Source organism: Phyllobates terribilis, unplaced genomic scaffold, assembly GCF_046119375.1.
Source record: "Phyllobates terribilis strain yellow unplaced genomic scaffold, ASM4611937v1 Scaffold_7__3_contigs__length_470593459, whole genome shotgun sequence".
In the NCBI taxonomy this organism is placed as follows: Eukaryota; Metazoa; Chordata; class Amphibia; order Anura; family Dendrobatidae; genus Phyllobates; species Phyllobates terribilis.
In genome coordinates, this window is record NW_027362767.1 from 161,551,165 (window position 1) to 161,695,343 (window position 144,179).

The window sequence follows — 144,179 nt, forward strand, 5'->3', positions numbered from 1 at the left end:
TGTGCGGTGAGGGGTACCAGACATACCAGGATCGGAGGGTGAGGGGACCATGCATATACCAGGATTGTGGGGTGAGGGGTACCACGCATACCAGGATTGGTGGGTGAGGGGACCAGGCATACAAGGATTGGGGGGTGAGGGGTACCACGCATACCAGTAATGGGGGGGCGAGGGGACCATGCATATCCCTGGATTGGGGATGAGGAGTACCACGCATACCATAATTGGGGGTGAGGGGACCATGCATACCAGGATTGGGGGGTGAGGGGACCATGCATACCAGGATTGGGGGTGAGGGGTACCACACATACCAGGATTGGTGGGTGAGAGGACCATGCATACACGGATTGGGGGGTGAGGGGTACCACACATACCAGGATTGGGGGGTGAGGGGACCATGCATACCGGGATTGGGGATGAGGGGTGCCATGCATACCGGGATTGGGGATGAGGGGTGCCATGCATACCAGGATTGGGGATGAGGGGTGCCATGCATACCGGGATTAGGGATGAGGGGTACCATGCATACCGGGATTGGAGATGAGGGTGCCATGCATACCGGGATTGTGTATGAGGGGTACCATGCATACCAGGATTGGGGATGAAGGGTGCCATGCATACCAGGATTGGGGATGAGGGGTGCCATGCATACCGGGATTGGGGATGACGGGTGCCATGCATACCAGGATTGGGGATGAGGAGTACCATGCATACCAGGATAGGGGATGAGGGATACCATGCATACCGGGATTGGGGATGAGGGAGCCATGCATACCAGGATTGGGGATGAGGGGTGCCATGCATACCGGGATTGGGGATGAGGGGTGCCATGCATACCGGGATTGGGGATGAGGGGTGCCATGCATACCAGGATTGGGGATGAGGGCTGCCATGCATACCAGGATTGGGGATGAGGGAGCCATGCATACTGGGATTGGGGATGAGGCAGCCATGCATACCGGGATTGGGGATGGGGGAGCCATGCATACCGGGATTGGGGATGAGGGGTGCCATGCATACCGGGATTGGGGATGAGTGGTGCCATGCATATTGGGATTGGGGATGAGGGGTGCCATGCATACCGGGATTGGGGATGAGGGGTACCATGCATACCAGGATTGGGGATGAGGGGTGCCATGCATAGCCAGATTGGGGACGAGGGGTGCCATGCATACCGGGATTGGGGACGAGGGGTGCCATGCATACCGGGATTGGGGATGAGGGGTGCCATGCATACCGGGATTGGAGATGACGGGTGCCATGCATACCGGGATTGGGGATGAGGGGTGCCATGCATAAAGGGATTGGGGATGAGGGGTGCCATGCATACCGGGATTGGGGATGAGGGGTGCCATGCATACCGGGATTGGGGATGACGGGTGCCATGCATTCCGGGATTGGGGATGACGGGTGCCATGCATACTGGGATTGGGGATGAGTGGTGCCATGCATACCGGGATTGGGGATGAGGGGTGCCATGCATACCAGGATTGGGGATGAGGAGTACCATGCATACCAGGATAGGGGATGAGGGATACCATGCATACCGGGATTGGGGATGAGGGAGCCATGCATACCAGGATTGGGGATGAGGGGTGCCATGCATACCGGGATTGGGGATGAGGGGTGCTATGCATACCAGGATTGGGGATGAGGGCTGCCATGCATACCAGGATTGGGGATGAGGGAGCCATGCATACTGGGATTGGGGATGAGGCAGCCATGCATACCGGGATTGGGGATGGGGGAGCCATGCATACCGGGATTGGGGATGAGGGGTGCCATGCATACCGGGATTGGGGATGAGTGGTGCCATGCATATTGGGATTGGGGATGAGGGGTGCCATGCATACCGGGATTGGGGATGAGGGGTACCATGCATACCAGGATTGGGGATGAGGGGTGCCATGCATAGCCAGATTGGGGACGAGGGGTGCCATGCATACCGGGATTGGGGACGAGGGGTGCCATGCATACCGGGATTGGGGATGAGGGGTGCCATGCATACCGGGATTGGAGATGACGGGTGCCATGCATACCGGGATTGGGGATGAGGGGTGCCATGCATAAAGGGATTGGGGATGAGGGGTGCCATGCATACCGGGATTGGGGATGAGGGGTGCCATGCATACCGGGATTGGGGATGACGGGTGCCATGCATTCCGGGATTGGGGATGACGGGTGCCATGCATACTGGGATTGGGGATGAGTGGTGCCATGCATACCGGGATTGGGGATGAGGGGTGCCATGCATACCGGGATTGGGGATGAGGGGTGCCATGCATACCGGGATTGGGGATGAGGGGTGCCATGCATACCGGGATTGGGGATGAGGGGTGCCATGCATACCGGGATTGGGGATGAGGGGTGCCATGCATACCGGGATTGGGGATGAGGGGTGCCATGCATACCAGGATTGGGGATGAGGGGTGCCATGCATATCGGGATTGGGGATGAGGGGTGCCATGCATACCGGGATTGGGGGTGAGGGGTGCCATGCATACCAGGATTGGGGATGAGGGGTGCCATGCATACCGGTATTGGGGATGAGGGGTGCCATGCATACCGGGATTGGAGATGAGGGGTGCCATGCATATTAGGATGGGGATGAGGGGTGCCATGCATACCAGGATTCAGATGAGGGGCTATGCATACCAAGATAGGGATGAGGAGTGCCATGCATACCAGGATTCGGATGAGGAACCATGCATACCAGGATGGGGATGAGGGATGGAGTACCATGCATACCAGGATGAGGGATACCATACATACCAGGATATGGATGAGGGATGGGGTACTATGCATACCAGGATTGGGGATGAGGGGTGCCACGCATACCAGGATTGGTGTTGAGGGGTGCTACGCATACCAGGATTGGGGATGAGGGGTGCCACCCATACCAGGATTGGGGGGGTGAGGGGTGCCATGCATACCAGGTTAGGGATGAGGGGTGTCATGCATACCAGGATGGGGATGAGGGATGGGGTACCATGCATACCAGGATGAGGGATACCATACATACCAGGATATGGATGAGGGATGGGGTACCATGCATACCAGGATTGATGATGAGGGGTGCTACGCATACCAGGATTGGGGATGAGGGGTGCCATGCATACCAGGATTGGGGATGAGGGGTGCCACGCATACCAGGATTGGGGATGAGGGGTGCCACGCATACCAGGATTGGGGGTGAGGGGTGCCATGCATACCAGGATAAGGATGAGGGGTGCCATGCATACCAGGATAGGATGGTGGGGACAGGATGAGGGCAGCACAAATACCAGGAGGGGGGCAGCACATACCAGCATGGGAGGCCATATACCAATAAAAATGCACGCCACCTGGGCGTAGTACGGGTTCAATAGCTAGTTTATTATATCCGGAAACTAAAATCACCCACTATTGTAACAGAAAAAAGGACTTCCTGCCATTTTTCTTAGTAGGAAATCATTTTGTTTATTGCAACAATGTTCAAGGCTTGCTGATGAAAATGGGCATATCTCAATATCAAACAAGATAATGGCGGCTGCTTATATACAGTTCTAAACGGAGCCTAAACTGTGTGCTTTTACACAATGGAAACAACAAATACGAATCAATCCCAATAGGTGTCACTCAACTAAGATGACTGAAGAACAAAACAGAATTGCTCTGGTCCTACAGAAAATATCATACCACGATCACCAGTTGCCAATCTGTGCGGATCTAAAGATGGTAAATATTCTCCTGGGACATCAAAGTGGATACACTAAGTATCTCTGTTTAATCTGGATCTGGTATAGTAGAACAAAAAATGAGGATTGGGTAAGAATTCAGTGGCCTCTAAGAGAACACATGGTAGGAGAAAAGAATGGAATTGTGGAACCATTGGTTGACAGAAATAATATAATTTTACCACCACTGCACATTAAATTAGGTTTAATGAAGCAGTTTGTAAAGGCTCTAAAAAACCAACAAAGATACTCCAACTACATCTGCAGAAAATTCCCAGTGCTGATCATGGAGAATCTAAAGGTGGGTATTTTTGATGGTCCTCAAATCAGAGGACTCATGAAAGATCACCACTTCAAAAATTCATTGAATGATGCTCAGGGCCATGCTTGGTCTTCTTTCACTATGGTTGTACATAATCTTCTTGGGAACTATAAAGCAGATAATTACTAGTGTTGAGCCACCCCCGTAGTGTTCGAGTTCAGTTCGGTTCGTCGAACACCCGTGTGTCTATGATGGCGGGAGGCAGTTCACATCTAAGCAACAGCTCTGGGAGGGTATTCTGTCCTCATGCAAAACAATTGAAGCAGAAACCATCCAAAACCTGACAAATTCAATGGACGAGAGAGTTCAGAAGCTCCTTTCGAACAAGGGGTCCTATGTGAAAATGTAACATCACCTAGAATAAAGTTTTGAGTTGAAAACTGTTTGATTTCAGTTTCTAACAACCTGCTAATGCTTATAATTTCAAAAATGACCATTTTTTTGGTCTTTATTAAAATGAAAAGGTTGATCGAAAAGTTTGGGGGATCTAAGAGTGTGGCAACCCGGTAGTCATGATTACTTCGAATTCTGACAATATGAGGGTCATGCTGCAGGTAGTGCAGCAAGAAGGCACTTATGTGTCTTGCGCATCTCGGAGCCCCAAAATTATTTTCCGGGCTAGATGCAGCTAAAAATTATTTTTAATTTTAAATCTGGTGAAGCTTTAGTATAAATGGCCTAATAGGATCAGTGCTGCACACTGCTACAAAGCCCAAATTATTTTCCAGTCAAGATACAGATAAACATGATTAGTAATTTGAAAGCTTAAAACGGTTGGTAGGGTGATTTTAACCAATCATCAAGCTTTTACTGTTCCCAGGATGACACAGGGGTAGAAAAGTCGTTTCGGATCCATGATTTGTTCATCTTTATGAACGTGAGTCTGTCTACATTATCAGTGGAGAGCCGCGTGCGCTTATCTGTCAGCACACCACCAGCAGCGCTGAACACACGTTCAGACAGAACGCTGGCTGCGGGGCATGACAAGATCTCCAAGGCGTAAGTGGCTAGCTCCGGCCATTTATCCAGATTGGAAGCCCAAAAAGATCAAGGGTCCAGTGACACAGTCGTGGCTTCAATGTTTACTTGGAGATACTCCTGTACCATCGTCTCTAGGCGTTGACTATGTGTCAGACTTCTTGTCTCCTGTGGCCTTGCAAAGGATGGGCTAAAAAAGTGGTGAAATGATTCCGCAAAATTGATGTTACCAGCAGATACTGTGGTTCTGTTACGGTTTGAGTGCTGAACACTTGACGGTCCCACGGTTGGCAAGTTGGAACTGTGAGATTCACTACGTGCACCACTGGTATTTTGTGGAAAAGCACATGTAAAATTCTGCAACAGTCTCTGCTGATACTCCTGCATGCGTGCATCCCTTTCTATGGCAGGAATAATTTCTGCAAATTTACTTTTGTACCGGGGATCTAACAGTGTGGCAACCCAGTAGTCAGGATTATTTCTAATTCTCACAATTCGAGGGTCATGTTGCAGGTAGTGCAGCAAGAAGGCACTCATGTGTGATGCGCATCCAGGAGCACCAAGTCCCTGTTGTGTTGGTGGCGAGGTAACAATCATGCTTCCTTCCTCTGTCCTCTCCCCCCAACCTCGCACAACAGAAATGTGATCAAGGTCTCCCTCATCTGATGAGTCTTCCATCAGTTCGTCCTCCACTTCTTCCTGGGCTCCTGCACCTTCCTCACTAGTTTGGCTCCTACCATGCGCCCTGGTAAAACCATCTCCCCCACCCTCACATGCCTGCCGCCTTGGTGCTGCCGACCGTCTGGACCTTGCAGATGTTAGCCCTTCCGCATACAACTCCTCCTCCTCTACTTCCTCCACCTCCTCTTGTGCCACCACCTGACTCCGAATTCTGTTTAACATGTGCTCCAGCATGTAAATCACCGGAATAGTCATGCTGATAATGGCATCGTCAGCACTAAACATCTTCGTCGCCATTTCAAAACTGTGCAGAAGGGTGCATAGGTCCCTGATCTGAGACCACTCCTCCAGCGTGATTTGCCCCACCTCTGAATCTCGTTGGCCCAGGCTATACGTCAGAACGTATTGCACCAGGGCTTGTCGGTGCTGCCACAGTCGCTGCAACATGTGCAGAGTTGAATTCCACCGGGTAGGCACATCGCATTTTAGCCGGTGAAGTGGCAGGCCCAACGACTTCTGTAGAGATGTAAGTCGCTGAGCTGCGGGATGCGAACGGCGGAAGTGAGCACACAGCGACCGTGCCCTCTGCAGAAGGCCATCTAGTCTGGGATAGTGGGCTAAAAATTGCTGGACAACCAGGTTCAACACGTGAGCCATACAAGGCACGTGTGTGACATTGCCCCGGCGAAGGGCCGCACCCAGGTTTGCAGCATTGTCGCACACGGCCTTCCCTGGTTTCAGGTCCAGTGGAGACAACCATTCATGAAATTGGTTCTCCAGAGCTGACCACAACTCCTCAGCTGTGTGACTCACATTTCCCAGACATTTCAATGTAAAAACCGCCTGATGACGTTGAGCCCTACTGCCAGCATAGTAAGGAGGTGTGTAGGATCCCTTCTGCGCAGTTAGAAAGCTTGTGGCATGACCAGACAGGCTTTGGGTGCAGGTGGAAGACTGAGAGGAGGTTGATGAGGCAGAAGCAGTGGAGGAACTTTGACATAAAGAGGATTGACGCACAACTCGTGGGGACGGCAAGACTTGGACAGCAGCCCCTTGTCCTGCTGTCACCATAGTTACCCAGTGCCCAGTCAGCGACATGTAACGCCCCTGTCCATGCCTACTCGTCCAAGTGTCTGTGGTGAAATGCACCCTGTCACACACAGAGTTTCTCAAAGAAGCGGTGATGTTGTGTGCGACATGCTGGTGGAGCGCAGGCACACCTTTCTTTGAGAAGTAGTGCCGACTGGGCATCTGGTACTGGGGCACTGCGACGGATATAAGGTCTCGAAAATCCTCTGTGTCCACCAGGCGGAAAGGCAGCATTTCTGTAGCCAAGAGCTTGCAGATGGTGAAATTCAACCTCTTAGCTTTCTCATGGCTAGGAGGAAATGGTCTTTTACTTGTCCACATCTGAGGGACCGAGGGCTGGCTATTGTGCTTAGACGGGGTTGATAAGGGTGTCCCCGGCAAACTGCCGGTCTGTGAGGAAGATGCAGGTGGACATGTTAGGTTGCCTTGATCCAAAGGTGGTGCTATCGATGTCGGACAGCGCTCAACACCAGCTGGTGTTCCCACCTCCAAAGAAAATGATGACCTGCCAATCACGTTGGCTGTTGCGGGTAAAGAGGTGGCAGGTCTGCGCCCCAAAACAGGTGTGACTGCTGTCCCCCCAGTCACAGAGGATGAAGAGGCCGCGGATGCACAAGATATGGCAGACGGTGGTTGGCCCGGCCGGCTAGGCCGCATTGTAGCACACTGAGCTTCCCACTGCAACTTATGCTTCATGTCCATGTGCCGGTTCATGCATGAAGTACTCAAACTATGTATTTTTTGGCCTCTACTTAGCTTTTGCTGACAAATGTTACAGATAACACGAGTTGGGTCATCTTTATCGATCTGAAAAAATGCCCAGGCTATTCAAGGCTTAGCACCCATGCGACCTGAAGAGCCACCACGACTTGTGGTGAGAGGCAGAGTTGTGTTTGAGGATGCTGTTGTTGACGTGCTTCCAGTACTACGTCTCTGTCCAGGAAGGCGCAACCTGACCTCGTCGTCACTAGCATCTTCCTCCACCTCCTCTGCTGACCTCATCTCTTGGCTGACTGTGGGTTGACAGTAAGTGGGATCTCCAACCTCATCATCATCACCCTGTGCGTTATCACACCCGTCGTCCTCAGAGCCAACCTGTTCCTGCCCTGACGAAAAACTAAAGTTGTCGCTCCAATCAGGTATTTGAGTCTTATCATCGTCTTCCTCATTGTCTCCACCAACAGGAGTTACAGTTTGGGAATGAGGGTCTACATTATGGTCAGAACCTTCTGCGTCTGGTCCTGGATCTGACTCATAAAGGTTCTGGGCATCAGTGCAGATCATTTCCTCGTCTGGATTCACAGAAGCGCTGGAGTCGACCTCTGATTCCCAGGCTATAGTATGAGTAAACAGCTCTGCAGACTCAACCATCTGTTCTACCTCATACTCAGACGGGCAGCTGGAGATTTGGGAGCTGTGAGGAAGCAAGTGCGATTGGGGTGACACCTTTGAGGACTGGAGTATTTGTGATGTTGAAGTTGATGTGGAGGAGAACCCACTTAAAGGAGCACTTGATATCCGTTGAAGCACCTGCTGTTTTTGTGCCTCATCTGGAATTTGTAGCGATTGGCGTGGCCGTAAGAAAGGGATCTTATCACATTGTCCGCTAAAAGAAGTAGACATTTTAGTTTGGCTGGAAGATGGTCTTTCTTCTGCAGATGTTACTGTTGCTTTAACACCTACCCCACGGACACAACCTTTTTTCCCCTTCCCAACACGCCTATTCCCCTTTCCACCAGCAGCAGGCCTTTTTCCACTCATTTTGGCGGTTAACTAATTCACAACTCTGGAGTTGTTTGCACAAAAAAACAATGGATGGTAACTGAGCAGAGCTGAGTGGCCAAACTGTGGTATTAGGCCAAAACTATTGGCTGGGTTAGATGCAGAAAAAAATTATATTCAATTTGCAACCTGATGGAGGTCAGTATAGATGGACTAATACAACAAGTCCCACACACAGCTAGAAGCCCAATATTTTTTCAGAGCTAGATGCAGAAAAAAATTATATTCAGTTTGCAACCTGATGGAGGTCTGTATAGATGGATTAATAGAACAAGACCCACACACAGCTAGAAGCCCAATATGTTTTCAGAGGTAGATGCAGAAAAAAATATATTCAGTTTGCAACCTGATGGAGGTCAGTATAGATGGACTAATACAACAAGTCCCACACACAGCTAGAAGCCAAATATTTTTTCAGAGGTAGATGCAGAAAAAAATATATTCAGTTTGCAACCTGATGGAGGTCAGTATAGATGGACTAATACAACAAGTCCCACACACAGCTAGAAGCCCAAATATTTTTTCAGAGGTACTGTAGATGCAGATAAAAATTATTTTTAATTTGCAACCTGATGGAGGTCAGTATAGATGGACTAATAGAGAAAGTCCGACACACTGCTAGAAGGCCAAATATTTTTTAAGAGCTAGATGCAGAAAAAAATTATATTCAGTTTGCAACCTGATGGAGGTCAGTATAGATGGACTAACAGAGAAAGTCCCACACACTGCTAGAAGGCCAAATATTTTTTCAGAGCTAGATGCAGAAAAAAATTATATTCAGTTTGCAACCTGATGGAGGTCTGTATAGATGGATTAATAGAACAAGACCCACACACAGCTAGAAGCCCAATATTTTTTCAGAGGTAGATGCAGAAAAAAATATATTCAGTTTGCAACCTGATGGAGGTCAGTATAGATGGACTAATACAACAAGTCCCACACACAGCTAGAAGCACAATATTTTTTCAGAGGTAGATGCAGAAAAAAATATATTCAGTTTGCAACCTGATGGAGGTCAGTATAGATGGACTAATACAACAAGTCCCACACACAGCTAGAAGCCCAATATTTTTTCAGAGGTAGATGCAGAAAAAAATATATTCAGTTTGCAACCTGATGGAGGTCAGTATAGATGGACTAATACAACAAGTCCCACACACAGCTAGAAGCCCAAATATTTTTTCAGAGGTAGATGCAGAAAAAAATATATTCAGTTTGCAACCTGATGGAGATCAGTATAGATGGACTAATACAACAAGTCCCACACACAGCTAGAAGCCCAATATTTTTTCAGAGGTAGATGCAGAAAAAAATATATTCAGTTTGCAACCTGATGGAGGTTAGTATAGATGGACTAATACAACAAGTCCCACACACAGCTAGAAGCCCAATATTTTTTCAGAGGTAGATGCAGAAAAAAATATATTCAGTTTGCAACCTGATGGAGGTCAGTATAGATGGACTAATACAACAAGTCCCACACACAGCTAGAAGCCCAATATTTTTTCAGAGGTAGATGCAGAAAAAAATATATTCAGTTTGCAACCTGATGGAGGTCAGTATAGATGGACTAATACAACAAGTCCCACACACAGCTAGAAGCCCAATATTTTTTCAGAGGTAGATGCAGAAAGAAATATATTCAGTTTGCAACCAGATGGAGGTCAGTATAGATGGACTAATACAACAAGTCCCACACACAGCTAGAAGCCCAATATTTTTTCAGAGGTAGATGCAGAAAAAAATATATTCAGTTTGCAACCTGATGGAGGTCAGTATAGATGGACTAATACAACAAGTCCCACACACAGCTAGAAGCCCAATATTTTTTCAGAGGTAGATGCAGAAAAAAATATATTCAGTTTGCAACCTGATGGAGGTCAGTATAGATGGACTAATACAACAAGTCCCACACACAGCTAGAAGCCCAAATATTTTTTCAGAGGTACTGTAGATGCAGATAAAAATTATTTTTAATTTGCAACCTGATGGAGGTCAGTATAGATGGACTAATAGAGAAAGTCCCACACACAGCTAGAAGGCCAAATATTTTTTAAGAGCTAGATGCAGAAAAAAATTGTATTCAGTTTGCAACCTGATGGAGGTCAGTATAGATGGACTAACAGAGAAAGTCCCACACACTGCTAGAAGGCCAAATATTTTTTCAGAGCTAGATGCAGAAAAAAATTATATTCAGTTTGCAACCTGATGGAGGTCTGTATAGATGGATTAATAGAACAAGACCCACACACAGCTAGAAGCCCAATATTTTTTCAGAGGTAGATGCAGAAAAAAATATATTCAGTTTGCAACCTGATGGAGGTCAGTATAGATGGACTAATACAACAAGTCCCACACACAGCTAGAAGCCCAATATTTTTTGAGAGGTAGATGCAGAAAAAAATATATTCAGTTTGCAACCTGATGGAGGTCAGTATAGATGGACTAATACAACAAGTCCCACACACAGCTAGAAGCCCAATATTTTTTCAGAGGTAGATGCAGAAAAAAATATATTCAGTTTGCAACCTGATGGAGGTCAGTATAGATGGACTAATACAACAAGTCCCACACACAGCTAGAAGCCCAAATATTTTTTCAGAGGTAGATGCAGAAAAAAATATATTCAGTTTGCAACCTGATGGAGATCAGTATAGATGGACTAATACAACAAGTCCCACACACAGCTAGAAGCCCAATATTTTTTCAGAGGTAGATGCAGAAAAAAATATATTCAGTTTGCAACCTGATGGAGGTCAGTATAGATGGACTAATACAACAAGTCCCACACACAGCTAGAAGCCCAAATATTTTTTCAGAGGTACTGTAGATGCAGATAAAAATTATTTTTAATTTGCAGCCTGATGGAGGTCAGTATAGATGGACTAATAGAGAAAGTCCGACACACTGCTAGAAGGCCAAATATTTTTTCAGAGCTAGATGCAGAAAAAAATTATATTCAGTTTGCAACCTGATGGAGGTCAGTATAGATGGACTAATAGAATGATGCTATGCCCAAAAGATTTTACTTCACTAGGTGCAGTAAAAAAATTGGTATTCTATACACAGGTGGTGTAGCTTGCAACACAGATAGGCTACTCCACTGACTAACACACTCTGCAATAGGCCAAAAAGGATTAGCTTTGCTAGATTCAGCCAAATGCTGTGAAAAAAACTTGCACAGCACTGGCACAGACCTGCCTGGCAAAAACTGATAGGAACTGATGTAACCTAGTCCTGAAAAGGACTCCAATTACAATTAGTCTTTACTCCCACAATCTATCTATTTAAGAGCACAGACCTCCTTGATAAAAGTCGTAGGAAATGCTGTAACCTAGTCCTTAAAAGGACTGCAATCACAACTATTCCCTACTCCCAAGCTATCTGTATATTTGTGCGAAAATTGGCTTGAAATTAACAAGGTATAGCGCACACAGCAACAGCGGTGCCGTCTAACACGCAGCTGCAGCAGTGAGAAAATGGTGGCGACGGGGAAAATGGCTTGGTCTTATAGGGCAAGGACATGTGACATACACTGCCAATGACACATGCCCTTGCTTGTGTGAAAAAAAGCACTTCGCTCCGTGTGTGCGCTGCTGATAGGCTGACAGATTTCACCTCCCCACTGTAAATGCGGGAAAGAGAAAAAAAAATGGAGATCTTCATTGTTCCTGCAGAGATCCATCCCCTGCCCCTCCCCCCACCCCGCTGTACACTCAAACTGCGTATTAACATTAATTTTCATCATTACTGAGAAAAAATCCAGTTATGATTTTGGTGCACGAACAGTTATCGAACATAACCTCGAACAGCCGAATTTTTCTCAAATTGTTCGTGTTCGCCGAACGGCTCGAACACCGCCCAAAACAGCTCGAATTTGAGATTGGCGAACAGTTCGAGTAGAACAACGCTCATCTCTAATAATTACACTGAACTAGTAGAAGGAACACCATCTTCTTTCGTTCACCTTGGCTGGACAACGCGTATCAAGGTTCATTATCTCAACAGCCACTTGGATTGTTTTCCAGAAAACCTTGGTGACCTAAGTGAAAAGCAGGATGAAGGATCTCACCAAGATGTAAGAACTATATAAAAAAAGATACTGAGGACACTGGGATACCCACATGATGGCGGATTATTCCTGGTCTATTCAAAGTGATTGCCCTGGCTTAACTCACCGCAAGAAATCTTTAAAGCGACGCTTGCGAGGTTTCTCAGTGAATTAACAGTGTATCAATAGCAATTTTTTATGCATGTTTAATTCTTATTCTGTGATGTAAATTCTTCATAAATTAAAAAAAATCTACATGTATGAATTTGTTTTAATAACCAAGAAAGCAAAAATAATAATGTTTAGTAGACATCAGTCCAAGTGTTTGATTTGTCGTATGAATGTACATAGGGTATATCACATCTCATTAACTAGAACTGATGGAAGAAAAATAAGGGCAGATTTAGAATCAGTGACAAAAACTAAACTGACCTAAAAACAGGTTAAATATCACAGGCATCAATTTTCTTGCTCCCCAGCTGGGACCAATTTTGAATAACATATAATTCTATATTTGTACAGTAGTGTCCGCTATTGTCACGCCAAAGTCCCGTGGGAAAGACTTAGTGCAACTCAGTGGGAACAGGGAAAAGGAGCCCAGACATTAGGGAAAGGGGGTAGTGGAGACCTCCTAGTCTGGTCTAGTGTCAATCTGTCTCAACTACCTCCCTATATTCGCTCTTCAGTGTCTTCACCAATCGCCGCACGCGTGCCTCGCCCTGACTTTTCCTGGCGTATGGCTAAGGCTAGGTACGAGAGGAGATGAGCACTAGTTGATCTCCACTAAACCCTATAGACAACAAGGGTAGACAAACCGGGGAAGAATGCTTAGCTTTAGACGACTCCAGACAAATGAGCACACGCCTCAAGAGGACAAAGTACTGCTCTTGCTAAGCCTTCACAAGTAGTTATTGAATATCGCCGGCACCTCCCTCTCAGACACACCAGGTATTTATACACCCAAGCCAGGGAGCTAATTAGCCAGAGGGAGGTAGTCGCTGGCTCCTAGAGACAGCCAGCCTCTAAGAAGATGTCTGTAATGCCAAACATAGAGATCTCCTGCAACCAACTGCAGGGCGACTGTCTGTCACCTCTGACACACCCGTGACAGCTATAGAAATATATGGCCAGTCAGTATTTTAGCAGTTGGCTATAATTTTAAAAAGAGTTGATCATGAGACAACCCCTTTAAGTAAGGAGCATTTTTTATGTTGAGGCCTTGAGGGCAGGAAGCAGTAAATTACAAACTAGCAGTTCATAGAATTCTGTTCGATACTAGTGTAGCCTATGGTTTCTTGTTGACCATAATCAATATATCAAAGATAAAGGTGTGAAAACCAGAGATGATGTCAACACGTTCTTTCCATCATCCTAGCCATTATCAGCTGATACTTTCAGATTAAATGTGAGATAGACTTCGGGCTGATTGTAACAAACTCACAGAAACAGCTACAATAAGAGATGAATCAGATATTAAATAAATATACAAAATTCAAATTAAAGTTTGCTGGAGTCCACACAGGAGATAATTCTGTGTCCCATGCACCATCTGCACAGAACACGAGCACGTCCTATATAAATTGCATTGAAATCTTTATATCATTGATAAAGTGTAAAAGACATTGTGTGACTCATCTAATAAGAAATAGACACAACAGGTGAGTGATTGCTCCAATGTCACCTCCAAATGAGGTCCTGATTAGAGATGAGCGGTGTTCGACTCGAACTGTTCGCCAATCTCAAATTCGAGCTGTTTTGGGCGGTGTTCGAGCCGTTCGGCGAACACGAACGATTTGAAAAAAATTCGGCTGTTCGAGGTTATGTTCGATAACTGTTCGTGCACCAAAATCATAACTGGATTTTTTCTCAGTAATGCTGAAAATTAATGTTAATACGTAGTTTGAGTGTACAGTGGGGCGGGGGGAGGGGCAGATGATGGATCTCTGCAGAAATAATGCAGATCTCCATTTTTTTTTCTCTTTCCCGCATTTACAGTGGGGAGGTGCAATCTGTCAGCCTATCAGCAGCGCACACACGGAGCGAACTGCTTTTTTTCACACAAGCAAGGGCATGTGTCATTGGCAGTGTATGTCACATGTCCTTGCCCTATAAGACCCAATCATTTTCCCCGTCGCCACCATTTTCTCACTGCTGCAGCTGCGTGTTAGACGGCACCACTGTTGCTGTGTGCGCTATACTTTGTTAATTTCAAGCCAATTTTCGCACAAATCTACAGATAGCTTGGGAGTAGGGAATAGTTGTGATTGCAGTCCTTTTAAGGACTAGGTTACATCATTTCCTACGACTTTTATCAGGCAGGTCTGTGCTCTTAAATAGATAGGTTGGGAGTAAAGACTAATTGTAATTGCAGTCCTTTTCAGGGCTAGGTTACATCAGTTCCTATAACTTTTATCAGGCAGGTCTGTGTTCTTAAATAGATAGGTTGGGAGTAAAGACTAATTGTAATTGCAGTCCTTTTCAGGGCTAGGTTACATCAGTTCCCATCACTTTTATCAGGCAGGTCTGTGCTCTTAAATAAATAGGTTGGGAGTAAAGACTAATTGTAATTGCAGTCCTTTTCAGGGCTAAGTTACATCAGTTCCTATCACTTTTTGCCAGGCAGGTCTGTGCCAGTGCTGTGCAAGTTTTTTTCACAGCATTTGGCTAAATCTGGCAAAGCAAATCCTTTTTGTCCTCTTGCAGTGTGTGTTAGTCAGTGGAGAAGCCTATCTGTGTTGCAAGCTACACCACCTGTGTATAGAATACAATTTTTTTTACTGCACCTGGGGAAGTAAAACCTTTTGGGCATAGCATCATTCTATTAGTCCATCTATACTAACCTCCACCAGGTTGCAAATTCAATATAATTTTTTTCTGCATCTAGCTCTGAAAAAATATTTCGGCTTGTAGCAGTGTGTGGGACTTGTTCTATTAGTCCATCTATACTAACCTCCATCAAGTTGAAAATTCAATATAATTTTTTTCTGCATCTAGCTCTAAAAAAATATTTTGGCTTGTAGCAGTGTGTGGGACTTGTTCTATTAGTCCATCTATACTAACCTCCAGCAGGTTGCAAATTCAAAATAATTTTTATCTGCATCTAGCTCTGAAAAAATATTTGGGCTTCGGCTTGTAGCAGTGTGTGGGACTTGTTCTATTAGTCCATCTATACTAACCTCCATCAGGTTGCAAATTCAATATAATTTTTTTCTGCATCTAGCTCTGAAAAAATATTTCGGCTTGTAGCAGTGTGTGGGACTTGTTCTATTAGTCCATCTATACTAATCTCCTGCAGGTGGCAAATTCAATATAATTTTTATATGCATCTAGCTCTGAAAAAAATATTTGGGCTTGTAGCAGTGTGTGGGACTTGTTCTATTAGTCCATCTATACTAACCTCCACCAGGTTGCAAATTCAATCTAATTTTTTTCTGCATCTAGCTCTGAAAAAATATTTCGGCTTGTAGCAGTGTGTGGGACTTGTTCTATTAGTCCATCTATACTAACCTCCAGCAGGTTGCAAATGGAATATAATTTTTATCTGCATTTAGCTCTGAAAAAATATTTGGGCTTCGGCTTATTGCAGTGTGTGGAACTTGTTCTATTAGTCCATCTAAGCTAACCTCCATCAGGTTGCAAATTCAATCAAATTTTTTTCTGCATCTAGCTCTGAAAAAAATATTTCGGCTTGTAGCAGTGTGTGGGACTTGTTCTATTAGTCCATCTATACTAACCTCCAGCAGGTTGCAAATTCAATCTAATTTTTTTTCTGCATCTAGCTCTGAAAAAATATTTCAGCTTGTAGCAGTGTGTGGGACTTATTCTATTAGTCCATCTATACTAACCTCCACCAGGTTGCAAATTCAGGCTATGTGCCCATGTTGCGGAACTGAAGCATATTTTTTACGCTTCTCCCTGGCAGGAAAATCGCATGCGGATTTTACATGCGGTTTTCCCGCCAGGTAGAAGCGTTTGTGAGGCGTCTTTACAGCGTCTTTGCATGCATTTCCGCATGCGGGTTATCAAGCACTTCTCCAAGTGATTTAAGCATCACTTGGAAAAGTGCTTGACAACTTGTTCACACTATATAAATCCATGCAACCAGCATGGATTTATATAGTGTGACCAAGTAATAGTTAAAAAAAAAGAATCAGAATGGTAAAAAATAAAAAAATAAAGTTAATACTCACTTTCCGATGCATTCTCTGCCCCGTCCGGAGTCTTGAGCGGCTCACGCTGTTGTGTGCAGGACCTGCGGTGACGTCATTTAGTCATGTGATGGGTCACATGACTCAATGACGTGGTAGGTCCTTCACACAACAGCGCGACGGCGGGAAAACACCGGGAAGACATCAGAAGATAAGTATAAACTTTATTTTTTCTTTTTTTTACAGGTTCTTTGGTACCTAGGTCTGGATGAGAGTCTCCTCTTATCCAGACTTGGGTACCATCCGCACATTGATTCCGCTGCGCTTCCACAAAATTAATGAACATGCTGCGGATTTTTGACCGCAGCATATAAGCTGCGGAAAAATCCGCAGCATGGGCATTGACATTGCGGAATGCCATTGGGGACCATGGGGTGCGGATATACATGCGTTTTACAAGCGTTTACGCTGCAGAAATTCCGCAGCATATACACTTGTATTACGCAATGTGGGCACGCAGCCTCAATCAAATTTTTTTCTGCATCTAGCTCTGAAAAAATATTTCGGCTTGTAGCAGTGTGTGGGACTTGTTATATTAGTCCATCTATACTAATCTCCTGCAGGTGGCAAATTCAATATAATTTTTATCTGCATCTAGCTCTGAAAAAAATATTTGGGCTTGTAGCAGTGTGTGGGACTTGTTCTATTAGTCCATCTATACTAACCTCCACCAGGTTGCAAATTCAATCTACTTTTTTTCTGCATCTAGCTCTGAAAAAATATTTCGGCTTGTAGCAGTGTGTGGGACTTGTTCTATTAGTCCATCTATACTAACCTTCATCAGGTTGCAAATTCAATATATTTTTTTTCTGCATCTAGCTCTGAAAAAATATTTTGGCTTGTAGCAGTGTGTGGGACTTGTTCTATTAGTCCATCTATACTAACCTCCAGCAGGTTGCAAATTCAATATAATTTTTATCTGCATCTAGCTCTGAAAAAATATTTGGGCTTCGGCTTGTTGCAGTGTGTGGAACTTGTTCTATTAGTCCATCTAAGCTAACCTCCATCAGGTTGCAAATTCAATATAATTTTTTTTCTGCATCTAGCTCTGATAAAATATTTTGGCTTGTAGCAGTGTGTGGGACTTGTTGTATTAGTCCATCTATACTAACCTCCACCAGGTTGCAAATTCAATCAATTTTTTTTCTGCATCTAGCTCTGAAAAAAATATTTCGGCTTGTAGCAGTGTGTGGGACTTGTTCTATTAGTCCATCTATACTAACCTCCAGCAGGTTGCAAATTCAATCTAATTTTTTTCTGCATCTAGCTCTGAAAAAATATTTCGGCTTGTAGCAGTGTGTGGGACTTATTCTATTAGTCCATCTATACTAACCTCCACCAGGTTGCAAATTCAGGCTATGTGCCCATGTTGCGGAACTGAAGCATATTTTTTACGCTTCTCCCTGGCAGGAAAATCACATGCGGATTTTACATGCGGTTTTCCCGCCAGGTAGAAGAGTTTGTGAGGCGTCTTTACAGCGTCTTTGCATGCATTTCCGCATGCGGGTTATCAAGCACTTCTCCAAGTGATTTAAGCATCACTTGGAAAAGTGCTTGACAACTTGTTCACACTATATAAATCCGTGCAACCAGCATGGATTTATATAGTGTGACCAAGTAATAGTTAAAGAAAAAGAATCAGAATGGTAAAAAATAAAAAAATAAAGTTTATACTCACTTTCCGATGCATTCTCTGCCCCGTCCGGAGTCTTGAGCGGCTCACGCTGTTGTGTGCAGGACCTGCGGTGACGTCATTTAGTCATGTGATGGGTCACATGACTCAATGAAGTGGTAGGTCCTTCACACAACAGCGCGACGGCGGGAAAACACCGGGAAGACATCAGAAGATAAGTATAAACTTTATTTTTTCTTTTTTTTACAGGTTCTTTGGTACCTAGGTGTGGATGAGAGTCACCTCTCATCCAGACTTGGGTACCATCCGCACAATGATTCCGCTGCGCTTCCACAAAATTAATGAACATGCTGCGGATTTTTGACCGCAGCATATACGCTGCGGAAAAATCCGCAGCATGGGCATTGACATTGCGGAATGCCATTGGGGACCATGGGGTGTGGATATACATGCGTTTTACAAGCGTTTACGCTGCAAAAATTCCGCAGCATATACACTTGTATTACGCAATGTGGGCACGCAGCCTCAATCTAATTTTTTTCTGCATCTAGCTCTGAAAATATATTTCGGCTTATAGCAGTGTGTGGGACTTGTTCTATTAGTCCATCTATACTAACCTCCACCAGGTTGCAAATTCAATATAATTTTTATCTGCATTTAACCCAGCCAATACTTTTGGGCTAATACCACAGTTTGGCCACTCAGCTCTGCTCGGTTCCCATCCATTGTTTTTTCTGCAAACGACTCTAGAGTTGTGAATTAGTTAACCACCAAAATGAGTGGAATAAAGCCTGCTGCTGGTGGAAAGGGGAATAGGCGTGTTGGGAAGGGAAAAAAAGGTTGTGTCCGTGGGGTAGGTGTTAAAGCAACAGTAACATCTGCAGAAGAAAGACCATCTTCCAGCCAAACTAAAATGTCTACTTCTTTTAGCGGACAATGTGATAAGATCCCTTTCTTGCGGTCACGCCAATCGCTACAAATTATAGATGAGGCACAAAAACAGCAGGTGCTTCAACGGATATCAAGTGCTCCTTTAAGTGGGCTCTCCTCCACCTCAACTTCAACATCACAAATACTCCAGTCCTCAGAGGTGTCACCCCAATCGCACTTGCTTCCTCACAGCTCCCAAATCTCCAGCTGCCCGTCTGAGTATGAGGTAGAACAGATGGTTGAGTCTGCAGAGCTGTTTACTCATACTATAGCCTGGGAATCAGAGGTCGACTCCAGCGCTTCTGTGAATCCAGACGAGGAAATGATCTGCACTGATGCCCAGAATCTTTATGAGTCGGATCCAGGACCAGACGCAGAAGGTTCTGACCATAATGTAGACCCTCATTCCCAAACTGTAACTCCTGTTGGTGGAGACAATGAGGAAGATGATGATGAGACTCAAATACCTGATTGGAGCGACAACTTTAATTTTTTGTCAGGGCAGGAAGAGGTTGGCTCTGAAGACGACGGGTGTGATAACACACAGAGTGATGATGACGAGGTTGGAGATCCCACTTACTGTCAACCCACAGTCAGCCAAGAGATGAGGTCAGCAGAGGAGGTAGAGGAGGATGCTAGTGACGATAAGGTCAGGTTGCGCCTTCCTGGACAGAGACATAGTACTGGAAGCACGTCAACAACTGCATCCTCAAACACAACTCTGCCTCTAACCACAAGTCGTGGTGGCTCTTCATGTCGCATGGGTGCTAAGCCTTGCATAGCCTGGGCATTTTTTCAGATCGATAAAGATGACCCAACTCGTGTTATCTGTAACATTTGTCAGCAAAAGCTAAGTAGAGGCCAAAAAATACATAGTTTGAGTACTTCATGCATGAATCGGCACATGGATATGAAGCATAAGTTGCAGTGGGAAGCTCACTGTGCTACAATGCGGCCTAGCCGGCCGGGCCAATCACCGTCTGCCACATCTTGTGCATCCGCGGCCTCTTCATCCTCTGTGACTGGGGGGACAGCAGTCACACCTGTTTTGGGACGCAGACCTGCCACCACTTTACCGGCAACAGCCAGCGTGATTGGCAGGTCATCATTTTCTTTGGTGGTGGAAACACCAGCTGGTGATGTTGAGCGCTGTCCGACATCGATAGCACCACCTTTGGATTAAGGCAACCTAACATGTCCACCTGTGTCTTCCTCACAGACCGGCAGTTTGCCGGAGACACCCTTATCAACCCCGTCTAAGCACAACAGCCAGCCCTCGGTCCCTCAGATGTGGACAAGTAAAAGACCATTTCCTCCTAGCCATGAGAAAGCTAAGAGGTTGAATTTCACCATCTGCAAGCTCTTGGCTACAGAAATGCTTCCTTTCCGCCTGGTGGACACAGAGGATTTTCGAGACCTTATGTCTGTCGCAGTGCCCCAGTACCAGATGCCCAGTCGGCACTACTTCTCAAAGAAAGGTGTGCCTGCGCTCCACCAGCATGTCGCACACAACATCACCGCTTCTTTGAGAAACTCTGTGTGTGACAGGGTGCATTTCACCACAGACACTTGGACGAGTAGGCATGGACAGGGGCGTTACATGTCGCTGACTGGGCACTGGGTAACTATGGTGACAGCAGGACAAGGGGCTGCTGTCCAAGTCTTGCCGTCCCCACGAGTTGTGCGTCAATCCTCTTTATCTCAAAGTTCCTCCACTGCTTCTGCCTCCTCAACCTCCTCTCGGTCCTCCACCTGCACCCAAAGCCTGTCTGGTCATGCCACAAGCTTTCTAACTGCGCAGAAGGGATCCTGCACACCTCCTTACTATGCTGGCAGCATGGCTCAACGTCATCAGGCTGTTTTTACTTTGAAATGTCTGGGAAATGTGAGTCACACAGCTGAGGAGTTGTGGTCAGCTCTGGAGAACCAGTTTCATGAATGGTTGTCTCCACTGGACCAGAAACCAGGGAAGGCCGGGTGCGACAATGCTGCAAACCTCGGTGCGGCCCTTCGCCGGGGCAATGTCACACACGTGCCTTGTATGGCTCACGTGTTGAACCTGGTTGTTCAGCAATTTTTAGCCCACTATCCCGGATTAGATGGCCTTCTGCAGAGGGCACGGTCGCTGTGTGCTCACTTCCGCCGTTCGCATCCCGCAGCTCAGCGACTTACATCTCTACAGAAGTCGTTGGGCCTGCCACTTCACCGGCTAAAATGCGATGTGCCTACCCGGTGGAATTCAACTCTGCACATGTTGCAGCGACTGTGGCAGCACCGACAAGCCCTGGTGCAATACATTGTGACATATAGCCTGGGCCAACGAGATCCAGAGGTGGGGCAAATCACGCTGGAGGAGTGGTCTCAGATCATGGACCTATGCACCCTACTGCACAGTTTTGAAATGGCGACGAAGATGTTTAGTGCTGACGATGCCATTATCAGCATGACTATTCCGGTGATTTACATCCTGGAGCACATGTTAAACAGAATTCGGAGTCAGGTTGTGGCACAATAGGAGGTGGAGGAAGTAGAGGAGGAGGAGATGTATGTGGAAGGGCTAACATCTGCAAGATCCAGACGGTCGGCAGCACCAAGGCGGCAGGCATGTGAGGGTGGGGGAGATGGTTTTACCAGGGCGCATGGTAGCAGCCAAACTAGTGAGGAAGGTGCAGGAGCCCAGGAAGAAGAGGAGGACGAACTGATGGAAGACTCATCAGATGAGGGAGACCTTGATCACATTTCTGTTGTGCGAGGTTGGGGGGAGAGGGCAGAGGAAGGAAGCATGATTGTTACTTCACCACCAACACAACAGGGACTTGGTGCTCCTGGATGCGCAAGACACATGAGTGCCTTCTTGCTGCACTACCTGCAACATGACCCTCGAATTGTGAGAATTAGAAATAATCCTGACTACTGGGTTGCCACACTGTTAGATCCCGGGTACAAAAGTAAATTTGCAGAAATTATTCCTGCCATAGAAAGAGATGCACACATGCAGGAGTATCAGCAGAGACTGTTGCAGAATCTTACATGTGCTTTTCCCCAAAACACTAGTGGTGCACGTAGTGAATCTCACAGTTCCAACTTGCCAACCGTGGCACCGTCGAGTGTTCAGCACTCAAAACGTGACAGAAATACAGTATATGCTGGTAAAATCAATTTTGCGGAATCATTTCATCACTTTTTTAGCCCATCCTTTGCAAGGCCAGAGGAGACAAGAAGTCTGACACATAGTCAACGCCTAGAGACGATGGTACCGGAGTATCTCCAAGTAAACATTGCTCTTTTTGGGCTTCCAATCTGGATAAACGGCCGGAGCTTGCCACTTACGCCTTGGAGATCGTGTCATGCCCCGCAGCCAGCGTTCTGTCTGAATGTGTGTTCAGCGCTGCTGGTGGTGTGCTGACAGATAAGCGCATGCGGCTCTCCACTGATAATGTAGGCAGACTCACGTTCATAAAGATAAACAAATCATGGATCCGAAACGACTTTTCTACCCCTGTGTCATCCTGGGGAGAGTAAAAGCTTGATGATTTGCTAAAATCACCTCACCAACCATTTTAAGCTTTCAAATTACTAATCATGTTTATCTGTATCTTAACTGGAAAATAATTTGGGCCTTGTAGCAGTGTGCAGTACTGATTCTATTAGGCCATCTATACTAAACTCCACCAGATTTAAAATTACTAATCATGTTTATCTGTATCTTGGCTGGAAAATAATTTGGGCCTTGTAGCAGTGTGCAGTACTGATTCTATTAGGCCATCTATACTAAACTCCACCAGATTTAAAATTACTAATCATGTTTATCTGTATCTTGGCTGGAAAATAATTTGGACTTTGTAGCAGTTTGCAGTACTGATTCTATTAGGCCATCTATACTAAGCTCCACCAGCTTTCAAATTAATAATAATTTTTAGCTGCATCTAGCCCGGAAAATAAATTTGGGGCTCCTAGATGCGCAAGATATATGAGTGCCTTCTTGCTGCACTACCTGCAACATGACGATCAGACTGTCAGAATTCGACATTGGAGGCACCAGCAGCTTCAAAAACTTGTCTGCTGCTATGACAAGGCTTTTTTTCTGCTGCTCTTTTAACCTGGCGTAATTGCCTGTAGGAAAGAGTCCTCAATTTGCCCTTATCAGCACGCACACATGTGTGCTGTGAATCAGCTACATACTTCTTGATTGTGCGATGATCAGGATGAAGTGTCTTGGCAATGTAGATTGTAGTCATGCCTTGACCTAAACACTCCACAATTTGTTGCTTCTCAGCAGCCGACATATCCTTTTTCTTTCCCATTTTGGCAGAAAATGTAGACTGCTTAATAATGTTGGACAGCCTTCTTAAGTAGTCTTGCCTTTCATTGGACACACCTGCCAAACTAATTAGCACAGGTGTCTGCAATTGCTTACAGTGATATAAAGAGCCCTGACACACATCACCATCAATGAGTTTAACTGACAAACAAAAAAAATCTTATCTTATCACACCTAAACACTTTTTGCATAATAATTTGGAACACAGTCTACATGTGCTTTTCCACAAAACACCAGTGGTTCATGTAGTGAATCTTACAGTTCTAACTTGCCAACCGTGGTCTGTATGGAGTTGTTCAATAAAGGGCCCAAAATTAAGATAACATAGACGGGAGAGGTCTCTATGAATATGAATTACTAAGTATTTGATACCCTGTGAGGGCCAGGCAAAGGGAAAATTGGACTGGATGGAATCCTGTATGGATTTGGGGAGGGAAACATCGAGGGCCTCAGACTTCGCTGCATTGATTTTAAAATTTGACCATGTAACAAAGTGATCTATTTCAGCCATAACAGCAGGGATGGATATATGTGATTGAGTGATATATACTAGGACATCATCAGCAAATGCAGAGCACTTGTACTTGGTGCCTCCCACCTCAATCCACCTAATATTGGGGTTATGGCGAATTGATGAGAGCAGGTGCTCCGTCACTAGGATGTATAAGAGAGGGGACAGAGGACATCCCTGCCTTGTCCCATTGGTGATTATGAACGGTGATGAAAATGTTCCATTTATCTTCAGCCTAGGTGACGTATTGCGATACAGGGCCGTGATTTTGGCTATAAAAGGGTCCCCTAGACCCCTACCCCAAGCTTTTTAAGAGAATAATATATGGCGTGCCAGGAGACTCTATGGAATGCTTTCTCAGCATCCAATGAGAGTATCTAATTACAAATTTTTAACTGCATCTAGCCCAGGAAATACTTTGTGCCTAGTAGCAGTGTCTGCTAGTCAGCGGATTATCCCAGCTGTTAAGCAAGCTACACCACCTGTAGTTTGGACGCTTAATTTTTTCAAAGGAAATGGTTCGGGCCCCCGGGACACTCAGTGAAGAGCATCGGGGAGGCACCCCAAGGCATAGGGGCTGGGAATGGCAGTAGGACGCCTTGCGGTGGACCGCCGAGCTCGATCCTTATAAAAGCTTTTTAACTGCAGCAGCTTTAGTGGACGCTACTGGAGCTGGAATTATGCGGCTGCTGGCATGAGACTTGCCCTCCAATAGATCCTTGTAAAAGGATTTAAAGTGTACTCATTCAAATTAGAGAGACAATTTAAATTAAAAAGATTAGACCTGCCTCCACCGCAGGGGGGCTCGCTCGACCCACCAGCGGACAGGCACCAGTATTGGGAGAGGGGGGCTGGCCGTCAGGGTCCACCGCGGCTCTGGCACAAAGCCGGTGACACGGAGGTCGCACGGGCAGGAATGGACTAGCCATGTCGACTTCGCACTGTTTTGGTTTTAGAAGTGCATGACATGCCTATATCTGTGTCTCCCCCTCCTTTTACTCCTCCACCTCTTTTCTTTTCGCATGACTATATGTACTTGTCACTTTTCCATGTGTTAGTTGTGTCTTCTGAGCAGTTTGTCAGCTTTTGGATACCTTTGAAGTGTTTTCTATGTGTTTTCTATGTGTTTCTATGTGTTTTTGTTTGCCTGCCATTGGTTTTAACGGTGTTCGAAGGTGTTCGATGAACAGTTCGGCGAACATATGGGTGTTCGACGAACCGAACCAAACTCGAACACTACGGGGGTGGCTCAACACTAGTCTTGATGGATTTTTTGGGATGAGGTTTCAGATGGAAGGATGGGTAGACAGACAGAAGGAACAATAGATTACACAGACTCCTTACATTGAAAATGCAACCCAAAGTGATGGAATGATGGAAATCACAGGATGGACAGACAAGTTAACTATCTGCAAATGATGAAGAAATGGAAAAAAAATTCAAAACATCTGGATTTATTCAGTATCGAGCATGAGTCATGTGCCCTTCCAGCCTTTGCTGATATCATTGAGATTATTAATGGTCATCTGGGGAAGGTTCTGCCGTGCTGAATGCACTTCGGCAAATCACAAATCATCAAGATCCGCTGCTGGCAGCTCCTGTGTAATCACCGACCAATGACGTCCCTGATGTGCTAGATAGGAGACAAGTCTGGAGACACTCCAGCCATAGTAGCACATTTACACCACTCCGGCTGCTCACAGTATCACAACCCACATGTAGCCAGGGATTGTCATGTTGAAAAACAGCTCCTGGGACACTTTGGAGAAATGGTGGCACAACTGGTTAGACCACAAAATCAATGTAACGCTCAGTTCTTAGTGCATTTGGAATGAAGACCGGAGGGGTCTGCGACTTATTCAATTCACTAAAACAGAAAATTCTATCAATAAAACCAACATCTTAACAACCATCATACGGGAGGGAGGAGGACAGCTCTTGCAATGGACTGCTTATCTCCACAGGCAGAGGACTCGTGCTTGTATTTGCACAGGCCATAGAACCTGCAGTAGCCATAATTAAAGAGCCAACATGCCCCCGGTCTTTGCACGGCCACTGCTCCTTGAGAGGAGGGAACAGAAGCCGCGGATTAAAAGGGAGAATTTCTTTGTTACATCACAAGCTGAAGCCACATATCTGTGGCTTTACCCCCCGCCCAATATCAGGCTGCAATGCTAAGCACCTACGGAATTCCTCATCTTACTTAGACCATGGCCTGCCCTGTGGGTATTATATGCGTTGTATACTGAATCCATGTAAATAAACAATTCAGAACAGTGCTCGGGGTGCTGCTGGCCCATAACACAGCCCAGCACCGTGAAGGCCAGAATCCAATTACCCATAGTTCTTGCCACCTTAGGCCTCCTGTCAAAAGTTCTGTCCATATTTGGTCTCCGCTCTTTATCAACCATATGTTGTTCAACGGAGATCAAAGACCAAACATCATCGTATTGATTAGACCAGATTATTTGTTTCATTATCCAATTGAGCCCCTAGTGAGCTGATGAGGCAGAAAAAGGCCTCTTTTTTGCTCTAGGTGCTACTACAGGTGATTGAACCAAATGTGGCAGGGGTTTTGCCAGTTCTAATTTTAACAGCAAAGTCCTAATGGCTGACACTAAATCCTTTTCTTGACCCCCGAATCCCAAGCACCAGTGAAATTAAACACACCACCTGACGGAAACTGTGACAATCCTTGCAGGGAATTTGGGACCACACGAGCTTGACTAGCCCCGTGGCACGACCAACGGGCTGAAAGTGAAGGCTCCTGCCTTGTGTGCTGGCTTGACCTGCCCGAACTGCAGGAATTGTCAAACGATGTTGAATGCCAATGCCATGATCTGGAGCGGTGCGACCTCTAGCTGCTTCTGGGTGATCTCGAAGAATGTCTGCACCCAAGTTGACTGTGTCCAATAGTTCTGCTGCGCCCGCGCCTAGCAGAGCTTTGGGAACTGGACCGGAAGTGCGACCTTGAGGGAACCCTCCTGTGGCATCTACGTGACACTGTCCTGGAGCAACATTATGTGGAGATTTTTGCACTTGTAAGCTGGTAGGAGGGGGCTCACGGGCATCGAAGAAACTGGCCTTACTACATCATTAGCTGGAGACTGTATGAGAGATACTGTAACCCCTTCATTAGCCTGAGTAGCGTTAAAGGCTCATCGGCAGAAGACGTGCTCCTCTGATTGCCCATGACTAAGGACAAAGGAGCACCACATACAGTGGACAGCACTGCATGAAATGGCACCGGGGGAAAATGGGGGCATGGATATGTAATGCGCGTGAAGCAGCTCGGATGAGACCTCAGATACTGCCTGCGCCGGCCATCTCCCGCTCTTCTCATTCAAACAGGGGTCTGAGATTAAGTCTCAGTGTTGGGCGAGATTGCTGTGTGGACTGCCGGCAGCCCGTACTAACATGTGCACCCAATGCTCGAGCAGCAAGTTCAGCCATGAGGCGCGGTAAGAAACCCTGCCCTTCTGCTTATATGCATGCCCTCAGGGCTGCTACTAGCTCTTAGTCGGCCATATCTGCTGGTGTGACTCTACCAGCTCAGTAAGCAGATACTGGGGAAGAGGCAGAAAAGGCCCAATATGGAGGTTTTTATTATGGGACGGTGCCACATTAGTTGAAGCAAAGGGGAAAGGAGTAACAGAGCAAGAACGATCCCACAAATTGCTATACTGGGATACTGGGTAAGAGGACCAATTATGAGGAGCAAGACACCCCTGGTTGCTACCACAATAAGCTGCAGCAGAATTAACCCCGCTCTGACCACCCTTCTTTAGCTAAAGGTGTGAGACTCAAGTGAGGGAGGAATGTTTAAATCCCTAATCTCCGTACCCCTTGGCACAGCAGTCAGGTTCCTCTCTCCAATATGGCTCGTGCTCCTTGAGTAGGCCTCTTCGTGACATTGTCCACGTGTTCTCCAGACCAATCTCTGGCTACACTTTACCCAAGACAAAAGTGGCACTCATTGATGAATAGGATAGACATCCATTTCAGCCTTCATTGCTGATTTGCTCTGCATCATGATAGTCTTTGAAAGCAGTGGTTTGAGGTCATAAAGAGGTCTTCACGAGGGAACATCACACTGGTCCTGCTTCCGGCATTATGGTGGGGTAACATACTGTACGGTAGCCAGACTCCTCTTTTCTTCAGCCCAGGTGCACTAACAGCTCAGCGATACATTGATTTGGTGTTAGAAACTGTTATGGGGATGGTTGCAAACAACTTTATTAATAATGGAAAGCAACAAAACCCGGGGTCCGCGATGCTGCCTGGAAGACTGCGGCCGAACACCTTCCGGGTAAGAAGGTAAAACAACCAATTAATATATAAATCCCTCCAGTGTTACTGCACATCGGGATGGGAAAAGGGATTCGCACTATCTCCGTTAACTGCACGAGAGATGTGTGACAAATAATGTAGCTGTAGCCCTGTTAACTGCTCAGAGGCTACGCAGTAGGCGCTAGGACGTGTGTGTGTGACTCACGCCGGCGTATACGTGCTCCCAGCCGGCGTGCTACCGGACTGCGGAGTATCTTTCCACGTGGCTAATAGGCGGTGCCAGGAATACGGAGTCCACAGTCTGCTCGGGGTGTATAGCGACCCCCTTGTCGGAGCCAGACTGTTAAACGAAGCTACCTGCCTCCCTCCAGCTAAGGCTGCCTATCCCCAGCTAAACCTGCCTGTCCCAAGCTATAACAGCAAGAGCACACGTGGAGGCCAAACAACCAAGTGTCCACACAGTAACACAATCTCAGCTCAATGATCAGAGCGCACCGCCATGTTTGTGGGCGGGCTATTTAAAGACTAAGCCCTGCCCACCGTCGCATTATTGGTCGCGCTACTGATGACATCTCCCGCGGCCAATCAGGCTGTGCCAGGTCACTGGATCAGTTAACACCAAACCACCAATCACGGTCCACCATGTCACGGGCATGCTCAGTGCAGTGCATCCTGGACTTAGGCTGTAGCAGCCCTTGTTCCCCTCCGCAACCTATGCTTAACACTACTAGAAACAAGGAGCCACAAGACAGCCTGCACTTCTCGTTCACTGGCTAGGTGTCAGGACAGACAGCAATGCTAAGCAGCATCTGCCCTGGCTGGACAAATATGGGAGACCACAGGTGATTCTGACCCAATTTCAGGTCCTGCAACTGCCCAACATCTAACAGAAACACTAGTATGGCCATTTTTCCAAGGTTCCCAGGAGCAGTTTTGCAGCCCCAGAACACCAGTCTGCATAGCCTTTAATGGGCACATATCTATTCATGAAAAACACAGAGAGAACATGTACGTGATTCATAGACATCTGAATGAGGACTTAGGCTGGGTTCACATGAAGGGTAAAAGCTTCATTCTTTTTTTTCTGCTACTTTTTATGTGAAATAACAAATTTCTCTGATTATTGTGGTTTTTGCTGAGTTTTTTTGATTCATTGTCCCCTTTGAACACATTTTTAGTGCACGTTTAAAGGACCATTTGTGTAATACATTTATTTCTAGTACAGAAAAGCTTTGATTCTGCACAAAAAAATTCTTCCGAGTTTTTTACATGTTTTTTTTTTTTAATAAAAACCTGTAGAGAAAAAAATGCATCAAAAATACGCACAGCTCAACAGCGTCTTTAGACCCAGAGTGGCCATGAGTTTCCATGAAATCACATCCACTTTGCTTGCACAATTAAACGCAGCAGATTATCTGTACAAAATGACGCGGCATTTACACCACGTAGGAACAAGGCCTTAAATAGCATTTCCCTGTTACATTAATTACATAAACATCAGCAGATTTTATATGTGAATGTTCACATTACATAGTTATAAAGTGTCAGCGTGCAATAAACAATGAGAAATATTCATTATATATAAAGTGTCCAAGAGCTCAAAACTGTACATGTACTGGGCTATTACATAATCAATAAATTACTGCACAGGTGCTACATAATAATCCATAATAGCTCCCATCATAAGGTATATATTATATATCCCCATATACTGGTGAGAGACGCCATTACTCGCATCTACCTGTATCCATTGCACATGTCCAGACCAAAGTAGTTGATCTCAGGGGATCAAGATGATCAGGGTATATTACCGCACACAGCACATTGCAAAGTGTGAGCATGCTCAGTACACTTCCAGATCCCAAGTACGCCATGTTGGTTATGGGAAAACCACAAAGTCCCCTCTTCCAATACAGATCAATAGACATACACCAGAGCGAGAATTTACTCTATCCCATAACTTTTTCACTTTTAAGGGGTCCTTCTTCCTGCAGCTCCAGGGGACAGCCATGGGGGCGGCCTTCGCGCCCTCCTATGCCAATCTGTTCCTGGGGCTGTGGAAGAGGGACCTCTTCCTGTCTGACAGGTACATGTCGATGGACAGCGTCCCCTTCTGGACGCGGTACATCGACGACGTATTCTTTGTCTGGCAGGACTCAGAAATTCAACTAAATCAATTTATGACTGAACTGAACCACAATGAATATAATATCCATTTTACTTATCATTGTGACACCAATGTGATTGACTTTCTTGATGTCAAGGTATACAAGAACAATCAGAATTGTTTGCAGACTGATCTGTTTCGTAAACCTACATCTGTAAACAATTTTCTCCATGCATCATCGTCTCATCCTGCCAAACTGATTCAATCTATCCCTATTGGCCAGTTCTTACGTCTAAAGCGGATTTGCTCCAATACGGACGATTTTGAATAACAATCTATGGACCTCAAAGAAAAATTTCTCAATAGAGGCTATAGTAAAAGATCAGTTAAAAGGGCCTATAATCGGGCTAAGTATAGTCCTAGACATGAATTACTATACTCGAATACTGACAGAAATAAGGTTAAAAAGAATGAGGTGAGACTTATAACTCAATACCATGCTAATTCTGATGTCACACGTAAGCTAATTGAGAAATCTTGGCCAATACTTCTGGCCGATCCAATTTTGGCACAATATCTTGGGCCTAAACCTAGTATTACCTTTAGACGGGCTAACAACTTACGCGACACACTCATGAAAAGCCACTATGTGAACGACAGGTTGACATCTTTGAATAATACAAGACCCCCTTGGGGATGTACACCTTGTGGCAAGTGTGTTGCATGCCCGAATATTGTCCGTACCAACACTTTTCACAATAGCATGAATACCAAAACATTTAAAATAACACACAATATTACATGCACTACTACAGCCGTGATCTACTTTGCAACCTGCCCCTGTAATAAAATCTCTGTCGGCCTGACTACCCGTCAACTAAAAGTAAGAGTTAGAGAACATATCAATGGAATTATTGCAGCTAAGGAAATTGATGATCCTCTCACCTTGAAAACAATTCCAAGGCATTTTAAAATCATTCACAAATGTGATGCTTCTGGATTCAAGGTGAGAGGTATTGACAGGATTATGTCTAATATACGTGGCGGGAATGTCAGTAATCGTCTGGCCAGATTAGAAACAAAATGGATCAGGACCTTGGACACGGTTCATCCCCTGGGTCTCAATGAAAGTCTATGCTTCAGTCCATTTTTATGAAGTGGTTCCACCATATTGGTTTTTCCTTTGTCCAATTGACGTATTCTCATGTGTCTTAATTGTTTTTTAATTTGTTGTATTTTATGCTTTTAGCGCTGTCAGCCATTTTTCCCTGATGGTTGTGATGAGGTCTTCTATCTTCTATCCTTATTTCCATTGAAGTGCAAGGACTGGCTTAACATGGATACAGACAACGTGCTCAAATCTCTCAGATGATTTATCTTTGGATGAATTATGTCTATATAGGCTATTATGTATATGTGGACGTACATCTTATATACATTGAAAATTTTTTTTATTATGATACACACGCACATATTATGTATTGCCATTTTTCGCACATGCACTTTATGCACTTTGTTACTTTCATGTCATTTATCTCTTATTACACTTTTGTTTATTTACTTTATTCTTTTTTCTACATACATCCATATTATATTAGACTATGTATATGCACATATTATGCACATGCTCTTCACGTACACGTTTTTACACATTTCTGTATATATTCATATATTGTATACACATTTCTTTTATGCACTCTATCACTTTACTTGAATTTATCTGTTTTCATGCTATATATGCATTTTGCATTCTTATATTGTTATTTGACTTGGGGATATTTACACTTTCTTTACACATCTTTTGACTCACATGATCTGTGTATTCGATTATGTGACTTCATTCTTTCTCATTCATTCATTCTTCTTCATACACTTTTTTTTGTATTTATATATTGTATTGATGTATATCTATTTATGTATGCACTAGGTATTATTAATTATTATATATTTTGTGACAATTTTTCTCATATATTTGATATTATTGATTTGACATTTGCAGTAGTAATTTGATTATATGACTTTGTTTTTCTACAATTTTTGTATTAATATATATTTTTGTGTGGATGCATATTCATTTATGTATGTACTGTGAATTACATATATTTTGCCATTTTTATATGCTTTGATATGACTGTCCTGACCTCTATAGTAATAATCATAATCTATCCTTTAGCACGTTGTCACTTTACATTAGTTGTCATTTTACATTAGTTTTGTTAGATAGTCTTTTTTAATTATTCTAAATATTTTTTTTCTTCTCTCTGACACTGATCAGGTTGTACTTTTATATACTTACCTCTTCTTTTTCTCTCATCCCATGTTGATGAGCGGTGACGCGTGACCTCCGTGCGCTCTCCTGTGCCTACCGTGATCGGCATCTCTACGCAGTGTAGGACTTGCGATCGCATCTCCCACGTGACCGCATCTCCTAGGTGACTGGACACGTGACCCCTCATGTGCTCCGGTCTCCCCAGCTGCATGACGCTGGGCTCGGGCTGATACAGGTGGAGCGGCGCGTAAGTAGTGATCACGTGATCCAGCCGCCTCATCCCCATTGGCTGACAGTTTTTATATAACACACACATAGTCACAACCTGCTATCACCCCCGAGGAAGGACGCAAATGAAACGCGCGTCGGGGTGAGTTGTCCACATACATAGCAGGAGCACAAGCTGAGCCAGCGTCCCAAGCCCTTACATTGGTATGAGGTAATTTAATCTATATACTATACACCAATTCAGCCATTCAGCCATTCACTATCGATTCATTGTGCCATATCTTGATGTGGCATACCTTTCTATATATATTTTTCAATTTTGTTGCCATGAATACCTTTTGGTGTCCTCTACCTATTGTATTATTCATTAACTGTCTTGTGACACATCCAGCCTCATATTGATACTCTTCTATCCTATATATTTATGCATATTATTTGGCTAATTGTGCCTAAAAAAAGGATGTGATCATTTAGACAGTCTGATTAACTGTCAGTCTGATATATTCTGACTCCTCTATACTCATATGCATATATACATTTATGTGCTAGTACTTGATTTGGGTTTTGCTAATCGCTTTGGTTACTCATATATATTATATTTTTTAGTCTACTTGTGCTATGTAGTGGATGCTCTTTTCTGTGCCATCACATATTATGTTTCAATAAAGGTTTCTTTTTTAAATATGGCCGGTTTGTCGGACAATCATTATAGGGTTTTGCTTCATGTTTATCCGATGGTCTAATACTTTAGTCCACAGTGATATAGTCTGTATAATGTGGATATTCAAGGTTAATGTCCTACAGAAATATAAATATATATCATCTGTTTTTCCATTGCAATTTTCTAATACACCAGAGCGTGTTGTGTGCATTGCCCTCTACATAGTCCTCAATATTCGGTGAACGTCATTTGCCTTCATCACTTCTTCTTGGTACTTGCACACGGTTTTTGAGCTTGTTCCAAACATCTTGGAGAACTAACCACAGATCTTTTGTAAAAGAGGCTTGTGGAAATCCTCCTGTCTCTTCATGTGATCCCAGACGGACTGGATGATGTGAGATCAGGCCTCTGGGGGTGCCAGACCATCTCTTCCAGGACTCCTCATTCTTAATGACATTGGCTGGATGTTTGTAGTTATTATCCTGCTGCAAACTCAATTTGGAGCTTATCAGACACCTCAATGATGATATTACATGATGGATAAATATCTGTCTGTGTTTGTCAGCATTGATGAAACCATTAATTCTGACCAAATCCCCAACTCCACTTACTGAATTGCAGCCCCAAACTTGCAGGACCCTCCCCTGAGTTTCACTGTTCCTGCAGACTCTCATTATTGTTCCGCTCTCCAGCCCTACAGGAGCAATCTGCCTCTTGTTACAGCCAAATATTTCACAATTTGAATCTTCAGTCCAGAGCACCCGCTACCATTGTGCTGAATCCAAGTTCCTACGTTTCCATGCACAGTTGTGTTGCTTCCCCTTGTTTCCATGTCGTAGATCTGGTCATGGGCCACAATTTTTCCATGACTCTATGTAACAAATAGCCCCCAAATGAAATATACTCTTTATTATTAATTAAAAAGTGAAAAACAAACATACCCCAAAAGAAAAAGAGTGGTAAAGGGCCACTTTGTATAGGGCAGCAAAAATAGGAGGGGATAAGGAGAGGGAGTGATACTTTCCCTCACCAGCCAGACCAATATACCAGAAAAGCTTGTTGATTGGCTGCGCTGCAGACTTTCATAAAGCTTTGTTTGGGCTGCTGAACCCGAACAGTAACACAAATTTCTGTGAGAAATTTTTCGTTTTCGGAGTTCATGCATGGACATTAGGTGTCTGGTACGGACCCCAAACTTTAGAGTTTGGATTCGCCCATCACTAGTGATAAGCGAGGGTACTCACCACTGCTCAATACTTGATCGAGCATTGGGGTGCTTAGGCATGTTCGTTACTCAATCTAGTAGTAGAATAGGTGGTCGGTTAGATTGCAGATAATGCTTGCAGTATGTTTCCCAGCACCACCCTTTATTCCACACGGTCCAGTCTCATTAACCACATAATTCTCACCCTGATTCTCCTTCCTCTCACCATGGCGACTCCCATGAGACAAGTGATCCCAAACTCGGACACTCCAAGGAACTCTTTATATTTCCATTTATTGACCCTGGCCTCTCGCCCTGCACGTTTCAAGAGGGACATGAGCAGCTCATGTGTAGTGATGCCCAAAAGTTTGAGCAGTCATGGTCAGAAGAAGACGACGGTGGGGAATGGCAATTAGTGTCTCTGGAGGTAGATGATGATGAGACATAGCAACATCACTTTTTGGCTACTAAGTCAACTCAGAGGACCAGAGTGATGAAGTTGAACACGAGGTGGTGGATGATGAAGTCACTGATACAATCTGGGAAGGTGCCATGCAGAGCGAGGACAGCAGCACACACAAGGAGGGACACCGCAACACTACCATGCGGGACGCAGCAGTGGGGTGACTAGAGGGAGAAGGCAGACAACTGTTCTCCAGAGCACCCACAAGCAGCAAGTTCCCAGGCCAAGGGTTAGGTGGTCCCCTGTCTGGTGCTTTTTTTAAAGAAAATACAGACGATAAAAGAATGGTCGTTTACAACATGTGCCGTACCAAGATCAGCAGGGGCCTTACCACTGCCAGCCTGACCACCACAAGCATGCTCAGGCACATGTCATCAAAGCACCGAACTAGGTAGGCCGAATGCCTGGGTCCACGATCACTGTCTGCGGGTGACACCACTGCCTCTTCCCTTGTGCTACTTGTTTGCAAATCCCCTGTCCATGACGGAGGCGTGGATGCCTCCTGCCCTGCACCTGTCTTTGCACATTTGCAGGCACCATCAGCAGCCACGTCCAATTACTTGTCCGTATTCAGCTGTGCCGACCCAAAGCCTTAGAACGCAAGTGAAAATACTCAGACACCCACCTACAGTCCCAAATACTAAATGGGTACATATCCAGACTGCTTGCACTGGAAATGTTGCCGTTTAGTCTTTTGGACAGCTTTCCGCAACCTTATGGCAGCTGTCCCTTGTTAATCGATCCCCAGTAACCACTATTTTAACAAGTGCTTGAGGCCAGAGACGCTACATTTCCCTGACGGCACACTGGGGATATCTTGTGGAGGCGGGGACCTAGTTGCACCCTGGGACAGCACATGTGCTACTGACACTGAGGATTGCATGTGTGGTGCCTGCGGGTTCAGTTGCCACAGAGGTACTGCATCTCACCCAGATGTGTGGTATCTCACTCTCAGGTAAGGAGGGAGTACTGCCCAAGACCCTAACACCTGCATCCAACATTACACTACTCCAGACCAGCAGGAGGGGCAAGATGCAGTGCTCCTCTGCTGAGCCCTGTGTTATGCTGGGGTGTCCTTTAATAAAATAAAATAAAACTTAAAGGACACGTCGGGGTCCACCGGACTGCAGAGGAGCTGCAGCAGCTGAGTCCCAGAGGAATGTTCAGCTAAGCACAGAGAAAGAAATGAACTACTGTGTTAAGTGCACACACTAGTAGTAACTAAACAAGGTACAATGCTGGGAGTTAACAATACTCGCAAAACGAAACTAATAAACTTCTGCACTGCAAGACACCGCTGTGCAGAGCAGGAAGGATTTGGCAGCATGAAATGCTTGTGTGACACCCCAGGGGTCTGGTTGCCACAGTGATAGAGATATTACGTCTGAGAGCAGGTGGGAGGTCTCTTGGTCAGGGATCCTATGCATGCCACACCTCCTGCCCAGTCTTGGGAGGGGAAGAACTTCCCCTATATAAACCTAGGGCTGAGGCAGGGTTAGTGAGTAGAGAAGAAGTAGAGAAGAGAAGCAGCATAGGAAGAAACTACAGGAGCTCTGTAGGAGCAGTGCAACAAGGAGTCAGGGGCTGGCAGCTGCAGAGCTCGCCCTGACTGAGAAGATTTCTCACCGGACCCAGAGTCCGAGGCTGTGGGGACTAACTCCTATCCAGCAGCAGAAACCGACCGGCAGGGGATTGCAGGTCCTCTGGCCCAGAAACCCGAAGGCACGGTCACACGCATGGGACCAGCACCGCCGTCGTGGAGCGGAAGCTACTAGAAGGCCCCGAGTCACCGGCCATATGGGTGAGCACCACACGGTACACTCAGGGACGTGGGCTACTTATACCCGCCTCTAGCAAGGTAGCCAGAAGAGTACAGTCAGTTTGGGAGGCCTACAACTCCGCCTGGCCAGGGGAGATCCCATCTGCTCAAGGACTGACCAGGCCCCAATCGCTAGCCAGTACTCCGGGAGGGTCTATCTTTGTCACCAGTAAAGACCCTGAACTACACCGTACTGTCTCCGAGTGGTTCCTGCTACCCCCATCCTCCACGTCGGCTGCCCTGAGGCCATACCCCTCCCGTTGAGGGTTATACTATCACGCTGCACAATCCTACCACCGGCCTCAGCGGTCTGCCCTGCAGCAGCAGCTCCTTAGCTGTACTCAACGGGTGGCGTAGTCGTCCAACATCTACCGCTGATACAGCGCCACTTAGTCTGACTCCCTGGGCATGGACCGGATCACCGCCACGAGACTACAACCCTCAAGAGATCCGGCTCCGGGTAAGCTCCCGCGTGCGCAACGCAGCGCGACACAGGCCCAGGGGCGCGTCAACTTTTGGCGTAGTCGGCAGGATCTCGTGCCCGCAACCACCGGGTACTGCGTGCCTGAAAAAGACTGTTCAAACTTACCTGTGGTGAAGATTCCCGCCATCCGGCGCCATCTCCCGCTTCCTTCCCGCCATCGGTGGAGTTTTCCCGCCATCCGGCGCCATCTTCAGCCTTCTTCCCGCCATACGTGGAGTTTTCGCGCCATTGGACGCCATCTTGAGGACGCCGCGCGGGAAGAAGAGGGGCGTGGACTCCGAAAGCGCGCGAGAACTGAAGCCCCGCCTCACGTCCGGACGTTGCGTAAGGTCCTGGAAGGAGCCCAGCAGACGCCGACGTCACAGGAGCGCGACGGAAGGTCCTCAACCCTGACGATCCACTGCGGAGCCGCGGCCTACGGAAGAGGATCATCGCAAGGTAGGCCACGGTCCACTAGGGGGGAGAAGGATGTCGGATACGGAGGAGAGCTTCACCGCTTCAACCCCCGCCAGCGCCACCGCTGTGGCGGTCATGCCTTTCACCATGCCCTATATCCCGGGGGCAGCCTGGCTACCCCAGTACTCGGGGGAGTCACATACCCTGCATGACTTTAGAGAAAAGCTGGATAGCCTCTTCCAGGTGTACCCCCTCACAGAGGAGCAAAAAGTGAGCATCCTGGTGGCCCAATTAACCGGGGCAGCCCAAAGGGAGGTAAAGTCCTGGCCACCTGGGGGGAGGACTGTCGCAGGGATACTAACCCGGCTGAGGGACACCTTTGATACCCGCACCTCAGCCGAGATCAAGCTTAGATTCTACGGGTGCAAACAGCGGGCACATGAGAGTATAAGGGACTATGCCCTAAACCTACAAGAGGCCCTGAGAGCCATTAAGCAGACCGACCCTGACGGCGTGGGAGACGAGGACAGGCTGTTGACTGAACAATTTATAGAGGGTTTATATTGCAATGCCCACCGAACCCAGTTGCGGGCAATGGCCTTACAGGACCCTCATCTGGGATTTGCACAGTTCAAGGACAGAGCCATCCGGGTGCTTCGAGAACCGGCACCAGGTGGCGTTGTGACCCACAGACGCCCCACTACCACTTACCACCAGGAGGCGGCGCCCTTGTCGGCAGGGCCTGTGGGAGCTGATGCGCAGGCTTTGAACAATGACCCGGCTCCAGACCTGCACCATCAGGTCCAAGAGCTAGCTAAAAGCGTTGCTGCGCTAACCCGAACTGTGCAGTCTTTACAGGTTTCCACTCCAGGGAAGATCCAGCTGGCATCCGGACCGGAGGACATCCCGTGGCGTCGACCAAGGAGGACCCCACCGGCCAGAGGAAGACCCAGCGACCGATACAACGAGGACGGACGACCCATCTGCCGCCGCTGCAATCAACCCGGACATATGGCAAGGTACTGTCCTTTAAACTGGCACAACCTGGGGTAGAGGGCCAACCACCAGGAAAAAGATCACCAGGCCCATCGAACTGGCGCGACAAATATGTGGGAGGACGTCCAGTCTTACCCGTGGTACTGGATGGCATTCCTATGAGTGCCCTGCTGGACACCGGGTCACAGGTCACCACCATCCCGTACGTGCTCTTCAAGCAGTACTGGAATGACTCGGATATCACCCGCTACCCTGACGACGACTTGAGTATCATCGCCAGCAATGGTCAGCCCGTGCCACAGATTGGATTTAAAGAGGTGACCATTAAAATCGGTAGAGTCGAATTGGCAGCACAGGGACTGATCATTGTAGACATTGACAAACACGAGAGTCACCCAAAGATAACTCTAGGAACTAATGTAATTGAAAATTGTCTTGCAGAGGTGATTTTCCTTTTACAGCAGGTTGCCAAGCACGCCAGCTCCGGCCAGCAGCGAGTGCTCCAGAAAGAGATCCGGGCACTGATGCGACGGCAACAGCTAGAACTCTCCGGTGGTGAGATTGGTAGCGTGCGAATGTGTGACCCTTTCCCTATTGCCATGCCCCCAAAAAGTGAAATGATGATTTGGTGCCGGGCAGCTATTGGTCTGAGAGGTAGAGATTACCAGGCAATGGTAGAACCAGTTTACTCAGACAGTAGTCCCACCATTTTGACAGCACGGGGGGTGGTCAATGTACGCCATGGGAGGGTGCCCGTTCGCATAATAAATATCGGGAAGAGGGAAGTGTACCTGCCCCGGTATGCCACGCTAGCCAAATTGTATACCATCAATCAAGATTCCATACAGTCCGTAGAACCCTTGCCTCCATCTTCCCCGGAGGAAGGTAACGGCTCTAAGAAAACGATGGAGGACTGGTGTCAGCAACTACATTTGGGTACTGACTCCACTCCCTCACACCAGAAACAGGGAGTCTATCGGGTGGTTCAAGAGTACGAGAGAGTGTTTAGTAAACACCCGTTAGACTTTGGGCGAGTCAAGGGGGTAGAACACCACATCACCACGGGAGACCATCCTCCCATAAAAAAGAGGTATCGACCCGTACCCCCTGCACACTACCAACACGCCAAGAGGATGCTTAGAGACATGAAGGAGGCTGGGGTGATCAGGGATAGCTGTAGCCCCTGGGCAGCTCCACTAGTCTTAGTCAAAAAGAAAGACAACACCATGAGGATGTGTGTAGATTACCGGAAAATCAACCGTATCACACACAAGGATGCGTACCCCTTACCAAGGATAGAGGAGTCTTTGGCTGCTTTAAGATCTGCTAACTTCTTCTCTACCTTGGATCTCACTAGTGGGTACTGGCAGGTTCCTGTAGCAGAGGCGGACCGGGAGAAGACCGCATTCACCACCCCGATGGGACTTAGCGAGTTTACCTGCATGCCGTTCGGACTCTGCAACGCACCAGGAACCTTCCAACGATTAATGGAGTGCTGTCTGGGCCACAGAAACTTCGAGACGGTCTTGTTGTACCTGGACGATGTCATCGTATATTCCAAGACGTATGAGGACCACCTGAAACACCTGGCGGAAGTGTTCGAAGCTCTGGCAAGCTACGGCCTAAAGGTGAAACCCTCCAAGTGTCACCTCCTGAAACCAAAGGTGCAGTACCTGGGACACGTGGTGAGCGCTGACGGAGTGGCTCCCGACCCTGATAAGATCACCGCAATTAAGGAATGGCCAAGTCTCTCCAGTGTAAAAGAAGTGCGGCAGTTCCTCGGGTTGGTAGGCTATTACCGCAGATTCATCCCCGGTTTCACCAAAAAGGCAGCTCCTATGCAGGACCTCCTGATAGGCCAGTCCCGGAAGGCCAAGAACTTGAAGCCACCCTTCAGATGGGAGAAGTTAGAAGAAGAGTCCTTCCGCCAGCTGAAGATGGCCCTCACGGGGGATGAAATCCTGGCGTACCCTGATTACAGCCAGCCCTTTATCCTCTACACCGACGCAAGTAACATCGGGCTAGGAGCCGTGCTGTCCCAGATCCAGCAGGGGAAAGAACGAGTAATCGCTTACGCCAGCCGAAAACTGCGACCCACCGAGAGAAACCCTGAGAATTACAGTTCATTTAAGCTAGAGTTCCTGGCAGTGGTGTGGGCAGTCACCGAACGCTTTAAGCACTACCTCGCTTCTTCCCGGTTCATCGTGTACACGGATAACAACCCGTTGACACACCTGGACACGGCAAGACTCGGTGCCCTAGAGCAGAGATGGATGGCCCGTCTGTCCAACTACGAGTTCACAATCAAATACCGGGCAGGACGCTCCAATACCAACGCGGACGCCCTGTCCAGGATGCCAAACCTACCGGACGTAGGAGAAGATCCAGAGGGACTGGAAGAAGTTTAACTCCCCGCGTTCCACCGTCATGGGACTATCCAGTATTCCCATCGGGTAAAGAGTAAGCAAGCCACTACGTTTAACCCCTTGCCTCACTACAACTGGGAGGAAACGCAAGACAGTGACCCTGCCGTCCGACTGGTGAAGGAGATGCTGACTCGGCCAGAGGCTCGCCTTGACCCAGACGCTCCGGAGGAAGCCAAGCAACTATGGGCTGAGAAGAGTCGACTGTTCCTTTACAAGGGGAAGTTGTGCCGCAGAATGGTTAATTCCCGGACGCATGAACTAATCTGGCAAGTAGTGGTGCCACGAAGAGACGCAGCCATGGTGATGGAGGCATACCACGACGGGGCTGGACACTTCGGATGGAAGAAGCTGGAGTTCCTGCTGCGCGAGCGGTTCCACTGGGTAGGCATGAGGGGAACCATCGAGAGGTGGTGCAGAGACTGTGGCCCGTGCAACCTAAGAAGGAAGGACCGTGCCAGCCAGAAGACTCCCCTACAGTCCATCGTCACCCGGCAGCCGTTGGAACTGGTAGCCTTGGATCATGTAAAACTGACCCCAAGCAGAAGTGGCTACGTCTACGCACTAACCATCGTGGATCACTACTCCCGGTTCTTGGTTGTCGTCCCCGTCAAGGACTTAACAGCTCGAACAGCAGCTAGAGCCTTCCAGCAGCATTTCTGCCGTCCACACGGGTACCCGGACCAAGTGTTGACAGACCAGGGACCTGCCTTTGAAGCAGAGGTCTTCCAAGAATTCTGCACTCTGTATGGCTGCCGGAAGATAAGGACAACACCCTATCATCCGCAAACTAATGGACTTTGTGAGAAAATGAACCAGGTGGTAATGGATCTTCTGAAAACGTTGCCCCTGGAAGAACGCAGTCTGTGGCCTGAGAAGCTGCCCGATCTGGTGGACCTATACAACCACATCCCGGTAGGTTCCACCAACTGTACCCCGGCTTACCTAATGAGAGCGAGACCTGGTAAGTTACCTGTTGACCTGGAAATGGGAGTCCTGACACCCGAGGACACTTCACCAGAAGCAGACTGGGACACAGGGAGGCAGCAGCAGTACCGGAGAGTACAGGAGAGTGTGGAGCGAAGTCTCTGTCAGGCTAGGGAAAGACAAGAGAAAACTTACAACCAGTATGCTCCCGCTGTTCCCCTGGTACCCGGAGAGCAGGTCTTGAAGAGAAAAAGACGGCTCCACAAGTTGGACGACCAGTGGGAGAAGGACCCGTACACCGTACTGCCCTCAAGCCATGACAACCCAAAGGTCTGTACCATCAGTAAAGACGGAGGGGAAACCACGACCATTGTATCCCGGGATCACCTGAAGAAGTGTCCCGAACAGCTACGGAACCCTGAAGAGGAACAAGAAGACCCTCGACCCGTAGAGGAAAGGGAAGACATGGTTAGTACTGTGCTCGGAGACTTCCCTCGGTCTTGGACTCAAGTCAATGGCGCAGTTGTGGTACCCGTACTCACCTTCCTCCAACCAGCATCCCAAGCACCTACGGAGCGACAGGTAGAGCTGGAAGAGCAGCCGGTCCAGGAGGCAGAAGACTCCACACAAGCAGAACAGGAGGATCACCCTCTGCTTATAGTGAGCCTGCCGTACCCCTAGTGAGCCAAGGAGCCGGTAGACAGCTGCCCAGTTTACCCTTGACAGCTCCTACACCCTGTAGTTCAGGGCTAGACAGTCAGCTCCGTAGGTCCACTAGGGCCACTAGAGGCCAGTTACCCGCACGTTGGAGGATTTGAAGTGTATAAATTGTTTTATTTGTGGTTACCTGTTTTTCTTGTTGCTTGTGTATAATTATGTGTTTCTAGTTGTTTATAGGAGTCTTTGGTGGATTTACCGGGAATCCTGTGTACATAGTTGGAGCGTAACCCAGGACGGACTAAAGACTGTTAAGGACTCGGGGCAGGACAGACCCCTACCTGGTTACGTCTCCCTGTTTTGGTGAAATGGACACCTTGCTTTTCTTCAAAGACTGCACCCGGTTACGGACATGCCGTGACCACCTTTATGTGTTTTTCTTATTGTATCATTATTGTTATACCTTGTTATGTTTTTCCAAAAATATGTTTAGTCCCGGAGTACTAAATTTCACTAGGGGGGAATGTGACACCCCAGGGGTCTGGTTGCCACAGTGATAGAGATATTACGTCTGAGAGCAGGTGGGAGGTCTCTTGGTCAGGGATCCTATGCATGCCACACCTCCTGCCCAGTCCTGGGAGGGGAAGAACTTCCCCTATATAAACCTAGGGCTGAGGCAGGGTTAGTGAGTAGAGAAGAAGTAGAGAAGAGAAGCAGCATAGGAAGAAACTACAGGAGCTCTGTAGGAGCAGTGCAACAAGGAGTCAGGGGCTGGCAGCTGCAGAGCTCGCCCTGACTGAGAAGATTTCTCACCGGACCCGGAGTCCGAGGCTGTGGGGACTAACTCCTATCCAGCAGCAAAAACCGACCGGCAGGGGATTGCAGGTCCTCTGGCCCAGAAACCCGAAGGCACGGTCACACGCATGGGACCAGCACCGCCGTCGTGGAGCGGAAGCTACTAAAAGGCCCCGAGTCACCGGCCATACGGGTGAGCACCACACGGTACACTCAGGGACGTGGGCTACTTATACCCGCCTCTAGCAAGGTAGCCAGAAGAGTACAGTCAGTTTGGGAGGCCTACAACTCCGCCTGGCCAGGGGAGATCCCATCTGCTCAAGGACTGACCAGGCCCCAATCGCTAGCCAGTACTCCGGGAGGGTCTATCTTTGTCACCAGTAAAGACCCTGAACTACACCGTACCGTCTCCGAGTGGTTCCTGCTACCCCCATCGTCCACGTCGGCTGCCCTGAGGCCATACCCCTCCCGTTGGGGGTTATACTATCACACTGCACAATCCTACCACCGGCCTCAGCGGTCTGCCCTGCAGCAGCAGCTCCTTAGCTGTACTCAACGGGTGGCGTAGTCGTCCAACATCTACCGCTGATACAGCGCCACTTAGTCTGACTCCCTGGGCACGGACCGGATCACCGCCACGAGACTACAACCCTCAAGAGATCCGGCTCCGGGTAAGCTCCCGCGTGCGCAACGCAGCGCGACACAGGCCCAGGGGCGCGTCACTTGAGCACTAGATGGCGTCGTGTAGAGCTGCAGATAGCTGCTGGCCAGGAAAGGCCTGGAACCTAAGTTCCTAAAGAGGAGGAGGATCTTTGCAGCACCCAACACATGGGTGTAAAAGCGGCAGTGTGACCACAAATACAATGGCGGACCCTGGAATGCTGGATCGGTAGCGAGGACGCCTCCGTGGCGTGGACACCAACGGGGGAACCGACACGGTAGAGCGTGCTGCTCACAGCATTCCCCTAGCCCTAATTGATTGCTAGGATGCTAGGATGACTACGGAGCTCTCAGCAGTAACCCTTGACAACGACTCTCACACACTGCCCTTAAATACACTAGAGACAGCCCCAGCCCCCCAGGACAACCAACCACGCTGTACCAGACATCAGGGGGCATGGCTTATCGGCACATGACCACAAGGGGGCGTGGCTTAGCAGCACATATGCAGAAACGCCGAAACCACACTTAGAATCCCTAGAACGGAACCTAAATGCTGACAATTACTGACCAGCAGGAAAGGGCCTAGCCGGACACCGCGAGAAAGCCCATCTCCTGCGTAGCGGCCTAACACCCTGTCCCTGGCTGGAGTGGGGGTAACCAAGAGAGGGGGAATCATGTAGTGGGTGTTGGTGGAGGAAGAAGTTTAGCGGAGCACTTCGGCAAGTGTATAAGAAGGGATAGAACCATCTAGAAGGGTTCCAGTCAGAGGAGGGCAGTGAGGGGAGCAGGAGCTCTGCAGGAGCTCTGCTCAGGAGGAGGGCCTGAGTGAGAGAGGCCCAGGAGAAGGAGAGGATTAAGGAACGGGAGCAGAGGGAAGGCTCCAGGAGTGAAGAAGGGATCCCAGGGGTACGGGCAGTGCTGGAGGCCACCCGTACGCCCGAATCTACCAGGCGGTGGAGGGATCGAGCCGCAGAGGGGACCGGCCAATAACTAGTGATAATTACAAAGTTCAACTAGAAACCGGAGGCTTCTGTACTTTCAGGGTGCAGTTGCCACATCCGCACTCAAGTCGCCAAAAAGGTAACCACATAGGATCCAGGGAACTCCAGGTTGCCCAGAAAGATCCGAGGATAGCGGCTTGGGACACTGTTTGCGAGGCGCAGGGCAAGAAGTGTGAGAGCCAGCGCAGGAAGACGGCTGAGAAGGGCATATAGAATGGGGTACTGTCAGGCACTCTTGAAATACCTGAGGGATTGCTGAACCCCTGCCCAGTGAACGCAGCACGACGTGGGAAGTTATGATCTGCAGTTGTAACCAGGAGCAAAGTGAGAACTGTGAGTAAATCCGGAAGATTGCACCCCACTGTCTCTGTGAATTATTACTGCTGCGCCATCACCCCCTGCACTACACTGCACCACAACCACTACCTCAACATCTACAACATCTACACTGCCCTGGAGCTAAGCTCTACCTGTGGAGAGCTAAACCAACTCTGCTGCATTAACAACAGCTCCAGAGGACCTGCTCCGCAGCAGCAGCTCCCTTTAGCCGCATAACACAGGTGGCGTCACGAACATTAAAATAACTTTAAATCCCCTTTATTAAATCATTCTTATTTTCATTGACCGCCCTGAGTCACAGAGCGGGTCACTGCCACTGTGACATCCCCACCCCCAACGACCGGCCCGGCTACCGAGTACCCCACGGCCCAGGGGGCGAGTCACATGCCATCAGGGTTTCCTCCACCTCTTTCACCAGTTGCTGCATCCTCTCCTGTTCCTCATCCTCCATCCCCGAATTTTCATCTATATCATTCACAAGCTGGATCTGCTGAAATTAGTTTGTTTAATTGACAAACAGCACAACACCGCAGAGTTGTGGAAAGGTACAACAGATCAGACCAGATCTGTGGCTCTTGCTGCTTAACCTACAACCAGAAATGGTCATGTGTGATAATGGCCGAAATTTAGTGGTGGCTCTGAAGCTTGGCAAACTCGCACACTTGCCATGCCTAGCCCATGGCTCAACTTAGTGGTTCAGCACTTTCGGAAATCCTACCCTGATTTACCTGAGCTACTTGTTAAAGTACGCCACTTGTGTGCCCATTTCCGTAAATCAGCTACAGCTGCTGTTGGGCTGACAGTGCTGGAGCAGCATTTGCAAGTGCCAGCTCAACAACTAGTGTGCGATGTGACCGTGCCCTGGAACTCCACATTACATACAGTACAGGCCAAAAGTTTGGACATACCTTCTCATTTATAGATTTTTCTGTATTTTCATGACTATGAAAATTGTACATTCACACTGAAGGCATCAAAACTATGAATTAACACATGTGGAATTATATACTTAACAAAAAAGTGTGAAACAACTGAAAATATGTCTTATATTCTAGGTTCTTCAAAGTAGCCACCTTTTGCTTTGATGACTGCTTTGCACACTCTTGGCATTCTCTTGATGAGCTTCAAGAAGTAGTCACCGGAAATGGTTTTCACTTCACAGGTGTGCCCTGTCAGGTTTAATAAGTGGGATTTCTTGCCTTATATATGGGGTTGGGACCATCAGTTGTGTTGTGCAGAAGTCTGGTGGATACACAGCTGATAGTCCTACTGAATAGACTGTTAGAAAGTGTATTATGGCTAGAAAAAAGCAGCTAAGTAAAGAAAAACGAGTGGCCATTATTACTTTAAGAAATGAAGGTCAGTCAGTCCGAAAAATTGGGAAAACTTTGAAAGTGTCCCCAAGTGCAGTTGCAAAAACCATCAAGCGCTACAAAGAAACTGGCTCACATGAGGACTGCCCCAGGAAAGGAAGACCAAAAGTCACCTCTGCTTCTGAGGATAAGTTTATCCGAGTCACCAGCCTCAGATATCGCAGGTTAACAGCAGCTCAGATTAGAGACCAGGTCAATGCCACACAGAGTTCTAGCAGCAGACACATCTCTACAACAACTGTTAAGAGGAGACTTTGTGCAGCAGGCCTTCATGGTAAAATAGCTGCTACGAAACCACTGCTAAAGACAGGCAACAAGCAGAAGAGACTTGTTTGGGCTAAAGAACACAAGAAATGGACATTAGACCAGTGGAAATCTGTGCTTTGGTCTGATGAGTCCAAATTTGAGATCTTTGGTTCCAACCACCGTGTCTTTGTGAGACGCAGAAAAGGTGAACGGATGGACTCTACATGCCTGGTTCCCACCGTGAAGCATGGAGGAGGAGGTGTGAAGATGTGGGGGTGCTTTGCTGGTGACACTGTTTGGGATTTATTCAAAATTGAAGGCATACTGAACCAGCTTGGCTACCACAGCATCTTGCAGCGGCATGCTATTCCATCTGATTTGCGTTTAGTTGGACCATCATTTATTTTTCAACAGGACAATGACCCCAAACACACCTCCAGGCTGTGTAAGGGCTATTTGACCAAGAAGGAGAGTGATGGGGTGCTATGCCAGATGACCTGGCCTCCACAGTCACCAGATCTGAACCTAATCGAGATGGTGGGGGTGAGCTAGACCGCAGAGTGAAGGCAAAAGGGCCAACAAGTCCCTTAGCATCTCTGGGAACCCCTTCAAGATTGTTGGAAGACCATTTCCGGTGACTACCTCTTGAAGCTCATCAAGAGAATGCCAAGAGTGTGCAAAGCAGTCATCAAAGCAAAAGGTGGCTACTTTGAAGAACCTAGAATATAAGACATATTTTCAGTTGTTTCACACTTTTTTGTTAAGTATATAATTCCACATGAGTTAAGTCATAGTTTTGATGCCTTCAGTGTGAATGTACAATTTTCATAGTCATGAAAATACAGAAAAATCTTAAAATGAGAAGGTGTGTCCAAACTTTTGGTCTGTACTGTATGTTGCAAGGCTTTGTGAGCAGCAGAGGGCAGTAGTTGAATACCAGCTACAACCTACCCATCGGTATTCCGATCAGCCTCTGCACATAACAACCGATGAGTGGGCATAGAGATGTCTGACATTTGTGAAGTTCTCCAAAACTTTGAGGAATCAACAAAGATGGTGAATGGCGATAATGCCATAATCAACGTAACCATCCCGCTTCTGTGTCTACTAAAAAGCTCGCTACTCACAATTAAAGATAAAGCTTTGCATGTGGACCAGGTAGAGATAAAGGAAGAAAGTACACAGAGTGATACTACCCAGCCTTATCTCATTTTCTCAGCTTTCAATGGGTCATAATGATGAGAAGGAGGCTGAAGAGGATGAGGAAAAGGGGATGGTTACCTGCACTACTGAGGCTACTACCCACGCCAGCTTCATCCCGTCTGTTCAGTGTGGATGGGCTGAAGAGAAGGAGCAGGAAGAGAGGGAGGAGGAGTTGGAGAGTCATCCTCCTGGTGGGGACACGGAAGTCTTGTCTGTTGGGAGTCTGGCACACATGGCTGACTTTATGTCCCACTGCCTTTCAGTGACACTCGTTTTATACTGTACACATTTTGGCCAATGCTGATTACAGGTTGTTCACCTTTCTTGACCCATGCTACAAAGAAAATTTTCCATCTCTCCTTCCTGTGGCGCAGAGGGCTAGTAAAATAGTGCAATACCAGAAGGCCCCAGTCGAACAATTAGTACACAAAGTCCTATCTGACTACGCTGGCAGCAGAGGTCATAAATCCTTGGGCAACCAAGGAGGACAGACGATGGAGACACACACTAGGTCCAACAGAGGCAGGGCAGCACTATCAAAGGTCTGAGACAGTTTCATTAGACCCTCTCAGCTCCCAAGCCCTGATGTACGGGGTAGTCTGACCAGAAGGGAAAAGTTTTGGAAGATTCAGAAGGAGTACTCAGCCGACAGTACCAGCATCCTCCGTGATTCCTCTGTGCTGTACAACTATTGGGTATTCAAGCTGGACACGTGGCATTAACTGTCCCTCTTCGCCTTGGAGGTGCTGGACTGCCCTGTTGCTTGTGTTATGTCAAAGCGGGTTTTTAGTGCCGCCAGGGGCATTATAACTGATAGGCTTATCCGCCTGTCAACTGAAAATGATGACAGGCTGACTGTTATCAAAATGAACAAGACCTGGTTTGCCCCAGACTTCTCAACCCCACCAGATGACATCAGAGGAACATGATGCAAATTCAAATATAGGATCATCAAACAGCCCTCACTTAAAATCTTATAGGGTCAACAGGCAGTCCTCTATCATCATGCAGACCTTATTTAATATTTTTACAGGGTCATCATGCGGCTCTCACTCATAATTTTTAGAGGGTCATCAGGCGTCACTCGCTCATGCGAGGAGGCACTTTTTTTTATTTTTTAATTTGGACTTATATACAAGCCATTATACAGGAAAGAATGTTTCCTAACATTTTTTCCTGTAAAATCCATTTTCTCTTCAGTTTTGTATGTTTTATTGTCAGTCTGTAAAAGTGGAGCAATACTCTGACAACATTGTTACCAGCAGTGACCTGGGAGTCAGAGATGCATCCATGCGTCTTCCCCATGCTATTCCCATTACATTTGAGCACTGTTTACATTAAAATGTCAGCGATCTTCAAGCCTGCTGCCCAGCTCTCCTGTTAGGGTCTTCCGGAAAAATGCTCAAGTTTCCCATTGGCTTCAATTATATTCGTTACTCGAGTCGAGCCTGTCTGAGCATCCCACTTGCTCGATTCGAGTACCAAGCACTAGAGCATTTTAGTGCTGCTGCATTGAGTTGCATTGCTTGTAAATGGTATAAGAGATAGTATTTTTGTGTGAATAAACAGAAATTGATTTGCTCACAATCTGTGCTGCAGTCAATTCTACGAGTGCTCATAATATTGGAGGGCCTAATCTCTTAATTCGGCCTCACTGGTGATACTGAATATCTGACTTTGGGTCAGAATCAAAACAGCTGCAACAAACATCACGGGCAGGTACCAAAAAAAATATTAATTATTTTTATTTTTTTCATATTTTAATAGATTGGACTTTTCTGAACTAGGCGATACGACATATTTGTATTTTTTTATTTTTTTAATATCTTTATTTTCAATGGGGGAATGGAGGGTGATTTGAAATGTTATGTTTTTTTATTTTTTTATTTTTTTTTTAAATATTTGTTTTCTTATTGCCTGCATTTATTAGTCCCCTTTGGGGACTGGTAGCTGAGATCATCTGATCACTTTTACTATATAGAGATGTCACAGTATTACTTTGTGGCGCCCCTGCGGGTTCAGTCGCCGCAGAAGTACTGCATCTCACCCAGAGGTAAGGTACCCCACTCTCAGGTAAGGACGGAGTATTATCCGGGCCCCACACACCCGCATCCAATACACTCCAGTAGGGAAGGGCTAGATTGCTCCTAAGGGAGAGCACAGTCCCTGGTCCCCAGCTGGAGGGGGAAACCATGTAGTGGGTGTGGGTGGAGGAGGTAGTTCAGGGGAGCACTGTCAGTAGGGATATAAAAGAGAGACAGTAAACATCAAGAAGGGTCCAGTCCTGCTCAGGAGAGCAGTGTAGGAGAGTCCAGGCTCCTGGCTCCAGTGCTTGGAGCAGGAGTTGAGTGGAGAGAGAGAGGAGTCGTGCCTAGTCTGAGAGGCCCAGGAGCCAGAGTGAAGAGAAGAGATGAGCAGTGAGGAAGGCTCCAGGAGGAACCGAGGGGATCCTAGGGGCACGGTGAGTGCAGGAAGCCACCCATGCACCCGAATCTACACGGACGAGGAGGGATCAGGCCGCAGAGGGTACCGACCCCTAACTAGTGGAGAACAACCAGGCTCAGCTAGATAACCGGAGGCTGCTGCATTTTCAAGATGCTGCAGCCAACAACCACAATTACATCGCCGAAAAGGTGGCCGCGTAGGGTCCAGGGGACTGCACGTCCTAACATTTTTCCTGTAAAAGTGGAGTAATACTCTGACAACATTGTTCCCAGCAGTGACTTGGGCTTCAGAGATGCATCCAGGCAACATATTTGTATTTTTTTATTTTTTTAATCTCTTTATTTTCAATGGTTGAAAGGAGGGTGATTTGAAATGTTATGTTTTTTTTTATTTTTTTCATATTTTTTAAAACATTTCTTTTACTGTTCACTGCATTTATTAGTCCCCTTTGGGGACTCAAAGCTGAGATCGTCTGATCACTTTTACTTTATAGAGATACCACAATATTGCTGCATGTAGTAAAAATCATGGTCTCCTTGTTCGCAGTAAGAACACATTTTCATCTTTTCTTCAATGGGAGTTCTATTATATTTTGATATGTACAGTAGTCCAATGGTCTGAACTCTATGGCTTGTACCTGCACTTTGATGATTCACCCACTTTTAGAACAATAGATAGATAGACAGACAGACAGACATACAGACAGATAGATAGATAGATAGATAGATAGATAGATAGATAGATACTTAGGTGTGAACAGTGCATTAGCCACACAATCTGGACTGAGCCCCCATCTAGTACTAATGTTATTGTGCAAATTCATGTCTCCTTGCTGTTGTCATTGATATTTCATTATTTTACAGCTTCTAGGCTCACAATAATAAAAGGCTCACAAAAATAAAAGAAGAACAATTGTAGAGTCTGTGCAGACATTTATTACGGCAATAAAAACTTAGCAAGAGTTGAGATGATATGAGAAATAAAGAAAGGTAAAAAATATATAAAACAATCTCTATTAAATACCAATAAATTAAATGATAAGGTATTAACCCTCTTTGGTTTATATTTGTATTATTTACATGTCTCTAAAACCAATTGTACAAGATTATAAAAATGAGACTCAAAAGGAAAGGGAAAAAAAAGAAGGGATGGTGGGAGGAGGGGGATGTAACTGCAGTATCCTTCCCTCTGTGTGCATGCTATGAGGTGGAGGAGGAGTTACAAGTTGGAGATGTGTGATTGGCTCAGAGTATGAATCACATTCAGAAAAGCTGGCCCACTCAATGGACCCCAAGAGCTACACTTTTCTGGAGATCGATGGCCTACAGCTTAGTATCTTCAAAGTCAACACGTTTCCTGTAGGTCAGTGAGAATTTTCAGTGTCTCCAGTGAAGGTTGTTTGATCATGAAAGAGATGAGTCTGATGAAAAAAAAGAACAAATGAGTATATTAATCTAAAAAAACTTTACTTTGATTTGGCTACGGAATAATCTGGTACAATTACAGATTATCGATTATCTTCTGTATAGGACAACAGTGTTGAAGTTCATAAATTGATACATTTTTTCAGCCCTCAAATCATGCCCCTCCCTTTCTTAAATTCACACTGTGCCATCAGGGGCACTCTTATCCTCTTTAATAGTGACAATTGATACTCCCGCAAAGGTTCAGAACACTAGAGTTCTCTCTTCAGTATTCTTAGAATCTTTGGGATATTTTAAGCCACTCCTCTTTCATGAAACCACGCCCTTTGAGACACACCCACTTGATGAGGCATAAAAATGAATAAAACACAATAAATGTAGTACAGTTTCAGATTTTTGGGCCAAAATTGTAGAGCGTTTATATTGGCAAATCCTTTAAATATATAGATTCTATATGGAATGTTCCTGTAATATTGCTATTCAATTTTGTTGAAAAATCGGAGAACCATCGTTATCATTCTGATAATTGACATTGGTCATATAAAGAGTTACCTGTGTATTACTGATAACAGCGGGACAGGTATATGGAGAACAGGGATATGAGCAGGAAAGCTGCAATCAGTCCGGACCTCAGATACAAATAACATCCTGGAGGCAAGATATAATGATAAAGTTGTTAGGATTCTGGAGCTTAAAGTAAAGGAGATACTTAAGAAAAAGTTAAGAAGACAGAAGATCCAGGCAGAAGCAAAAGTAAAATAGGGTATCAGAGATTAGAAATGATGGTTTTAACTGTAAACAGCGCTGCTCCTGGCATTATCTGGAATTGCAGCTTAGGTCCATTCACTTGAATATTGCTAAGATTTACTAGTAAATACAGTGGAGAAGTGTAGATGGATAGAGATACTCCTCAACATCGAAACTTCAACACCAGGAAGGAAAAGGGGTGGAATGATAGAAATAAGAGATTGAAACATCACTGATCTGCAAATGGTGAAAAATGGGAACTAAATTTTCAAAACATCTGGATTTATTCATTTTGGAGAATGGGCATCATTTCCAGAGTTTCCCGCACTTACAACCTCGGCTGCTATCAATGAGATTATTAATAATCGTCTGAGGAATGTTCTCCCACTGAATGCACTTGGGCAAATCATCAAGATCCGCTGCTGGCAGCTCCTTTGTAATCACTAACAAATCATGATCCAGGTGTGCTTGATGGGAAACAAGTTCAGAGACGCTGTAGGCCTTAGTAGTGCATCTAGGCCACACAAGTAGCTCACAGTAGCACCAACAACATGTGATTTGGCATTGTTGTGCTGAAAAATTGCTCCTGGGACCCTTTGGAGAAATGGCCGCACCACAATCAGTGTAACGCCGAGCTGTTAGTGCACATGGAATGAAAACTAGAGGGGTCTGGCTACATTACATTATGTCACCATAATTTCAGGAGTAGGACCAGTGTGACATTCCCTTGTGATGGCCTCTTCATGACCAAATTCCAGTTATCATTTCATCCAGTACAAAATCAGATCTCATCGCTGAAGAGGTTAGACCACCCATTACAGCTTCCATTGCTGTCCTGTTCTGCACCATAATAACCTATGAGAGTGGTGGCATGAGGTCAATGTACACCTATATCTGGACGTCTGGCTCATAGCCCAATGTCACGCAGATGCCTTGTGATGGTTTGTGTAGACATTGTGTGATGCCTTAGGTTTGGTATATGATGTCTAATTTCTTGCAGTACAGAATGGATCACTATTCACCACTGTTATAATCTGATGATCTGTACATGTAGTGTTTCTCCTCTGTACACCTCTTGCTGTCATTCCAATTTGCTGTTGTACTCCCAACCATGGGGACACATAACATTGACCAGTGTTGACCTCTCGAGATAAATCAAGGTCTTTCAATTCAAGTATTCTGTCCTTTCCAGTTTGAGACAATTTTCGATAACTGGAACATCGGTGAACAAGAGGCACACACATTCATCCTACGAGACCTTATCTGATTTTCGAGGCTTCTTGTGGCTACAAAAATTTTTTTTTCAATCTGTCTTTTATTTGATTATTTTCAGATCTTGGTGACACCAGCTTTCTCGATTAGCAGAACATCATGGCTTGTCCTCCTTGGTGTTGCAATTTCAATGTTGAGGATTGCAGTTAAATAATAGTTAGATCAGATATATAGATGATGTTTTTAGGCAAATTCTGTTGGCATTATTAGTTATACTGGCACATACAGACATTTATGCTTTATACATATATGTAGAGAAAGGTCTTACATTACCTTTGTTTTTCATCATATTAGCTAGCCCACAAAGCCATTCTAGATGGACTGAGACATTCTTTTGGTCAGCCGGGCTCTGGACTATACACAGGAACTCCATGCTCTTGTGGCCTGGAAGTAGTGATATCTGGATGGTGCTTCCATTACTATACAGCTTATACTCTTTGTCCTGGTATGTGTATTTCCAAGTATAAAACAAAGCTGATGTATGAGATGGAGCCGAACAATGAAAGGTGACGTTACAACGGTCTCCGCCATATTCCATCCATTCGGTCTTTATAGCCGGAGTGGGAATGGGATCTGTAAATAAAAGCCATGCAACACTGGTTACATAAATTAAATAGACCAAAAAGTCATATAAACATCAATATGGGATTACTAAAAACCTATAAAATTTGCCAACTGCTATGGATTAATATTCAAGCAATGCCATTTCTTAACAGTTTTAGGTTTTTGGGTTTGGTTCTAGCTCATAAAATGGATATCCGGACCCATAAACTTACCGTACACAGTGAGGGTAAAGATGGACTTGTGGATGACTTTGCTGGTAAGCACGATCTCTGCACAGTATTTCCCAGTATCTTTTAAGCTCAAATGTCGGATGGTAATGATTGTTCCATTATTGGAAGCTTCGATACGGTTCTTAAATTGATCACTGTACGTCAAAAATGAATTATTCCCAGCCTCTGTCACTTTAACTGTGCTGCCTCCAGATGTAAATTTCCATATAGTTTCTTTTACAGGAAGTGGGAAGTGCCGGTAGGCGGAGAGTTCTACCGAGCGGTTCACCAGACCGATCACCGACACAGGTTCTTGATTAGTTGAAAAGAATCCAAAAATAAAAATTTAGCAATGACACAATGCAATAAAAAAGGACATTTTAGTTCTAAATTCTTTTTAACTATGATATTTCTATGTGGCTATGGCGGGAGATATTTTAGTGGGCACCAAGCTCACTCTTTGCCCAGGTAAAGAAAATCCCTATAACGCCTGGCCTACCAATCAAAATTGAATTGAAGTTAATTATATGGAGGTTGCATAGGTCCTAAAATACTGTTAAACTTCCAAATTTTTTTTATAGGATTTGAAGTGATTTATCAACAAAATATATTAATTACCTCTTGACCCCAGCCGCACACACGAGTATTTTGCGTCCCTTAAGTCATGTGCCATTAGCACTTCTTGAGTCTCTTCCACCCGTTATGTATTGAAGACCTTGTCCCCCAAGTACGTATTATACTGTATATTGTATTTTAAGAAACTAATTTTCCGTTTGACCTTTTTGTTATTTTCTGCTGAAATCTGATGTAAAACATTTTAAAAATAAAAAGTTACATAGATTGAAAAAAGACCTGCGTCAATCAAGTTCAACCTTCCTCCACCAGTTGTACATTTTGTCACTAATTTAACAAAAACCCACAATGTTATACAAGGTAATACTTTTTAATACATTTTTATTTTTGTGTAAAATATAAATATTTTATTAACCTAGCTGTAAACTTATCCCTATCCTTATCACTATCTCTTACCTTGGCTCTAACCCTAGCCCTAGCTCTAAAACTAGTTAGGTTTTAAAAAAAAAGTATGTAAAAACTTAAAGAGGTTTTCCCATGAACAAGTTATTTTTAATCATCATTTTAATAAATACATCTTTGAATAATAATAATTTCCCCGATTGGATGTTTAAAAAAAAATGTCCCTGTGCTGAGATAATCTTATACATGTGCCCCTGCTGTGTAATGTCTGTGTCTGACTATACAGGAACATGGTCTGTTCATACCACATCTCCTGGACAGGGGATGAAGCAAAAGAATATTCAGACAGGACAGCATTGAATCACAGATTATTTTTTTCTTTGTGGTAAAACTTTGCTTAAAAACAGGCAGTAAAATGTTTTACCTCACAAAAAAGATTCAGCTGTGATTAAAGCCCCTGCTTTAATGTCTGTATACTCTTTTGCTCCCTCCCCTGTCAGTTGCTGCCTATACTGAGCGAATACATGTAAACTTCTAGAAAAAAACAGTATAATCAATAGGAATCTATATTGATTAAATTCCATAGTATGCACTGCCTACCTAGGACCCAATGTATAGCAAGTTCATCATGTTGATATAGGAAAAGGAGGGGAGAGGGTTCAAGCTTAAGAAGATGAACCAAGGGGCGCCTTTACGACCCACATGACCCTTGAGAAGGGCTCTTGTGTCGAAACGCGCATTGGGGTTGCAGTGCCGACACGTGGGCTCACCTTTACAACCGTCGTGTACCCCAGGTAATTTATTATTATCATATGAATATGTATTGACATCTATACTGGGGGTTTGGTTACACTAGGATCGCAAGGTGAACAGTACAAAATAAGACAAAATATATGGAGTTCTGTGTACTTACCATTGTAATGAGGGATATATGGGAAATTCATAGTATATATAAGGATGATCTATTTGCCCTTTCAATGGTTGTAGAAACGACTCATATATATTCTTTACATAGCAATTATATGTCTTGGCGCTGCCACTATTTCCACTTGGATGTTTGTATGTATGCACTTTCTCTCTTCCCTCACCTGTAAATTTTAACAATACATTTTTTTGTATTTTTCATAATTATTAGTGTCCTTGGTTCATCTTTTTGGGCTTGAGCCCTCTTCCCCCCTATAGAGAGCGAAGCAGTTGAGATGAGTTTGAGTCCTTCAGCTGTCATGCCCGGCATAGACAGTGAGTGAAATGATTAAGTTCACAGTATGATAAAATGAGCTCTGTTATCTTGGTCACAGTATATGCAGAGTGCAACAGCTGATGGCAAACTTATCTTGACTGCTGTGCTCTGCATAGGTATTTGTGGAGCAGACGGAGATGTCATCCCTCACAGTGCCCTTGCACCTCCGGAAGCGAGTGCACCACTATAGAATTTGGCATCTGCCCCTGTATTTCCCATGCTATACCACTGGCACACATACACATTGCATACTCACATAGTCATTCCTTCTCTCCCATAGAAGTCAATCTCCATAAGCCCCATAAAAGTGAATGGAGTGGTCATAAAATATACACACCAGTGCTCCATTCATACAAGAGACTTTAAGATCCCACAGGTGAGAAATGTATTTTCTGGGAACACCTCTTTAATACTGATGGCCTATTGGTCTAGATCTGAATTAACTCTTGGCCTTTCAGATGCTACAGTAACTCCCACAGAGCCATCTTTGTCCATGTGGTTCACTGGGTAGGGACATAACAGTACAGGTATTATGGGCATATACTAAGTATCATATAAGCTTGGTTCTTCCAATTTATGGTGATCAGAATAAGATAGAGCCATTAATGCTAAATAATAGGATACAAATATTGGTAAAAGAAAATCTTGGTGCCAATTGTGAAATCCCCCCACATAGTAACACAGTGAGGAACTACTTTGATCCTGTTTTGAAGAGAACTTCACCTAACTTAGTTTTATTATTGACCAACCCACATCCTGTTTTACAAACCAGATCATAGTGAAGTTCTTTTAAGTTTTCTCTGCAACTTCTTAGTATAAGGTCAAGGGAATATTATTTCTTTACGAGAAGACTTTCAGGCTGGCACAGGGAGGCTCGCCGGGAAAAAAGCGTATACTAATTAAAAAAAAGGAAACTTGCTATTTCATGTCACCTATTGGAAGTAGCTATCCTATAACTCTGACCCATTGACAAACCTTGCCCCATGGATACTTAGTGTAACCACACCAGTACATTACTCTTCATTGACAAGTGGTAAGAACTAGTGATGAGCGAGCATGCTCGCTACTGCTCGGTACTCGCCCAAGCATCTCACTGCTCGAGATGCTCGGCGCTCGCCGAGTATTTCCGGGGTTGCTGGGCGGGAGCTCGGGTCCCCTCCCTGCATATTTGGCGCTCTTTAGAGAGCCAATGAACATGCAGGGATTGTCTGCCATGCACTGTAATGCCGTAGCCATGTTGGTTGTGGCATTACAGTGATTGGCTGGCCGCACAGCATCATCAGGTGTATATCAGACCTGGCGCCGCCATGCTCGTCAAAGTCACTCCAGAATCAGGCAGAGTAGGGAGAGCTGCTGCTGTGTCAGGGAGAGATTTGCTTGTTTCTTAGTTAGTGTAGGTGTACCACCATATATTATTCACATATCCATCTCAACTAACAGTCCTTCTGAGCACTAATCCATCTGCAGCGATATCAGTGCTAGGCAGGCAGGCAGGGTATGTGGCAGACTGCAGTGCATATAGCAAGAGGGTCCATTACAGTTCTGTCTCCTGCTGGTGCTTTTACAGATATTTCTAGAAATAGCCCCAGGTATCAGGGGCCAGGAATATTTTTTTTTTATCTTAATCCTGATTATGTGCTTAAAAAGCAATCCAGAGAACACCATTTTTCTGCTCCATTTGCTTGTTGGCACTGCAGAAAACAGCCAGGTCCTTCCCATATTACAGCGCTAAAAATCCAGCTATTATATTAAAAACTGTGGTTTGTCCATCAAACGGATAACATATACAGTACAGACCAAAAGTTTAGACACACCTTCTCATTTAAAGATTTTTCTGTGTTTTTATGATAATGAAAATTGTACATTCACACTGAAGGCATCAAAACTATGAATTAACACATGTGGAATTATATACTTAACAAAAAAGTGTGAAACAACTGAAAATATGTCTTATATTCTAGGTTCTTCAAAGTAGCCACCTTTTGCTTTGATGACTGTGACGCGCCCCTGGGCCTGTGTCGCGCTGCGTTGCGCACGCGGGAGCTTACCCGGAGCCGGATCTCTTGAGGGTTGTAGTCTCGTGGCGGTGACCCGGTCCGTGCCCAGGGAGTCAAACTGAGCGGCGATGTAACAGCGGTAGATGCAGGACGACTACGCCACCCGTTGAATGCAGCTATGGAGCTGCCGCTGCAGGACAGTCCGCTGAGGCCGGTGGATGGATGGTGCAGCGTAGATGGTATAACCCCCAACGGGAGGGGTATGGCCTCAGGGCAGCAGATGTGGATGATGGGGGTAGCAGGAACCACTCAGAGACGGTGCGGTGTAATTCAGGGTCTTTACTGGTAACAACGATAGACCCTCCCGGAGTACTTGCTAGTGAACGGGGCCTGGTCAGTCCTTGAGCAGATGGGATCTCCCCTGGCCAGGCCGAGTTGTAGGCCTCCCAAACTGACTGTACTCTTCTGGCTACCTTGCTAGAAGCGGATATAAGTAGCCCACGTCCCTGAGTGTACCGTGTGGTGCTCACCCATATGGCCGGTGACTCGGGGCCTTCTAATGGCTTCCGCTCCACGATGGCGGTGCTGGTCCCACGCGTGTGACCGTGCCTTCGGGTTTCTGGGCCTGAGGACCTGAAATCCCCTGCCGGTCGGCTTCTGCTGCTGGGTAAGAGTTAGTCCCCACAGCCTCGGACGCCGGGTCCGGTAAGAAAGCTTCTCAGTCAGGGCGAGCTCTGCAGCTGCCAGCCTCTGACTTGTAGTAGTATTGCTCCCACTGAGCTTCTGCTGTTTCTTCCTGTGACTGTTTCTTGTCTCTACTCTCCTTGACTGCTAACCCTGCTTCAGCCCCGGGTTTATATAGGGGAAGTTCTTCCCCTCCCAAGACTGGGCAGGAGGTGTGGCATGCACAGGATCCCTGACCAAAGGACCTCCCACCTGCTCTCAGACATAATATCTCTATCACTGTGGCAACCAGACCCCTGGGGTGTCACAACTGCTTTGCACACTCTTGGCATTCTCTTGATGAGCCCCTGGCCCAGTCGTGCAGCTTCAGGCCTCGAAACATCGAGGATCAGCAGCCGTGCAAGCTCCTCCCAATACCAGCGCCACCGGTTGCCTGCCCCGGCGGAGAGGAGTTATGCTGGGACAACTGGGGGGGAGATCTAATGGGGCTCTCCTACGAAACCGAGTCTGCCGCCCTGCAGAGGAAGGAGTTCTGCAGGCGGGAGCTCCGACAATTGGAGAGCGCTCGGGAAGCACGCAGTGAACGCCTGGAGGCCTGTGACAAGTCCGCCAGGCGGAGACAGCCCACCCCAGCCCCCGTGAGGAGGGCCTCATTGTAAAATTTAATCTAAAGGCTGGGTGGGGCTTCATCCGCAGTCCCGAGTTTAACAGGGACATTTTTGTCAACCGGCGGGATGTGGAGCCTGAGCTGGAGGAAGGCCATCCCGACCGGAACCTGTATCCGGGAGACCGTGTTACGTTCGCCTGGCACCATGGTGAGCGTGGCTGGTATGCCCTGCATGTGTACCATGCCAACAAGGACGCACCACTGCAGGAAGTCCCTTGTGACCTGGCTGGGTCAGGGAAGAATGAGGAGTACCCCAGAAGGGGTCCCCGGTACTAGACATGGTACTGAGACTGAACGTAACTGTATATAGTCACCCATCAGGGTGCTGTGTTGCCATTTTGGTTTAATAAGAATGAGGAGTACCCCAGAAGGGGTCCCCGGTACTAGACATGGTACTGAGACTGAACGTAACTGTATATAGTCACCCATCAGGGTGCTGTGTTGCCATTTTGGTTTAATAGTGTGTTTTCTTAGGTACCCATAAGGGTATAGAGACAGTAGGGAAGAGGACAGTGATCTCCCTAAGAACTTTCCATTGTAAAATAGTTTAGCACTTCTTAAAGTGCACCCTATTGGTTTTATAAGTGCAATCCTTACCTCAGAACAAAAACCCGTTTGGCGTGGCAGCAGACGAGGTCCAGTACCTGGATCATGTATGCCCTGCAGCCACGCCCAGGGCCTATATTGAGAGTATGCGGACAGGTCCCTCATTATGCTGCTGTTGCACCCTGGTGCAGAAACTCTCTTGAAAATGTTTTATATGAAAAGTGTTCTTATAATGTTTTACAAATGTAACGTTTAAAATGATGTGCCTCCCATAAAGGGAAGAATGTTTTTACAGTCTTATATGCGAATGCATTCAAAAATTTTGTATGTCAAGTATCCTTGTTTTTGCTTTGTTCCAGCCCACGGACGTGCTGTGTTTTACCGGGGGGGGGGGAATGTAGCGCCCCTTAGGGTTCGGTCGCCACAGAGGTACTGCACTTCACCCAGAGGTGTGGTGTCTCCCTTCTCTCAGGTAAGGAGGGAGTGCTGCACGGAACTCCAACACCTACATCCAACACTACACTACCCCAGGCCAGCCGGAGGAGCAAGACGCAATGTAGTTTTCTGCTGAGCTCTGACCCTGGCAGGGGAGGGGGGAACCCAATGTTAGGGGGAACCAGTAGTGGGTGTGGGTGGAGGAAGTAGTTTATGGGAGCACTCATACAGTAGATATATAAAAAGGTAGACATCTTAAAATAGAGGAGTTGGAGTAGGGACCGTTCAGAGGAACAGTCTGGGAGCAGAGACTCGGTAGGAGCTCTGCCCCACTACAAGGGCCCAGGACTGAGGCCCAGGAGGGGAGCAGGGAGTAAGCTTCGTTCTTCAGAAGGGATCCTAGGGGAGTATGGCGAGTGCAGGCGGCACCTGTACACCCCGAACCTGCCAAGTGTCAGGAGAATTTAGGCCGCAAGAAGGGGACTGGCCCTTGGCCCAGTCGTGCAGTTTCAGGTCTCGGCTGGAAAAACTGGAGGCTTCTGGCTTTTATACCCAGAAGCCAAACCCCCACTCCGATCCAAGTAAGGTCAAGCAGGTCTGAGCAACTCCGACAGACAGGGGGGACCTCGCAGCACCCGAACAGGATTGACAGAGTGAAGCGCAGGGCAGGAGGGAGAAAAGACCCAGCGTGAAGTCGGTCTAGAAAGGTACATAGGAAAGTGGGCTTCTGCCAGGTACACCCGAGCTACCTGAGGAAGGACTGAACCCCTGCCCGGTGAACGCAGTGCGATGCGGGAGTACTGTGCACCTGTGGACTGTCTAAGAACTGTGAGTAAATCTTGGATGACTGCACTATACTGCCTCCGCTCCTTTATTTCGCCGGTGCCATTTCCCTCCCTGCACTACAATGCCCAGCGCACCTCCATTTATCCTACACTGCCCTGAGGCCTGCTCCACCTGTGGGGAGCCGTTCCATCTCAAGCTGCCCTATCATCTGCCTCAGAGGACCGTCGCAGCGCTGGTGATCCTCACCAGACACCACAGGTGGCGTCACAAATAATTCCAAAAACCCCAAATAATAGAAGTTTCCCCATTTCACTGACCGCCCTGGGTCACGGACCGGGCCAGCCACCGTGATATCCCCTGGCAACCAGAGGCCCGGCTGCCGAGTACCCCATGGCCCTGGGGGCACGTCACAATGAGGAAGAGGAGGAGGAGGAGGAGGAAGAACAGGAGCTAGTTTCATGCGCTATAGATGGTACTACCTGCACAACTGTCATACCGTCTGCTCAGCATGGATGGCCTGAGGAAAGGGAGGAAAAGGAGGAGGAGGAGAGCATGGTCAGTCATCCTCTTGGTGATGACACAGAAGTCTTGCCTGTTAGCAGGCTGGCACGCATGGCTGAGTTTAAGTTTCGCGGCCTTTCCCGTGACCCTCACATTCTCAAAATTTTGGGTGACAGTTATTACTGGTTGGTGACACTTCTAGACCCACGCTACAAGGAGAACTTACAGTAATAACTCTTATTCCTGAGGCGGATAGGTCTATTAAAATGGGCTGTACCAGTAGGCCCTTTTTGCGGAACTATTAAAAAAAATACCATCTGAAAACACTGGCGGCAGAGGGCACAGTTCGTTGGACAACCAAGAGGTACAGGTGAGAGAGACACAATTCCAATCCAGCAGAGGCAGGGGAACACTGTCAAAGTTCTGGGACAGTTTTCTCAAACCCTCCCTTCTTACATGCCCTGAGGCGCGGGGTACTCTCACAAGGAGTGCAAAGTTTGGGAAGATGGTGAGGGAGTACCTTGCCGACTGTACCAACGTCCTCTGTGATTCCTCTGTGCACTATAATTATTGGGTATCCAAGCTGGAAATGTGGAATGAACTGGCTCTCTATGCCTTGGAGGTCCTGGGCTGCCCTGCCGCTAGCGTTTTATCACAGCGGGTTTTTAGTGCTGCTGGTGGAATTATAACTGATAAACGCATCCGCCTGTCAGCTGAAAATGCTGACAGGCTGACTCATATAAAAATGAACAAGGGCTGGATTTGGCCAGACTTCTCAACACCACCGAATGATAGCAGCATAACATAAACTCAAATCTAGTGTCTTTTTTTGGGAGGGCTATTTGCATGCACCTATTCACACCCACACATGGGTATACACTTCCTGATTTTGTCTATTTGCTCTTGTCCTCTGCCTTCTCCTCATCCTCCATCACCATATCATTCACCACCATATCTACCATATCATCTTCTCTACGTGTTTTGAACGGTACATTGGAGTGCCTCCAAATTTTTGTCAGTCTGTAATAGTGACGTAATACCTCTGACATCGTTGTTGACAGCAATGACCTGGGAGTCAGAGATGCTTCCAGGGGTCTTCTCCATGCTGTTCCCATGTCATTTGAGCACTGTTCCCATTGATTTCTGCAGTTTCTAGTCCCTCTGCAGACCGTCAGGGGGACCACCGGTAAAATGCTCGAGTTTCCCATAGACTTACATTGGGCTCGTTGCTTGGGTTGAGCACCCGAGTATTCCAATGTGCTCGACCCGAGCAACGAGCACCTGAGCATTTTAGTGCTTGCCTGTCACTAGTAAGAACTATTGAAACAGCTGTCCACAGGAGATCTTTTTCTTTTGGAGAAGACTCTGGTTTAGCTAAACATCTCATGTCTTTTGGCAATTGTCTTGAAATGCTCCTGGGAAACGGGGAGACTACAAAGATGTTCAGAAAAGTTGGAAAAATAACCAGTTGCATGCGCAATATTCCAAAAAGCAATGCTTTTGCTGTGTGAGATTCTGTCTAGGATTATATCCATAGAGAAAAGGATTTGAAAGTGTACCTAGAAGAACAGATGCTGTTTTGAAGGCAAAGAATGATCCCACCAAATATTGATTTTAATCAAGGATGTCCAGGACTGGATAATGAGAAGCCCAAGGAAATTGACATGAAAATGATTCAAGCATACGCACATCGGTAGAACAACATGTTGAGTTGCTGAAATCACTTCATCTGATGGAAAGTAATAGTTTTATCCACTGAATCATTTCAACATGTGAGCTTCTAAGAGGGTTAAAAATGGCGTGTGAGTGTTCTCCCCCTTCCAAAGTACTGGCCCTTCAGTTATATTTGATGTCCTTCCACTGTGACATGTAAAGAATAGTGATGAGCGAGTATGTTCTGTTAACCCTTTCGCCAAGTATGCTCCGGCCGAGATCCGAGTATTTACAGCTGCTCGGTGATATGATTGAATCGCTCCTGTGTGCATGATTTGCGACTGTTTGACAGCTTTAGTACATGTGAGGAATGTCTATTTCTTACACATTCCTCACATGTAATAAAGCTGTCAAACAGTTGCAAATCATGCACATGGGAGTGATTCAAACATAACACCGAGCAGCTATAAATACACGGAGCTCGGCCGGAGCATACTTGGCGAAAGGGTTAACAGAACATACTCGCTCATCACTAGTAAAGAACTTAAATTGGTTGAAGATAACTTTGTGTTGTGTGACATAGGAATATGGGGACATAGTTCTGGGACTGGTGAAAACAGTCAGGGGGATACCATGTCCTAGATCACACATGTCGAACTCTGGTCTGCAGGCGAAATCTGGCCCTCCGGGTGATAATATTTGGCTTGCGATGCCAGGGACTATGTGGGGCCATTATATTGTCTGGAGGACTATGTGTGACCATTATATTGCATGGAGGACTATGTGGGGCCATTATACTGTATGGAGGACTATGTGGGGCCATTATATTGCATGGAGGACTATGTGGGGCCATTATACTGTAATGGACACTATATGGGGCCCATTATACTGCATGGAGGACTATGTGGGGCCATTATACTGTATGGAGGACTATGTGGGGCCCATTATTCTGTGTGGAGGACTATGTGGGGCCCATTATACTGTATGGAGCATTATGCGGGGCCATTATACTGTATGGAGGACTATGTGGGGCCCATTATACTGTATGGAGGACTATGTGGGGCCATTATACTGTATGGAGGACTATGTGAGGCCCATTATTTTGTATGGAGGACTATGTGGGGCCCATTATTCTGTATGGAAAACTTAGAGGGGCCCATTATCATGTATGTAGAACTATGTGGGCCCATTATACTGCATGGAGAACTATGTTGGGCCCATTATACTGTATGGAGGACTATGTGGGGCCCATTATTCTATATGAATGACTATGTGGGGCCCATTATACTGTGTGGAGGTCTGTGTGGGGATGACCATTGCGGCATCATACTGTGATGGGTCACCATACTTTTCTGGGGGGTAGAGTAGGGTCATCATACCGTGCGAGTGGAGAGTACTGTGGAGAAATTCACTGTGGGGATTATCATATTGTGTTTGGAGAGCACTTTGGTTGGCATCATACTTTGTTATCTGTATTATTTATTAATTCAAGGTTTTTTATCCTTCATCACATATTTAAATTAGGCCATTGGGTCATTGGGCTTTTTACTGCTCTTACATAACATTATATTATTTCAGTGTGCCCCATTAGAGCTTAAGTGCTAATTTTATTCTAAGATCTATTAATTAAAATGTACTTTGTTCATGAAACAAGCCCTTTAAGTTTGTTACCATATCAAAAGTTTCATCATTATATTTGACAAAGAAAAAAGTTTTTAATTTTTGCCCTCTGTGTGTTTGAGTTTGAAATACCTGTCCTGGATGAACTGGGTTGTATGCTGCTTTTACGGAGAGTAACTTGGAGATTTTTACTTGCGGAAAGCTTAGATAAACATTGTAGTTGTGATTCAAATAAAAACAAACTTGAGGGCTGGGTTCTCTCCACTCAGGGTCAGTCAGAGAGGGAAAGAGCCAGATTGACTCCACTCAGGGTCAGTCAGAGAGGGAAAGAGCCAGATTGCCTCCAATCAGGGTCAGTCACAGAGGGCATGAGCCAGATTACCTCCACTCAGAGTCAGTCACAGAGGGCATGAGCCAGTTTGCTTCCACTCAAGGTCAGTCACAGAGGGCACAAGCTAGATTACCTCCACTCAGGGTCAGTCACATAGGGCATGACACAGATTGCCTCCACTCAGGGTCAGTCACAGAGGGTATGTCACTCTGAGTCAGTCACTCAAGGTCAGTCAAAGAGATCATGAGCCAGATTGCCTCCACTCAAGATTAGTCACAGAGGGCACAAGCCAGGGTCAGTCACAGAAAGTATAGGCAGCAGATTTGGACTCCTAATTAGTGATGAGTGAACGCGCTCGCCACTACTCGGTACTCGCCCGAGCATCATGGTGCTCGATAAGCTCGGCGAGTATTTCCGGGTTGCTCGGGCGGGAACTCGGGTCCCCTCCCTGCATGTTTGGCGCTCTTTAGAGAGCCAATGAACATGCAGGGATTGCCTGCCATGCACTGTAATGCCGTAGCCATGTTGGTTGTGGGCATTACAGTGATTGGCTGGCCGCACAGCGTCATCAGGTCTATATAAGACCTGGCGCCGCCATGCTCTTCACAGTCACTCCGGATCAGCCAGTGTAGGGAGAGCTGCTGCTGTGTCAGGGAGAGATTTATTCGTGTATTAGGTAGTGTAGGGAGAAAAACCATACATTACACATATCCATCTTAACAAACAGTCCTTCTGAGGACTAATCCATCTGCAGAGACATCAGGCAGGCAGTGTATATAGTCAGGCAGGCAGTGTATATAGCAGACTGCAGTGCATATTGCACAAGAGGCTCCATTCCAGTTCTGCCTTCTGCTGCTGTTAGATATTTCTAGAAATAGGCCCAGGTCAAAGGGCCAGGAATAATATTTTTTGCATCTTAATCCTCGTAATTTGCTTAAAAAGCAATCCAGAGAACAACGTTTTCTGCGCCATTTGCTTGCTGGCACTGCAGAAAACAGCCAGGTCCTTTCCATATTACAGCGCTAAAAATCCAGCTATTTAAAACTGTGTTTTCTTCGTCACACGGATCACATATATGTTTTTAGAAAATACTGCCATTTCTGGCCTCCATTAAAAAAAATTTCAGTGTGTCAGTGAAGCAATTGACACCGGTTTGGTGTTCAAAATAGTTACCTACAGGCCAGGTATTCAAAACTGTGTTTTCTCCGTCACACGGCTCACATATACGTTGTCAGAAAATACTGCCGTTTCTGGCCTCCATTAAAAATTTCTTTCAGTGTGTCAGCAAAGTTTTTGACACTGGATTGCTGTTCAAAACAGTTACCTACAGGCCAGGTATTTAAAACTGTGTTTTCTCCGTCACACGGATCACCTATACGTTGTCAGAAAATACTGCTATTTATGGCCTCCATTAAAAAAAATTTTCAGTGTGTCAGTGAAGCAATTCACAGCAGTTTGTTGTTCAAAATAGTTACCTACAGGCCAGGTATTTAAAACTGTGTTTTCTCCGTTAAACGGCTCACATATAAGTTCCCTCCAAATTCAGTCATTTGTAGCGAGCGTGGAAGATACTTTCCTCCATTGAAAATGGGCAAGGCACGTGGCAAGGGACGGGGAACTGGACGTGATAGTAATGGTGCATGCAGAGGTTGAGGACAAGGCCATGGGCAAGCCGAAATTGTGCCACAACAAACACCCACATCTTCTCACCTGACCTTCCTGTCCAAATTTCTAGGGGTACCGCAGCACACCACTATTGAACCCAGAGCAGTGTCAAAAGGTTTGTTGGATAGCGGATAATGCTTCCAGTCACTTAGCCACCACCACCACCCTGTCTTCCACACGGTCAGGTCTCAGTAGCCGTGAGTCTGGACCGCATATTCCTCACCCTGATCCTCGTTCCTCTCACCATGCCGAGTACCCAGAGCCAACTGATGCCACCATTGAACACTCTGAAGAACTGTTCACTTTTCCATTAATAGATTCGGGCCTCTCGCCCGGTCCACTTGAAGCGGGGCAAGAGGAAATCGCGTGTAGCGATTCCGAAATATTTGAGCAGCCACGGTCACACGAAGGCAACGGTGGGAAAGTGTCACAAGAGGTGGACGATGAGGAGATACAATTGCCAGAAAGTCAGGAGGAGGACCAGGGTGCGGAAGTGAAAGACGAGGTAGTGGACGATATAGTAACTGACCCAACCTGGCAGGAGGACATGCAGAGCGAGGACAGCAGCACACAGGGGGAGGGAGGCAGAGCATCCCAACAGGCAGAAAGAAGCAGTGTGGTGGCCGCAGACAGAAGGCAGGCAATCGTTCCCCGTAACACCAACACGAAGGAAGTTGCCAGTACAACTGTTAGGTCTTCCCGAGTATGGTTGTTTTTTAAAGACTCTGTCGATAACCCCAAAAAGGCCATTTGCACCACCTGCCAGGCCATCATCAGCAGGGGTGGCAAAACGACAAGCCTGACCACCACCAGCATGATCAGGCACATGGCGGCAAAGCACCCGACTTTGTGGGCCGAACCCCAGGGTCCAGGAACAGTGTCTGCGGGTGGCACCATTGCTTCTTCCGCTGTTGTGGATGCAAGCCAATCCCCTGTCCATGGTGCATGCGAAGATGCCTCCTGCCCTGCACCTGTCGTTGCACACTCTCAAGTAGCAGCATCAGGAAGCACGTCCATGTCCTTGTCCCAGCGCAGCGTTCAGTTGTCCATACCCCAGTCCTTGGAACGCAAGCGCAAATATGCAGCCAACGCCCCACAGGCCACACTACTAAATTCTCACATTTCACGACTGCTTGTGCTAGAAATGTTGCCTTTTAGGCTCGTGGAGACTGAAGCATTCCGCAATGTGATGGCGGCGGCCGTCTCTCGGTACTCGGTCCCCAGACGCCACTATTTCTCCCGGTGTGCCGTCCTCGCATTACATAAGCACGCGTCCCAAAACATTAGCCATGCTCTCAACAACGTTGTTACCGGTAAAGTCCACCTAACTACTGACACGTGGACAAGTGCTTGTGGGCAGGGACGGTACATCTCGCTGACAGCACAATGGAAGCCGGGAATAAGTCGGACCTTGAGATGGAACACGTCCTCCCGACGCCAAGGATTGCGGGCCCTAGGTCAATCAGGGTTGCCTCCACGGTCTACACCTCCTGCACCTCCTCCTCCTCAGCCTCCTCCTCCTATTCAGCCTCCATCTCCGAAATGACCACATCCGTCACAAGCTGGAAGCACTGCAGCACTGCCTCGGCCAAGCGGCAACAGGCTGTGCTGAAGCTAATATGCTTAGGTGAAAAACCGCACAATGCTGAAGATTTGTGGACAGCTCTTAAAGAACAGGCAGATCTGTGGCTCACACCGCTGAACCTACAGCCACGCATGGTCGTGTGTGACAATGGCCAGAACCTGGTGGCGGCTCTGAGGCGAGGCAAGCTCACACACGTACCATGCCTGGCCCATGTGCTTAACCTTGTGGTTCAGCGGTTTCTCAAATCCTACCCGGAGCTGCCGGATCTGGTTGTTAAAGTACGCCGCCTGTGTGCCCATTTTAGAAAGTCAGATACAGCTTCCGCCGCCCTTGCAGTGTTTCAGCAGCGTTTGCAGCTTCAGGCTCACAGACTGATGTGTGATGTACCCACGCGTTGGAACTCTACACTGCAGATGTTGGGAAGGATTTGTGAGCAGAAGAGGGCAGTTGTTGAGTACCAGCATCAACAAGGCCATCGCTATTCAGTTCAGACTCCACACATAAGACCTCAGGAGTGGACATGGATGTCAGACATATGTACCATCCTCCAAATCTTTGAGGACTCCACCAAGATAGTGAGTAGTGTTGAGCCACCCCCGTAGTGTTCGAGTTCGGTTCGGTTCGTCGAACACCCGTGTGTTCGCCGAACTGTTCGTCGAACTGTTCGTCGAACACCTTCGAACACCGTTAAAACCAATGGCAGGCAAACAAAAACACAGAGAAACACATAGAAAACACCTTCAAAGGTGTCCAAAAGCTGACAAACTGCTCAGAAGACATAACTAACACATGGAAAAGTGACAAGTACATATAGTCATGCGAAAATAAAAGAGGTGGAGGAGTAAAAGGAGGGGGAGACACAGATATAGGCATGTCATGCCCTTCTAAAATCCAAAAAGTGAGAAGCCGACACGGCCAGTCCGCTCCTGCCCGTGCCACATCCGTGTCGCCGGGTTTGTGCCAGAGCCGCGGTGAACCCTGACGGCCAGCCCCCCTCTCCCAATACTGGTGCCTGTCCGCTGGTGAGTCGAGCGAGCCCCCCTGTGGTGGAGGCAGCTCTGAGCTTTTTAATTTAAATTGTCTCTCTAATTTGAATGAATACACTTTAAATCCATTTACAAGGATCTATTGGAGGGCAAGTCTCATGCCAGCAGCCGCGGTAATTCCAGCTCCAGTAGCGTCCACTAAAGCTGCTGCAGTTAAAAAGCTTTTATAAGGATCGAGCTCGGCTGTCCACCGCAAGGCATCCTACTGCCAGTCCCAGCCCCTATGCCTTGGGGTGCCTCCTGATGCTCTTCACTAAGTATCCCATGGTCCCGAAGCATTTCCTTTGAAAAAATTAAGTGTCCAAACTACAGGTGGTGCAGCTTGCTTAACAGCCGGGATAATCCGCTCACTAGCAGACACTGCTACTAGGCACAAAGTATTTCCTGGGCTAGATGCAGTTAAAAATTTGTAATTAGATACTCTCGTTGGATGCTGAGAAAGCATTCCATAGAGTCTCCTGGCACGCCATATATGATTCTCTTAAAAAGCTTGGGGTAGGGGTCTAGGGGACCCTTTTATAGCCAAAATCACGGCCCTGTATCGCAATACGTCACCTAGGCTGAAGATAAATGGAACTGTAGCACCCTGAGGGCTCAGTTGCTACAGATGTATTGCACCTCACCCAGAGGTGTGATATCTCACTCTCAGGTAAGGATGGAGTGTGGATCAGGACCCGACACCTGCATGCATTACAACACATTGCCGTGGGGCAGGGCGACCAATATGCCCCTGAGATGGGCACGAAAGTCCCTGTCCCTGGCTGGAGTGGGGGGAGGGAACACTGAGGAAGGGGAACCCTGTAGTGCAGGAGCAGGGAGGAAGCAGTTCCTGGGTGCATTGAGAAGGGAGTATAGAAGGTGGGCACCATCTTAGTTCAGTGCAGAGAAGTCTGAGCAGAAGTGGCAGGGAGCAGGGGCTCTGCATGGGCTCTGCTCCGGAGGCGGGCCTAGTAACAGAGGCCCAGGCCTGGAAGAGGGAGAAGGAAGGAAGAGGAGCGGAGAAGGCTCCAGGAACGAGGAATGAAGGGATCCCAGGGGTGCGGACGGGCGAGTCGCCACCGCACGCCCGAATCCACCTGCGTGTAGGGGTCAGGCCAAAGGGGGAGACCGGTCCCCGAACTAGTGGAGGCAGGAAACGACCCTCAGCTAGAAACCGGAGGCTCTGACATTTTATGTGGCGCAGCCCCTCGCTACACCCGCTAGGAAGGCACCACATAGGGTCAGGGAAACTGGCGCCAAGTTTACCAAGAGGAGGCCCGAGGCAGCCGGACAGAAGTGTTGGTAAGAAAGGCCAGACAAAGGACACACAAAGGGGGTCCTGTGAAGTGCTCCAAAGTTATCTGGGAGTTGTCTGAGCCCCTCACCTGGTGAGCACAGTACGACGTGGGCAGCCGTTACCTGCAGACGTGGTCTGGATAATAAGAACTGTGAGTAAAGGCCCTGAACTGCATCACTGACTCCGTGTCGTTACTGCTGCTGCCCTGCACCATCACCCCCATCCTCCGCATACACTGCCCTGAGGCTATACTCCTCCCGTGGGGAGTTATGCTACGCTCTGCTGCACCCACAACACCAGCCTCAGTGGTCTGCCCTGTAGCGGCGGTTCACTCTGACCGCAATCCACGGGTGGCGTAGTCGGACATTTAAACATGAAAACCACATAAATAGTTCCGCCACTGGTTTGACCGCCCTGAGCCACGGAACTGGGTCGCCGCCACGAAGACTACAACCACCAGCATCCACCAAAAAGGGTCCGGCTCCGGGTGTCCCAAGGCCCAGGGGGTGCGTCAGAACATTTTCATCACCTTTCACAATCACCAATGGGACAAGGCAGTGATGTCCTCTGTCCCCTCTCTTATACATCCTAGTGACGGAGCACCTGCTCTCATCAATTCGCCATAACCCCAATATTAGGTGGATTGAGGTGGGAGGCACCGAGTACAAGTGCTCTCTATTTGCTGATGATGTCCTAGTATATATCACTCAATCACATATATCCATCCATGCTGTTATGGCTGAAATAGATCACTTTGTTACATGGTAAAATTTTAAAATCAATGCAGCGAAGTCTGAGGCCCTCGATGTCTCCCTCCCCAAATCCATATAGGATTCCATCCAGTCCAACTTTCCCTTTGCCTGGCCCTCACATGGTATCAAATACTTAGGAATTCCTATTCATAGAGACCTCTCCCATCTATGTTATCTTAATTTTGGGCCCTTTATTGAACAACTCCATACAGACCACGGTTGGCAAGTTAGAACTGTAAGATTCACTACGTGAACCACTGGTGTTTTGTGGAAAAGCACATGTACACTGCGTTCCAAATTATTATACAAAAAGTGTTTAGGAGTGATAAGGGAAGAATTTGTTTGTTTGTCAGTTAAACTCATTGATGGTGATGTGTGTCAGGGCTCTTTATATCACTGTAAGCAATTGCAGACACCTGTGCTAATTAGTTTGGCAGGTGTGTCCAATGAAAGGCAAGACTACTTAAGAAGGCTCTCTCACATTATTAAGCAGCCTACATTTTCTGCCAAAATGGGAAAGAAAAAGGATGTGTCGGCTGCTGAGAAGCAACAAATTGTGGAGTGTTTAGGTCAAGGCATGACTACAATCAACATTGTGCGATGATCAGGATGAAGTGTCTTGGCAATCAAGAAGTATGTAGCTGATTCACAGTACACACGTGTGCGTGCTGATAAGGGCAAATTGAGGACTCTTTCCTACAGGCAATTACGTCAGGTTGAAAGAGCAGCGGCAAAAAAGCCTTGTCATAGCAGCAGACAAGTTTTTGAAGCTGCTTGTGCCTCCAACGTCCCCCGAACAACAAGATGCAGGGTCCTTCAGAGGTTTGCAGCTGTGCATGCGCCATCCTGTCGACCTCCTCTATCCACTTCACACAAGCAGAAACGGCTCCAGTGGGCCAAACATTACATGAAGACTGATTTCAAAACTGTTTTGTTCACGGATGAGTGCCGTGCAGCGCTCGATGGTCCAGATGGATGGAGTGGAGGATGGCTGGTTGATGGACACCCCACGCAAACACGGCTACAGCGCCAACAAGGAGGAGGTGGAGTAATGTTTTGGGCTGGAATCATGGGGAGAGAGATTGTCGGCCCCTTTAGGATCCCTGAAGGCGCTAAAGATGAACTCCATAATGTATGTGGATTTTCTCAAACAGCACTTCCTGCCATGGTTCAAGAAGAAGAACCGTGTATTTCACAGCAAGATCATTTTTCTGCATGATAATGCACCATCTCATGCTGCACATAAAACATCTGCATCTCTGGCTGATATGGGCATAAAAGGGGACAAACTTATGGTGTGACCCCCATGCTCCCCTGACCTCTACCCCATTCAGAACCTTTGGAGCATCATTAAAAGGAGTGTCTATGATGGCGGGAGGCAGTTCACATCTAAGCAACAGCTCTGGGAGGGTATTCTGTCCTCATGCAAAACAATTGAAGCAGAAACCATCCAAAACCTGACAAATTCAATGGACGAGAGAGTTCAGAAGCTCCTTTCGAACAAGGGGTCCTATGTGAAAATGTAACATCACCTAGAATAAAGTTTTGAGTTGAAAACTGTTTGATTTCAGTTTCTAACAACCTGCTAATGCTTATAATTTCAAAAATGACCATTTTTTTGGTCTTTATTAAAATGAAAAGGTTGATCGAAAAGTTTGGGGGATCTAAGAGTGTGGCAACCCAGTAGTCATGATTACTTCGAATTCTGACAATATGAGGGTCATGCTGCAGGTAGTGCAGCAAGAAGGCACTTATGTGCCTTGCGCATCTCGGAGCCCCAAAATTATTTTCCGGGCTAGATGCAGCTAAAAATTATTTTTAATTTTAAATCTGGTGAAGCTTTAGTATAGATGGCCTAATAGGATCAGTGCTGCACACTGCTACAAAGCCCAAATTATTTTCCAGTCAAGATACAGATAAACATGATTAGTAATTTGAAAGCTTAAAACGGTTGGTAGGGTGATTTTAACCAATCATCAAGCTTTTACTCTCCCCAGGATGACACAGGGGTAGAAAAGTCGTTTCGGATCCATGATTTGTTCATCTTTATGAACGTGAGTCTGTCTACATTATCAGTGGAGAGCCGCGTGCGCTTATCTGTCAGCACACCACCAGCAGCGCTGAACACACGTTCAGACAGAACGCTGGCTGCGGGGCATGACAAGATCTCCAAGGTGTAAGTGGCTAGCTCCGGCCATTTATCCAGATTGGAAGCCCAAAAAGAGCAAGGGTCCAGTGACACAGTCGTGGCTTCAATGTTTACTTGGAGATGCTCCTGTACCATCGTCTCTAGGCGTTGACTATGTGTCAGACTTATTGTCTCCTGTGGCCTTGCAAAGGATGGGCTAAAAAAGTGGTGAAATGATTCCGCAAAATTGATGTTACCAGCAGATACTGTGGTTCTGTTACGGTTTGAGTGCTGAACACTTGACGGTCCCACGGTTGGCAAGTTGGAACTGTGAGATTCACTACGTGCACCACTGGTATTTTGTGGAAAAGCACATGTAAGATTCTGCAACAGTCTCTGCTGATACTCCTGCATGCGTGCATTCCTTTCTATGGCAGGAATAATTTCTGCAAATTTACTTTTGTACCGGGGATCTAACAGTGTGGCAACCCAGTAGTCAGGATTATTTCTAATTCTCACAATTCGAGGGTCATGTTGCAGGTAGTGCAGCAAGAAGGCACTCATGTGTGTTGCGCATCCAGGAGCACCAAGTCCCTGTTGTGTTGGTGGCGAGGTAACAATCATGCTTCCTTCCTCTGTCCTCTCCCCCCAACCTCGCACAACAGAAATGTGATCAAGGTCTCCCTCATCTGATGAGTCTTCCATCAGTTCGTCCTCCACTTCTTCCTGGGCTCCTGCACCTTCCTCACTAGTTTGGCTGCTACCATGCGCCCTGGTAAAACCATCTCCCCCACCCTCACATGCCTGCCGCCTTGGTGCTGCCGACCGTCTGGACCTTGCAGATGTTAGCCCTTCCGCATACAACTCCTCCTCCTCTACTTCCTCCACCTCCTCTTGTGCCACCACCTGACTCCGAATTCTGTTTAACATGTGCTCCAGCATGTAAATCACCGGAATAGTCATGCTGATAATGGCATCGTCAGCACTAAAGATCTTCGTCGCCATTTCAAAACTGTGCAGAAGGGTGCATAGGTCCCTGATCTGAGACCACTCCTCCAGCGTGATTTGCCCCACCTCTGAATCTCGTTGGCCCAGGCTATATGTCAGAACGTATTGCACCAGGGCTTGTCGGTGCTGCCACAGTCGCTGCAACATGTGCAGAGTTGAATTCCACCGGGTAGGCACATCGCATTTTAGCCGGTGAAGTGGCAGGCCCAACGACTTCTGTAGAGATGTAAGTCGCTGAGCTGCGGGATGCGAACGGCGGAAGTGAGCACACAGCGACCGTGCCCTCTGCAGAAGGCCATCTAGTCTGGGATAGTGGGCTAAAAATTGCTGGACAACCAGGTTCAACACGTGAGCCATACAAGGCACGTGTGTGACATTGCCCCGGCGAAGGGCCGCACCCAGGTTTGCAGCATTGTCGCACACGGCCTTCCCTGGTTTCAGGTCCAGTGGAGACAACCATTCATGAAATTGGTTCTCCAGAGCTGACCACAACTCCTCAGCTGTGTGACTCACATTTCCCAGACATTTCAATGTAAAAACCGCCTGATGACGTTGAGCCCTAATGCCAGCATAGTAAGGAGGTGTGCAGGATCCCTTCTGCGCAGTTAGAAAGCTTGTGGCATGACCAGACAGGCTTTGGGTGCAGGTGGAAGACCGAGAGGAGGTTGAGGAGGCAGAAGCAGTGGAGGAACTTTGACATAAAGAGGATTGACGCACAACTCGTGGGGACGGCAAGACTTGGACAGCAGCCCCTTGTCCTGCTGTCACCATAGTTACCCAGTGCCCAGTCAGCGACATGTAACGCCCCTGTCCATGCCTACTCGTCCAAGTGTCTGTGGTGAAATGCACCCTGTCACACACAGAGTTTCTCAAAGAAGCGGTGATGTTGTGTGCGACATGCTGGTGGAGCGCAGGCACACCTTTCTTTGAGAAGTAGTGCCGACTGGGCATCTGGTACTGGGGCACTGCGACGGACATAAGGTCTCGAAAATCCTCTGTGTCCACCAGGCGGAAAGGCAGCATTTCTGTAGCCAAGAGCTTGCAGATGGTGAAATTCAACCTCTTAGCTTTCTCATGGCTAGGAGGAAATGGTCTTTTACTTGTCCACATCTGAGGGACCGAGGGCTGGCTATTGTGCTTAGACGGGGTTGATAAGGGTGTCCCCGGCAAACTGCCGGTCTGTGAGGAAGATGCAGGCGGACATGTTAGGTTGCCTTGATCCAAAGGTGGTGCTATCGATGTCGGACAGCGCTCAACACCAGCTGGTGTTACCACCTCCAAAGAAAATGATGACCTGCCAATCACGCTGGCTGTTGCGGGTAAAGAGGTGGCAGGTCTGCGCCCCAAAACAGGTGTGACTGCTGTCCCCCCAGTCACAGAGGATGAAGAGGCCGCGGATGCACAAGATATGGCAGACGGTGATTGGCCCGGCCGGCTAGGCCGCATTGTAGCACACTGAGCTTCCCACTGCAACTTATGCTTCATGTCCATGTGCCGGTTCATGCATGAAGTACTCAAACTATGTATTTTTTGGCCTCTACTTAGCTTTTGCTGACAAATGTTACAGATAACACGAGTTGGGTCATCTTTATCGATCTGAAAAAATGCCCAGGCTATGCAAGGCTTAGCACCCATACGACCTGAAAAGCCACCACGACTTGTGGTGAGAGGCAGAGTTGTGTTTGAGGATGCAGTTGTTGACGTGCTTCCAGTACTACGTCTCTGTCCAGGAAGGCGAAACCTGACCTCGTCGTCACTAGCATCTTCCTCCACCTCCTCTGCTGACCTCATCTCTTGGCTGACTGTGGGTTGACAGTAAGTGGGATCTCCGACCTCATCATCATCACCCTGTGCGTTATCACACCCGTCGTCCTCAGAGCCAACCTGTTCCTGCCCTGACAAAAAACTAAAGTTGTCGCTCCAATCAGGTATTTGAGTCTTATCATCGTCTTCCTCATTGTCTCCACCAACAGGAGTTACAGTTTGGGAATGAGGGTCTACATTATGGTCAGAACCTTCTGCGTCTGGTCCTGGATCCGACTCATAAAGATTCTGGGCATCAGTGCAGATCATTTCCTCGTCTGGATTCACAGAAGCGCTGGAGTCGACCTCTGATTCCCAGGCTATAGTATGAGTAAACAGCTCTGCAGACTCAACCATCTGTTCTACCTCATACTCAGACGGGCAGCTGGAGATTTGGGAGCTGTGAGGAAGCAAGTGCGATTTGGGTGACACCTTTGAGGACTGGAGTATTTGTGATGTTGAAGTTGATGTGGAGGAGAGCCCACTTAAAGGAGCACTTGATATCCGTTGAAGCACCTGCTGTTTTTGTGCCTCATCTGGAATTTGTAGCGATTGGCGTGGCCGTAAGAAAGGGATCTTATCACATTGTCCGCTAAAAGAAGTAGACATTTTAGTTTGGCTGGAAGATGGTCTTTCTTCTGCAGATGTTACTGTTGCTTTAACACCTACCCCACGGACACAACCTTTTTTCCCCTTCCCAACACGCCTATTCCCCTTTCCACCAGCAGCAGGCCTTTTTCCACTCATTTTGGTGGTTAACTAATTCACAACTCTGGAGTTGTTTGCACAAAAAAACAATGGATGGTAACCGAGCAGAGCTGAGTGGCCAAACTGTGGTATTAGGCCAAAACTATTGGCTGGGTTAGATGCAGAAAAAAATTATTTTGAATTTGCAACCTGATGGAGGTCAGTATAGATGGACTAATACAAATAGTCCCACACACTGCTAGAAGCCCAAATATTTTTTCAGAGGTACTGTAGAAGCAGATAAAAATTATTTTTAATTTGCCACCTGATGGAGGTCAGTATAGATGGACTAATAGACCAAGTCCCACACAATGCTAGAAGCCCAAATATTTTTTCAGAGCTAGATGCAGAAAAAAATTATATTCAATTTGCAACCTGCTGGAGGTCAGTATAGAAGGACTAATAGAACAAGTCCCACACACTGCTAGAAGCCCAAATATTTTTTCAGAGCTAAATGAAGAAAAAAATTATTTTTAATTTGCAACCTGATGGAGGTCAGTATAGATGGACTAATAGACCAAGTCCCACACACTGCTAGAAGCCAAAATATTTTTTCAGAGCTAGATGCAGAAAAAAATTATTTTTAATTTGCAACCTGATGGAGGTCAGTATAGATGGACTAATAGACCAAGTCCCACACACCTCTAGAAGCCCAAATATTTTTTCAGAGCTAGATGCAGAAAAAAATTATTTTTAATTTGCAACCTGATGGAGGTCAGTATAGATGGACTAATAGACCAAGTCCCACACACTGCTAGAAGCCCAAATATTTTTTCAGAGCTAGATGCAGAAAAAAATTATTTTTAATTTGCAACCTGATGGAGGTCAGTATAGATGGACTAATAGACCAAGTCCCACACACTGCTAGAAGCCCAAATATTTTTTCAGAGCTAGATGCAGAAAAAAATTATTTTTAATTTGCAACCTGATGGAGGTCAGTATAGATGGACTAATAGACCAAGTCCCACACACCGCTAGAAGCCCAAATATTTTTTCAGAGCTAGATGCAGAAAAAAATTATTTTTAATTTGCAACCTGATGGAGGTCAGTATAGATGGACTAATAGACCAAGTCCCACACACCGCTAGAAGCCCAACTATTTTTTCAGAGCTAGATGCAGAAAAAAATTATATTCAATTTGCAACCTGCTGGAGGTCAGTATAGAAGGACTAATAGACCAAGTCCCACACACTGCTAGAAGCCCAAATATTTTTTCAGAGCTAGATGCAGAAAAAAATTATATTCAGTTTGCAACCTGATGGAGGTCAGTATAGATGGAATAATAGAATGATGCTATGCCCAAAAGATTTTACTTCACTAGGTGCAGTAAAAAAATTGGTATTCTATACACAGGTGTTATATCTTGCAACACAGATAGGCTACTCCACTGACTAACACACTCTGCAATAGGCCAAAAAGGATTAGCTTTGCTAGATTCAGCCAAATGCTGTGAAAAAAACTTGCACAGCACTGGCACAGACCTGCCTGGCAAAAACTGATAGGAACTCATGTAACCTAGTCCTGAAAAGGACTCCAATTACAATTAGTCTTTACTCCCACAACCTATCTATTTAAGAGCACAGACCTCCCTGATAAAAGTCGTAGGAAATGCTGTAACCTAGTCCTTAAAAGGACTGCAATCACAACTATTCCCTACTCCCAAGCTATCTGTATATTTGTGCGAAAATTGGCTTGAAATTAACAAGGTATAGCGCACACAGCAACAGCGGTGCCGTCTAACACGCAGCTGCAGCAGTGAGAAAATGGTGGCGACGGGGAAAATGGCTTGGTCTTATAGGGCAAGGACATGTGACATACACTGCCAATGACACATGCCCTTGCTTGTGTGAAAAAAAGCACTTCGCTCCGTGTGTGCGCTGCTGATAGGCTGACAGATTGCACCTCCCCACTGCAAATGCGGGAAAGAGAAAAAAAAATGGAGATCTTCATTGTTCCTGCAGAGATCCATCCCCTGCCCCTCCCCCCACCCCGCTGTACACTCAAACTGCGTATTAACATTAATTTTCATCATTACTGAGAAAAAATCCAGTTATGATTTTGGTGCACGAACAGTTATCGAACATAACCTCGAACAGCCAAATTTTTCTCAAATTGTTCGTGTTCGCCGAACGGCTCGAACACCGCCCAAAACAGCTCGAATTTGAGATTGGCGAACAGTTCGAGTAGAACAACGCTCATCTCTAATAGTGAGCGACGATGACGCCATAATTAGCGTCACCATCCCGCTTCTCTGTCTTATGAAACGCTCTCTGCTCACAATCAAAGAGGATGCATTGCAGGCGGAGCATGATGAGATGGAGCAAGGAATCATACAGGATGATTACTAGAGATGAGCGTTGTTTGACTCGAACTGTTCGCCAATCTCAAATTCGAGCTGTTTTTGGCGGTGTTCGAGCCGTTCGGCGAACACGAACGATTTGAGAAAAATTCGGCTGTTCGAGGTTATGTTCGATAACTGTTCGTGCACCAAAATCATAACTGGATTTTTTCTCAGTAATGATGAAAATTAATGTTAATACGCAGTTTGAGTGTACAGCGGGGCGGGGGAAGGGGCAGGGGATGGATCTCTGCAGGAATAATGAAGATCTCCATTTTTTTTCTCTTTCCCGCATTTACAGTGGGGAGGTGCAATCTGTCAGCCTATCAGCAGCGCACACACGAAGCGAACTGCTTTTTTTCACACAAGCAAGGGCATGTGTCATTGGCAGTGTATGTCACATGTCCTTGCTCTATAAGACCAAGCCATTTTCCCCGTCGCCACCATTTTCTCACTGCTGCAGCTGCGTATTAGACGGCACCGCTGTTGCTGTGTGCGCTATACCTTGTTAATTTCAAGCCAATTTTCGCACAAATCTACAGATAGCTTGGGAGTAGGGAATAGTTGTAATTGCAGTCCTTTTAAGGACTAGGTTACAGCATTACCTACGACTTTTATCAGGCAGGTCTGTGCTCTTAAATAGATAGGTTGTGGGAGTAAAGACTAATTGTAATTGCAGTCCTTTTCAGGACTAGGTTACATCAGTTCCTATCAGTTTTTTCCAGGCAGGTCTGTGCCAGTGCTGTGCAAGTTTTTTTCACAGCATTTGGCTGAATCTAGCAAAGCTAATCCTTTTTGGCCTATTGCAGAGTGTGTTAGTCAGTGGAGTAGCCTATCTGTGTTGCAAGCTACACCACCTGTGTATAGAATACCAATTTTTTTACTGCACCTAGTGAAGTAAAATCTTTTGGGCATAGCATCATTCTATTAGTCCATCTATACTGACCTCCATCAGGTTGCAAATTGAATATAATTTTTTTCTGCATCTAGCTCTGAAAAAATATTTGTGCTTCTAGCAGTGTGTGGGACTTGTTCTATTAGTCCAACTATACTGACCTCCATCAGGTTGCAAATTGAATATAATTTTTTTCTGCATCTAGCTCTGAAAAAATATTTGTCCTTCTAGCAGTGTGTGGGACTTGTTCTATTAGTCCATCTATACTGACCTCCATCAGGTTGCAAATTAAAAATAATTTTTATCTGCTTCTAGCTCTGAAAAAGTATTTGGTCTTCTAGCAGTGTGTGGGACTTTCTCTATTAGTCCATCTATACTGACCTCCATCAGGTTGCAAATTAAAAATAATTTTTATCTGCTTCTAGCTCTGAAAAAGTATTTGGTCTTCTAGCAGTGTGTGGGACTTTCTCTATTAGTCCATCTATACTGACCTCCATCAGGTTGCAAATAAAAAATAATTTTTTGTCTGCATCTAGCTCTGAGAAAATATTTGGCCTTCTAGCAGTGTGTGGGATTTTTTCTATTAGTCCATCTATACTGACCTCCATCAGGTTGCAAACTGAATATATATTTTTTCTGCATCTACCTTTGAAAAAATATTTGGGCTTCTAGCTGTGTGTGGGACTTGTTCTATTAGTCCATCTATACTGACCTCCATCACATTGCAAACTGAATATAATTTTTTTCTGCATCTAGCTCTGAAAAAATATTTGGCCTTCTAGCAGTGTGTGGGACTTGTTCTATTAGTTCATCTATACTGACCTCCATCAGGTTGCAAATTCAAAATAATTTTTTGTCTGCATCTACCTCTGAAAAAATATTTGGCCTTTTAGCAGTGTGTGGGACTTTCTCTATTAGTCCATCTATACTGACCTTCATCAGGTTGTAAATTAAAAATAATTTTTATCTGCATCTAGCTCTGAAAAAATATTTGGCCTTCTAGCAGTGTGTGGGACTTTCTCTATTAGTCCATCTATACTGACCTCCATCAGGTTGCAAATTAAAAATAATTTTTTGTCTGCATCTAGCTCTGAAAAAATATTTGGGCTTCTAGCAGTGTGTGGAACTTTCTCTATTAGTCCATCTATACTGACCTCCATCAGGTTGAAAACTGAATATATTTTTTTTCTGCATCTACCTCTGAAAAAATATTTGGGCTTCTAGCTGTGTGTGGGACTTGTTCTATTAGTCCATCTATACTGACCTCCATCAGGTTGCAAACTGAATATAATTTTTTTTCTGCATCTAGCTCTGAAAAAACATTTGGCCTTCTAGCAGTGTGTGGGACTTTCTCTATTAGTCCATCTATACTGACCTCCATCAGGTTGCAAACTGAATATATTTTTTTTCTGCATCTCCCTCTGAAAAAATATTTGGGCTTCTAGCTGTGTGTGGGACTTGTTCTATTAGTCCATCTATACTGACCTCCATCAGGTTGCAAATTGAATATAATTTTTTTCTGCATCTAGCTCTGAAAAAATATTTGGCCTTCTAGCAGTGTGTGGGACTTTCTCTCTTAGTCCATCTATACTGACCTCCATCAGGTTGCAAATTAAAAATAATTTTTTGTCTGCATCTAGCTCTGAAAAAATATTTGGCCTTCTGGCAGTGTCTGGGACTTTCTCTATTAGTCCATCTATACTGACCTCCATCAGGTTGCAAACTGAATATAATTTTTTTCTGCATCTACCTCTGAAAAAAATATTTGGGCTTCTAGCTGTGTGTGAGACTTTCTCTATTAGTCCATCTATACTGACCTCCATCAGGTTGCAAATTAAAAATAATTTTTTGTCTGCATCTAGCTCTGAAAAAATATTTGGCCTTCTAGCAGTGTGTGGGACTTTCTCTATTAGTCCATCTATACTGACCTCCATCAGGTTGCAAATTAAAAATAATTTTTTGTCTGCATCTAGCTCTGAGAAAATATTTGGCCTTCTAGCAGTGTGTGGGACTAGTTCTATTAGTCCATCTATACTGACCTCCATCAGGTTGCAAACTGAATATATTTTTTTTCTGCATCTACCTCTGAAAAAATATTTGGGCTTCTAGCTGTGTGTGGGACTTGTTCTATTAGTCCATCTATACTGACCTCCATCAGGTTGCAAACTGAATATAATTTTTTTCTGCATCTAGCTCTGAGAAAATATTTGGCCTTCTAGCAGTGTGTGGGATTTTTTCTATTAGTCCATCTATACTGACCTCCATCAGGTTGCAAACTGAATATATATTTTTTCTGCATCTACCTTTGAAAAAATATTTGGGCTTCTAGCTGTGTGTGGGACTTGTTCTATTAGTCCATCTATACTGACCTCCATCAGGTTGCAAATTGAATATAATTTTTTTCTGCATCTAGCTCTGAAAAAATATTTTGGCTTCTAGCTGTGTGTGGGACTTGTTCTATTAGTCCATCTATACTGACCTCCATCACATTGCAAACTGAATATAATTTTTTTCTGCATCTAGCTCTGAAAAAATATTTGGCCTTCTAGCAGTGTGTGGGACTTGTTCTATTAGTTCATCTATACTGACCTCCATCAGGTTGCAAATTCAAAATAATTTTTTGTCTGCATCTACCTCTGAAAAAATATTTGGCCTTTTAGCAGTGTGTGGGACTTTCTCTATTAGTCCATCTATACTGACCTTCATCAGGTTGTAAATTAAAAATAATTTTTATCTGCATCTAGCTCTGAAAAAATATTTGGCCTTCTAGCAGTGTGTGGGACTTTCTCTATTAGTCCATCTATACTGACCTCCATCAGGTTGCAAATTAAAAATAATTTTTTGTCTGCATCTAGCTCTGAAAAAATATTTGGGCTTCTAGCAGTGTGTGGAACTTTCTCTATTAGTCCATCTATACTGACCTCCATCAGGTTGAAAACTGAATATATTTTTTTTCTGCATCTACCTCTGAAAAAATATTTGGGCTTCTAGCTGTGTGTGGGACTTGTTCTATTAGTCCATCTATACTGACCTCCATCAGGTTGCAAACTGAATATAATTTTTTTTCTGCATCTAGCTCTGAAAAAACATTTGGCCTTCTAGCAGTGTGTGGGACTTTCTCTATTAGTCCATCTATACTGACCTCCATCAGGTTGCAAACTGAATATATTTTTTTTCTGCATCTCCCTCTGAAAAAATATTTGGGCTTCTAGCTGTGTGTGGGACTTGTTCTATTAGTCCATCTATACTGACCTCCATCAGGTTGCAAATTGAATATAATTTTTTTCTGCATCTAGCTCTGAAAAAATATTTGGCCTTCTAGCAGTGTGTGGGACTTTCTCTCTTAGTCCATCTATACTGACCTCCATCAGGTTGCAAATTAAAAATAATTTTTTGTCTGCATCTAGCTCTGAAAAAATATTTGGCCTTCTGGCAGTGTCTGGGACTTTCTCTATTAGTCCATCTATACTGACCTCCATCAGGTTGCAAACTGAATATAATTTTTTTCTGCATCTACCTCTGAAAAAAATATTTGGGCTTCTAGCTGTGTGTGAGACTTTCTCTATTAGTCCATCTATACTGACCTCCATCAGGTTGCAAATTAAAAATAATTTTTTGTCTGCATCTAGCTCTGAAAAAATATTTGGCCTTCTAGCAGTGTGTGGGACTTTCTCTATTAGTCCATCTATACTGACCTCCATCAGGTTGCAAATTAAAAATAATTTTTTGTCTGCATCTAGCTCTGAGAAAATATTTGGCCTTCTAGCAGTGTGTGGGACTAGTTCTATTAGTCCATCTATACTGACCTCCATCAGGTTGCAAACTGAATATATTTTTTTTCTGCATCTACCTCTGAAAAAATATTTGGGCTTCTAGCTGTGTGTGGGACTTGTTCTATTAGTCCATCTATACTGACCTCCATCAGGTTGCAAACTGAATATAATTTTTTTCTGCATCTAGCTCTGAAAAAATATTTGGCCTTCTAGCAGTGTGTGGGACTTTCTCTAATAGTCCATCTATACTGATCTCCATCAGGTTGCAAACTGAACATATTTTTTTCTGCATCTACCTCTGAGAAAATATTTGGGCTTCTAGCAGTGTGTGGGACTTGTTCTATTAGTCCATCTATACTGACCTCCATCAGGTTGCAAATTCAAAATATTTTTTTGTCTGCATCTAGCTCTGAAAAAATATTTGGCCTTCTAGCTGTGTGTGGGACTTTCTCTATTAGTCCATCTATACTGACCTCCATCAGGTTGCAAATTAAAAATAATTTTTATCTGCATATAGCTCTGAAAAAATATTTGGCCTTCTAGCAGTGTGTGGGACTTTCTCTATTAGTCCATCTATACTGACCTCCATCAGGTTGCAAACTGAATATATATTTTTTCTGCATCTACCTCTGAAAAAATATTTGGGCTTCTAGCTGTGTGTGGGACTTGTTCTATTAGTCCATCTATACTGACCTCCATCAGGTTGCAAATTGAATATAATTTTTTTCTGCATCTAGCTCTGAAAAAATATTTTGGCTTCTAGCTGTGTGTGGGACTTGTTCTATTAGTCCATCTATACTGACCTCCATCAGGTTGCAAACTGAATATATTTTTTTTCTGCATCTAGCTCTAAAAAAATATTTGGCCTTCTAACAGTGTGTGGGACTTGTTCTATTAGTCCATCTATACTGACCTCCATCAGGTTGCAAATTCAAAATAATTTTTTGTCTGCATCTACCTCTGAAAAAATATTTGGCCTTCTAGCAGTGTGTGGGACTTTCTCTATTAGTCCATCTATACTGACCTCCATCAGGTTGTAAATTAAAAATAATTTTTATCTGCATCTAGCTCTGAAAAAATATTTGGCCTTCTAGCAGTGTGTGGGACTTTCTCTATTAGTCCATCTATACTGACCTCCATCAGGTTGCAAATTAAAAATAATTTTTTGTCTGCATCTAGCTCTGAAAAAATATTTGGGCTTCTAGCAGTGTGTGGGACTTTCTCTATTAGTCCATCTATACTGACCTCCATCAGGTTGCAAACTGAATATATTTTTTTTCTGCATCTACCTCTGAAAAAATATTTGGGCTTCTAGCTGTGTGTGGGACTTGTTCTATTAGTCCATCCATACTAACCTCCATCAGGTTGCAAATTGAATATAATTTTTTTATGCATGTAGCTCTGAAAAAATATTTGGCCTTCTAGCAGTGTGTGGGACTTTCTCTCTTAGTCCATCTATACTGACCTCCATCAGGTTGCAAATTAAAAATAATTTTTTGTCTGCATCTAGCTCTGAAAAAATATTTGGCCTTCTAGCAGTGTGTGGGACTTTCTCTATTAGTCCATCTATACTGACCTCCATCAGGTTGCAAACTGAATATAATTTTTTTCTGCATCTACCTCTGAAAAAAATATTTGGGCTTCTAGCTGTGTGTGGGACTTGTTCTATTAGTCCATCTATACTGACCTCCATCAGGTTGCAAATTGAATATAATTTTTTTCTGCATCTAACCCAGCCAATAGTTTTGGCCTAATACCACAGTTTGGCCACTCAGCTCTGCTCGGTTCCCATCCATTGTTTTTTTTGTGCAAACAACTCCAGAGTTGTGAATTAGTTAACCACCAAAATGAGTGGAAAAAGGCCTGCTGCTGGTGGAAAGGGGAATAGGCGTGTTGGGAAGAGGAAAAAAGGTTGTGTCCGTGGGGTAGTTGTTAAAGCAACAGTAACATCTGCAGAAGAAAGACCATCTTCCAGCCAAACTAAAATGTCTACTTCTTTTAGCGGACAATGTGATAAGATCCCTTTCTTACGGCCACGCCAATCGCTACAAATTCCAGATGAGGCACAAAATCAGCAGGTGCTTCAACGGATATCAAGTGTTCCTTTAAGTGGGCTCTCCTCCACATCAACTTCAACATCACAAATACTCCAGTCCTCAAAGGTGTCACCCCAATCGCACTTGCTTCCTCACAGCTCCCAAATCTCCAGCTGCCAGTCTGAGTATTAGGTAGAACAGATGGTTGAGTCTGCAGAGCTGTTTACTCATACTATAGCCTGGGAATCAGAGGTCGACTCCAGCGCTTCTGTGAATCCAGACGAGGAAATGATCTGCACTGATGCCCAGAATCTTTATGAGTCAGATCCAGGACCAGACGCAGAAGGTTCTGACCATAATGTAGACCCTCATTCCCAAACTGTAACTCCTGTTGGTGGAGACAATGAGGAAGATGATGATGAGACTCAAATACCTGATTGGAGCGACAACTTTAGTTTTTTGTCAGGGCAGGAACAGGTTGGCTCTGAGGACGACGGGTGTGATAACGCACAGGGTGATGATGATGAGGTTGGAGATCCCACTTACTGTCAACCCACAGTCAGCCAGTCGATGAGGTCAGCAGAGGAGGTGGAGGAGGATGCTAGTGACGACAAGGTCAGGTTGCGCCTTCCTGGACAGAGACGTAGCACTGGAAGCACGTCAAGAATTGCATCCTCAAACACAACTCTGCCTCTCATCACATGTCGAGGTGGCTCTTGAGGTCGCATGGATGCTAAGCCTTGCATAGCCTGGGCATTTTTTCAGATCGATAAAGATGACCCAACTCGTGTTATCTGTAACATTTGTCAGCAAAAGCTAAGTAGAGGCCAAAAAATACATAGTTTGAGTACTTCATGCATGAACCAGCACATGGACATGAAGCATAAGTTGCAGTGGGAAGCTCAGTGTGCTACAATGAGGCATAGCCGGCCGGGCCAACCATCGTCTTCCATATCTTGTGCATCCGCGGCCTCTTCATCCTCTGTGACTGGGGGGACAGCAGTCACACCTGTTTTGGGGCGTAGACCTGCCACCTCTTTACCCGCAACAGCCAGCGTGATTGGCAGGTCATCATTTTCTTTGGAGGTGGTAACACCAGCTGGTGTTGAGCGCTGTTCGACATCGATAGCACCACCTTTGGATCAAGGCAACCTAACATGTCCACCTGCATCTTCCTCACAGACCGGCAGTTTGCCGGGGACACCCTTATCAACCCCGTCTAAGCACAATAGCCAGCCCTCGGTCCCTCAGATGTGGACAAGTAAAAGACCATTTCCTCCTAGCCATGAGAAAGCTAAGAGGTTGAATTTCACCATCTGCAAGCTCTTGGCTACAGAAATGCTGCCTTTCCGCCTGGTGGACACAGAGGATTTTCGAGACCTTATGTCCGTCGCAGTGCCCCAGTACCAGATGCCCAGTTGGCACTACTTCTCAAAGAAAGGTGTGCCTGCGCTCCACCAGAATGTCGCACACAACATCACCGCTTCTTTGAGAAACTCTGTGTGTGACAGGGTGCATTTCACCACAGACACTTGGACGAGTAGGCATGGACAGGGGCGTTACATGTCGCTGACTGGGCACTGGGTAACTATTGTGACAGCAGGACAAGGGGCTGCTGTCCAAGTCTTGCCGTCCTACGAGTTGTGCGTCAATCCTCTTTATCTCAAAGTTCCTTCACTGCTTCTGCCTCCTCAACCTCCTCTCGGTCCTCCACCTGCACCCAAAGCCTGTCTGGTCATGCCACAAGCTTTCTAACTGCGCAGAAGGGATCCTGCACACCTCCTTACTATGCTGGCAGTAGGGCTCAACGTCATTAGGCGGTTTTTACTTTGAAATGTCTGGGAAATGTGAGTCACACAGCTGAGGAGTTGTGGTCAGCTCTCTAGAACCAATTTCATGAATGGTTATGTCCACTGGACCTGAAACCAGGGAAGGCCGTGTGCGACAATGCTGCAAACCTGGATACGGCCCTTCGCCAGGGCAATGTCACACACGTGCCTTGTATGGCTGACGTGTTGAACCTGGTTGTCCAGCAATTTTTAGCCCACTATCCCGGACTAGATGGCCTTCTGCAGAGGGCACGGTCGCTGTGTGCTCACTTCCGCCGTTCGCATCCCGCAGCTCAGCGACTTACATCTCTACAGAAGTCGTTGGGCCTGCCACTTCACTGGCTAAAATGCGATGTGCCTACCCGGTGGAATTCAACTCTGCACATGTTACAACGACTGTGGCAGCACCGACAAGCCCTGGTGTAATACGTTCTGACGTATAGCCTGGGCCAACGAGATCCAGAGGTGGGGCAAATCACGTTGGAGGAGTGGTCTCAGATCAGGGACATATGCACCCTTCTGCACAGTTTTGAAATGGCGACGAAGATGTTTAGTGCTGACGATGCCATTATCAGCATGACTATTCCGGTGATTTACATGCTGGAGCACATGTTAAACAGAATTCGGAGTCAGGTGGTGGCACAAGAGGAGGTGGAGGAAGTAGAGGAGGAGGAGTTGTATGAGGAAGGGCTAACATCTGCAAGGTCCAGACGGTCGGCAGCACCAAGGCGGCAGGCATGTGAGGATGGGGGAGATGGTTTTACCAGGGCGCATGGTAGCAGCCAAACTAGTGAGGAAGGTGCAGGAGCCCAGGAAGAAGTGGAGGACGAACTGATGGAAGACTCATCAGATGAGGGAGACCTTGATCACATTTCTGTTGTGCAAGGTTGGGGGGAGAGGACAGAGGTACCTCGCCACCAACACAACAGGACTTGGTGCTCCTGGATGCGCAACACACATGAGTGCCTTCTTGCTGCACTACCTGCAACATGACCCTCGAATTGTGAGAATTAGAAATAATCCTGACTACTGGGTTGCCACACTGTTAGATCCCCGGTACAAAAGTAAATTTGCAGAAATTATTCCTGCCATAGAAAGGGATGCACGCATGCAGGAGTATCAGCAGAGACTGTTGCAGAATCTTACATGTGCTTTTCCACAAAACACCAGTGGTGCACGTAGTGAATCTCACAGTTCCAACTTCCCAACCGTGGGACCGTCGAGTGTTCAGTACTCAAACTGTAACAGAACCACAGTATCTGCTTGTAAAATCAATTTTGTGGAATCATTTCACCACTTTTTTTAGCCCATCCTTTGCAAGGCCACAGGAGACAAGGAGTCTGTCACATAGTCAATGCCTAGAGACGATGGTACAGGAGTATCTCCAAGTAAACATTGAAGCCATGACTGTGTCACTGGACCCTTGCTCTTTTTGGGCTTCCAATCTGGATAAATGGCCAGAGCTAGCCACTTACGCCTTGGAGATCTTGTCATGCCCTGCAGCCAGCGTTCTGTCTGAACGTGTGTTCAGCGCTGCTGGTGGTGTGCTGACAGATAAGCGCACGCGGCTCTCCACTGATAATGTAGACAGACTCACGTTCATAAAGATGAATAAATCATGGATCCGAAATGACTTTTCTACCCCTGTGTCATCCTGGGGAGAGTAAAAGCTTGATGATTGGTTAAAATCACCTCACCAACCATTTTAAGCTTTCAAATTACTAATCATGTTTATCTGTATCTTGGCTGGAAAATAATTTGGGCTTTGTAGCAGTGTGCAGCACTGATTCTATTAGGCCATCTATAATAAGCTCCACCAGATTTAAAATTACTAATCATGTTTATCTGTACCTTGGCTGGAAAATAATTTGGGCTTTGTAGCAGTGTGTAGCACTGATTCTATTAGGCCATCTATACTAAGCTCCACCAGATTTAAAATTAATAATAATTTTTAGCTGCATCTAGCCCGGAAAATAATTTTGGGGCTCCGAGATGCGCAAGACACATAAGTGCCTTCTTGCTGCACTACCTGCAACATGACCCTCATATTGTCAGAATTCGAAGTAATCCTGACTACTGGGTTGCCACACTCTTAGATCCCCCAAACTTTTCGATCAACCTTTTCATTTTAATAAAGACCAAAAAAATGGTCATTTTTGAAATTATAAGCATTAGCAGGTTATTAGAAACTGAATTCAAACAGTTTTCAACTGAAAACTTTATTCTAGGTGATGTTACATTTTCACATAGGACCCCTTATTCGAAAGGAGCTTCTGAACTCTCTCGTCCATTGAATTTGTCAGGTTTTGGATGGTTTCTGCTTCAATTGTTTTGCATGAGGACAGAATACCCTCCCAGAGCTGTTGCTTAGATGTGAACTGCCTCCCGCCATCATAGACACTCCTTTTGATGATGCTCCAGAGGTTCTGAATGGGGTAGAGGTCAGGGGAGCATGGGGGTCACACCATAAGTTTGTCCCCTTTTATGCCCATATCAGCCAGAGATGCAGATGTTTTATGTGCAGCATGAGATGGTGCATTATCATGCAAAAAAATGATCTTGCTGTGAAATACACGGTTTTTCTTCTTGAACCATGGCAGGAAGTGCTGTTTGAGAAACTCCACATACATTATGGAGATCATCTTTACCCCTTCAGGGATCCTAAAGGGGCCGACAATCTCTCTCCTCATGATTCCAGCCCAAAACATTACTCCACCTCCTCCTTGTTGGCGCTGTAGCCGTGTTTGCGTGGGGTGTCCATCAACCAGCCATCCTCCACTCCATCCATCTGGACCATCGAGCGTTGCACGGCACTCATCCGTGAACAAAACAGTTTTGAAATCAGTCTTCATGTAATGTTTGGCCCACTGGAGCCATTTCTGCTTGTGTGAAGTGGATAGAGGAGGTCGACAGGATGGCGTATGCACAGCTGCAAACCTCTGAAGGACCCTGCATCTTGTTGTTCGGGGGACGTTGGAGGCACCAGCAGCTTCAAAAACTTGTCTGCTGCTATGACAAGTCTTTTTTGCCGTTGCTCTTTTAACCTGACGTAATTGCCTGTAGGAAACAGTCCTCAATTTGCCCTTATCAGCACGCACACGTGTGTACTGTGAATCAGCTACATACTTCTTGATTGCCAAGACACTTCATCCTGATCATCGCACAATGTTGATTGTAGTCATGCCTTGACCTAAACACTCCATAATTTGTTGCTTCTCAGCAGCCGACACATCCTTTTTCTTTCCCATTTTGGCAGAAAATGTAGGCTGCTTAATAATGTGGGACAGCTTTCTTAAGTAGTCTTCCCTTTCATTGGACACACCTGCCAAACTAATTAGCACAGGTGTCTGCAATTGCTTACAGTGATATAAAGAGCCCTGACACACATCACCATCAATGAGTTTAACTGACATACAAACAAATTCTTCCCTTATCACTCCTAAACACTTTTTGCATAATAATTTGGAACACAGTGTACATGTGCTTTTCAACAAAACACCAGTGGTTCACGTAGTGAATCTTACAGTTCTAACTTGCCAACCGTGGTCTGTATGGAGTTGTTCAATAAAGGGCCCAAAATTAATATAACATAGATGGGAGAGGTCTCTATGAATAGGAATTCCTAAGTATTTGATACCCTGTAAGGGCCAGGCAAAGGGAAAGTTGGACTGGATGGAATCCTGTATGGATTTGGGGAGGGCCTCAGACTTCACTGCATTGATTTTAAAATTTGACCATGTAACAAAGTGATCTATTTCAGCCATAACAGCATGGATGGATATATGTGATTGAGTGATATATACTAGGACATCATCAGCAAATAGAGAGCACTTGTACTCGGTGCCTCCCACCTCAATCCACCTAATATTGGGGTTATGGCGAATTGATGAGAGCGGGTGCTCCGTCACTAGGATGTATAAGAGAGGGGATCGAGGACATCCCTGCCTTGTCCCATTGGTGATTGTGAAAGGTGATGAAAATGTTCTGATGCACCCCCTGGGCCTTGGGACACCCGGAGCTGGACCCTTTTTGGTGGATGCTGGTGGTTGTAGTCTCCGTGGCGGCGACGCGGTTCCGTGGCTCAGGGCGGTCAAACCAGTGGCGGAACTATTTATGTGGTTTTGATGTTTAAATGTCCGACTACGCCACCCGTGGATTGCGGTCAGAGTGAACCGCCGCTGCAGGGCAGACCGCTGAGGCTGGTGTTGTGGGTGCAGCAGAGCGTAGCTTAACTCCCCACGGGAGGAGTATAGCCTCAGGGCAGTGTATGCGGAGGATGGGGGTGATGGTGCAGGGCAGCAGCAGTAACAACACAGAGTCAGTGATGCAGTCCAGGGCCTTTACTCAAAGTTCTTATTATCCAGACCACGTCTGCAGGTAACGGCTGCCCACGTCGTACTGTGCTCACCAGGTGAGGGGCTCAGACAACTCCCGGACAACTTTGGAGCACTTCACATGACCCCCTTTGTGAGTCCTTTGTCTGGCCTTTCTTACCAACCCTTCTGTCCGGCTGCCTCGGGCCTCCTCTTGGTAAACTTGGCGCCAGTTTCCCTGACCCTATATGGTGCCTTCCTAGCGTGTGTAGCGAGGGGCTGCGCCACATAAAATGTCACAGCCTCCGGTTTCTAGCTGAGGGTCGTTTCCTGCCTCCACTAGTTTCGGGGACCGGTCTCCCCCTTTGGCCTGACCCCTCCACGCAGGTGGATTCGGGCGTGCGGTGGCGACTCGCCCGTCCTCACCCCTGGGATCCCTTCATTCCTCGTTCCTGGAGCCTTCTCCGCTCCTCTTCCTTCCTTCTCCCTCTTCCAGGCCTGGGCCTCTGTTACTAGGCCCGCCTCCGGAGCAGAGCTCATGCAGAGCCCCTGCTCTCTGTCACTTCTGCTTAGACTTCTCTGCACTGAACTAATATGGTGCCCACCTTTTATACTCCCTTCTCAATGCACCCAGGAACTGCTTCCTCCCTGCTCCTGCACTACAGGGTTCCCCTTCCTCAGTGTTCCCTCCCCCCACTCCAGCCAGGGACAGGGACTGTCGTGCCCATCTCAGGGGCATATTGGTCGCCCTGCCTGACGGCAATGTGGCGTAATGCATGCAGGTGTCGGGTCCTGATCCACACTCCATCCTTACCAGAGAGTGAGATATCACACCTCTGGGTGAGGTGCAATACCTCTGTGGCAACCGAGCCCTCAGGGTGCTACAGTTCCATTTATCTTCAGCCTAGGTGACGTATTGCGATACAGGGCCGTGATTTTGGCTATAAAAGGGTCCCCTAGACCCCTACCCCAAGCTTTTTAAGAGAATCATATATGGCGTGCCAGGAGACTCTATGGAATGCTTTCTCAGCATCCAACGAGAGTATCTAATTACAAATTTTTAACTGCATCTAGCCCAGGAAATACTTTGTGCCTAGTAGCAGTGTCTGCTAGTCAGCGGATTATCCCGGCTGTTAAGCAAGCTACACCACCTGTAGTTTGGACACTTAATTTTTTCAAAGGAAATGCTTTGGGACCACGGGATACTCAGTGAAGAGCATCAGGAGGCACCCCAAGGCATAGGGGCTGGGACTGGCAGTAGGATGCCTTGCGGTGAACAGCCGAGCTCGATCCTTATAAAAGCTTTTTAACTGCAGCAGCTTTAGTGGACGCTACTGGCGCTGGAATTACGCGGCTGCTGGCATGAGACTTGCCCTCCAATAGATCCTTGTAAATGGATTTAAAGTGTATTCATTCAAATTAGAGAGACAATTTAAATTAAAAAGCTTAGAGCTGCCTCCACCACAGGGGAGCTCGCTCGACCCACCAGCGGACAGGCACCAGTATTGGGAGAGGGGGGCTGGCCGTCAGGGTTCACCGCGGCTCTGGTACAAACCCGGCGACACGGAGGTAGCACGGGCAGGAGAGGACTGGCCGTGTCGGCTTCTCACTTTTTGGATTTTAGAAGGGCATGACATGCCTATATCTGTGTCTCCCCGTCCTTTTACTCCTCCACCTCTTTTCTTTTCGCATGACTATATGTACATGTCACTTTTCCATGTGTTAGTTGTGTCTTCTGAGCAGTTTGTCAGCTTTTGGACACCTTTGAAGGTGTTTTCTATGTGTTTCTATGTGTTTTTGTTTGCCTGCCATTGGTTTTAACGGTGTTCGAAGGTGTTCGACGAACAGTTCGACGAACAGTTCGGCGAACACACGGGTGTTCGACGAACCGAACCGAACCCGAACACTACTGGGGTGGCTCAACACTAGTGATTACACACAGCCTAGCCTCATCTCATCCCAACGTGGTTTGGGTAACAATGAGGAAGAGGAAGGACAGGATCTAGTATCTTGCACTATAGACGGTACTACCTGCACAGCTGTCATACAGTCTGTTCAGCGTGGATGGCCAGAGGACAGAGAGGAGGAAGAGGAGGAAAGCTCAGTGATCAGTCATCCTCTTGGTGAGGACACGGAATTCTTGCCTGTTAGCAGTCTGGCACGCATGGCTAAGTTTATGTTACGCTTCCTTTCCCATGACCCTTGCGTTCTCAAAATTTTGGGTGACCGCCATTGCTGGTTGGTGACACTTCTAGACCCACGCTACAAGGAGAACTTTATATATCTTATACCTGAGGCAGACAGGTCTACAAAACTGGGGCTGTACCAGAAGGCCCTTGTTGCGGAACTATTAAAAAAATTCCCATGTGAAAGCGCTGGCGGCAGAGGGCACACTTCGTTGGACAACCAAGGAGTACAGGCGAGAGAGACACAACTTCAATCCAGCAGAGGCAGGGGAACACTGTCAAAGTTCTGTGAGAGTTTTCTCAGACCCTCCCATCAGACAGGCCCTGAGGCGAGGGGTACTCTCACAAGGAGTGCAAAGTTTGGGAAGATGCTGAGGGAGTACCTTGCCAACCGTACCAATGTCCTCCATGATTCCTCTGTGCCTTATAATTATTGGGTATCTAAGCTGGATATGTGGAATGAACTGGTCTCTATGCCTTGGAGGTCCTGGCCTGCCCTGCCGCCAGCGTTTTATCAGAGCGGGTTTTTAGTGCCACTGGTGGAATTATAACTGATAAGCGCATCCGCCTGTCAACTGAAAATGCTGACAGGCTGACTCTTATAAAAATGAACAAAGGCTGGATTGGGCCAGACTTCTCAACACCACCGAATGATAGCAGCGTAACATAAACTCCAATCCAGTGTCTTTTCTTAGGAGTTGTATTCGCATGCACCTTTTCACACCCACACATTCGTATATGCTTCCTGATTTTGGCTGTTTGCTCTTGTCCTCCTCCTTCTCCTCATACTCCACCACCATATCACCAGGTTGACCATTGTCCGTGATGCAACACCCACCTAATTTTTTTAAAGGGTGCTTATGATGCCTGATACAGTATGTTCATGTATAGCGCCCAGGGGTAAAGGTTTGTCAGCCCATGCGCTTAGCGCATGGGCATTACAAGTATAGGAGGCCCGCTCCTTTCTAATGGGAACATTTTTTTATGAGGCCTTCCTCCACGTCTCTTCCAAGGGGCATTGAAGTGCCTCCAAATTTTTGGCAGTCCTTGCATTCACTGCATAGGCCAACACTATGGGACTCTCTCTCTTTTCTAATGGGAATTTGTCGTACTTGTTACTGTGGCCCTGCTCCATGTGTCTTTAAAGTCTTACTGGTGTTTTTATTAAAATTAGTCAGCCGTTGGACTCACTGCATGCCTTATAACTGTATATCAGACTCTCTCCTTTCTAATGGGAACATTTCGTACCTTGTTACTGTGGCCCTGCTCTGTGTGTCTTTAAATTCTTAGTGGGGTTTTTCCTAAAATTGTCAGCCGTTGGACTCACTGTGTGTGAGGCTCGAAGCCCTATCCTGGGAGATGGGGAACTCCTAGCCGGGTCCTATGTTGTCGATGGGGTGCAGCTGTGGCCCGGACCCGCTCCGTGCCCAGGGCCGTCACATTAAAAAGGGTGGTACGAGCTTATCCGGGTTGAGTGGCTGATCTCGACTACGCCACTTGTGGTACCTGGTGAAGGCCACCAGCGCTGCTGCAGTCCTCTGACGCGGAATGTTGTGGCAGCCGGCGTTGATACTACTCCCCACAGGTGGAGCAGGGCCTCAGGGAAGAGAGACAGGATGGAGGGGGTTGTAGTGTAGGAGGTCTGGTGCTGCGTAGTGCGGTGTAGTGCAGAATAAAGAATCCGGAGGCCATAGGGGTTAACTTCCAGGGTTTTTACTCACGGTGGAGAGTGCAGTTGAAAGGCTTCTCCCTGCTCCTCGCGGAGTTCTGCGCTCACCAGAGACGGGGGGTCCGACAACCTCCGAGTAAGTCAAGTTTTCAATCAGGACCCCACACCAGAGTGTTCCTAGACTTCAGACCGGGTCCTTTCCTGTCTGTATGTGTAGATAGGCTGGGTCTCACTCTGGACTTTGCTCAGAAAAAGGGTACGGGTGGCAGCTCTGCTCCTTCCGTTACCCGATGGGATCCTCTGGGCCTACCGGGCTTCCCTGACCAGGATGTAGAGTAGCAAGGTCAGGTGTCGGGGGCCGGTACCCCTCTTACAGTCGGAATCCCTCTGACTAGAACAGAATAGCGAGGACAGGTGGCGTATACCGCTCCGTCTGCATCCCCCCGGGATCCATTTGCGGTGGAGCTACACTCCCAAGCTCCGGGCCTTCTTGGTCATGGTCCTTGACCGGGCTGAGACATACATGATCTGCAACCTGCCCCTCGACCCAAGGCCAGGGTACGAGGGCCGTGCCTCCATCCGCTGCAGGTCCAGAAAGGATACACATTCAGGGAGGGAGATCACAATCAAAGAACCCAGAGCCAAGATGGCTGTGTATTAAATAAGAAATTTAATATGTCACTGAAATGTGAATCCTCCACCCTCACCCACTAATTGGTTCCCTATCTCTTGGTTCCCCAGTCTCCCAACTTCCAGTAGAGGCAGCACCTATTGCCTACTAGCCCCCTCTGGTGGGAGAAGTGTGGTGTTGGATGTGGAGGTGGGGTCCTGATCATCACACTGTTCTTACCTCAAAGGAGGAACACTACACCCCATTAAAGAGGTGCAGCATCCCTGTGGCGGTCGAACCCTCAGGGGCGCCACATTTGCATACCCTATAACTGTATAGCAGACTCTCTCCTTTCTAATGGGAACATGTCGTATCTTGTTACTGTCGCCCTGCTCTGTGTGTCTTTAAATTCTTAGTGGGGCTTTTCCTAAAATTGTCAGCAGTAGGTCTCACTGCATACTCTATAACTGTATAGCAGACTCTCTCCTTTCTAATGGTTGTACCTTGTTACTGTGGCCCTCCTCTGTGTGTCTTTAAATTCTTAGTGAGGTTTTTCCTAAAATTGTCAGCCATTGGACTCACTGCATACCCTCTAACTGTATAGCAGATCCTCTCCTTTCTAATGGGAACATGTCGCACCTTGTTACTGTGGCCCTGCTCTATTTGTCAAAACAATAGGATCTTTCTTTAGTATAAAAAACAGCGTCACCAATTTAACAACAATGTAATCACATTGCTCAGCTCATGCACCTCCTCCTCCATCTCCGAAATGACCACATCAATCACAAGCTGACAGCACTGCAGCACTGCCTCGGCCAAGCGGCAACAGGCTATGCTGAAGATAACATGCTTAATGCTTAATTGACAAACCGCCCAGCGCTGCAGAGTTGTTGAAAGCTGTAACACAGCAGCCTGATCTGTGGCTCTCACCGCTGAACATACAGCCAGGCAAGGTCGTGTGTGACAATGGGTGGAACCTGGTGACGGAGAAATTGTTAGAACCTTGCTGTTAGGTTTTTTTTCCTTTGCTGGTCACATGACCTTGTTGGCCTATTTAATCCTGCTCCGCCCTTCTGGCTTTGCTGGACTTCATTGTATATCTACTTTCTAGCTAGCCTGTGCTCTGTATCTAGCTCTGTTAGTTTGCTTGGTCTACGGACCTCTATGTTCTATCTATTTTGTTTGTTCGTCTGTCTGCTACTATTTCTGTTAGGAGGTGTCCCATATTCCTCCCAGTCCTTAGTACTTGTAGGGATTCCCTCCCCACATCTATAGGTCTCCGTACAGACTAGATTAGGACTTTAGCAGGTCTGATCGCAGGATCAGGTTCCCTGTTACATCGTAGGGACTCAGCTGAGTCCTATAGTAGGGACAGATCTCCTCTCTTTCCTTAGCTTTGGTAGCAGAACATAACAGTAAGTCCAGCCTGCAAATTCTCTAAGGAAAGATTTTTTTTTTTTTTTGTTCCATCATGGTGTCGGTTCAGGATTTGGCTAAACACCTGCAGGGACTCTCTCTGGAAGTGGCCGAGCTCCGTCAGCACGTGAGTAACTGTCCTGGAGCATATTTCTTGGAGCCTAAGGTATGTTTGCCGGATTTATTTTTTGGTGAACATCGAGAATTTTTTTCATTTAAAAATGCTTGCTTATTGTATTTTCGTTTGAGACCCAAGTCCTCTGGGGATGAATCCCAGCGCGTAGGGTTCATAATGTCACTTTTGCGCAAAGAGCCTCAGGAGTGGGCCTTTTCTTTGCAACCTAGTGATACATGCTTCAGATCAGTGGATAGTTTTTTTTCTGCTTTAGGATTATTATATGATGATCCTGACCGTGTGGCATCAGCTGAGACTGAGTTGAGACGTTTAAAACAAGGATCAGGTAATGTGGAAAAATATTGTACTCATTTCGTCGTTGGTCCACTCTAACAGGGTGGAACGATTCTGCTCTGAAAAGTCTATTTCTTGCTGGGCTCAGTGAAAGGGTTAAAGACCTGCTAATTGCTTATCCTACACCTGAGGATTTGCAACAGGCTATGCAATTAGCTATACGGGTGGATAGAAGACTGCGTGCTAGGGTTAATGAGAGCAAATCCTCTGCTATGTCAGTTTCTGGTTATGATAATGTGTGTACAAACAGTGGTGAACCGATGGAGATTGGATCGGTGGCACCTCGCTCTCAAGAAAAAGACCGTCGTTTTTCGGAAGGCTTGTGTTTCTATTGCGGAAAATCTGGTCATTTGATTAAAGGCTGTGAGCTTCGTATGAAGAAAGAAAAAAAAATGGTCAGTCATGCCCGTATTGCCTGTTTAAATTCCAAGGGTATATTTTTAGCTGCTTCCACGATTGCTCAGGAAAAATTAATGGAATTTCGGGTGTTTGTTGATTGCGGGTCTACACTGAATGTAATTGATGGGGGATTCGTGGAAAAACTCAATTTAAAACCTGAACCTTTATCATCCCCCATTGCTGTGGTTTCTGTGGATGGCTCCCCTTTGAAGAATATTACTCTCAAGGTCAGTGAATTTCCTCTCACTATTAATGGTGCTCACCATGAGAAATTGGATTTGGTAGTGTTGAATAACTTGCCTTCTCCAGTAATATTGGGTTTGCCCTGGTTAAAATTTCACAATCCTGTACTGGATTGGTCTACCAGTGAAATTAAATCCTGGAGCCATAAATGTTATGACAAGTGTTGTAACGGGCGTATTGCAGCTTTGGATAGGGGAGAATTGCCTGTTCCTATTCAGGATTTTTGGAGAGTTTTTTCTGAGAAAGAATCGCAGGTTTTGCCTCCCCATAGAGACTATGATTGTTCTATTGAATTTGTCCCTGGAGCGACTCTTCCTAAAAGTCGTTTATTTAACCTTACTATTCCTGAGAGGAAGGCTTTGGAGGAATACATACAGACAAGTTTGGCCGCCGGTCACATTAGGCCCTCTAAGTCTCCTGTGGCGGTTGGATTTTTTTTTGTAAAAAAAAAGGACGGCGGTTTACGTCCTTGTCTGGATTTTCGTGAGATTAACAAAATTACGGTACGCAATCCTTACCCACTGCCATTGATTCCTGATCTGTTTAACCAGTTATTGGGGGCCAAGTGGTTCTCTAAAATTGACCTTAAGGGGGCATACAATCTGTTGCGCATGAAGGAGGGTGATGAATGGAAGACTGCTTTTAACACTCCTGTGGGTCATTTTGAGAATCTGGTTATGCCTTTTGGTCTTACTAATGCTCCTGCATTTTTTCAGAATCTGATTAATGACATCCTTAGACCTTTGATCGGTAAAAATGTGGTTGTGTATTTGGATGACATTTTGATTTATTCGCCAGATCTGGAGTCTCATTGGCGGAGCGTGCGTGAGGTATTACAGTTATTAATGGACAATTCGCTTTTTGCTAAGCTGGAGAAATGTGAGTTCGCTGTACAGAGAATTAGTTTTTTGGGCTACATTATCTCCAGCAAAGGTTTTGAGATGGATCCGGTTAAGGTTCAGGCTGTGCAGGAATGGCCTAGGCCTATTGGTTTGAAATCGATACAGAGGTTTTTGGGTTTCGCCAATTACTATAGAAAATTCATAAAAAAAATTTCTAGTATTGTCAAACCTCTGACTGATCTCACCAGGAAAGGTGCTGATGCGGTTCAGTGGTCTTCTGAGGCCATTGAAGCTTTTGTGTATCTCAAGGAGAGGTTCACCTCTGCTCCCATCCTTATGCAGCCTGATGTTACTAGGCCGTTTTTGGTTGAGGTTGATGCTTCCTCTGTGGGGGTTGGCGCAGTATTGTCTCAGGATAACGGGGATGGATTACATCCCTGTGCCTTTTTTTCAAAAAAATTTTCGGAGACTGAATTGAATTACGATATTGGTAATCGGGAATTATTGGCTATTAAACTCGCATTTGAACACTGGCGCCACTTCTTGGAAGGTGCGGAATTTCCCGTTCAGGTTCTTACGGATCATAAAAATCTGATATATCTTGATGCTGCCAAGCGCCTGAATGCCCGTCAGGCTAGGTGGGCACTGTTTTTCTCGCGGTTTAATTTCTCCGTTACTTACATCCCTGGTACTAAGAATGTTAAGGCGGATGCCTTGTCTCGCAGTTTTTCTCCCATAGTCGGTGCTGAGAAAGAGGAAAACATTTTACAAGAAGGTGTTGTGATAGCTGCTTTAGACTCCGTTTTGGAAGATGAGATTCTTAAAGCTCAGGAGAATGCCCCATCTAACACTCCTCATGGGAGGTTGTTTGTGCCTGGGACCTTTAGGAGAGATTTGTTTGTTGAGTGTCACGAATCTCGGTTGGCAGGTCATCCCGGAATCTCTGAGACCAAGAGACTGGTGGGTCGCAGTTTTTGGTGGCCTGGATGGCAGAAGGAAGTCATTAAGTGGGTGCGCCAATGTACTATATGTGCTAGATCTAAGTCCTCACATACTCCTGCTGCGGGGTTACTTTGTCCTTTGGAGGTCCCCAGTGCTCCTTGGACACATTTGGCTATGGACTTTATAACTGACCTTCCCCCCTCTGAGGGTTTTACTGTCATCTGGGTGGTCGTGGACCGTTTTAGCAAGATGTGTCACTTGGTTCCCTTCGTCAAACTGCCCTGCGCTAAAACTCTCGCTAAGGCCTTTGTCAAGGAAATTGTCAGACTTCATGGCGTTCCTACTGACATTGTTTCTGATAGGGGTCCTCAGTTCGTGGCTCGTTTTTGGCGTGCCTTTTGTGACAGGTTGGGAATTCATTTGTCGTTTTCATCCGGATATCATCCTGAATCTAATGGCCAGACAGAAAGGAAAAACCAGGATGTTGAGCAGTTCTTGCGTTGTTTTGTGGCAGACAATCAAGAGGGGTGGTCTGAGTTTCTGCCACTTGCCGAATTTGCTCTGAACAATCATACATCTTCTTCTGCTGGTTGTTCGCCTTTTTTTTGTTGTTCTGGGAGACATCCGTCGTTTGGGTCGTTCTCCAAGTTGGGATCTGCCGTGCCTGAGGAGGAGAATTTTTCCGGTGATTTGGAAAGAGTTTGGACGGATGTGCGTGGTAATCTTCAGGAGGCCAACAGAAAATCTAAAGACTACTTTGATAGGAAACGACAGGAGGTTTTGTTCGCTGTTGGTGACATGGTTTGGTTGTCCTCTAGGAATCTGCGGTTGAGGATTCCTTCTAAGAAATTGGGTCCCAAGTTTGTAGGGCCCTTTAAGGTGCTTCAGGTTGTCAACCAATCTGCTGTTAGGTTGGAGGTTCCTACCTCCTGGAGAATTAATCCGGTCTTTCATGTCTCTCTGTTAAAAAAAGCTGTTGTTTCGGATGGTGACGCCTCTGCCTCTGTTCCTCCGGTGGTGGAGGACGGGGAATATGAAATTTCTCGCATCCTTGACTCTAGACGGTATAGAGGTAGTTTGCAGTATCTTGTGGCCTGGAAAGGTTTCGGACCCGAGGATAACTCTTGGGTGAGGTCAGATGATGTTTCCGCGTCCAGACTTATCAGAGCGTTTCACAGGAGATTTCCTGATAAGCCTGGTCCTAGGGGATCCGGAGGATCCTCTTAGAAGGGGGGGTACTGTTAGAACCTTGCTGTTAGGTTTTTTTTCCTTTGCTGGTCACATGACCTTGTTGGCCTATTTAATCCTGCTCCGCCCTTCTGGCTTTGCTGGACTTCATTGTATATCTACTTTCTAGCTAGCCTGTGCTCTGTATCTAGCTCTGTTAGTTTGCTTGGTCTACGGACCTCTATGTTCTATCTATTTTGTTTGTTCGTCTGTCTGCTACTATTTCTGTTAGGAGGTGTCCCATATTCCTCCCAGTCCTTAGTACTTGTAGGGATTCCCTCCCCACATCTATAGGTCTCCGTACAGACTAGATTAGGACTTTAGCAGGTCTGATCGCAGGATCAGGTTCCCTGTTACATCGTAGGGATTCAGCTGAGTCCTATAGTAGGGACAGATCTCCTCTCTTTCCTTAGCTTTGGTAGCAGAACATAACAGAAATGACAGCCGGGGTAGATACGGTTTCCCTCTATGCCAGCCCTTTCACCGAGCTAAAGAATATGGCTGTGATGAAATACCTCTCCCACTAAAAAGCTGTTTAAGATTGAAAAACATTGTGCCCACCAGAGGATTTGATTCTGGGGGCTAACCTTTCTCCCTCGCTCAAGAGCCCCATATCAGCTGCAAAGTTAGCACTATCATGAACTTTCCTGAGGTAGAAGCCAAGCACACCAGAGGATTCTCTGGTGGGACCATCCAACCCTGCCGAGAAGCAGTCCTGGCTAAGAAACGTGCGGGGGGAAGGTTCCCGGACACTCTATATCTGCTTTTTTAATGTGGATTGGCCATGATTATGCATGCTATTTCTCAAACCGCATTACAGATCAGGCCATTGTCCAACTCTGTATTCAAGAAATTAAATGCACAAAGAAAGATGTGTGTGTGTCAAAGCACCACGGACAAGGGCGAGTTGATGTTGGACGGGCTGCCATTGGTTCTGCAACAAGCTGCATTACAGGACTTCCTGTGAGAAATGACATGCAGGGTAGATAGTGTTTCCCTCTATGCCAGTCCTTTCACTGAGCTAAATACATATGTCAGCAAAAAAAAGTTGTGGACTGGCTCCGTACCGTCCCTGGTCACATTCACTTGTCCACATGTTTGTGGTTAGCTGGTCCTTCCCAATAAGTGCACTGGGGAGGGCACGGGTAATGTTGTGGGACCCGTGCTTGTGGAAGGCGGAGGCGATACCGGAAATATAGTGGCGGCTGGGGACCGAGTATGGACACCCGGCCGCCGCCGGCATGAGGTTGTGTAAAACTTCCGCCTCCACAAGCTTAATAGGCTACATTTCAAGTGCAAGCAGCTGTCAAAAATTTGGCAGTATAGTATTGCAGCCTGTTTTGGCTGCCTGTGATGCGCCCCCTGGGCCATATTCAGGGGATACCCGGAGCCGGATCTGGATAGGGGTAGTAGTCCTTGTGGCGGTGACCCGGTCCGTGCCCAGGGTGTCAAACCAAGTGGCAGTCTATGGCAGTAGATGTTAACTTGATCGACTACGCCACCCGTTGAGTGCGGCTTTGAAGCCGCCGCTGCAGAACAGTCCACTGAGGCCAGGTGTATGAGGATGTGCAGCGTGGTGGTATAACCCCCAACGGGAGGGGTATGGCCTCAGGGCAGCAGGGATAGATGATGGGGGTGATGGTGGTACACGAGCGCAACAAAGACAACTCGGAGTCTTGGTGGTGCAGTTCAGGGTCTTTACTCACGGTTACTCGGTTACTGCTCCAGGCCACCGCTGCAGAGGTGGCCGCCTGTGTCGCGCTGTGCTCACCAGGTGAGGGGCTCTGTTAACTCCCAGGTCTTTCTGGAGTGCTTTGCAGGACCCCCTTTATGTCCCCTGTCTCTGGTCTTCAACCCCACTAATGACCACGCTTATGTCCAGCTGCCTCGGACCTTCTTGGTGGGCAAACGTTGGCCTGCGTTTCCCAGGTCCTATGTGGTGCCTTTCTAGCGGGTGTGGTGAGGGGCTGCTCCACATGTAATGTCGCAGCCTCCGGTTCTTAGTTGAGGGTAGTTTCTCTCCTCCACTAATTTGGGATCCGGTTCCCATCTTCTTGACCTGACCCCCCTACTCAGGTAGCGGTTGGCGTGTGGTGGCTACCAGCCAGTCCACACTCCTGGGGTCCCCTCTGTCCTTCCTGGAGCCCAGTCTGCTCCTCTTCCTCCTTCTTCCCTCCTCCAGGCTCAGGCCTCCTGACAGGGCCTGCCTGTGGAGCAGAGCCCATAAAGCAGCTCTGCTCCCTGTCTTCTCCTCTCTCAACTCACTCCCTTTCCAAGATGGTGCCTCCCTTTATACTCCTGTACAGAGTGCACCCAGGATCTACTTCCCCCACGCACACACTACCGGGTTCCCTTCTCTAGGTGTTCCCTCCCCCCACTCCAGCCAGGGACATGCTCACTCGTGCCTGCATAACTAATGGGAGCACCGTCGAGCTGTCCCCCGGAAATGTGGTGTAGTGCATGTGGGTGTTAGGGTCCTGAGCCACACTCCATCCTTACCTGGAAGTGAGATATCGCACATCTGGGTGAGATGCAATACCTCTGTAGCAACAGAACCCTCGGGGTGCTACACCTGCACACTTGCTCTTGCATTCCAAGGAATGGGGTAGGGACAACTGAATGCTGCAGTGGGACAAGGACATGGACGGTGATTGTTGCAAGTCTGCAATGACAGGTGCATGGCAGGAGGCATCTTCGCATGCTCCAAGGATCACTTATGATGGGCACACTTTTAGGCAGTGACCTTGGTGTCAGAGATGCTTCCAGAGGTCTTCCCCATGCTGTTCCCATGTCTTTTCAGCACTGTATGCATGTGTCTGATGATGTGTCACACACCACATGGCCAAATAAGGTTGTAAAATGTTAAAATTACATTTCGTGGTGAATGCATTTGTCTTGGTTGAAAGCAATGCAAAATTTGCAAAAACGCATCAAAAACACTATGTGTGAACATAGCCGAAGGTGTGGAGGAGTATTTTTGGTTTTGGTTCTTTATTTTGCCTTCTATACAAGTCATTACCCTGGAAAGGATGTTCCTTAACATATTTCCCAGGAAAATCCATTTTGGTTTCGTTTTTGTATGTTTTATTGTGAGTCCGTAAAAGTGGCGTAATACTCTGACAACGTTGTTAACAGCAGTGACCTGGGAGTCATAAATTCTTCCAGGGTTCTTCCCCATGCTGTTCCATGTCATTTGAGCAATGTTCCCATCAATTTGGGCAATTTTTAGTCCCTCTGCAAACCGCCGGGGGGAGCCGCCTGGAAAATGCTCGAGTTTCCCATAGACTTACATTGGGCTCATTGCTCGGGTCGAGCACCCGAGTATTCCAATTTGCTCGACCTGAGCAATGAGTACCCGAGCATTTTAGTGCTCGCTCATCACTACTCCTAATCCTAAAAGCCTGCAACTTGTACATTTGTCAGTTGTGTTGTGCTGCACAAGGCTATGTGAAGGAGGGAAGATTATCTCTGTGATTGTGTCAGAGGGGAATCTTGTCCACCATATTAGGGAGCTGCCTCCATAGCGAGTGAGAGCATAGAGTCCAGCCCTGGTTAGAGAGAAGGACCACTTTTGCAATGACGGGTAAAGTCCGACATCAGAGATTGAGGTGTAGTAGCCAAAGTGAGGAAACTTTAGCACACCTAAATGAAGGTGACCAGCAAAAATTACAGGCGGCTGTGAGAGACTCAAGGGTGATCGTACATAAATGAAGAGTGTACCACTACAGGGATGGAGGCCTTCGGTGTGAGAGGGGAGCAAAACTGTGCTGAAAACAAGGAAAAAGATGTCTAAGGTGCGAACTATGCAGGAAAATAGTCCGGCAACTACTGAATCTGCACCTTTGTTCTTTAGCTCAATCATGTAGTCAAATAATTGGACACTCAGTTGCGCTCCCATGAAAGCAATTTTTATGTTTTCACTAGCTACTTTACCTACAATCAGTATTTTGCAAAGCAATATACTGTATCTACATATGGATTTAGAAGAGCAGAATTTGTCATCCATCACTTTCAAGCTGCCCTCTTTTTGTACCCCAACAAAAAAATAAAAAATAATAAAATAATTTAAAAAATTAATCAAAAATAGTTGATATCGTCATATCCAAAAATTACAAACTATGAAAATATAAAATTATTTAAACCTTACGTTAAACGCCAAAAAGGAAAAAATCTGAATGCCACACTTGAAAAATGCATATTGACTCCAATAATGTCAGCTCAGTCTACAAAAAAATCAAGCCTCACTCAGCTCCACCAACGGAAAAATAAAAAAAATTAAGGGTTTCAGAAAATACCTAAACAAATATATATACTGTCTGTATATATGTATTTTTACAAATTTATAGGTTTTTTATCACCACTAATATATTAAAAAATATACAAGTTAGGTATCCTCTTCATCATGCAGGCATGGAAAATCATGTAACCACACAATGAAAGCTATAAAAGCAAAACCCAAAAAATAGTGTCAGATTTGAATTTTTTTTGCAATTTTTTTTCTCGTTTTCCAGTACATTACATGGTAAAGTGAATGTTGTCTTTCAAAACTACAACTCATCCCTTAAAAACGAGCCCTCAAACGGTGATGTTAATGGAAAAAAATGAAAAAGTTTCGACCCTTGGGAGAAAGAGAGGAAAAAACTAAAGAGCAAAAACAAAAAATTTCCTCCTTATTAAGGGTTAAAAAAATGATGCCGGATTATCTGCAGTGCCAGGAAAAAAACAGATAATCTGTCATCATTCCTCTACTGGCTGCGCCAAAAGGACAAAGTCAGAGAATATCTAGATGAAGGCCTCTTACCTGAAGAATGGACCAGAAGAAAGACGGGCACCATTACTGAGAGCAGGATTTGGGTTATGTGCTGCATCCTCTCACCGTGATGAGAAATGAAAGTGCACTTCCCCCCCTTGATCTAAATAACACCAAACATAACCACGTCTGCTCAGTCACGTGGTCACTGACCTCGTTTTATCCACATTGTGGCTTTACCAACCAAGAAAATAAAGAACAGGTTCAAAAACTGCATTATGAGTAATTTTGTATCTGGAAACTCTAAATCTCCCCCCTCGGTGAATCATCATCCAACGTTCCCAGACTTGTAAGTGTCGGATTATGGTTTATACTAAGCAGATTAACTTTTCATATTAAAACAAATTAAATTTTGATATTTTTTTAAAGTGAAAAGCTCCTTGAGGAAAGTACTACAGTTGTCAAAGATCCACCCTCGAGGAACATCTCCAATGTAATCTCTTATGCATGGGCTGTCTCTAGTATTTAGGTAAATGGGAATTAGCTGCAATAATGGCATTGACAAGCACTTTTGGGGCACAACTATGACTTGTACTTTTGGGATATGCTTGGCAGGTAGTTATAAGGGATTTGTATAGTTTTCACTAATAAGGCATTCGTAGCAAGCACAAATGAAAGTATCACCGCAAAGCACTTATGGGGGCACCTCTGACAAGCCATTTTTTGGACTGAGACTATTTAAAGAGGTAAATTTGTGGCTTACACACCTTGTTAAAGGGATTGTCCACTACTCTAAAAATCAATCCTAATTGGTCCAGAGTGGTTTAAAAAGTGAAAAAAACAATACTCAAATATCAAACCTATGCTATTACTCTGCATTCTGTACTGTGTCCCTAACCAGTCTCCTGACATCAACATCCAGAGGGGAAGTATGATGTGACTGCTGCAGCCAATCAAGAAGCTTTCTGCTCTGACAGAATGTGCAGGCTGCTACTCATCAGTGGTAGCTGATTGGCTGAAATGGTCAAGTGACTCCACCCGCTGAATGTTGAAACCAGGAGACCAATGGATGGCACAGTACCAACTGTGCAGGAGTGGTGCCTTTCTGGTCAGTTTTTTAAATTTCTTACACCTTCTTGGGCTGTAAAGGTTATTTTTTAAAGTACAACCCCTTTAAAGAAACTTTTTGACTCATTTTTAAGACACCAGGGCAATATGAAACCAAAATTAACAAAATCTTCAATGTAGTGTGAGGACAAGTGAGAGGTAATTTAGACATCTACGATAAGATATTTTTGAGTTTGAGTGCAGATGGAAGGGTCTTCATTTTGAACAGAATCCTGGCTACCTGCAGCCACAACTAGGTGGAGCTAAAGAGCTTACTGCATACGCTGAAACTTTATGACGTGTGAATGTAACCTGACTCTATTTAACATAGAAACCAACCACAGCGCAGCTTTTTATTTTTTAAGGAAAGAAAATGGGGACAAATTTGGTGAAATTCTTATCAACCCCCACCCATATTAGATAATTATTATACATGCACATCCCAAAGATACAAGAGTGAACATAATGCTGAGAAGTTGATATGGCAGATCTTTCCTGTCTGCTGTGGGTGTTGATAAAAAGGTTCCTTTTGAGAATGTGATGGTGGACCGGCTGAGATAAAAGTGACCCACGCTGCTCAGCAGTAAGGTGTAGCGAGACAGAACAACGAGCCTTCAGCTTCCTGTGGTTTTGCAGCGTGTAAGACCAGTTCTCAGCTTCCTGGTGTTCACTGCTGGACAAAAAGCAAGAAATGAAAGTTATTACATCTGGTGTCTAAAACTACAACTCTCAGCAGGTTGCTGCCATGCTATGCCAGGAGTTGTGCTGCCAAAATTTGAAGCTGACTCACAATCTACATTGGCAAAAAATTATCACAGTGACATGACTATACTTGGAACTTCATCAAAACTGGAAAAACTATCGCATTCCAAATAAGTGACAGTGCCACCTTTGTTCATAGGTTATGCCTGGTATTGCAGCTGATTTACATTAGTTTTAATGAAACCAAAACACAGCCTTCCGTCAAAAGTGCCGCTACTGTTGAATAATAGAATAATGAAGTACAGAATAAATGTGCACCTATACCATACTCTAATGAATAAAGACCCCCATAGTCACACCCCTAACTTCATACAGATGTAAGACTAAATTGTAGAATATTACAGACCCCAAATAAAATCCCTCCCCCAAGTGCATACAGAGCACTGAAATACTATAGACCCCAGATCTGGACCCCTAATGAAAAAAAACTCCAAAGCAGATCATAAAATAAAGATCCCCAGATCAGACCTCCAAGGGGAATAAAGTGTAAACCAGGAGCTTAGCTCCTATGGAGGTTCAGTCAACCAGAAGTAGATGTCTTTACCTCAAAGGAAAACAAACTCCAAAGGTTTTTTCACTGAAACGTCAGGATCAAGCCGTGAACAGTTTGTCATTGTCATGGAGGAACATTTTTGATTACACGTTTCCTCCAATTCCCAGAACTTTGAGGAAGATCAATGAAAATGACAGAGCCAAAGTCATTCTTCCCCTTTGGCCCCAAAGGGCCTGTGTCTTTCAAGAAACAGATATTGGAGGGTGCCCTTGAGGAAAGACCTTCTATCCCAGAGAGAGTGGTGTCATTCCAACATAGATTCTTGAACTGTCTGTATGGAGGATGAACTAGCTAAAAGAAGGATTCTCAGAGAAAGTTATCAGGCCTCTAGAGGCCTCTAAGAGACCAAACATGATAAAAAATATACCAGAATCTGGAAATTATTTACAGTCAGTTTATCTATCTCTTCTGTTCTGCAATTTCTTCAACAAGGTTTAGAGAAAGGTCTTAAGCTTCCACCTTAAAAGTGCAGTTTTCCGCAAAAAAATGTGAAATTACATGGCTGTTTTTCCCATTATCCTTTGATAAGGCATTTTTTCACGGCAATGCAAAATATGAAACCTACCTTTTTTCCACAAGTTCCCTTATGAGATCTATCTTTTGTATTAAGGGTTTTAGCAAATCCCCTGCTTGAACCTCTATCAGAAGTCAGTTTAAAGTTTTCATCCTGTTAAACCTTGTTTCTAGTGGCCATCTCGTCAGCAAGAAGGGACACCGAAACTCAAGCTTTCTCCTGTAAAGAGCCCTATCTCCGAAACTTCACACCATGCCAGGTTTCCTCCTAAAGGTTTTTTCTTCTGCCAATTTGAACCAGGAGATTGAGCTTTCCTCTTATTCTCAGGATAAAATGGAAAATTCCTCTCCCAACCAACTCCTGTTGGACGTTAAAAGGGCAGCATTAAATTGTCGTTCGGCAGAATTCAAAATGGATGTGACTCGCCCCCTGGGCCGTGCGGCACGCGGACCTGGGCAATAGGGAAACGATGGGAGTAGTAGTGGCGGCCCAGTCCCGCGGCTCAGGGTGGTCAGACCAATAGTAGTCTGCTACGTGCTTCAGATAATGTCCGACTACGCCACCCGTGGATTTGCGGTCATTAGGAACCGCCGCTGCAGGGCAGACCGCTGGGGCTGATGGTGGGTGCAGCTGAGGTGGTGTGACTCCCCACAGGAAGAGTGCAGCCCCAGGGCAGTGTAGTGGGTGGTGGGAGTGATGGTGGTGAGAGTCCCAGTACCGGTAGTGCTGGAGGAGCGAAAGAGCACACAGACAACGTACTGCAGTCCAATGTCGTTTACTCACAGTTCAGGTACTCCAGGTCACTTCTGTACAGGTAGTGACCGCCCGAGCCATGCTGCGTCCACCAGGTGAGGGGCTTGGTCAACTCCCAGGCAGTTCAGAAGTATGGCTCAGGACCCCCTTTTGTCCTTTCTCTGGCCTGCCTCACCAGTGACCCACTTTTGTCCAGCTGCCGCGGACTTGTGCGGATAAACGTGGGACCCGTTCCCCGCTGTCCTATATGGTGCCTCCCTAGCAGGTTTGATGAGGTGTCGCACCAATAAATGATCACGACGACCGGTCTTTGGCTGAGGGTAGTTTCTCCTCCACCAACTTGGGATCCGGTACCCTTAATCTGCCTGACCCTTCACCCTGGATTCTCGTGGGTTCTTAGGGTCCCTTCCACCTTCTTGTTCCTGAGCCCTTCTGTTTCTCTCTCTCTCCTTCTCTCCTGTTCTGTCTTCTCCTCCTTCCCTTGGCCTCTTCTCCAGGCCCACTTCTCCTTCTCCTCTCTGGCTCTGGCCTCTTCTCTAGGCCTGCCTCGTGGAACTGGGCCCAGACTGAGCCACAGCTCCCTGTCAGCCCTCTCTGGCTGCACTCCTTCTCTCACTGAACACTGTTCTAAGATGGTGCACACCTTTTATACCTCCCTCTGACCATGAGCCCAGGTGACCAGCAACCAATGGGCTCCTACCTACGCTCAGGAACCAACCCCTATCTGCCCCTACAGCACTGGGTGTTCCACCCCCCTCCCCACTCCAGACAGGGACATAGTCGGTCGTGCCTGCACTTCTGTCTAGTGGGAGCAGCGTTGAGCTGTCCCTCGGAAATGGGGTGTGTGTGGTGTATGCAGCTAACTGAGCCCTGGTCCACACTCCATCCTTACCTGGGAGTGGAATATCACATCTCTGGTCTGAGGTGCAATACCCCTGTAGCGGCCGAACCCTCGGGGCGCTACAGATGAACATCTTTTTTTTCAATTCCAAGAGAAGAATAAGGGTCGAAAAGCAAGTACAGCTTTTCTCTCCAGTTGGTTGAAGAATTCTATTGTCCTTTGTGATAACTAGGAAGGCCTTCGATCTCATATTGTTAAGGCACATTCTACACTCTCTACATCTTCTTGGGCAGAATCCAACTATATTCCTCTAGATCAAATATGCCAAGCTGAAACGTGGTCAACCCCATCCACATGTATTAAGATTAGTGATGAGCGAACGTGCTCGCCACTACTCGATACTCGCCCGAGCATCATGGTGCTCGACAGGTTCGGAGCTCGGTGAGTATTTCCGGGTTGCTCGGCGGGAACTCGGGTCCCCTCCCTGCATGTTTGGCTCTCTTTAGAGAGCCAATGAACATGCAGGGATTGAATGCCATGCACTGTAATGCCGTAGCCATGTTGGTTGTGGGCATTACAGTGATTGGCTTACCGTACAGCGTCATCAGGTCTATATCAGACCTGGCGCCGCCATGCTCATCACAGTCACCCTGGATCAGACAGTGTAGGGAGAGGTGCTGCTGCGTCAAGGAGAGATTTGGTTGTGTATTAGGTAGTGTAGGGAGAAAAAACATACATTACACATATCCATCTTAACAAACAGTCCTTCTGAGTACTAATCCATCTGCAGAGATATCAGGCAGGCAGTGTATATAGGCAGGCAGGGTATATAACAGACTGCAGTGCACATAGGACAAGAGGCTCCATTCCAGTTCTGCCTTCTGCTGCTGTTATATTTCTAGAAATAGGCCCAGGTCTCAGGGGCCAGGAATCATTTTTTTGCATCTTAATCCTCATAATTTGCTTAAAAAGCAATCCAGAGAACACTGTTTTTCTGCACCATTTGCTTGTTGGCACTGCAGAATACAGCCAGGTTCTTTTCATATTACAGCGCTAAAAATCCAGCTATTTAAATCTGTGTTTTCTCACGGATCACATAAAGGTTTGCAGAAAATACTGCCATTTCTGGCCTGCATTAAAAAATTTTTTCAGTGTGTCAGCAAAGTTTTTGACACTGGTTTGCTGTTCAAAACAGTTACCTACAGGCCAGGTATTTAAAACTGCGTTTTCTTCGTCACACGGATCACATATACGTTTTCAGAAAATACTGCCATTTCTGAGCAGCTTTTTGCACTTGAAATATGGCCTTTTAAGCTCGTGGAGGCGGAAGCTTTTCACAAGCTCATGCCGGCAGCGGCCGTGTGTCCATACTCGGTCCCCAGCTGCCACTATATTTCCCGGTATCGCCTCCGCCTTCCACAAGAACGGGTCCCACAACATTACCCGTGTCCTCCCCAGTGCACTTATTGGGAAGGACCGCCTAACCACAAACACGTGGACAGGTGAATGTGGCCAGGGACGGTACGGAGCCAGTCCACAGCTTTTTTTGCTGACAGTTGTATTTAGCTCGGTGAAAGGACTGGCATAGAGGGAAACCGTATCTACCCTGCATGTCATTTCTCACAGGAAGTCCTGTAATGTAGCTTGTTGCAGAAGCAATGGCAGCCCGTCCAACATCAACTCGCCCTTGTCGGTGATGCTTTGACACACACACACATCTTTCTTTGCACATTTAATTTCTTGAATACAGAGTTGGACAATGGCCTGATCTGTAATGCGGTTTGAGAAATAACATGCATAAGCATGGCCGATCCACATTAAAAAAGCAGCCATAGAGTGTCCCGGAACCATCTGCCACACTTTTCTTAGCCAGGGCTGCTTTTTCGCAGGGTTGGGCGGGCCCACCAGAGAACCGGAGACTCCTCCGGCGGGCCGTGGCTTCTCCTTCAGGAGAGTACATAATGCCGAAGTGAGGCCATGATGATGATAGAGGCCACCATCTGCTTAGTTTTCTGTTACTTGGAATGCAAGTGCAAGTATGCAGCCAGCCACTGAAAATCATAAAGCCTATTTTTATAGGGACATCAGACGGCCCTTACTATTCTTAAAAGGCCAGCAGTCAGCCCTAGCTATTGTTAGAGAGCCATCAGCCAGCTATGCTTTGTTGTTCCAATTATTAACAATTGGGTCTCCTATACTGTTATTGCGTATCCAGTGACTGCAAAGGCTGCCAAAAATTTGGACACAACCCAATACCCCTTTGAAAAGACATAGAGGAGGGTCTCAGTAAAAAAAATGTTCCCATTATGAAGGAGGGGGTCTCCTATAGTAACATAGTAACATAGTAACATAGTTTTAAGGTTAAAGGAAGACTAAGTCCATCTAGTTCAACCCATAGCCTAACTAGTTGATCCAGAGGAAGGCAAAAAAAACCCATGTGGCAAACACTAAGCTCCACATTGGGGAAACAAATTCCTTCCCGACTCCATACGACAATCAGACTAGTTCCCTGGATCAACGCCCTATCAAGGAATCTAGTATTTATAACCTGTAATATTATACTTTTCAAGAAAGGCATCCATGCCCTTCTTAAATTTTTACAGTGAATCACTCATTACAACATCATGCGGCAGAGAGTTCCATAGTCTCACTGCTCTTACAGTAAAGAATACCCGTCTGTGATTATGATTAAAACTTCTTTCCTCCAGATGTAGAAGATGCCCCCTTGTCCCCGTCTCAGGCCTCAGAGTAAAAAGATCAGTAGAAAGGTCTTTGTACTGTCCCCTCATATACTTGTACATAGTAATAAGATCACCCCTAAGCCTTCTTTTTTCCACAGTAAATAACCCCAAGTGTAATAACCTGTCTTGGTATTGCAGACCCCCCAGTCCTCTAATAACCTTGGTCGCTCTTCTCTGCACCCGCTCTAGTTCAGCTATGTCTTTCTTATACATCGGAGACCAGAACTGTACACAGTATTCTAAGTGTGGTCGCACTAGTGACTTGTATAGAGATAAAATTATGTTCTCCTCATGAGCATCTATGCCTCTTTTAATGCATCCCATTATTTTATTTGCCTTTGCAGCAGCTGCCTGACACTGGCCACTAAACGTGAGCTTGTCGTCCACCAATACACCCAGGTCTTTTTCAGTTACAGTTTTGCCAAGTGTTTTACAATTAAGCATATAATTATACATTTCATTTCCTCTGCCCAAGTGCATTACCTTACATTTATCCCCATTAAAGCTCATTTGCCATTTATCAGCCCAAGCTTCTAGTTTACATAGATACTCCTGTAATATAAAATTGTCCTCCTCTGTATTGATTACCCTGCAGAGTTTAGTGTCATCTGCAAATATTTAAATATTACTCTGCATGCCCCCTACATGGTCATTAATAAATATGTTAAAAAGAAGGGGGCCCAATACTGACCCCTGTGGTACCCCACTGTTAACTGAGACCCAGTCTGAGTGTTTTCTATTAATAACTACCCTTTGTTTCCTATCACTGAGCCAATTCTTAACCCACATACATATATTTTCCCCTATCCCCATTGTTCTCATTTTATGTATCAACCTTTTGTGTGGAACCATATCAAAAGCTTTTGAAAAGTCCATATACACAACATCTACAGCATTTCCTTGGTCCAGTCCAGAACTTGCCTCCTCATAAAAACTGATCAGATTAGTTTGACAGGAACGGTCCCTCGTAAACCCATGTTGATATTGGGTCATGAGGTTCTTCTTCTTCAGATACTCTAGTATAGCATCTCTTAGGAAACCCTCCAGGATTTTACCCATAGTAGAGGTTAAGCTTACGGGCCTATAATTTCCAAGTTCAGTTTTTGTCCCCTTTTTGAATATTGGCACCACATTTGCTATACGCCAGTCGTGTGGTACAGACCCTGTTATTATGGAATCTTTAAAGATTAAAAATAATGGTCTATCTATGACGTTACTTAATTCCTGCAGTACTCGCGGGTGTATCCCATCTGGGCCCGGGGATATGTCAACATAAGTGATTTTTCGATGCCGCCGTGCTTCCTGCTGGGTTAAGCAAGTGACATTTAATGGAGAATTTTTGTTATCACTAATCACGTTTTCTGTCATGCAATTTTCTTGTGTAAATACGGTTGAAAAAAAATCATTTAGCATATTGGCTTTTTCCTCATCCTCATCCACCATTTCACCTAGACTATTTTTAAGGGGGCCAACACTATAATTTTTTAGTTTTTTACTATTTATGTAGTTAAAGAATATTTTGGGGTTATTTTTACTTTCTCTGGCATTGAGTCCCTCTGCCTCAATCTTTGCTGCCTTGATTTGTTTTTTACATAATTTATTTAATTTTCTATATTTATTTAATGCCTCATCACTACCTACTTGCTTTAGTTCTCTAAATGCTTTCTTTTTGTCACTTATTGTGCCCCTTACAGCTCTATTTAGTCATAGTGGTTTCCTCCTATTTCTAGCATGTTTATTCCCAAGGGGTATATATTGTGCACAGGTCCTATTCAGGATGCTAATAAATGTTTCCCATTTGCTTTGTGTAGCTTTATGTCTCAGGATATCGTCCCAGTTTATTGCACTAAGATCATCTCTTAACCATTGGAAATTTGCCTTCCTGAAGTTTAGTGTCCTTGTAACCCCTCTACTACACATCTTATTAAAGGTTACATGAAAACGTATTATTTTGTGATCACTATTACCCAAGTGACCCCCAACTCGTAAATTTGATATGCGGTCTGGCCTATTTGTTAATATTAGGTCTAGCAGTGCCCCCCTTCTTGTTGGGTCCTGAACCAGTTGTGAAAGGTAATTGTTTCTCATAGTAGTCAAAAACCTATTTCCTTTGCTTGAACAACATGTTTCTGTCCCCCAATGTATTTCAGGGTAGTTGAAGTCTCCCATAATAATGACTTCTCCTTGAGTCGCTGCTTCATCTATTTGCTTTACGAGGATATTCTCCGCTACTTCCATTATTTTTGGAGACTTATAACAAACCCCTATCAGTAATTTATTATTTTTTCCCCCTCCCCTTATCTCCACCCACAGGGACTCTGCATTTTCATTAGATTCACATATATCCTCCCGCAAGACAGGTTTTAAGGATGATTTTACATATAAACACACCCCCCTTGCTTGTTTGTATGGTCATTTCTGAACAGACTGTAGCCCTGTAAATTAACTGCCCAGTCATTGCTCTCGTCCAGCCACGTCTCAGATATTCCTACCATGTCATAATTATTTTCCAACAAAATTAATTCTAATTCCTCCATTTTGTTGGTGAGGCTTCTGGCATTAGTGTACATGCATTTTATGTATCTATCTGTACCTCTATTCCTTCTTACTTTATTGACTGTTCTAACCCCACCCCCAATTTCTTTATTTGTGCCCAGGTCACTGTCTGCACTATCTTCCCCACCTATAAAATGAATACCCTCCACCCCAATCCCTAGTTTAAACACTCCTCCAACCTTCTAGCCATTTTCTCCCCAAGCACAGCTGCACTCTCCCCATTAAGGTGCAGCCGGTCCCTAGCGTAGAGTCTGTAGCCAACTGAGAAGTCGGCCCAGTTCTCCAGGAACCCAAATCCCTCCTTCCTACACCAGTTCTTGAGCCACTTATTTATCTCCCTAATCTCCCATTGCCTCTCTGGCGTGGCTCGTGGTACCGGTAGTATTTCAGAGAATACCACCTTGGAGGTCCTTGCTTTCAGCTTGCAGCCTAATTCCCTGAAATCATCTTTAAGTACCTTCCACCTACCTCTAACTTAGTCATTTGTGCCAATGTGCACCATGACCGCTGGGTCCTCACCAGCCCCTCCCAGTAATCTGTCAACCCGATCAGCGATGTGCCGGACTCCAGCGCCAGGTAGGCAGCACACTGTTTGCTCAGTGAGCAGCAGACTCCTTTCCATGTTGTCAATGGATCTCAGTGTTGCCAGCTGCTCTTTTATATCCAGTATCTGGGCTTCCAAATGCACAACGTGCACACATCTCGCGTAGCAGTAAGCAACCCCGACCGGCTGTTCAAGGAATACATACATGTGGCAAGATGTACATTGGATAGCATTGTCAATAATGGAGCTCATTTTCTAATGGGGATTGCAATAGACAGAATGATAAGTAAAAAGAAAAGTAAAGAATTAATGAAATACAGTCAGCAATTCAGTCCAAAGTCCTCCCTTCCAAACTCCCTGAATACAAAGTCACTGAAAAACAAGTCACACACTTATTTTCGTTCGCACCTACGCTCCGGACACACGCAGCTCGTTCACACTCGCAAATAGAGATGAGCGTTGTTCTACTCGAACTGTTCGCCAATCTCAAATTCGAGCTGTTTTGGGCGGTGTTCGAGCCGTTCGGCGAACACGAACAATTTGAGAAAAATTCGGCTGTTCGAGGTTATGTTCGATAACTGTTCGTGCACCAAAATCATAACTGGATTTTTTCTCAGTAATGATGAAAATTAATGTTAATACGCAGTTTGAGTGCACAGCGGGGTGGGGGGAGGGGCAGGGGATGGATCTCTGCAGGAACAATGAAGATCTCCATTTTTTTTTCTCTTTCCCGCATTTACAGTGGGGAGGTGCAATCTGTCAGCCTATCAGCAGCGCACACACGGAGCGAAGTGCTTTTTTTCACACAAGCAAGGGCATGTGTCATTGGCAGTGTATGTCACATGTCCTTGCCCTATAAGACCAAGCCATTTTCCCCGTCGCCACCATTTTCTCACTGCTGCAGCTGCGTGTTAGACTGCACCACTGTTGCTGTGTGCGCTATACCTTGTTAATTTCAAGCCAATTTTCGCACAAATATACAGATAGCTTGGGAGTAGGGAATAGTTGTGATTGCAGTCCTTTTAAGGACTAGGTTACAGCATTTCCTACGACTTTTATCAGGCAGGTATGTGCTCTTAAATAGATAGGTTGTGGGAGTAAAGACTAATTGTAATTGGAGTCCTTTTCAGGACTAGGTTACATCAGTTCCTATCAGTTTTTGCCAGGCAGGTCTGTACCAGTGCTGTGCAAGTTTTTTTCACAGCATTTGGCTGAATCTAGCAAAGCTAATCCTTTTTGGCCTATTGCAGAGTGTGTTAGTCAGTGGAGTAGCCTATCTGTGTTGCAAGATATACCACCTGTGTATAGAATACCAATTTTTTTACTGCACCTAGTGAAGTAAAATCTTTTGGCATCATTCTATTAGTCCATCATTCTATTAGTCCATCATTCTATTAGTCCATTCTATTAGTCCATCTATACTGACCTCCATCAGGTTGCAAACTGAATCTAATTTTTTTCTGCATCTAGCTCTGAAAAAATATTGGGCTTCTAGCTGTGTGTGGGTCTTGTTCTATTAATCCATCTATACTGACCTCCATCAGGTTGCAAACTGAATATAATTTTTTTCTGCATCTAGCTCTGAAAAAATATTGGGCTTCTAGCTGTGTGTGGGTCTTGTTCTATTAATCCATCTATACTGACATCCATCAGGTTGCAAACTGAATATAATTTTTTTCTGCATCTAGCTCTGAAAAAATATTGGGCTTCTAGCTGTGTGTGGGACTTGTTCTATTAGTCCACCTATACTGACCTCCATCAGGTTGCAAACTGAATATATTTTTTTCTGCATCTACCTCTGAAAAAATATTGGGCTTCTAGCTGTGTGTGGGACTTGTATTAGTCCATCTATACTGACCTCCATCAGGTTGCAAATTGAATATAATTTTTTTCTGCATCTAACCCAGCCAATAGTTTTGGCCTAATACCACAGTTTGGCCACTCAGCTCTGCTCGGTTACCATCCATTGTTTTTTTGTGCAAACAACTCCAGAGTTGTGAATTAGTTAACCACCAAAATGAGTGGAAAAAGGCCTGCTGCTGGTGGAAAGGGGAATAGGCGTGTTGGGAAGGGGAAAAAAGGTTGTGTCCGTGGGGTAGGTGTTAAAGCAACAGTAACATCTGCAGAAGAAAGACCATCTTCCAGCCAAACTAAAATGTCTACTTCTTTTAGCGGACAATGTGATAAGATCCCTTTCTTACGGCCACACCAATCGCTACAAATTCCAGATGAGGCACAAAAACAGCAGGTGCTTCAACGGATATCAAGTGCTCCTTTAAGTGGGCTCTCCTCCACATCAACTTCAACATCACAAATACTCCAGTCCTCAAAGGTGTCACCCAAATCGCACTTGCTTCCTCACAGCTCCCAAATCTCCAGCTGCCCGTCTGAGTATGAGGTAGAACAGATGGTTGAGTCTGCAGAGCTGTTTACTCATACTATAGCCTGGGAATCAGAGGTCGACTCCAGCGCTTCTGTGAATCCAGACGAGGAAATGATCTGCACTGATGCCCAGAACCTTTATGAGTCGGATCCAGGACCAGACGCAGAAGGTTCTGACCATAATGTAGACCCTCATTCCCAAACTGTAACTCCTGTTGGTGGAGACAATGAGGAAGACGATGATAAGACTCAAATACCTGATTGGAGCGACAACTTTAGTTTTTTGTCAGGGCAGGAACAGGTTGGCTCTGAGGACGACGGGTGTGATAACACACAGGGTGATGATGATGAGGTTGGAGATCCCACTTACTGTCAACCCACAGTCAGCCAGTCGATGAGGTCAGCAGAGGAGGTGGAGGAAGATGCTAGTGACGACGAGGTCAGGTTGCGCCTTCCTGGACAGAGACGTAGTACTTGAAGCACGTCAACAACTGCATCCTCAAACACAACTCTGCCTCTCACCACAAGTCGTGGTGGCTCTTCAGGTCGCATGGGTGCTAAGCCTTGCATAGCCTGGGCATTTTTTCAGATCGATAAAGATGACCCAACTCGTGTTATCTGTAACATTTGTCAGCAAAAGCTAAGTAGAGGCCAAAAAATACATAGTTTGAGTACTTCATGCATGAACCGGCACATGGACATGAAGCATAAGTTGCAGTGGGAAGCTCAGTGTGCTACAATGCGGCCTAGCCGGCCGGGCCAACCACCGTCTGCCATATCTTGTGCATCCGCGGCCTCTTCATCCTCTGTGACTGGGGGGACAGCAGTCACACCTGTTTTGGGGCGCAGACCTGCCACCTCTTTACCCGCAACAGCCAGCGTGATTGGCAGGTCATCATTTTCTTTGGAGGTGGGAACACCAGCTGGTGTTGAGCGCTGTCCGACATCGATAGCACCACCTTTGGATCAAGGCAACCTAACATGTCCGCCTGCATCTTCCTCACAGACCGGCAGTTTGCCGGGGACACCCTTATCAACCCCGTCTAAGCACAATAGCCAGCCCTCGGTCCCTCAGATGTGGACAAGTAAAAGACCATTTCCTCCTAGCCATGAGAAAGCTAAGAGGTTGAATTTCACCATCTGCAAGCTCTTGGCTACAGAAATGCTGCCTTTCCGCCTGGTGGACACAGAGGATTTTCGAGACCTTATGTCCGTCGCAGTGACCCAGTACCAGATGCCCAGTCGGCACTACTTCTCAAAGAAAGGTGTGCCTGCGCTCCACCAGCATGTCGCACACAACATCACCGCTTCTTTGAGAAACTCTGTGTGTGACAGGGTGCATTTCACCACAGACACTTGGACGAGTAGGCATGGACAGGGGCGTTACATGTCGCTGAATGGGCACTGGGTAACTATGGTGACAGCAGGACAAGGGGCTGCTGTCCAAGTCTTGCCGTCCCCACGAGTTGTGCGTCAATCCTCTTTATGTCAAAGTTCCTCCACTGCTTCTGCCTCCTCAACCTCCTCTCGGTCTTCCACCTGCACCCAAAGCCTGTCTGGTCATGCCACAAGCTTTCTAACTGCGCAGAAGGGATCCTGCACACCTACTTACTATGCTGGCAGTAGGGCTCAACGTCATCAGGCGGTTTTTACATTGAAATGTCTGGGAAATGTGAGTCACACAGCTGAGGAGTTGTGGTCAGCTCTGGAGAACCAATTTCATGAATGGTTGTCTCCACTGGACCTGAAACCAGGGAAGGCCGTGTGCGACAATGCTGCAAACCTGGGTGCGGCCCTTCGCCGGGGCAATGTCACACACGTGCCTTGTATGGCTCACGTGTTGAACCTGGTTGTCCATCAATTTTTAGCCCACTATCCCAGACTAGATGGCCTTCTGCAGAGGGCACGGTCGCTGTGTGCTCACTTCCGCCGTTCGCATCCCGCAGCTCAGCGACTTACATCTCTACAGAAGTCGTTGGGCCTGCCACTTCACCGGCTAAAATGCGATGTGCCTACCCGGTGGAATTCAACTCTGCACATGTTGCAGCGACTGTGGCAGCACCGACAAGCCCTGGTGCAATACGTTCTGACGTATAGCCTGGGCCAATGAGATTCAGAGGTGGGGCAAATCACGCTGGAGGAGTGGTCTCAGATCAGGGACCTATGCACCCTTCTGCACAGTTTTGAAATGGCGACGAAGATGTTTAGTGCTGACGATGCCATTATCAGCATGACTATTCCGGTGATTTACATGCTGGAGCACATGTTAAACAGAATTCGGAGTCAGGTGGTGGCACAAGAGGAGGTGGAGGAAGTAGAGGAGGAGGAGTTGTATGAGGAAGGGCTAACATCTGCAAGGTCCAGACGGTCGGCAGCACCAAGGCGGCAGGCATGTGAGGGTGGGGGAGATGGTTTTACCAGGGCGCATGGTAGCAGCCAAACTAGTGAGGAAGGTGCAGGAGCCCAGGAAGAAGTGGAGGACGAACTGATGGAAGACTCATCAGATGAGGGAGACCTTGATCACATTTCTGTTGTGCGAGGTTGGGGGGAGAGGACAGAGGAAGGAAGCATGATTGTTACCTCGCCACCAACACAACAGGGACTTGGTGCTCCTGGATGCGCAACACACATGAGTGCCTTCTTGCTGCACTACCTGCAACATGACCCTCGAATTGTGAGAATTAGAAATAATCCTGACTACTGGGTTGCCACACTGTTAGATCCCCGGTACAAAAGTAAATTTGCAGAAATTATTCCTGCCATAGAAAGGGATGCACGCATGCAGGAGTATCAGCAGAGACTGTTGCAGAATCTTACATGTGCTTTTCCACAAAATACCAGTGGTGCACGTAGTGAATCTCACAGTTCCAACTTGCCAACCGTGGGACCTTCAAGTGTTCAGCACTCAAACCGTAACAGAACCACAGTATCTGCTGGTAACATCAATTTTGCGGAATCATTTCACCACTTTTTTAGCCCATCCTTTGCAAGGCCACAGGAGACAAGAAGTCTGACACATAGTTAACGCCTAGAGACGATGGTACAGGAGTATCTCCAAGTAAACATTGAAGCCACGACTGTGTCACTGGACCCTTGCTCTTTTTGGGCTTCCAATCTGGATAAATGGCCGGAGCTAGCCACTTACGCCTTGGAGATCTTGTCATGCCCCGCAGCCAGCGTTCTGTCTGAACGTGTGTTCAGCGCTGCTGGTGGTGTGCTGACAGATAAGCGCACGCGGCTCTCCACTGATAATGTAGACAGACTCACGTTCATAAAGATGAACAAATCATGGATCCGAAACGACTTTTCTACCCCTGTGTCATCCTGGGGAGAGTAAAAGCTTGATGATTGGTTAAAATCACCCTACCAACCGTTTTAAGCTTTCAAATTACTAATCATGTTTATCTGTATCTTGACTGGAAAATAATTTGGGCTTTGTAGCAGTGTACAGCACTGATCCTATTAGGCCATCTATACTAAAGCTTCACCAGATTTAAAATTTAAAATAATTTTTAGCTGCATCTAGCCCGGAAAATAATTTTGGGGCTCCGAGATGCGCAAGACACATAAGTGCCTTCTTGCTGCACTACCTGCAGCATGACCCTCATATTGTCAGAATTCGAAGTAATCATGACTACTGGGTTGCCACACTCTTAGATCCCCCAAACTTTTCGATCAACCTTTTCATTTTAATAAAGACCAAAAAAATGGTCATTTTTGAAATTATAAGCATTAGCAGGTTGTTAGAAACTGAAATCAAACAGTTTTCAACTCAAAACTTTATTCTAGGTGATGTTACATTTTCACATAGGACCCCTTGTTCGAAAGGAGCTTCTGAACTCTCTCGTCCATTGAATTTGTCAGGTTTTGGATGGTTTCTGCTTCAATTGTTTTGCATGAGGACAGAATACCCTCCCAGAGCTGTTGCTTAGATGTGAACTGCCTCCCGCCATCATAGACACTCCTTTTAATGATGCTCCAAAGGTTCTGAATGGGGTAGAGGTCAGGGGAGCATGGGGGTCACACCATAAGTTTGTCCCCTTTTATGCCCATATCAGCCAGAGATGCAGATGTTTTATGTGCAGCATGAGATGGTGCATTATCATGCAGAAAAATGATCTTGCTGTGAAATACACGGTTCTTCTTCTTGAACCATGGCAGGAAGTGCTGTTTGAGAAAATCCACATACATTATGGAGTTCATTTTTAGCGCCTTCAGGGATCCTAAAGGGGCCGACAATCTCTCTCCCCATGATTCCAGCCCAAAACATTACTCCACCTCCTCCTTGTTGGCGCTGTAGCCGTGTTTGCGTGGGGTGTCCATCAACCAGCCATCCTCCACTCCATCCATCTGGACCATCGAGCGCTGCACGGCACTCATCCGTGAACAAAAATGTTTTGAAATCAGTCTTCATGTAATGTTTGGCCCACTGGAGCCGTTTCTGCTTGTGTGAAGTGGATAGAGGAGGTCGACAGGATGGCGTATGCACAGCTGCAAACCTCTGAAGGACCCTGCATCTTGTTGTTCGGGGGACGTTGGAGGCACAAGCAGCTTCAAAAACTTGTCTGCTGCTATGACAAGGCTTTTTGGCCGCTGCTCTTTCAACCTGACGTAATTGCCTGTAGGAAAGAGTCCTCAATTTGCCCTTATCAGCACGCACACGTGTGTACTGTGAATCAGCTACATACTTCTTGATTGCCAAGACACTTCATCCTGATCATCGCACAATGTTGATTGTAGTCATGCCTTGACCTAAACACTCCACAATTTGTTGCTTCTCAGCAGCCGACACATCCTTTTTCTTTCCCATTTTGGCAGAAAATGTAGGCTGCTTAATAATGTGAGAGAGCCTTCTTAAGTAGTCTTGCCTTTCATTGGACACACCTGCCAAACTAATTAGCACAGGTGTCTGCAATTGCTTACAGTGATATAAAGAGCCCTGACACACATCACCATCAATGAGTTTAACTGACAAACAAATTCTTCCCTTATCACTCCTAAACACTTTTTGCATAATAATTTGGAACGCAGTGTACATGTGCTTTTCCACAAAACACCAGCGGTTCACGTAGTGAATCTTACAGTTCTAACTTGCCAACCGTGGTCTGTATGGAGTTGTTCAATAAAGGGCCCAAAATTAAGATAACATAGATGGTAGAGGTCTCTATGAATAGGAATTCCTAAGTATTTGATACCCTGTGAGGGACAGGCAAAGGGAAAGTTGGACTGGATGGAATCCTATATGGATTTGGGGAGGGAGACATCGAGGGCCTCAGTCTTCGCTGCATTGATTTTAAAATTTGACCATGTAACAAAGTGATCTATTTCAGCCATAACAGCAGGGATGGATATATGTGATTGAGTGATATATACTAGGACATCATCAGCAAATAGAGAGCACTTGTACTCGGTGCCTCCCACCTCAATCCACCTAATATTGGGGTTATGGCGAATTGATGAGAGCAGGTGCTCCGTCACTAGGATGTATAAGAGAGGGGACAGAGAACATCCCTGCCTTGTCCCATTGGTGATTGTGAAAGGTGATGAAAATGTTCTGACGCGCCCCCTGGGCCTTGGGACACCCGGAGCCGGACCCTTTTTGGTGGATGCTGGTGGTTGTAGTCTCCGTGGCGGCAACCCGGTTCCGTGGCTCAGGGCGGTCAAACCAGTGGCGGAACTATTTATGTGGTTTTGATGTTTAAATGTCCGACTACGCCACCCGTGGATTGCGGTCAGAGTGAACCGCCGCTCCAGGGCAGACCGCTGAGGCTGGTGTTGTGGGTGCAGCAGAGCGTAGCATAACTCCCCACGGGAGGAGTATAGCCTCAGGGCAGTGTATGCGGAGGATGGGGGTGATGGTGCAGGGCAGCAGCAGTAACGACACGGAGTCAGTGATGCAGTCCAGGGCCTTTACTCACAGTTCTTATTATCCAGACCACGTCTGCAGGTAACGGCTGCCCACGTCGTACTGTGCTCACCAGGTGAGGGGCTCAGACAACTCCCAGATAACTTTGAAGCACTTCACAGGACCCCCTTTGTGTGTCCTTTGTCTGGCCTTTCTTACCAACACTTCTGTCCGGCTGCCTCGGGCCTCCTCTTGGTAAACTTGGCGCCAGTTTCCCTGACCCTATGTGGTGCCTTCCTAGCGGGTGTAGCGAGGGGCTGCGCCACATAAAATGTCAGAGCCTCCGGTTTCTAGCTGAGGGTCGTTTCCTGCCTCCACTAGTTCGGGGACCGGTCTCCCCCTTTGGCCTGACCCCTCCACGCAGGTGGATTCGGGCGTGCGGTGGCGACTCGCCCGTCCGCACCCCTGGGATCCCTTCATTCCTCGTTCCTGGAGCCTTCTCCGCTCCTCTTCCTTCCTTCTCCCTCTTCCAGGCCTGGGCCTCTGTTAATAGGCCCGCCTCCGGAGCAGAGCTCATGCAGAGCCCCTGCTCCCTGCCACTTCTGCTCAGACTTCTCTGCACTGAACTAAGATGGTGCCCACCTTTTATACTCCCTTCTCAATGCACCCAGGAACTGCTTCCTCCCTGCTCCTGCACTACAGGGTTCCCCTTCCTCAGTGTTCCCTCCCCCCACTCCAGCCAGGGACAGGGACTGTCGTGCCCATCTCAGGGGCATATTGGTTGCCCTGCCCCACGGCAATGTGGTGTAATGCATGCAGGTGTCGGGTCCTGATCCACACTCCATCCTTACCTGAGAGTGAGATATCACACCTCTGGGTGAGGTGCAATACGTCTGTAGCAACCGAGCCCTCAGGGTGCTACAGTTCCATTTATCTTCAGCCTAGGTGACGTATTGCGATACAGGGCCGTGATTTTGGCTATAAAAGGGTATCCTAGACCCCTACCCCAAGCTTTTTAAGAGAATCATATATGGCGTGCCAGGATACTCTATGGAATGCTTTCTCAGCATCCAACGAGAGTATCTAATTACAAATTTTTAACTGCATCTAGCCCAGGAAATACTTTGTGCCTAGTAGCAGTGTCTGCTAGTCAGCGGATTATCCCGGCTGTTAAGCAAGCTACACCACCTGTAGTTTGGACACTTAATTTTTTCAAAGGAAATGATTCGGGACCATGGGATACTTAGTGAAGAACATCAGGAGGCACCCCAAGGCATAGGGGCTGGGACTGGCATTAGGATGCCTTGCGGTGGACAGCCGAGCTCGATCCTTATAAAAGCTTTTTAACTGCAGCAGCTTTAGTGGACGCTACTGGAGCTGGAATTACGCGGCTGCTGGCATGAGACTTGCCCTCCAATAGATCCTTGTAAATGGATTTAAAGTGTATTCATTCAAATTAGAGAGACAATTTAAATTAAAAAGCTTAGAGCTGCCTCCACCACAGGGGGGCTCGCTCGACCCACCAGCGGACAGGCACCAGTATTGGGAGAGGGGGGCTGGCCATCAGGGTTCACCGCGGCTCTGGCACAAACCCGGCGACACGGAGGTGGCACGGGCAGGAGCGGACTGGCCGTGTCGGCTTCTCACTTTTTGGATTTTAGAAGGGCATGACATGCCTATATCTGTGTCTCCCCCTCCTTTTACTCCTCCACCTCTTTTCTTTTCGCATGACTATATGTACTTGTCACTTTTCCATGTGTTAGTTGTGTCTTCTGAGCAGTTTGTCAGCTTTTGGACACCTTTGAAGGTGTTTTCTATGTGTTTCTATGTGTTTTTGTTTGCCTGCCATTGTTTTTAACGGTGTTCGAAGGTGTTCGACGAACAGTTCGACGAACAGTTCGGCGAACACACGGGTGTTCGACGAACCGAACTCGAACACTACGGGGGTGGCTCAACACTACTCGCAAAGTAAGAGATTTAAAGAGGTTTTTTTTCCCCCTTTTCCAGCAATGCACCCTTCACCTCAATGCACTTCCAAAGGACCAAGTGGTAATGCCAAAGCTGTGACTGCAAGGGCTGCCAAAATTTGGGAAAAAAAACACTAAGAATTTAAAGACACATAGAGTAGGGCCACAGTAACAAGGTACGACATGTTCCCATTAGAAAGGAGACGGTCTGCTATACAGTTATAGGGTATGCAGTGAGTCCAATGGCTGACCAATTTTAGGAAAAAACCCACTAAGAATTTAAAGACACACAGAGCAGGGCCACAGTAACGTCAAATTCCCATTAGAAAGGAGAGAGTCTCCCATAGTGTTGGCCTATGCAGTGAATGCAAGGGCTGCCCAAAATTTGGAGGCACTTCAATGCCCCTTGGAAGAGACGTGGAGGAGGGCCTCATAAAAAAAATGTTCCCATTAGAAAGGAGCGGGTCTCCTATACTTGTAATGCCCATGCACTAAGTGTATGGGCTGACAAACATTTACTCCTGGGGGGTATACACGACAAATTCTCTTTATAAAGGAGAGGGTCTCCCATAATGTTGGCCTATGCAGTGAATTCAAGGGCTGACAAAAATTGAGAGGCACTCCAATGCCCCTTGAAAGAGACTTAAAGGGCCTCATAAAAAAATGTTCCCATTAGAAAGGAGCGGGCCTCCTATACTTGTGATGCCCATGCACTAAGTGCATGGGCTGACAAACATTTACATCTGGGGGGTATACATGAACATACTGTATAAAGAAATATTTTTATAGGCATCATAAACACCCTTTAAAAAAAATTAGGTGGGTGTTGCATCACGGATCACGGTCACCCTGGTGATATGGTGGAGGAGGATGAGGAGAAGGAGGAGGACAAGAGCAAATAGCCAAAATCAGGAAGCGTATACCCATGTGTGGGTGTGAAAAGGTGCATGGGAATACACCTCCCAAGAAAAGACACTGGATTGGAGTTTATGTTACGCTGCTATCATTCGGTGGTGTTGAGAAGACTGGCCCAATCCAGCCCTTGTTCATTTTTATGAGTCAGCCTGTCAGCATTTTCAGTTGACAGGCCAATGCGCTTATCAGTTATAATTCCACCAGCGGCAATAAAAAACCCCCAGAGAGCCAGTTCATTCCACGTATCCAGCTTGGATACCCAATAATTATAAGGCACAGCAGAATCACGGAGGACGATGGTACAGTCAGCAACGTACTCCCTCAGCATCTTTCCAAACTTTGCACTCCTTGTGAGAGTACCCTGCTCCTCAGGGCCTGTCCGATGGGAGGGTCTGAGAAAACTCTCCCAGAAACATTGACAGTGTTCCTCTACCTCTGCTGGATTGAATTTGTGTATCTCTCGTCTGTACTCCTTGGTTGTTCAACAAAGTGTGCCCTCTGCCACCAATGTTTTCAGATGGGATTTTTTTTAATAGTTCCGCAACAAGGGCCTTCTGGTACTGCCCCATTTTTGTAGACCTCTCCACCTCAGGAATAAGAGAGTGAAAGTTCTCCTTGTAGCAGGGGTCTAAAAGTGTCACCAACCAGTAATGACTGTCACCCAAAATTTTGAGAACGCGAGGGTCTTGGGAAAGGCAGCATAACATAAACTCAGCCATGCGTGCCAGACTACTAACAGGCAATACTTCCGTGTCCTCACCAAGAGGATGACTGACCATGCTCTCCTACTCCTACTCTCTGTCCTCTGGCCATCCATGCTGAACAGACGGTGTTAAACTCACGCCCGGACTGACTGGTGTGAGCGCGGTTAGTGGTCCCACTGGACCATGAACCGAGGAGTACCTGGAGGGTAGTGACTAAGTATCAACTCGGTCTGACCCAGTTCGCACGGTGGCCCAGTCAACTCCGTGAACCAGGGAGGAACCGAGCAGAAGGACCAGGTGCCACTCCAGGTCAGACCCTGGTCACAACTGTTGACCCACACCGGGGAATGCAGGAACGGGCAGGCATGGCTGGTATACAGACAGGTGGGTACTGGCAGGCAAGGCTGGTATGCAGACAGGTGGGGACTGGCAGGCACGGCTGGTATGCAGACAGGCGGGTACTTGCAGGCATGGCTGGAATGCAGACAGGTGGTTACTGGCAGACAGAAATGCAGGCTGGATAGGGACCAGTACAGACAGGGATACAGGAACAGATCTGCAGGTGCAGTAGATAAGCAGAGCAGAGTGAAACCGCAGGCGCGGTGGACAAGCAGAGCAGTGCGAAACCACAGGCGTGGTGGACAAGCAGAGCAGAGCAAAACCGCAGTCGCTGTGGATAAGCAGAGCAGAGCGAAACCGCAGGTGTGTTGGACAAGCATAGCAGAGCGAAACCGCAGGTGCGGTGGACAAGCAGAGCAGAGCAAAACCGCAGATTCGGTGGACAAGAAGAGCAGAGTGAAACCGCAGGCACGGTGGACGAGCAGAGTGAAACCACAGGTGTGGTGGACAAGCAGAGCAGAGCGAAACCGCAGGTGCAGTGGACAAGCAGAGCAGAGCGAAACCGCAGGTGGACAAGCGAGACAGAACAGAGCAGGAGGTGCAGGCAGACAGGACAGGGCTCTGTTCACATGGAACAAACTGGGAAACACAGGAAGATAGCTAGAACAAAGGAGGTAGATATGGAGGCAGGGAAACAGAACAAGCAGAACCAGAAACACACAAGGTACTTGCAATGAAGTAGCGAGTGGACACAAAACTCACAAACAGAAGTACAGAGACAATGAGTTGGAGTTAGGTGCAGGTTCAGACACTGCAGGAAAATAGAAGGTACGGACATAGAGACAAACAGGTAATGGGCTAGGACACTGTTCAGACAGGAACTGAACCAGGAACAAGACACAGGAACGAGCCTGGGAACTCAGCCCCCAGGGTGGCGGAAACATACTAGAAGTCACAGATACAGGTAACGGGCCTGGGTATACAGCCCCCAGGGTGGCGCAAAAGACTAGATGTCACAGGTACAGGTAACAGGCCTGGGTATACAGCCCCCAGGGTGGCAGAAACAGACAAGATACAGGACAGGACCTGGCAACTCAGTTGCAAGGAACACACTGAAGGAAAGTGTTGCTCAGGCACCTCCTACTGGGTGGAGGGAGTTTAAGTATCCAGTGACTCACAGCAATAGGCTGGGGACGCATTAGGAGTGCGCACACAGTAACTTTAAGAATCAGGCAGTCACCGAGCCGCCGCCCTAAGCAATTAGACAAGAGACATGCACACAGCAGGTACTGGAGCAAAGTGTGCAGCCTGGACTGATAGGTAAGATTGCGGTCATGCATGGTGGGAGGTGGTAAGCCATGCAAGCACGCCACCAGGGATGCTACAGACGGTATGACAGCTGTGCAGGTAGTAATGTCTATAGTGCATGAAAGTAGCTCCTGTCCTTCCTCCTCCTCCTCTTCCTCATTGTCACCCAATCCATGTTGGGATGAGATGAGGATTGGCTGTGTGTAATCACCCTGTATGGTTTCTTGCTCCATTTCATCGTGCTCCACCAGCAATGCATCCTCTTTGATTGTGAGCAGAGAGCTTTTCAGAAGACAGAGAAGCGGGATGGGGACGCTAATTATGGCTGTAGCCAACAGCTTGCAGATGGTGAAATTCAACCTATTAGCTTTGTCATGGCTAGGAGGAAATGGTCTTTTACTTGTCCACATCTGAGGGACCGAGGGCTGGCTGTTGTGCTTAGACGGGGTTGAGTAGGGTGTCCCCGGCAAAGTGCCGGTCTGTGAGGAAGATGCAGGCGGATATGTTAGGTTGCCTTGATCCAAAGGTGGTGCTCTCGATGTCGAAGAGCGCTCAACACCAGAAGGTGTTTCCACTTCCAAATGAACTGACGACCTGCCAATCACACTGGCTGTTGCAGGTAAAGAGGTGGCAGGTCAATACCGTGTTTGACCAGCAGGATAAGGGGGCGCCAGAGGGCTGCAAGGTCTGACCAAGTGTTTTCGTGACAGAAGGTTCTGAGCATAATGTAGACCCTCGTTCCCAAACTGTAACTCCTGTTGGTGGAGACAATGATGAAGACGATGATGAGACTCAAATACCTGATTGGAGCGACAACTTGACTTTTCGGTCAGGGCAGGAAGAGGTTGGCTCTGAGGACGACGGGTGTGAGAACACACAGGGTGATGATGAAGAGATTGGAGATCCCACTAACTGTCAACCCACAGTCAGCCAGTCGATGAGGTCAGCAGAGGAGGTAAAGGAGGATGTGACTAGCCGAGGGGATGGGGTTGACTCGGTACCCGGGCCTTTGCCTGGCCTTTGGGATGTCGCGGTGGCCGGCTCCCGGGCCCGTACCCTGGGGTCAGTCTTTAAAAGGGTGGATAATTGTTAATTTTATAAGAGTTTGTGACGCCACCTGTGGTATCTAGTGAGAAGCACCAGCGCTGCAGCAGTCCACTGAGGCCGGTGATAAGGCAGCTTGATGGTATAGCTCCCCACAGGTGGAGCTAGGCCTCAGAAAAGCGTATGCAGGGGGAATGCAGGACAGACGAGACCCAGCTGGGTCAGAGCAAGAACGGGAATGGACACGGTAGTCACTTCAGTACCTTTTACTGGTGGAAATTCAGGCACATCCCGGAGCACTGTAGGGTGAAGGGTGCATATCAGGATCCTCCCCAATGAGCAGGTGTAGGGCCTCCTGTTTCTTGCCTCTGCGTAGTAAGTTTCTGACCTGCCTGGAGCTAGGCCTAACTTTGTCTCTGTCCTGCGCTGGCTGACCTTGTGGTAGGAACTTGACTTGGAGTTCACGCTCCCAGTATGCGAGGCCTAAGCGTCTCCTGGCTCTGTTACGTATCAGCACCTTAGCGATCCTGGGACTTGAAGTTCTCCAGGGATTCCAGTTATGCCTTACTGGGTCATAGAGATCCCGGTAAGCTCGGATCCGGTGTCCGGTAAATGCTTTGGGGTGAGCTGGTTAAGCTCCTCTGCCCCCTATGTACTAACTCTCCACTCGCCTTTGGCCTACTCGGGCCCTCACTAGGCTATACACATTAACGGCAACTTGCCGCGCTTCACCGATCTTATGGCGCCGGCACACCTTAAGCTCTAACTGAGTTCTCTAGACTAGACTGAGCTCCACTGCAGACTGACCTCTCTTAGGCTTCTCTACTGCAGGAACTCTTCAGAGGAACTGAACTGCCTAGCTCCACCTTCCCTATTTATATCCCTAACGGGCTCCCTCTGCTGGTCTGAGGTGGAAGGTGGAGATGTGTAAATGTTTAAGGGGGCCTCTTGTGGAGGTTTCCATCAATGCACTCTTCTAGGATCTGTGATACCAAGCGCAGCTGGGAGTCACAGATGCTATTGACGACGAGGTTAGGTTGCGCCTTCCTGGACAGAGACGGAGTACTGGAAGCACGTCAACAACTGCATCCTCAACCACAACTATGCCTCTGACCACAAGTCGTAGTGGCTCTTCAGGTCGCATGGGCTCTAAGCCTTGCATAGCCTGGGTGTTTTTTCAGATCGATAAGGATGACCCAACTCATGTTATCTGTCACATTTGTCACCAAAAGCTAAGTAGAGGCCAAAAAATCCATAGTTTGAGTGCGTCATGCATGAACCGTAACATGGATATGAAGCATAAGTTGCAGTGGGAAGCTCACTGTGCTGCAATGCGGCCTAGCGGGCCGTGCCAACCACCGTCTGCCCCATCTTTTGCATCCGCGGCCTCTTCATCCTCTGTATCTGGGGGGACAGCAGTAACACATGTTTTTGGACGCAGACCTGCCACCTCTTTACCCACAACAGCCAGTTTGATTGGCAGGTCATCATTTCATTTGGAAGTGGAAACACCAGCTGGTGTTGAGAGCCCTCCGACATCGAGAGCACCACCTTTGGATCGAGGCAACCTAACTTTTCCGCCTGCATCTTCCTCACAGACCGGCAAGTTTGCCGGGGACACCCTACTCAACCCCGTCTAAGCACAACAGCCAGCCCTCGGTCCCTCAGATGTGGACAAGTAAAAGACCATTTCCTCCTAGCCATGACAAAGCTAAGAGGTTAAATTTCACCATCTGCAAGCTGTTGGCTACAGAAATGCTGCCTTTCTGCCTGGTGGACACAGAGGATTTTCGAGACCTTATGTCCGTCGCAGTGCCCCTGTACCAGAAGTACCAGATGCCCAGTCGGCACTACTTCTCAAGCAAAGGTGTGCCTGTGCTCCACCAGCATGTCGCACACAACATCACCGCTTCTTTGAAAAACTCTGTGTGTGACAGGGTGCATTTCACCACAGACTCTTGGGCGAGTAGGCATGGACAGGGGCGTTACATGTCGCTGACTGGGCACTGAGTAACTATGGTGACAGCAGGACAAGGGGCTGCTGTCCAAGTCTTGCCGTCCCCATGAGTTGTACGTCAATCCTCTTTATCTAGAAGTTCCTCCACTGCTTCTGCCTCCTGAACCTCCTCTCGGTCCTCCACCTGCACCCAAAGCCTGTCTGTTAATGCCACCATTTCTAACTGCGCAGAAGGAATCCTGCACACCTCCTTACTATGCTGGCAGCAGGGCTCAACGGCATCAGGCGGTGTTTACTTTGAAATGTCTGGGAAATGTGAGTCACACAGTTGTGGTCAGCTCTGGAGACCCAGTTTCATGAATGGTTGTCTCCACTGGACCTGCAGCCAGGGAAGGCAGTGTGCAACAATGCTGCAAACCTGGGTGCGGGCCTTTGCCGGGTAAATGTCACACACGTGCCTTGTATGGCTTACGTGTTGAACCTGGTTGTCCAGCAATTTTTAGCCCACTATCCCGGACTAGATGGCCTTCTGCAGAGGGCACGTTCGGTGTGTGCTCACTTCCGCCGTTCGCATCCCGCAGCTCAACGACTTACATCTCTACAGAAGTTGTTTGGCCTGCCAGTTCACCAGCTGAAATGCGATGTGCCGACACGGTGGAATTCAACTCTGCACATTTTGCAGCAACTGTGGAAGCACCGACAAGCCCTGGTGCAATACGTTCTGACGTAGAGCCTGGGCCAACGAGATCCAGAGGTGGGGCAAATCACGCTGCACGAGTGGTCTCAGATCAGGGACCTATCAAGTTGACGTGCCCCCTGGGTCGTAGGGTACCCGGAGCCGGGCCGGTAGACGCTGGGGGTTGTAGTCAATGTGACGGCGACCCGATCCATGACACAGGGCAGTCAATCCAAGGGTAATTTGTATATATGGGTTTTATAATGTCCAACTACGCCACCTGTGGAGTGCGGCCAAAGGGGCCGCCGCTGGGGAACAGTCCTCTGAAGCTGGTGGTTTTGCAGCAATTGTATTATTACTCCCTACAGGAAGAGTGTAGCTTCATGGCAGTGTGGGTGGATGATGGTGGTTGTAGTGCAGGGAGTCAGTAATGAACACAGAGTCCATGTGATGCTGTCCCAAGATCTTTACTCACAGTTGTTGCAGTCCAGATTACAGGTACCAGAGCAATCTCTCCCGTCTTGCTGTGCGTACTCAGTGAGGGGCTCAGTCCACCCCCTTCTGTGTGCTCTTTCTCTGGCCTTCTCCCTGCACCTCACACCCAGTGACACTTCTATCCGGGATCCTTGGGCCTTGGTGGGCGACGTGTGTTCCGTCTCCTGGGTCCTATGTGGCTACCTTCTTAGTGAGACTGGTGTGGACTTTGGCCTGCAGTACATGAAATGCTGAAGCCTCTGGTTTTTAGTTGAGCCTTGCTGTTTCTCCGCTAGTTGAGGGACCGGTTCCCCTTATCTGGCCTGACCCCTCTACCTCCTGGTAGCAGCGGGCGTACGGGTCGCTGCACGGCCCGTACCCCTAGGTTCCCTTCGGTTCCTGGAGCCTTGCTGCTCCCACTCCTCTCTTCTCTCCTTCAGTCCTGGGCCTCCCAGGCTAGGCCCGCCTCCGGAGCAGAACTCATGCAGAGCCTCTGCTCCTGTCACTTCTACTCCTCTGACTGGCATGCTCTTTCTAAGATGGCTTCCTATTTATACACTCCCTGTCATGTGCTCCCCTAAGCTGCTTTCTCCACCCACACCCACTACATAGGACCGTCCCACCAGGTAGGGACCTTGGACTGTGCTCTCCCTTAGGAGCAATCTCGCCGTACCCCCACTGCGGGTATGTGTTGGATGCAGGTGTTAGTGTCCCGAGCCATACTCCTTCCTTACCTGAGGGTGAGATACCACACTTCTGGGTGAGATGCAGTACCTCTGTGGCGACTGAACCCTCAGGGGCGCCACACACCCTTCTGCACAGTTTTGAAATGGCGATGAAGATGTTTAGTGCTGACGACGATGCCATTATCAGCATGACTATTCCAGTGATTTACATGCTGGAGCACACGTTAAACAGAATTCAGAGTCACGTGGTGGGGCAAGAGGAGGTGGAGGAAGTAGAGGAGGAGTCATATGCAGAAGGGATAACATCTCCAAGATCCAGACGGTCGGCAGCACCAAGGCGGCAGGCATGGGAGAGTGGGGGAGAGGGATTAAACGGGGTGCATGGTAGCAGCCAAACTGTTGAGGAAGGTGCAGGAGCCGAGGAAGAAGTGGAGGACGAACTGGCGATGGGCATATAAGACTCATCAGATGAGGGAGCCTTGATCACATTTCTGTTGTGCGAGGTTGGGGGGAGAGGGCAGAGGAAGGAAGCATGATTCTTACCTCTCTACCAACACAACAAGGACTTGGTCCTCCTGGATGCGCAAGACACATGAGTGCCTTCTTGCTGCACTACTTGCAACATGACCCTCGGATTGTCAGAATTCAAAGTAATCCCGACTACTGGGTTGCCACACTCTTAGATCCCCGGTACAAAAGTAAATTTGCCGAAATATTTCCTGCCATAGAAAGGGATTCACGCATGCAGGAGTATCAGCAGAGGCTGTTGCAGAATCTTACATGTGCTTTTCCACAAAACACCAGTGGTACACGTAGTGAATCTCACAGTTCTAACTTGAAAACCGTGGGACTGTCGAGTCTTCATCACTCAAACTGTAACAGTAACACAGTATCTGCTAGTAACAGTAATTTTGTGGAATCGTTTCACCACTTTTTTAGACCATCCTTTGCAAGGCCACAGGAGACAAGAAGTCTGACACATAGTCAACGCCTAGAGAGGATGGTACAGGAGTATCTCCAAGTGAACATCGACGCTATGACTGTGTCACTGGACCCTTGCTCATTTTGGGCTTCCAATATGGAAAAATGGCTGGAGCTCGCCACTCACGCCTTGGAGATCTTGTCATGCCCTGCAGCCAGCGTTCTCTCTGAACGTGTGTTCAGCGCTGCTGGTGGTGTGCTGACAGATAAGCGCACGCGGCTGTCCACTGAGAATGTAGACAGACTCACGTTCATAAATATGAACAAATCATGGATCCGCAAGGACTTTTCTACCCCTGTGTCATCCTGGGGAGACTAAAAGCTTGAGGATTTGGTAAAATCACCTCACCAACCGTTTTAAGCAACTCTGGGGCAATTGATGCCACTTAAGTGGTGTCTGTGCCACAATTTTGGAAAAAATGGAGACTTTTTTTGGAGTCCCCTTGCTGTGTTTTACATGACGTTGGCATTGTCAATTTCAGGTGGGTTGGGTCGCTCCCACCCCCTTTTAACTGTAAGAAACTACATACACTATGGCTTGGGGTAACACAGATGGTTGAGTCTGAAGAGCTGTTTACTCAGAGGTCTGCTCCAAAGCTTAAGTGTCTGCTAGTCAGCGTAGAATTTTTAACTGCATCTAGCCTAGGCAATACTTTGGGTGTAGTAGCCCAGCTGCGAAGCAAGCTGCACCGCCTGGGTATCTAATAAGAATTTTTAAATGCATCTAGCCTAGGCAGACGGTGGGGACCTCCAAACAAACCCAGATGCTCAGCCCCCCTACCGCCCCCCCTTCCTTGACAATACAATAATGTAACTCTTACAACTGGATGGGTGAGGATCGGTCACAGCTTTATTAACTCTTTATACTCATTCCATTAGAAAGGCATTTTATTTCTAAAATAATTCAGCTTGTTGCAGCATGCCCTGGGTCTCCACACCAGCAAGTTGGCCTACAAGTGTAACTCTCCAACATGTCCTTTCTATTTCCAGGCCACAGAGGATCCTGCATATTCGTATGCAGGACTCTGACCCCCATCCATCACTCTTAACGCTTGTTCCACTCCATCCTGGAGTCCTGACAGGAATATGTCCAGTCCAATATCCATTAAGTGAACACCGTCGGGCCGTATGAGGCCTGCTTTATGTCCTTCCAGTTGTCGGTGTTGTATCACTACACCGCCTCTGTCTCTTCTAAATTTTGCCATCCGAATATTTATTACCCGCCTTGTCCGTTCGATGGCCGTGATGTCTCGCGCACCTTGCCATACCGCTATCGGCACAATCTCTGACCATACTATAGTTAGTTTTGTGAAAAATTCTCTAAAGCGCTCAGTGTCTAGTTTCATTATTGCCATTAGTTATGCGCTCTTGTGATGACCTAGGTCGTTTCCCCCGGCCTGTATAACTAAGATAATCGGACCTCTTGCCTCTCTCCCTACCTTGATTACCTCCATTAGTACCTGTGGCCATAGCAGGCCTCTAATACCTCGCCAGTTGAAATATGTGTTATGAAACTCTAATTTCCTCCCGCTTGGCGGACTTTCGCCCTTTTTTCTGCCCAATATATATATACGAGTTGCCTTTCACCCACACTGTTGGCTTAGCGTCACCTGTAAAAGAAACAAACCACGCTAGGATAACAAGTCCGGTCTTATGTATCTCGCCAAACACGTGGATCGCCATCTCCCTATCCTCTGAACTTCCTTTTCTGACACTCCTGCTCTTGCTGCTTCCGTGGCCGCGCCTATGCGGAATGAGTGTGTCCCATAATCTTTGGGGTGGTTCCCTGCTGATGTTATGCATTTATTAAATATAGCTTGGAACTGGCATCTTGATAATGGTGTTCCATCAATGTGTGATAGGAAGAAATTAATTTGTGATCTGATGGTTATATATGTTTTTACTATTGTTACCCGACTCAGTGTACCGTTTGTGAGTTGTAGAAGTACCCAAGTGCCCCTGCCTGCTGGAACTGTTTTCGATTTGCGTATGCATAGACGTATTGCATTATTGACTATGACTACGTCCTGGTGTAATAAGCCTCCACTGGTGGTAATTTTGGATTGAGGGACTAATTCGCTTATGCATAGCGCCCAGAAGAAGGCGATCGCAAATGCAGTAGACAGTAGTGTTGCTTCAAATTGTGAGTGTCATGTTAATGGTGTTAGGGATATGATGTGAGAAATCAGTTTTAGTGACACGGGACGGGACGTCTACGCTCCTGACTTGGCTGACCCCTTTTCCACCCTTTTATGGATTGTCTGATGATGAATCTGTTTGTCACATCTCCCCAATTCAGTAGTTGGAAGTTAAATGCTACTCCGGTCAGACACTGCTGCGCTGACACCCCTGATATGCCCCTCATCATTAGCTGGTGGAGAAATTCTATGGTGACTTGTAATCTGGCTTGTTCACATTGGTCAACCCGTCTGCCTGCTACTAGTCGTGTCCACTCTTCCCATGCCTTACCGTATGCTTGCCACATCAATGGGGCAACTGACACTCTGATTAATGGCATCAACTATTCGCCACTAGATCCCATATGGTGGGTGGGCAACTGTTGCCCGATGGGTGGGCGTTGGGGAGGAGCTCTGTGAAAATCTGACAATTGAATTGTGATAAAGCGTTAGCTGTTAGAACTCTTCTGTTTAGTTTTTTTCTAGTTTGCTGGTCACATGACCTTTTTTGGCTATTTAATCCGGCTCCGCCCTCCTGGCCTTGCTGGACTTCATTGTAATTTCTACTCTTGAGCTAGCTTGGTACTCTGTTACCTTTCTCTGTCAGTTTTGCTAGGTCTTCGGACCTCTATGTTCTATGTCGTTTGTTTGTCTTATTTCTGCTACAATTTCTGCTAGGAGGTGTCCATCTTTCTCCCACCCCCTAGTTCTTGTACGGATCCCTTCCCTCACATCTATAGGTCTTCGTTCAGACTAGCCGAGGACTTTAGTGGGTCTGATCGCAGGATCAGGTTCCCCGTTACATCATAGGGATTCAGCTTAGTTCTATTGTAGGGACAGATCTCCTGTCTTTCCTTAGTGCTTGTAGCAGATCATAACAGTAAGTCCAGCCCAAAAATTTCTCTAATGAAAGACCTCCAGTTTCCATCATGGTCTCGGTTCAGGATTTGGCTCAACGCTTGCAGGGACTCACTCTGGAGATGGCCAAGCTCCAACAACACGTGAGTAGCTGTTCTGGAGCACATTTTGTAGAGCCAAATGTACGTCTGTCTGATCTATTTTTTGGTGAACAACAAGATTTTTTTCCTTTAAAAATGCTTGTTTATTGTATTTTCGTTTAAGACCCGGATCCTCTGGTGATGAATCACAGCGCATAGGGTTCATAATGTCACTTTTGCGCAAAGAACCTCAGGGATGGGCCTTTTCTCTCCAACCTAGTGATCCGTGCTTTAGATCAGTGGATAGTTTTTTTTCTGCTTTGGGGTTGTTGTATGATGATCCTGATCGTGTCTCATCTGCTGAGTCTGAATTAAGACGTTTGAGGCAGGGATCAGGTAATGTGGAAATTTATTGTACTCACTTCCGTCGGTGGTCTGCCCAGGTGGGGTGGACCGATTCAGCTTTGAAAAGTTTGTTTCTTGCGGGGCTAGGTGAAAGGGTTAAGGATCTGCTGATTGCTTTTCCTTCACCTGGAAACTTGCAGGAGGCAATGCAATTAGCTATACGGGTGGACAGGAGACTGCGTGCAAGGGTTAATGAAAGTAAATCCTCTGCCATGTCAGCTCCGAGTCTTGAGAGGGTCTGTACTGACATTGGAGAGCCGATGGAGATTGGGGCGATGTCACCCCGCTCTCAGGAAAAAGACCGCAGATTTTCTGAAGGTTTGTGCTTTTATTGCGGAAAATCTGACCATTTCATTAAGAACTGTGTGCTTCGTATGAACAAAGAAAAAAAAAAGGTCAGTTACGCTCGTATAGCCTGTTTAAAAACTAAGGGTGTACTTCTTTCTGCTACTACCACTGCTCAGGAAGAATTAATTGAATTTCGGGTATTTGTGGATTGTGGTTCTACTCTGAATGTGATTGATGGGGGATTCCTGGAAAAACTTAAATTAAAACCCAAACCTTTGTCATCCCCTATTGCTGTGGTTTCTGTTGATGACTCTCCCTTAAAGAGTGTTACTCACAAGATCTGTGAATTTCCCTCACTATTAATGGTATTCACCAAGAGAATTTGGATTTGGTAGTATTAAATAATTTGCCTTCTCCAGTAGTGTTGGGATTACCCTGGTTAAAATTGCACAATCCTGTACTGGATTGGTCTACCAATGAAATTAAGTCCTGGAGCCCTAAGTGCTATGACAAGTGTTGTAACGGGCGCATTGCTGCTGTGGATAAAGGGGAATTACCTGTACCTATTCAGGATTTTTGGAAAGTTTTTTCTGAGAAGGAATCGCAAATTTTGCCTCCCCATAGAGACTATGATTGTACCATTGAATTTGTCCCTGGAGCGACTCTTCCTAAAAGTCGTTTATTTAATCTTACTATTCCTGAGAGAAATGCTTTGGAGGAATACATACAGACAAGCTTGGACGCCGGTCACATTAGGCCTTCCAAGTCTCCTGTGGCTGTTGGATTTTTTTTTGTTAAAAAAAAGGACGGCGGTTTACGTCCTTGTCTGGACTTTCGTGAGATTAATAAAATTTCTGTACGCAATCCTTACCCACTGCCATTGATTCCTGATTTGTTTAACTAGTTAGTGGGGATCAAGTGGTTCTCTAAAATTGATCTCCGGGGGGCATACAATTTGTTGCGCATGAAGGAGGGTGATGAATGGAAGACTGCTTTTAACACTCCTGTGGGTCATTTTGAGAATCTGGTTATGCCTTTTGGTCTTACCAATGCTCCAGCATTTTTTCAGAATCTTATTAATGACATTCTTAGACCTTTGATCGGCAAAAATGTGGTTGTGTATTTGGATGACATTTTGATTTATTCGCCTGATCTGGAGTCTCATTGGCGGAGCGTACGTGAGGTTTTACAGTTATTAATGGACAATTCGCTTTTTGCTAAGCTAGAGAAATGTGAGTTCGCAGTACAGAGAATTAGTTTTTTGGGCTACATTATCTCCAGCAAAGGTTTTGAGATGGATCCGGTTAAAGTTCAACCTGTGCAGGAATGGCCTAGGCCTATTGGTTTGAAATCGATACAGAGGTTTTTGGGTTTCACCAATTATTACAGAAAATTCATAAAAAAATTTTTTATTATTGTCAAATCACTGACCGATCTCACCAGGAAAGGTGCTAATGTCGTTCAGTGGACTTCTGAGGCCATTGAAGCTTTTGTGTTTCTAAAGGAGATGTTCACCTCTGCTCCCATCCTTATGCAGCCTGATGTGACTAAACCGTTTTTGGTTGAGGTTGATGCTTCTTCGGTGGGGGTCAGTGCGGTGTTGTATCAGGAAAACAAGGATGGAGTACATCCTTGTGCCTTTTTTTCAAAAAATTTTTCTGAGACTGAACTTAATTACGATATTGGTAATCGGGAATTGCTGGCGATTAAACTCGCATTTGAACACTGGCGTCATCTCTTGGAAGGTGCTGAATTTCCCATTCAGGTTTTCACTGATCACTATCTTGATGCTGCCAAGCGCTTGAATGCCCGTCAGGCTAGGTGGGCACTTTTTTTCTCGCGGTTTAATTTTTCCGTCACTTACATCCCGGGTACCAAGAATGTTAAAGCTGATGCTTTGTCTCGCAGCTTTT

General features: G+C 46.5%; 1 protein-coding gene across 1 annotated transcript; it reads right to left on the reverse strand.

Annotated features, from left to right (window-relative positions):
• Positions 1-52,170: 52,170 nt before the first annotated feature.
• On the reverse strand, positions 52,171-108,957 carry LOC141153009 (CD48 antigen-like). The gene is made up of 5 exons (XM_073637683.1): positions 108,861-108,957; positions 55,431-55,739; positions 54,928-55,227; positions 53,188-53,283; positions 52,171-52,631 (listed from the first exon to the last, which is right to left on the reverse strand). The coding sequence occupies exons 1-4, from the start codon at positions 108,925-108,927 to the stop codon at positions 53,195-53,197; spliced, it is 765 nt and encodes a 254-aa protein (XP_073493784.1). The 5' UTR covers positions 108,928-108,957; the 3' UTR covers positions 52,171-52,631; positions 53,188-53,194.
• Positions 108,958-144,179: the final 35,222 nt, after the last annotated feature.

Excerpts from the sequence above, each read along its gene's own strand:
- LOC141153009 (XM_073637683.1), bottom strand. The coding sequence starts at position 108,927 with ATGCAGCACATAACCCAAATCCTGCTCTCAGTAATGGTGCCCGTCTTT. Across the intron at positions 55,228-55,430 it reads CTTTACCCTCACTGTGTACG|ATCCCATTCCCACTCCGGCT; the intron begins GTAAGTTTATGG and ends TTTTATTTACAG. Across the intron at positions 53,284-54,927 it reads TAATATGATGAAAAACAAAG|GATGTTATTTGTATCTGAGG; the intron begins GTAATGTAAGAC and ends TCTTGCCTCCAG.